This window comes from Carcharhinus amblyrhynchos, chromosome 16 (genome assembly GCF_965287045.1).
Source record: "Carcharhinus amblyrhynchos chromosome 16, sCarAmb.v2.hapA, whole genome shotgun sequence".
Lineage (NCBI taxonomy): Eukaryota > Metazoa > Chordata > Chondrichthyes > Carcharhiniformes > Carcharhinidae > Carcharhinus > Carcharhinus amblyrhynchos.
Genome location: NC_137339.1, coordinates 56,941,505 through 57,085,683, shown reverse-complemented (window position 1 = coordinate 57,085,683; position 144,179 = coordinate 56,941,505). Strand labels below are relative to the sequence as shown.

Below are 144,179 nucleotides of genomic sequence, written 5' to 3'. Positions count from 1 at the left end.
GTGGTAGTAGGTGTGGAGGGGACATGAGGAAGTTCTTTATTATGCAGAGGGTGGTGGGTTCTGGAATTTGCTGCTCATGTTGGTGATGGAGGCAGAGACCCTACGCTCTTTTAAGAAGTATCTAGATCTACATCTTAAATGCTGTAAGCTACAGGGCTATTGGCTGGGTGCAGGAAGGTGGGATCAGAAAGGGCATCTGGGTGTCCCTGGACCTGCATGGACAAGATGGGCCAAATAGTCTCCTTGTGCTGTAATGTTTCCATGGTTCTATTAACTACCTCCATTGACCTGTTCAAACAAATTATCTCCTCATTATCACAATGTTCTGTGCAATCCACTACATAAAGCAAATTAAGCTGGTCATTAACCAGTTGTGTTTGGATCTTGCTGTGCACAACATGCTTCTTGCTTCCAAAGCAAAGCATTGCACGAGAGGGGTATATCTCTTGGATGTGACAGTGATATTTATCATAGAATGTTTTCAACACTGAACGAGGCCATTCAGCCCATTGTGTCTGACCCTGGCCTCTACAAGAGACAGCTCCGCGCAGCTGTCTGAAAATGTGATGCAGACAGATTCACAAACAAGAGAACTCAGCTAGTCACTCACCTTTCAATTGGAGCTCTGCAAATTTTGGCTCGACAGATAATGATCCAATTTCATCTTGAAAGGCATGATTGTTCTTGTCTCCACCAAACTCTCAGACAGCACATTCCAGATCCTAACCACATACTGTGTGAATCTGTCTCCACCACACTCTCAAACAGTGCATTCCAGATCCTAACCACTCGCCGAGGAACCTGTCTCCACCACTCTCTCAGACAGTACATTTCAGATCCTAACCACTTGCTGTGTGAATCTGTCTCCATCACAATCTAAGGCAGTGCATTCCAGATCCTAAGCACTCGCTGTGTGAATCTGCCTCTGCCTTAAATCGGTACCTTCTGGTTTTTGATCATTCTGCCAACAGTTAGTTTGTCCCGATCTACTCTGTCTATATTCCTCAGCATGTTAGCCACAAATCCCCTCTCTACCATCTCCTTTAAAGAGAACAGCTCCATTATCTGCAATCTAACCAAGTAATTCTCCCATCCTAGGAATCATTCTCAATATTTTTTTCCAGATCCTCTCTAAAATCCTCTAAATCCTCTCTAAAACTATTTCCTAAACTGTGATGACAAGAATTGTGCACAAAGAGCCAGAATTCTCCAACCTCCCCGTAGCTGGGATTCTCTGGCCCGCTGTGGTGAATGGAGATTTGGCTGACTGTCAAATTCTCCATTCTCGCTGGCAGCAGCAGGGTGTGAATGGCTAGAGAATTGCAAGCAAAGTTCTAGCTGAAACAATGTTTTATAAAGGTTGGTGAAAAGTTCCTTGCTTTTGTATCTATGCCCGTATTTATAAATGATGCGGAGTTAGGGTTTTGCTACTAAATAATCCTGTTGGATTTTAACCTGGTGTTGTGAGATTTCTTATTGTATTTGTAAATCCAGGATTACTAACTCATTATCGGTATGCTTTATTCACTCAGTTATAGAACATAGAACATTACAGCGCAGAACAGGCCCTTCGGCCCACGATGTTGCGCCGACCAATTAAAAAAGCAATGACCCTCTAACCTAAACCAATCCCTTTCCATCCATAAACCTATCCACGGATCTCTTAAACGCCCCCAAACTAGGCGCATCTACAACTGCAGCAGGCAGGGCATTCCATTCCCCCACCACCCTCTGGGTAAAGAACCTACCTCTGACATCCGTCCTATATCTACCACCCCTTAATTTAAAGCTATGCCCCCTCGTGCTAGCTTTCTCCATCCGAAGAAAAAGGCTATCACTGTCCACCCTATCTCAACCTCTAATCATCTTATATGTTTCAATAAGGTCCCCTCTTAGCCGCCTTCTTTCTAATGAAAACAACCCCAAATCCCTCAGTCTCTCCTCATAGGACCTTCCCTCCATACCAGGCAACATCCTGGTAAACCTCCTCTGCACCCTCTCCAAAGCCTCCACATCCTTCCTATAATGTGGGGACCAGAACTGCACACAATACTCCAAGTGCGGACGCACCAGAGTTTTGTACAGTTGCAACATGACGTTGCGGCTCCTAAATTCAATCCCCCTACCTATAAATGCCAAGACACTGTGTGCCTTCCTAACTACCTTATCTACTTGATTCCCAACTTTCAGGGATCTATGTACACATACACCTAGATCCCTATGTTCATCAACACTATTCAGAGTCCTACCATTAGCCCTATACTCTACACATCTGTTATTCCTGCCAAAGTGAATTACCTCACACTTTTCCGTATATCAGTATATTTATCAGTACACTTTATAACTTGGTATTGATATGTTTTATTAATTCGTTATCAATATTTTGTTTTAACTCCAGATTGGTATATTTATTGGTATATTTTATTAACTCGGTATCTGTGTTCGTATCAGTGTACTTTATTAAATTGATACTGGTATATTTGTCAGTATGCTTTATTCACTTTAAATTTATTTATTAGTATCTCAAGTAGGCTTACATTAATGCTGCAGTGAAGTTGCTGTGATAATCTCCTGGTCACCATACTCCAGCACCTATTCAGGTAATACTGAGGGAGAATTTAGCATGGCCAATGCACCTAAACAGCACGTCTTTTAGACTGTGGGGGGAAACCAGGAGAATGTGCAGACTCCACACTGAGTGTCCCAAGCTGGGAATAGAACCCACTTCTCTGGTGCTATGATGCAGCAGTGCTAACCACTATCCCACTATGTTTATGTATATGGTATACTTTATTAACCTGGTATTGGTATACTTACCAGCCCACTTTATTAATTCGGTATCAGTATATGTATTTGTGTACGGTAATGTTTATCAGTATACCTTATTAACTACTTTTTCTGGCTGCTATGGACATTTTCCATACACACACACAACATATATCAGCTTAGAAATCATAGAATCACAGTGCAGAAGGAGGCCATTCGGCCCATCGAGTCTGCACCGACCACAATCCCACTCAGGTCCTGCCCATATCCTTACATATTTATCCGCTAATCCCTCTAACCTACACACCTCACGACTCTAAGGGACAATTTTTAGCATGGCCAATCACCTAACCCGCACATCTTTGGACTGTGGGAGGAAACTGGAGCGCCTGGAGGAAACCCACGCAGACATAAGAACATAAGAACATAAGAAATAGGAGCAGGAGTAGGCCGTCTAGCCCTTCGAGCCTGCCCCGCCATTCAATAAGATCATGGCTGATCTGTTGTGGCTCAGTTCCACTTTCCCGCCCTCTCCCCATAACCCTTAATCCCCTCTCTTATCAAAAACCCATCAACCCGCTTCTTAAAAATATTTAGCGAGGCAACCTCCACCACTTCAACGGGCAGAGAATTCCAGAGATTCACCACCCTTTGAGTGAAGAAGTTCCTCCTCAACTCCGTTCTAAACCGCCCCCCTTTTATCTTGAGGCTGTGCCCCCTAGTCCTACTGTCTTTTCTGAGCGGGAAGAGTCTTTCCACCTCTATCCTATCCATCCCATTCATCATCTTATACGTCTCAATGAGATCTCCCCTCATTCTTCTAAACTCTAGCGAGTACAAGCCTAGTTTATTCAGCCTCTCCTCATAGCTCAACCCCCTCAACTCCGGTATCAGCCTAGTAAACCTCCTCTGCACTCTCTCCAGGGCCAAAATATCCTTGCGCAGGTGCGGCGCCCAAAACTGCACACAGTACTCCAGCTGCGGCCTCACCAATGCCCTATACAGCTGCAGCAAGACCTCCCTACTTTTATATTCAATCCCCCTCGCTATGAAGGCCAGCATCCCATTCGCCTTCCTGACCACCTGCTGCACCTGCAAGCTGGGTTTTTGTGACTCATGCACAAGGACCCCGAGGTCCCTCTGCACCGTCGCCTGCTGCAGTTTTTCGCCACGTAAGTAATAGTCCTTCCTACCATTCTTCCTACCAAAGTGGACCACCTCACACTTGCCAACATTAATTCCATTTGCCATTTCCTGGCCCATTCGCCCAGCCTATCTAGATCCTTCTGCAGACTCTCCACACCCTCCGCACAATTTGCCTTTCCCCCAATCTTGGTGTCGTCAGCAAATTTCGACACCCTGCACTCGGTTCCCTCCTCCAGATCATATTCCCTCCACGAGGAGAATGTGCAAACCCCACACAGAGTATATATAATATAGAAATATATATGAGAAGAATAATAGTCATGGATTATATAATATATATCTGACATTTTATTTCTTCTCTTTAGAAGGAACTGCCAGGACTAAATGTGTCGATCTTTATCCCAGCCTGCAGTTAGTGTTTCACGGTGAATAGAGTCAGAAGTAAAGTCTTTTTGTTCTTTGGAATTTCAGAGTTAAGCTTTGAGGGGCTGTATAATTGCATAGCAGTTAGAATAATCTCATAGATGTGGTTCACTGAAGACTGAATTTCATTAGTGAGTCTCTTTGATGGTCTCCTTAAACAGTAAATGATGGGAATGGTCCCCGCCCTGAACACCTGTAGGTGAATAATAGAATAATTACCGATAATCCAGCTGTTTTGTCTCTTCATTTTTCCAGGCTCAGGCTTGTTGCAAGTGTTTCTAAGATGTGAGACAAGAACTGAAAGTGACTTTGACTTTTCAAAGTGTGGCACTTTAATTGGACATGATCCGGCAGTGTTTTCTGGCATTCCTCAGCCCTTTGCTTCCCTCTGGGATCTGCCACCATGCCTGGCTGCAGCCTCAAGAGCGCAGAGTTCCCACCGCAATCTTACTGTCACACCTGAAGCTTCATAGTGAGTGTCAGCAGGGTATCTGAGCACATTCCCTCGGTTTTCCCAGCTTGGAGGAGAGGGCACTAGATAATAACTGAGAATAGGGAAGCTGAAAGATGTCCCACCTTACCCAAATTGTACTTCCCAGCAAATGTCACTGAACAGTGATTAGAAGGATTGTAAAAATTCTTTTCACTTTCCTTAATCTGGACATACTGTTGTCCGAAATCAAGCTCCATTGCTTTATGGGATGGTGATGACCTGGTGGTATTATCACTAGCCTATTAATACAGAAGCTCAGCTAATATTCTGGGGACCCGGGTTAAAATCCCACCACAGCAGGTGGTAGAATTTGAATTCCATAAGAAATATCCAAAATTAAGCATCGACTGATGACCATGAAACCATTGTCAAGTGTGAAAAACCCCATCTGGTTGACTAATGTACTTTAAGGAAGGAAATCTGCCGTCCTTATCTGGTCTGGCCTACATGTGACTCCAGAGCCACAGAAACGTGGTTAACCCTGAACCGTCCTCTGAACAAGGACAACTAGGGATGAGCAATAAATGCTGGTCCAGCCAGCGATTCCCATGAATGAATGAAACGAAAACACAGAAGCCTATCAGGAGACCTGCAATGACTTGTTGCGAAGAATGGAGATAATGGCCCAGATCTTGCACTGAGAGCAGTCATCAACAGTCTGCCCCACTGCTGAAATTTTTCCATCCCTTGACACTACTCCGCATTTCTTGGCAGGTTTTCCCAATCCAATTTCTCCAGAACTACAGAGTACAATCCCTGAGAGAACTTCACATGATGCTACAGCACTGTAGCATCATGTGGAAAATAAGTCATATCCCCTTTGTACAGCAATTGCTTCTATATGGTAAGTTCAAATGTCCAGTAGGAATATTAGTGAATGGATAAGTGGATGAATGGCAGGGTGGGTGGTTGCAGTGAGAGGGGCAGGTGATTAGGCTGGCAGGTGGGTAAGATGGTAGGAGTGTTATGATCCCGGAATAAATCTTCCAGATTTTTGATAATATCCTGTTAGGGATCAATGATGTTTTGTTTGAACTTGACAAAGTTTTAGATTGAAAAAGCTTGCTCAGAAAATGGAGCCATAAGATTATTTTTGTTTGTTCCAAACCTGTGTAAGCTTTACTATATAAGATCAAAAAGATAAAATTCAATCTTATGTCCTACCATTCAAGATTTATGTAAGGTATAGGTGAGTTAACAGGCAAGATATGGTCAAACACACCATGTTATTCAATAAATAGCAAACGCAACCAAGACAGATCCCATGAATTTCTCAGCAACCCACCCTGATATCAGTAAACAGAGAGCCAAGCAATCTCACAAATGTCTCCAAATATTTCACTGTCAAAGGTCAACCCTCTGAATCCACCCAAGTAGCTCCAACTCAAACTACCTCAATGACTGCACAACTCCCAGGATATTAACTTCATTTCCAAAGACTTTGTTCCTCTGGATGTTTGAGTTTGCATTCCAGCCTCTATTACTGGCACAATTTCACCAGCTTCACTGGCTGAGCACTGCCCTGGATTTCACCAAGCTTCAATCTCCCTTACTAAACAAGTGATACATAGCTCCCAGGGCTTCTTCTAAGCTCTAACCCTTTTCTGCATGGAACCAATGACCTTCAGCCAACGTTTCAGTTCCCCAGGACTGCTCCTGAGACCCAACTACATAAGCTAGCTAACACCAACAGTGATGCTGCTCAGAGCCTGGTAAGAGCACTGTGTTTTCAGTAAGACTTTTCTCCTACTGCAGAGCACCCAATACCCCAGCAAACACACAGATAAATGAAAACCCTGGAACTACTTCACCCAAATCCACAATATAACTTACCAAGGCTCACTGAGTGTTTTTTAAAACAAATTACAGCTCAAACTCCCAAAATAAAACTACTCTTTGGGCTTCATTTCTTTGCAAACTGTGCAGGCAGCTTGTCTCCAAGTCTCCAGCTGTTTTAGGATCTTACCTTTTATAGCTGGTAACCATTTAGGTTAATATATCCCCAACTCTTTAAATGTAATAGACTCCAAGCTGCTGTAGTTACACTGAACACATTTCTACAGTTAAACTTTAATCTTCCCAGAAGTAAAAGTTACCACCGTGAGGGTAGAGTGCAGGGAGGTGAGGTAACCTGTGGATAGTGTGGCATGTGGGTAAGGAGGTGGAGTGGGGCTGGGGTTTATTGGGTATGATTAGATGGGTTTGGGTCAGGAATACTGGCATTGTTTGGGGGGGTCAGGGGCTGTCAGGATGTATAGTCAGGTGGTCATCGGGGGCTAGACAGGTCAGGTCAGGCTAGGTTGGGGGATAGTCAGGGAGAGTCAGTGTGAGTGATTGGAAGGGTCAGTTCTGTGATTACCCAAGAGCTAGACTTGGATTTTTCTAACAATTCCTGGATGGCCAGGAAGCATGGAGGTGTCCAACGCTTCTGCCTCTAGTTCAGAGTCGGATGCCAAAATCTTACCATGGTTCATGCCAGTGGGATTTTCCCATCCTGCCACAGTGAATGGAGATTTGGCTGGTCACCATATTCTCTGAGCTCGCTGCAGTGGGAGCATAGCGGGAATGGCCGGTAAGATTACACCGGGAGACTTTCACAGAGGGCCCCAGGAATGGAGAACTGTCCATTGGACGTTCAAATTTCCTGAGTAATTCCCACAGGGAAGGATCCCAAAGTTGTGCATCCTGTCTCCGATAACCCGGATACCAGACAATCTGGGCCGATGTTAATAAGTAAGGTCATAAGTTTCCCTGGGCCAGAATTTTATGTTGCTCTAGCTCTAGTGTGCCTGGCCCAGAAGCGATTGAAATCGGGTGAGAAGCTGCCAGGCGTACTTCCCAACATCGGCAGGCACTTGGGCAACATTTCAGTCAGTGGCCACGTGCAAGTGTCAGAAGCATCCCACCAAAAATCAAGCAGGCAATCTAGCCATTGAGGGCCAGTAGAAGACAACCTTACATAGCCCACCTGCCTTTCGGACTAGCGGGCGAGCCGATTGGACAGGTGGACTTAATGATTTAGCTTCAAGGTCAATCCGTGACTGGATGAACTGCCCAAGCTGAAAGAAAAATTTAAATGAGTGGAAATTAATTGGTGTTTGAACATGCTGACTCGACATTCTTTGCTGCATTTTTCCATTGATATTTATTTTGTACAGGTTGGCAGCTCCCTGAGACTGCCCTGCGGGCTGCCCCCTTGAGGGAGTACATTGGAAACTCTAGCTCGCACCCTCCCTTTCTCAGTGTCAGCCCTCTTCCCACCCTCAGCCGTTCCCACTGTGCCATTCACACTGACTGCTTGTTAAATGGCAACCAAATCCTTATCCCAATTATATACTTCCTCTTTCAGTTGAGATCACAATTGGACAAAAGTGTGAGAGCCCTAGTGGTTGAATAGTTTATCCAGGTTATGACAGCACCGATTATTTCTTTCTTTTATGTGTTATGGTGAAGGTTAGAAACTCCAAAGTAGTTTATAGAGCCTGTCTGAATCACCAGTTTCGCATATTGAATTTGGCTACGATAAGCTTGATATGTTCACTTTAGCTATGATTCAAATGACCCACTAGGGAGCTTTTATCAAACAAAGTTTATTTAAGAATATAGTTAACATGTATGGAAAAGAAATTAGCAATAACTTTTATCAATTACAAACCAAAACAAAACAAACAACAATAATGTATAACCCTTGACAATTATATATATATATGTTCCAATTAAACCAAAACCTTCTATAAACAAAACCCTTTAAACAATTTCAACACAGCAAAGTCTAATGTTCACGTGATGCTGAAACTGAATCCTTGGGTTGGAGAATTGAAAGCTCTCAGTCCTATAATGTCTAGTAGTCCTCTTAACACACCCAGAACAGTTTGAAGTCAGAACAGCTTCCCAGAACTCCTGGGAGACTCTGATCAAGCCACCAAGGGCAGGTTTTCTACTCCAGGAAGGCTTTCAGCTAACTTGCTGAATTTCCAAAACCAAAGGGAGAAAGAGAGAGAGATATCTTTTCAACTTGCTGTCTCTTCTAAAATCAGAACTGAAAACCTGCAGCTAAACAAGAAAAAAAATCTTCGGCTCCCTAGCAAGTGAAAAAAAAACCTGTCCGTAACCCATAACCTTTTCTCCTAACAATGCAGGGCATAAAACTAATCCCAGAGTGAATGTAAACAATCCCCATTTAAACCACTTAAAGGAGCAAGAAAACTCATCCAAACAGCTCGGTAAAATGACAGCAACTGAGGCTGTGAGCTGGGAGAACATGATTTTTAAAAACTCTCTTAAAGGTACACTAACATCATATATGGGAGATAAGCGCCACGAACTGAGCCAGCATTTATAGCCCATCTCTAGTTGCCCTTGAGGGGCATTCAAGAGTCAACCACATTGCTGTGTCTCTGAAGTCATATGTCGGCCAGACCAGATTAGGTCGGCAGATTTCCTTTCTTAAAGAGCATTGATTTGATTTGATTTATTATTGAATTACTATCAGTATACTGTGAAAAGTATTGTTTCTTGTGCATACAAAACATAACATTCATAGAGAAGGAAATGAGAGAGTACAGGATGTAGTGTTATAGTCATAGCTAGAATGTATAGAAAGATCAATTTAGTGCAAGGTAGGTCCATTCAAAAGTCCGATGGCAGCAGGGAAGAAACTGTTCTTGAGTCAATTGGTACGTGACCTCAGACTTCTGTACCTTTTTCCGACAGAAGAAGGTGTTAGAGAGAATGTTGGGTGTAGAATGCATTGAGCTCATCAGGAAGGGGTGCGTTAGAGCTGGCAATTTTACATGCTTTCATGTTTTGCAGACCTTGCCATAGTCGATAGGTGTCTGTGTGGCTAGGACTCTAACTTGGTCCAATACTATCTTTTGGCATCTTTGATGGATTTCCTGAGATCATATCTGGCTTTCTTGTATAGGTCAGTTCATCTGACTTGAACACCTCAGACCTGGATTTCAGTAAGCAGTGGATATCCCTGTTCATCCATGGTTTCCAGTTGGGAAACACGTGGATTTGCTTTTTTGGCATACAGTCTTCTACACACTTACTAACAATCAGTTACTGTTGTGGCGTACTCATTCAGGCTGGTTGCAGAGTTTTTAAATACTGACTCCATGAGGAGATCATCCAATTCCTCAGACCAACATTGCACAACTTTCTTTGATGGATTCTCCCCCTTCAGTTTTTGCTTGTACGCCAGGAGCAGGAGCACAGCCTTGTGGGCTGATTTTTCTGAAGTGTGGGCAGGCAATACATTGGTAGACATGTTTCATATTTCTGTAGCAGTGGTCGAGGATGTTTGGGCCTCTGGTGTAACAGGAGACATATTGGTGGTAATCTAGTAGGACGCAATTGAGTTTGGCTTAATTGAAGTCCTTGGCCATGATGAAAAAGGCCTTGGGATGTGTCATCTCAAGGCTATTTGTAGTGGTGTATATTTCATCCAGCACAATCTTAATGTCCGCGTGGGTTAGGATGAAAACTGCATAATGAAGGTGAACTCCCACGGAAGGTAGAAGGGGTGGCATTTTAGCGTCAGGTATTCTAAATCCGGGGAGCAGAAACTTGCCAGTGTTGCTACATCTAGGCACCATAATGTGTTGATTAAAAAGCACCTCCTCTAGCCTTGCCTGAGGCCGCTATGCAGCCCATTCGATGGATTGAGAAGCTCTCTGGTTGTAGGGCACTGTCCAGTGGAGCAGGATGAGCTATGTTTCTGTGAAACAGTACACAGCAGTCCCTCAGTTCTCTTTGGAAAGCGAGTCTGGCTTTAAGCTCATCGAGCTTGTTTTCCAGAGATTGGAAGCAGTGAGCTGGGGAGGGGGCCTTGGGACTGCATTGTTTCACTCTCACCTGCAGACCTGCATGTTTTCCATGCCTCCTGGTGTGTCTGCTTCTTTGAGCCTGGGAGACAATGAGAGTAGTTTGCGGTGATAAGGATATAGTTGTGTTCAATGAGGTTCTTTGCTCTGGTCGGTGGGTGGATGGAGGATTTGTTGCCTTGTTTGCGTAGATGGGTTTGCGCAGATGGGTTTGCGCAGTTGGGTGTTCCGGGTCACTGTCGGGCTGCAGTTTGTCTTTGCCAGTTGTGGATATCCAGAGCACGCTCCAGTACGGACAGGTTGAAAGCTAATAAATGGATGACGTCCCTGGAGTCACGGTCGCAGGTGAGCCGGTGATTGGGGTTTTCCTTTGGCAGTCAGAGGAACATTAATGAGTAGATGGGATTTGACAACAATCGATAAACCAGGGTGGCACGGTGGTTAACACTGCTGCCAGGGACACCAGGTTCAATTCCAGCCTCAGGTCACTGCCTGTGTGGATTTTCTCTAGGTGCTTTGGATTCCTCCCCATGTCCAAAGCTGTGTGGGTTAGGTGCATTGACCATGCTAATTTGACCCTAGTGTTCCAGGATGCATAGGTCAGAGGGATTAGCGGGGTGAATACGTGGGGTTACAGGGATAGGGCCTGGATAGGATTTTTGTTGGTGCAGACTCAAATGGGCCAAATAGCCTCTTTCTGCCCTGCAGGTATTCAATGATTCAATAATGATTTCAATTCCATTTCATTGAAATTCAAATTACACATTGGGATTCAAACCTGGGTCCTCAGTCCTAGTCCAGTGACAATAACATTAGGCCATGGCCTGCCCCTCCAGATTATTATAGTAAATTACAATCCTCCACAGATCCTCAAAGTTATTACAGTAGAATACAGTCCTCCAGAGTTAGGAAATCTGACAACCAACTTGTGTACAGTAAGATCCCACATATTCAATATGGTGAAGGCCTATCATCCGTTTGAAGAGTAGGAGCCTCCACTCTCCAGTGTCATGATCAATATTTATCCCTCACCAAACATGATTAAAACAAATGATCACGTGGAATCTCACTAAGTGCAAACTGAAGGCTGGAAATTCCTGACACCAGTGTTTCCTCAGGAGGGAAGAGGCAGAGGAGAGTGGAATAAAAGATTAAGAAAGCTAGACTAAACTCAGTGGGAAAGAGGCATTACTGGAGAGTCAGAGAGTAGAGCTGAATCCTGGAGTAGACTGTTCACTGACATTAACAGCCCAAGGCTGCAAATTCAGCAAACTGAAGGAATGAGACAGATGCACCTTCCCTTGCGTTGATACCAACATGGAAATTCCATCTCAGCGCTGAGACAGAGCATATCATCAATAAAACAAACGTTTTCTTAACTCAGGTTATTTTTGAAGTGCAAATTGCACAGAATGCTGCATTATCCCAGGCAAGGGTAATTACAGTTTACATTAACCTGCATTTTAAACTTGCACCAACAGGTCTGTGTCTCTTTTCCCACTTTTAAAGGCTTTCCATCCATAAATTTTAAACCAGCCCAGGCACAAAGCATTCTCATGTTCAGACGAATATCTGCGCTGGGGAACAGTCATAAGATGGAAGCACAGCATTGCAATAATCACTTCGCCAACTGCCAACTCTATCATTCCTAAAGATGTGGTTATGTGGCAATCACGTGGCACTTACTCATCAGATGCTCAGTCACGTGACGTTTGCCAACTGTTAGCTATCTGAGCATCATAAATCCACAGAGAAAATATTTATGTTTTTTATAATGAGATGAATAACAAAATATTTTGAAATCAAAGAAAGAATGAGTGAGTGGACGGATTGAGGGTATATTTCAATAAAAGCTGCACCTGTGATATTCTTACAGCATCGACTATGATGAGAAAATTCCAAGGATGGAACTTTTCAGTTCCCCCCCGCTAGTGGATTTTTCCAGTCTCTCCTGCAGTGGCATTTTCCAGTCCCTCCCACCAATGGAATTTTCCAGTCCCTCCCGCCAGCAGAATTTTTTGGTCTGTCTCACCAGAGGTAATAAACTAATACACACAACACTCCCTCAGTATTTCTCAGTGGAGGAGGGGGGAGAGGGGGTGGGGGGGGGGGGGGTGGGGTGCAAGGGGATGGGTGAGGGGGTGGTGGGGGGGGTAGTTTCAGATGTTTCTTAGCAGGGGTATTTCAGGGGGGTGTGGTAGGATGCTGTGGGGTAGTCGCTGTGGGAGTGGGGAGTGGAAGCTGTGTTTGGGGGTGGGGCAGGGACTGAGTAGGGAGGTGGGTAGTGGTGGGCAGGGGTTGTGCTGGATTGGGGGTGGATGTGGAGGGAGTGTAGGGAGGTGGGGGATGTGTGGGAGGGTATGTGAGGGGTTGGGGAATGGGCAGGTGTGTGGGAGATGGTAGGTGGGGAGTTGGGGGAGAGGGAGGGGAGTGGGTGGGTACATTTTCTCCAGAAGGAACTCTTCATTTACAGGCAATAAAATAAAACAAAACTTACTCCAACTTACAAATCAAAGACAAAGGTTTAACAAAGAAATATCAATACTTCGACATTTGAGACCTCACCCTGGACCACTCCAAGCTACACAAACCCCAGCAGCTTCTTATTTATACTGAGTCAGCTGGTCAGCTGATTACTGTATCATTTGGTCATTGGTTCCATAGTTTATGGAGTCAACTGACCCTTACAGCATGTTACCATTTGTCACTACAACAGACCTAATGTTAACACCGGTTCATTGTAACGTGTGTGAAGGGGGCTTTGGGGGTTTTGTGGGTGGGGGTATGGGGGCTGTGTCAGGGTGTGGGGCTGTGGGGTGGGGGAGGAGTGTGTGGGGGTGGCGTTCTCACACAAACTCAGACATACGTACAACTAACATACTCACAGCACATATATACAGACACACACACACACACACACACACAGAAACACACACACACATGCACACACACACATACGTATACACACACACACACACACACACACACACAGAAACACACACACACATGCACACACACACATACGTATACACACACACACACACACACACACACACAGAAACACACACATGCACACACACACACATACGTACACACACACACACACACACACACACACACACACACACACACACACACACACACACACACACACACACACACACACACACACACACCTATCTTTGTGAAAGAATGACCAAACTATTCATTATTTCCCTGCAGGAGTTTCTGAGCTGTTCCAGGTTCTGTTAAAAAGCCGGGTGAAAGTTTTATTTTGGATATTGTAACTCATCCTGACTTTGTTCTATGTTTGAAATGGCTAAAATTCAGCAGAATGATTCACGTCTCTCAACACAATTAATTTGATGAACTTCAGGATGGAGAGAGATGTAAAACATGCTGCCAATTCACTTTCCCTTCTTTTACCCTACTGCACAATGTCACAATCACCCTTTGCCATGTTTCACTTCTGTGTGGATGTTCTTTTCCATCCGTCTCTCAGCAAGCTCCTGAACGAGTGCCTGTGCACAGCTGCCGAGGGTTCTGGAGATTCAGCATATGTTGTGCCTGAGGCAAGGGGAGTGTGGGGAGTTTCTTTCACAGTGGCAATAAGGCACTGCACTTCCAAACAAGCAGGAGCATCAGCACTCAGAGCTTCATGCAATCTGTGTCATTGTCCATACTTGGACACCACAGCCTGAATTTCACGACGGCAAGTGGGATACTGACACTCTGGAAGAGAGTGGGTCCTACATCTGCAATCATTGGCAGCAGGATTGCCTGGACAATTCTATCACAAGCTACATCCTAAGTAGCTGCCCACTGACCAGGCGCCCAAATAGGTACAGCAGACTGGTTCTCAATACTCAATCAGAGGTCCAGCAACTCTGAAACCTCAGTCATGTCATTGAGAGGAGATTGTGTTGCTGCTGAGGTATGTAAGGTTTCATGGGGAAGTGGGGTTGCTGCTGAGATAGGTAGGTGATTGTAGGGAGATCAAGTTGCTACTGACATATGTAGGGGATCATGGGGAGGTGACGTTGCTGCTGAGGTATGTAGGGAATCGCGGGGAGGTGGAGTTGCTGCTGAGGTATGTAGAAGATTGTAGGGAGATGGAGTTGCCACTGAGGTATGTAGGGGATCACAGGGAGGTGGAGTTGCTGCTGAGGTATGTAGGGGATCACAGAGAGGTGGAGTTGCTGCTGAGGTATGTAGGGAATCGCGGGGAGGTGGAGTTGCTGCTGAGGTATGTAGGGAATCGAGGGGAGGTGGAGTTGCTGCTGAGGTATGTAGGGAATCGAGGGGAGGTGGAGTTGCTGCTGAGGTATGTAGGGAATCGAGGGGAGGTGGAGTTGCTGCTGAGGTATGTAGGGGATCACAGGGAGGTGGAGTTGCTGCTGAGGTATGTAGGGGATCACAGGGAGGTGGAGTTGCTGCTGAGGTATGTAGGGAATCACAGGGAGGTGGAGTTGCTGCTGAGGTATGTAGGGAATCGAGGGGAGGTGGAGTTGCTGCTGAGGTATGTAGGGAATCGAGGGGAGGTGGAGTTGCTGCTGAGGTATGTAGGGAATCACAGGGAGGTGGAGTTGCTGCTGAGGTATGTAGGGAATCACAGGGAGGTGGAGTTGCTGCTGAGGTATGTAGGGGATCGCGGGGAGGTGGAGTTGCTGCTGAGGTATGTAGGGGATCGCGGGGAGGTGGAGTTGCTGCTGAGGTATGTAGGGTATCGCGGGGAGGTGGAGTTGCTGCTGAGGTATGTAGGGAATCACAGGGAGGTGGAGTTGCTGCTGAGGTATGTAGGGGATCACAGGGAGGTGGAGTTGCTGCTGAGGTATGTAGGGGATCACAGGGAGGTGGAGTTGCTGCTGAGGTATGTAGGGTATCACAGGGAGGTGGAGTTGCTGCTGAGGTATGTAGGGAATCACAGGGAGGTGGAGTTGCTGCTGAGGTATGTAGGGAATCGAGGGGAGGTGGAGTTGCTGCTGAGGTATGTAGGGAATCGAGGGGAGGTGGAGTTGCTGCTGAGGTATGTAGGGAATCACAGGGAGGTGGAGTTGCTGCTGAGGTATGTAGGGAATCGAGGGGAGGTGGAGTTGCTGCTGAAGTATGTAGGGAATCACAGGGAGGTGGAGTTGCTGCTGAGGTATGTAGGGAATCGAGGGGAGGTGGAGTTGCTGCTGAGGTATGTAGGGGATCACAGGGAGGCGGAGTTGCTGCTGAGGTATGTAGGGGATCGAGGGGAGGTGGAGTTGCTGCTGAGGTATGTAGGGAATCGAGGGGAGGTGGAGTTGCTGCTGAGGTATGTAGGGGATCACAGGGAGGTGGAGTTGCTGCTGAGGTATGTAGGGGATCACAGGGAGGTGGAGTTGCTGCTGAGGTATGTAGGGAATCGCGGGGAGGTGGAGTTGCTGCTGAGGTATGTAGGGAATCACAGGGAGGTGGAGTTGCTGCTGAGGTATGTAGGGAATCGCGGGGAGGTGGAGTTGCTGCTGAGGTATGTAGGGAATCACAGGGAGGTGGAGTTGCTGCTGAGGTATGTAGGGAATCGAGGGGAGGTGGAGTTGCTGCTGAGGTATGTAGGGAATCACAGGGAGGTGGAGTTGCTGCTGAGGTATGTAGGGAATCACAGGGAGGTGGAGTTGCTGCTGAGGTATGTAGGGAATCACAGGGAGGTGGAGTTGCTGCTGAAGTATGTAGGGAATCGAGGGGAGGTGAGGTTGCTGCTGAGGTATGTAGGGAATCGAGGGGAGGTGGAGTTGCTGCTGAGGTATGTAGGGAATCGAGGGGAGGTGGAGTTGCTGCTGAGGTATGTAGGGGATCACAGGGAGGTGGAGTTGCTGCTGAGGTATGTAGGGGATCACAGGGAGGTGGAGTTGCTGCTGAGGTATGTAGGGAATCGCGGGGAGGTGGAGTTGCTGCTGAGGTATGTAGGGAATCACAGGGAGGTGGAGTTGCTGCTGAGGTATGTAGGGAATCGCGGGGAGGTGGAGTTGCTGCTGAGGTATGTAGGGAATCACAGGGAGGTGGAGTTGCTGCTGAGGTATGTAGGGAATCGAGGGGAGGTGGAGTTGCTGCTGAGGTATGTAGGGAATCACAGGGAGGTGGAGTTGCTGCTGAGGTATGTAGGGAATCACAGGGAGGTGGAGTTGCTGCTGAGGTATGTAGGGAATCACAGGGAGGTGGAGTTGCTGCTGAAGTATGTAGGGAATCGAGGGGAGGTGGAGTTGCTGCTGAGGTATGTAGGGAATCGAGGGGAGGTGGAGTTGCTGCTGAGGTATGTAGGGTATCACAGGGAGGTGGAGTTGCTGCTGAGGTATGTAGGGAATCACAGGGAGGTGGAGTTGCTGCTGAGGTATGTAGGGAATCGAGGGGAGGTGGAGTTGCTGCTGAGGTATGTAGGGAATCACAGGGAGGTGGAGTTGCTGCTGAGGTATGTAGGGGATCACAGGGAGGTGGAGTTGCTGCTGAGGTATGTAGGGAATCACAGGGAGGTGGAGTTGCTGCTGAGGTATGTAGGGAATCACAGGGAGGTGGAGTTGCTGCTGAGGTATGTAGGGAATCGCGGGGAGGTGGAGTTGCTGCTGAGGTATGTAAGGAATCGAGGGGAGGTGGAGTTGCTGCTGAGGTATGTAGGGAATCGCGGGGAGGCGGAGTTGCTGCTGAGGTATGTAGGGGATCGCGGGGAGGTGGAGTTGCTGCTGAGGTATGTAGGGGATCGCGGGGAGGTGGAGTTGCTGCTGAGGTATGTAGGGGATCACAGGGAGGTGGAGTTGCTGCTGAGGTATGTAGGGGATCGCGGGGAGGCGGAGTTGCTGCTGAGGTATGTAGGGGATCGCGGGGAGGTGGAGTTGCTGCTGAGGTATGTAGGGGATCGCGGGGAGGCGGAGTTGCTGCTGAGGTATGTAGGGAATCGCGGGGAGGCGGAGTTGCTGCTGAGGTATGTAGGGGATCGCGGGGAGGTGGAGTTGCTGCTGAGGTATGTAGGGGATCGCGGGGAGGTGGAGTTGCTGCTGAGGTATGTAAGATTGCTTGAATTAAAATGCTGCCAGATATCAGAATTCAGAATTTCCGCCTAGGGCCTGGCACCCACCATTTTCACCGAGGAAGGAAACAGAGGTAGGAGGTATCATGGAGAATCTCTACAGTTATGTTTTCCATTTTTTTGTGGTGACCCAAGGTCCTGTTTTGGTACGCACCTTTGTGAGACCTTTTGGTGTAACTTTTTAACAAGGGGCCTCCAAGCTTAGGGGCTCACCAATTCTAAATCCAGCACTGGTCTTCTCAAACCTTTTAATGAAGGCCTCAATCTGGTCTACCTCCGCGCCCCCCCCCCCCCCCCCCCCCCCGCCCCCCAACCACCCCCCTCCCCGGCCCTCAGTCTTTTCTTCAGAGGAAGAAGCCCAGCCTGTACAATTTTTCACTGAGCAATGGGCTTACCACGCAGGAGATCATTCCAAACCATCAGCCCAGACTTCCTGCTGCTCTGATTGTGGGTTTGCTTCCCACTGAGTTTTGCAAATTAATTGCATCCGAAGAACTAAGCAGCTCCCTAGTCATCTGGTCACCTTATGGGGGAAGCTGGGGTTGGGTGGGGAAGGTATGAGGCGTGTTGCGGTGAGGGGGGAGGGATGGCTACTATGGGAAGGGAGAGACAGGAGGAGAGAAGGCTGCATTCACTCTATTGATTTTAAACAGAGATATTAGTTCATAGGGAATCAAAACTCCCATTTTCACAATATGGGATTTTTATCCTTAGAAACTCTTTGTTTTTATCTGTGGTCTGTGAGCAGTAGGGCACCAGAACTGGCATCAGGGTTCCTTGGTTGGTGAACAATATTTGTATTCCTGATCTCTATCCACCCTCTCCTGCTGGAAAACACACAAATATCAAGTTAGGATCAGATTGACCTTCCATTTTGTCCCATTATATCACGGGCGAGATTGCCCTATCTCCCAACCACATTTTTCCTACGAGCAGGAGGTGGCATGTTGTTTGCTAGCGGTGGGATTCTCTGGTCCTGCCATTGCCAATAGGAATTCCCATTGATGTCATCCTGCACCGATGGGAAACCCACAAGTCGGGGTGCACTGGCGGCAGGACTGGAGAATCTTGTTGGTGTAAATGGCTGGAGAATTCTGGCCTTTGTGGCATCCATCAGTGAGTATGACCTCTTGAAGAGAGGATCTCTCTGTATCTCCTTCCACAGTAAATGACTGACCGACACACAAGCTGCAATATTTCAATGTACAGCGTCCATACTTTGGATGAATTTGGTGTCATTTTGATTCCAAAATAGCCTCCAGGTGAACATGAGCCACGGTGACCACCACCTTAAGTAAAATGTTCGTGCGGACAGCGAAACCATGTACCTGATATATGGTACCCAGGTATTTGTGGCATCTTCAGCATCTAATACTGATTTGATGCCAGTGTTGCCATTTTGGAGCACAATGCTTCAGCTAACATAGAACATAGAACATAGAACATAGAACATAGAACACTACAGCACAAACAGGCCCTTCGGCCCACGAGTTGTGCCGATCACATCAACACCTACCAACCTACAGACCTATCTATAACCCTCAATCTCATTAAACCCCATATACTCATCCAGAAGTCTTTTAAAAGACCCCAGCGAGTTCGCCTCCACCACCACTGACGGCAGCCGATTCCATTCACTCACCACCCTCTGAGTGAAAAACTTACCCCTAACATCACTTCTGAACCTCCCTCCCCGCACCTTAAATCTGTGTCCTCTCGTAGCGACCATTTCAAACCGGGGAAATAGCCTCTGAGAGTCCACCCTATCTATTCCTCTCAACATTTTGTAAACTTCTATCAGGTCGCCTCTCAACCTTCGTCTCTCCAGGGAAAAGAGTCCCAGCTCCCTCAACCTAACTTCATAAGGCATGCCTCCCAGTCCAGGCAACATCCTTGTAAATCTCCTCTGCACCCTTTCAATAGCTTCTACATCCTTCCTATAGTGAGGCGACCAGAACTGCGCACAATACTCCAAATGAGGCCTGACAAGGGTCTTATAAAGTTCCAGCATTACCTCCCGACTCCTAAACTCAATCCCTCGATTAATGAAGACCAGTACACCATACGCCTTCTTGACCACCTCCTCCACCTGCGAGGCCGATTTAAGAGTCCTGTGGACCCGGACCCCAAGATCCTTCTGCTCCTCAACACTACTCAGACTTCTGCCCTTGATAGTGTACTCGTTCATCCCGTTGGTTCTGCCAAAATGGACGACTACACATTTATCCGCGTTGAAGTCCATCTGCCACTTCTCCGCCCAGTCCTGCATCCTATCTATGTCCTGCTGCAACTTTTGCCATCCTTCCAGATCATCCACAACACCACCGACCTTCGTGTCATCAGCGAACTTACTTACCCATCCCTCCACTTCCTCATCCAGGTCATTTATGAAAATGACAAACAACAAGGGTCCCAGAACAGATCCTTGAGGCACTTCGCTGGTAACTGACCTCCATTCAGAAAAAGCCCCATCCACAACCACTCTCTGCCTTCTGCAGGCAAGCCAGTTCTGGATCCACAAGGCCAAAGGCCCTTGGATCCCATGCCCTCTCACCTTCTCAAGAAGTCTTGCATGGGGGACCTTATCAAACGCCTTGCTGAAGTCCATGTACACTACGTCCACGGCACTTCCTTCGTCAATGTGTTCAGTCACATTATCGAAGAACTCAACTAGGCTTGTAAGGCACGACCTGCCCTTGACAAATCCATGCTGACTATTCCTGATCATGTCAAACCTCTCCAAATGTTCGTAAATCTTGTCCCTCAGAAGCCTCTCCATCAGCTTACCAACCACTGAGGTCAGACTCACCGGTCGGTAATTTCCCGGGCTATCTCTGTTCCCTTTCTTAAAAATAGGAACTACATCCGCAATCCTCCAATCCTCTGGAACCTCTCCCGTCTCCATTGACGACGCAAAGATCATCGCCAGGGGCTCTGCAATCTCTTCCCTCGCCTCCCACAGTATCCTGGGGTACATCCCATCTGGTCCCGGCGACTTATCTACCTTGATAGAATTCAAAAGTTCCAACACATCCTCCTCCTTAATATTCACGTACTCAATCCTTTCCATCTGCTGCAAATCCATAACAAAATCTCCCAGATCGGCTTCCACCGTGAATACTGAGGCGAAGTACTCGTTAAGCACCTCCGCCATTTCTTCTGGTTCCACACAAACCTTTCCCCCCTCACCTTTTATAGGTCCTATCCCTTCTCTTCTTATCCTTTTACCTTTCACATATTTATAGAAGGCCTTGGGATTCTCCTTAATCTTACCCGTCAAGGTCTTCTCATGACCCCTTCTGGCTCTCCTAATTTCCCTTTTAAGTTCCCTCCTACAGTCCTTATACTCCTCAAGATCTTTAACATCTCCTAATTCCCTGAACCTCTTGTACACCTTCCTTTTCTTCCTGACTAGGTTCAACACATCCTTTGTGCACCACGGTTCCCTCGACCCACCAAAACCCCCTCGTCTCATCGGAACGTTGTCATTCAGAGCTCCAGACACACATTCCTTGAATATCTGCCACCTTCCTTCGGTACTTTTCCCTAAGAACGCCTCCTTCCAGTTTATTTGTCCAAGTAACTTCCTGACTTCTTCGTATCTCCCCTTACCCCAGACAAACACCTTCCTAGCCTGCCTGATCCTATCTCGTTCCAACGCAATTGTGAAGGAGATAGAATTATGGTCACCATATCCAAGATGCTCTCCTACCGAAAGATCCATCACCTGCCCTGGTTCATTTGCCAGTACCAGGTCAAGTACAGCCTCTCCCCTCGTAGGCTTGTCCACATACTGCGTCAGGAAACCTTCCTGAACACACCTAACAAACTCCTCCCCATCTATACCCCTTACCCTAGGGATATTCCAGTCGATGTTTGGGAAATTGAAGTCTCCCATCACGACAACTCTGTTATTAAAACATCTCTCCAGAATCTGTTTCCCTATTTGCACTTCAACTTCCCTGTCACTATTGGGCGGCCTATAGATTACACCCAGCAAAGTTTTTGACCCTTTGCTGTTCCTAACTTCCACCCACAGAGATTCTGTAGACAATCCCTCCACGACATCCTCTTTCTCTGTAGCCATGACACTATCCCTGATCAACAGTGCCACGCCACCACCCCTTCTGCCACCCTCCCTGTCCTTCCTGAAGCACCTGAAGCCTGGCACCTGAAGTACCCAGTCCTGTCCCTGAGACATCCAAGTCTCCGTAATGGCCACCACATCACAATCCCAAACAGCTATCCACGCCCTAAGCTCATCTACCTTATTCACTATACTCCTTGCATTAAAATATATACACTTCAGCCCCTCAGTCTGGGCATTTCCCTTCTCCACCCCCTGTCTAACCTCCCTCCCATACTGCCTGCGGTCCTCCCCTACCTGGGAGCGAACCTCCTCCGTCCCAGTTTCCCCATCACAGTTCCCTCCCCCCATCCTTTCTAGTTTAAAGTCCCCCCGGTAGCCTTAGCCAGTCTTCCCGCCAAGATACTAGTCCCCCTGGTATTTAAGTGCCACCCGTCCCTACTATAGAGGTCCCACCTACCCCTAAAGAGGTCCCAGTGATCTAGGAACCGAAATCCCTGCCCTCTACACCAGTCCCTCAGCCACGCATTCACCCTCCACCTCATTTCATTTCTTCCCTCATTCTCCCTTGGCACAGGCAGCAATCCTGAGATTACTACCTTCGCTTTTCTCTTCCTCAGCTGCCTACCCAGTTCCCTATAGTCCCTTTTCACGAGTGCCTCCCTCTTCTTACCTACATCAGTAGTACCTATATGTACTACTACCTCCGGTTCCTCACCGTCCCCTTTCAGGATGTCTGGGACCCGCCCAGAGACATCCCGGATCCCAGCCCCAGGGAGACAAACCACCATCCGCGACTCCCTTCTACGTCCACAAAAACGCCTGTCCGTGCCCCTCACTGTGGAGTCCCCTATTAATACTACCTTTCTGCTTCCCTTTTTGATTTTTTGGCTCACTGGCTCAGCTCCAGAGAGCTGGCCATCGCTTCCTCCCTCAGATGAGCTGTCCCCCCCAGTAGTACTCAGGCCGGAGTACTTATTTTGAAGGGGGACATCCACCGGAGTGCTCCCCATCACCCGCGTTTTCCCCTTCCTAATGGTAACCCAAGTGCCCTCATCCCGTTGCCCTGGTGTGACTACCTGCTGGTAGCTCCTTTCTATAACCTCCTCACTCTCCCTAACTAGCCGAAGGTCCTCGAGCTGCATTTGCAGCTCCTTAACCTGGTTTCGTAGGGCCTGCAACTCCACACACCGAGCACAGGTGTGGATGTCTGGCAGGCCAGGAGCCTCCAAGACCTCCCACATGTTGCATTGGCAACAACATACAGGTCTCACACTCATATTTACCCCTTATAGCAACCCAAAGGAAAAAGGAAAAAAAAACTTACAACTTACCTTATCTCTTTGGCCCTGTGAGCCAAAGCACTTACAGCACACACAAATACAAAAGCAGTCTTACCAGCTCTCAGACAGAGCCCCTCTCTCTCTCTCTCTTTTTTTTAGGTTAGGGGAGGGGGGAGGGCTGGGATACTCTACCAGTGTAGAGTATCGGGAAACCCCTCCGGTCTAATTTATAGTCGGGTGAAAAAAAAACGTGACCCGAGTGCCCTCGCAACTACTTCCGGGGTCAAACTTAAAAAAAAACAATAAAAAAACCCCACTAAACTCACTAAAAAATAAAGTTAGTTTTTAAAAGAAAAAGTCGCTTTTGCTCACCCACAGCTCTCCACTCTCAAATCGCAGCCTCTCTTCAATGCTCCCACGGAACAATGAGCATCCTCTTTGATCTTATGTCTGTGCCATTTAAAGGGATCAGCAACTATTTGCAGATTAGTCTGTTGATTGATTTATATTCGGTGATTGTCGAAGTGTTAGCGACTTGTGCTGTTCTGTAAGATTGCTGAAGTCTACAGGGAGTGCGATGCCAGGTATTAAAGTTCCTGACTTTAAGGCATCTGTCAATACCCATTGACAGATGCCACAAAAAATTGATATAAGGGAAAAAATGGAACGTAAGTGTGAACTAGCCAGGAATGTAAATATAGATAGTAAGAGTTTGACATGTACATAAAAAGGAAGAGAGTAGCTAAAGTACATTTTTGTCCCTTAGAAGCAAAAACAGGAGAAATTTGACAGAATTTTACTGCTTCACCCATCCGAGACTCATAAGATCCCAGCCAAGGCCAATAGAGAACGCTGTTCTGTAAGCATTGCCCGCCCTGGAATCGGGTCGGCATGCTGGCGATTTTCCAGCCATTATCTTGGTGAATGAGGGATTGATAGAGACATTGAAATAATATTTTGTGTCACAGTAGAAGACACAAGTTACATCCCAGAGATAAGGAGGTGGCCCAGAGGCCAGTAAGAGTGAAAAAGGTAATTAATATCAGCAGCGAAGAAGTATTGGAGAGAACCAAGGTCCAAAATCCAACAAATCCCCAGGGGCTGCTAGCCTACATTCTAAAAATGATAGGTACAGAATTACTGGATGTTCTGACTGTGATTTTCCAAATTCTCTAGATTCTGCAATACATTTAGAAACCCATAGTATGATGAGAACAGATCAACAGTTTTATGAAAGGGAAATCCTGTTTGACAAATGTAATGGGGATGTAATTAGTAGGGTAAATAAAGGGAAACCAGTAGATGAAGTATACCTGGCATTCATTAAGATGCCTCGCAAAATATTAAAACACAAGACAAGGGCCTAAGGGGGGTAACATATTAACATGGCTAGAGGAAGCAGGGGAATTGTCCATCGGAAGGTTAAACTTCCCAAGGAATTCTCACATGGGTCCAGGAATTGGGACTTCTGCAGTCCTCAACCACCCACTGCCTAATAGAAAATGGGTAGTTACTTGTCCACCAGGAATTCGGCATTCCAAATTAACTTATTTTCCTGAACAGGCAGCAAGGAGACTTGGGCCAAAGAGGCTCAAACAGGTAAATTTGCCAACTTTTCCTGTGTTGCCAGGTGAAGCACTGTAAAGCTTAAGCCTCTGTTGCTGCAGAGGTAAGGCCTTCACGATATCTGATATCAGCCTGAGGTCCCTTGGCCAGATGAGTATCTGGGCAGGATGCCCAACAATGAAAGGAGCATGGGATTCAGTTCTGAAGCTGCAGCTGAGTTTCCACCTCACTTCACTACCTTAATTCAACACAGGCCCAACAATCCAAACTAGGCCCCCACGTCCGGTATGACTGAATCCTTCAAACTAATTCCCACCTTCCCTTTATTGGACAAACCAGACAGCATGAACAAACAGCATGTTAAATTCAGAATATCTTTTTTTTATTATTTTTTCTCAATTGACATTATATTACAGGACAGAAAGACACTGAATCCACAGCTTTTTGGGAACTGTACCTAAACATCCATTGGCTTAAAATTCACAGACGGAAGAAATTTTACTTTTTAAATTCTCTTGCTTCATGTACAGAAAGAAAGTACCGTATAACTCGCACCAAGAATAATTATTGCTTTTTCCAGAGAGTTGGGTGAGTGTTGAGGAAGAACACAGCTTTCAACTCACTGCCAGGCACTCTGCACCTCCAACACACTTAAATACCCTGTTTTACATATTTCTCATCATTATAACCTGTGCAGGAATGAATAAGGAATTATATCCTAGCTTACCCATTAACAGGAAAATACTTTTCCAAAAAAATAAGAAAACGGGAAGACTAAACCCTATTTACAAGGAAGTAAACACATTTTTTTTAAAAAGGATTTGAAGGTTGCACCATATTTACATTACCCATCATTAAATTACACATAAATAAATATCTACATTCAGAACATTGGTCCCTTATTACCCTATTTACCCTGTGGATGAAACTTTCCCACCATTTAGAGAAGAACAAGTAAGTTGCTGACTGCCTGGCGACCACAGACACGCACGCACCCAGCTTTTCAAGTAGATTCGGAGTCAACCAAAGATGGTTCTTTGGACCTCAACTGCCCAGGTCAAGGTCAGACGGGAAAAGTGAAGATGTTACACACAGCCTTCCAGTGTAAATGTTGTAGAGGTCAGTCGCTGTCAGGTTCAGTGCTGGTTGGACAACCTGTGACCCTGCCTCCCGCATCCCCCCCTTTCGCCCCTCCCCATGTGATGACCCCCTTGCCCTATTGGTTTAGAATGATCAGCCTGAGTTCCAGTTGGTCAGTCTTAAAAAAAGGGGAGAGGAGAAGTGATGATCACCCTGTCTCCAAAAGTGGGTTGAAGGAGACTCTATGCAAAGGGTTTAAAATGCTCGTCTAATATTCCTCTCTGAACTCTTCTCTCCCACAGATGCCAGTTTTAAAATAAACTGCCCGTACTCTGTGCTAGAATAACTGAGGAATTTCAGACAAAACTGCTGAGGGTTAATCCAGTGCCCCTTTTGATTGCACTCTCTTGGTCCACAATACAGGGGTGTAGGTGAGAGGACAACGGATACCACCTCCCCTCCCCTCTCCCTCCCAACAAGCTGTGCACTCAGGGCATCACCAAGTCACAGCGCCCCCTCTGTCTGGGTGCCCTCAATTCTTTAGATGGGATTAATAGTTAGATTTTTAAGATTTAAGCAGCATGTTACACAGAAGACATGCATTGAAAATCACAAAAATAAAACACTTTACAAAATGACAGAAAAGCCCAGAAACTCCTGTTCTCATTATAGATGGATAGGGGTTTAATCAATGTTTGTATAACATCCCTCAGTTGACTATTTTAACAAGCCTTCGGCCAGTTTGTTTTAACAGGTTACTGCCCAGTTTGAACCCGTCAGACGGAGGGTTCGAACCCCACTATTTGTAGCTGTAATTTCCCGGCTCAGATATCTTGATCTCCCAGCCTGCTCTCACTTGTGGAGTAAGTGTAAAATGAGGAAGATTATGCTGATATGTGGGATTGTCACTCTGACGCCTTTTACGCAGACTTGAGCATTTCTCACAGTTAGCCCAGGCAGAGCTTTCAAATCAATCAGGGCTTCATTTAACTTTTAAAAAGGTATTCAGTTGAGCTTGCTTCAAATGGGGCTATCTCACCAGCTAGCTGAAAATGCAGGATGGAACTGGGGCGAATGAACACTTTGTCTGTATGGAATCCCAGTTCAATAATAACGCAAGTCTGAAATGTACTCAAGAGCTGACAGAACCTCATCAGACTCCCACACTCTGACTCCCATGATAGACTATGTGCGCAGTTAAGTTGTGAAAAAAGAATTGATTGAGTCCCTGAATAAAGCACAGCAGAAAGTTCTCCACAGGGTTTGTCTAAGCTCAGTGGCCTTTGCATTATGTGGTGAGGAGAAAATGTGAGGAAGCATTGAAGATTAAACCCTCCCCCCCCCCAACTCCAACCCCCCCTCCCCCCACCCCTCAACCACCTCCCTGTTGTACCTGCATGGGTCACAGATTCAATTGACACTTCCACCAGGTTGATCCTGGTTCCTGTCAAAAATACAAGTCCGACCTGCTCAATCTGCATCATCTACTTCCACGTTGACAGATGATCCGCTAGGTCTTTCGAGGTTATTCATTGGTAATCGAGAGCATGAAAATTATTGCCTCCTTTCCAGCATATTCTGTGGACCAAGCTTCAGACTAACTGAAATATTTGCTAGGTAACACCTACAGTGCGTTGACATCTGATCCAGTCGAGATGGTCACCGTGTGACAAGTGTCGCTGCACTGGTATCCAAACTCCCCAGAGTCAGTGATCACTGGCGTCCATTGCAAGGCCTAGGGATCATTTGTATTCTTCCAATCCCTTGACAGACTGCTATTTCCATTTTCCTTGAGCTCTCAGTCACGTTAGTCAACTGTGGGAGCTTTGGAGAGCTGCTTCGCTTGTTATCTAGTGAGTGACAGCAAAAATCTGTGATTGCAAATCAGCTATTCCAGCCTTCATAGTCAACTGAGAGGACTCCATTAATGTCAAAGGACCTGAAATTTCACGAAGCTAGTAGTCCTGTGGTTTCTCTTCTCTTCTGTTGAAGGTGCCCCTCTCACTAACTGTTGGCACACATCCTTGGCGCCAACACTCTGTGGGCACTCAGTGTGTTGGAGCCTTTGGGGGGGTGGGTTTGGGTCTTTAGGGAGCTGGTGAAAAGCAATACTCTAGATATCATTGACACTGCAAAGGAGGCCAGACTGCTTTGTCAACTCTCACACTGGCCAGTGTAAGCCCAGGGGCTGACGGGAAACCCACTGACATTCTGAAGGAGTTGCTTGTATTTGATATTTGGTAGGTGAGTGAAACAGTTGGTCACGAAGTAGTGCAGATTAATAATTTCATAATGCATGGGAGGTAAGAGCCAGCATCTCACTGCCAGGTGCCATTTTGTTTTTCTGTTGTTGTTGATATTGAGTGTTGACCATGTTCGGGCTGTTCCAGATGCAAAGTGGGAGAGGGATAAAATCCACCCACTCATTTCCTATGTTTCTCATCTTTGTCCCCTGTTTTGTTGGTGTTGTCCTGTAGGTTCTGGCCACTGCCAGTGGTCACATACATTTTGTCCAGGGCCTTCATTGCCTCGTTCAGGTAGTTCTGCAGTGAGGTCATGGCGGCGCAGATGGCTGGGCTCCCGAAGCCATGCGTGATGAGGCTGAAGTGGGTCAGGCAGCCCTGGATGCCAGGTTCCAGGATCGGGCCAGGCCGGGTGTTTCCCAAGGGAGATCGGTCTTGGGTCAGCATGTCAGTGAACTCCTTGAAGATTTGCCTGGAAAGAGAACAGAAAAATTGGTTTTCAATCTTACAAGGCCAGGCAGAATAGAAGATGGTAGTGTGTTGGCAATGGACTGGGTTAATGGGTTCAAATCCCACCACGGCAGCCAGTGGAATTTAAACTCAATTAATAAATCTGGAATATAAAACTAGTCCCAATGTTGGTGACCATGAAATAACAATTGATTCTCATAAAAACTCACCTGGTTCATAATGCCCATTAAGGAAGGAAATCAGCTGTCCTTACTCAGTACAGCCTATGTGTGATTCCAGAGCCACAGCAGTGTGGTTGACTCTCAACTGCCCCCTGACATGGCCTAGCAAACACTTCAGTTCAAGAGCAATTAAGGATAGGCAACAAATGCTGGCCTTGCCAGCGATGCCCACATCCTGTAAAAGGAGAAATAAAAAAGCACAAGGGGGGGGAGTGTGTGTACAAACAGCACAACCCTGAAGGTACTCCAGAAGACATATTAGAGAATCCCATGCAAGGCTGCACAGGAATGCCTGGATAATTTAAACTTCTGATGGACCCTGCACCAGGAACCATCCAATACATGATTTAAACTGAGATTTTGGATGATTCTGATTCTCTTAGCAGAATAATTACCCACAAAAAATTGGAAAGATTAAAACCAATTCCAACTTCTCTAACTATGGCACTGAAAACCCTCCCAGACCCTCCCAACTATCCTCTCGCTCCCTCCTCGACTTCTCAACTATCTCCGCACACCTCCTACCTCCAACTAACCCCATCACCAACTGCCCAAATCTCACCTTCCCTTTCCCCAACCACCGACCCCCATTGCTGAGTCCCCTCTTCCCATGTACCTATTTCTGTTAAACATTTACCTTCTCCCTGGCTTCCCAAAGAGGCGGGGGCCTTTAAACATACCTACTCTATGATAGCTAGTGCCAAAAAAAGCGGGATGTGGCTTTAGGCCCCTCTTCCCGCCCTCCGCCCGCAGCCCCCCCCAACCCCCACCACTGTCCTAAGCGAGAAGGGCCTCGGAACCTGGAGCGCTGCACATTTCTCACCAGGGCTGGGTCGGAGGATCATAACAACATAAGAAATAGGAGCAGGAGTAGGCCATCTAGCCCTTGAGCCTGCCCCACCATTCAATAAGATCATGGCTGATCTGAAGTGGATCAGTTCCACTTTCCCGCCTGCTCCCCATAACCATTAATTCCCTTATCTATCAGAAATCTATCTACCTGTGACTTAAACATATTCAACGAGGTAGCCTCCACCACTTCAATGGGCAGAGGATTCCAGAGACTCACCACCCTCTGGGAGAAGAAGTTCCTCCTCAACTCTGTTCTAAACTGCACCCCACCCCCCCCCCACCTTATTTTGAGGCTGTGCCCTCTAGTTCTGGTTTCCTTTCTAAGTGGAAAGAATCTTTGTACCTCGACCCTATCTAGCCCCTTCATTATCTTGTAAGTCTCTATAAGATCCCCCCTCAGATGAGGAATGTCTACTTTCCGAGCTGGGTAAGTCAACCGCAGCAAAGGTGGCCACCACTCAACGCAAGGTTCTGGGCCATAGAATGGGCTGCACTGTAACAGGTCAATGGCAGTGTTTGAACTGGTATTTCTCCCACCTTATCAACCCTTTCTCCCTCATGTGTTTATCCATTTCCATTGGAAATAGTTATTCACCTGACTTAGCCCTTCTGATAATTAGAGATGTGGGAGGTTGTATTACCCATCCTGGTTAAGTCATTCGGAGACGGTATAAAGTAACCTCCTACCTCCCAATTGCAACATCAATTTGTTTCTTAAATTATTCCATTGGTTTTCATATTCACTGCTCCAGATGGAGTCCATTAATATTTCATAGAATCCCTATAGTGCATAAGGGGTCACTTGGCCCATTGAGTCTGCAACTCTGAGTATTTTATCCAGCCTACTCCTATAACCTTGAGCATTTACCATGATCAATCCATTTAACCTGCACATCTTTGGAGCACCCGTAGGAAACCCAAGGAGACATGGGGAGAACATGCAAAGTCCACCCAAGGCTAGAATCAAACCAGGGTCCCTGAAGATATGAGACAGCAGTACTAACCACTGTGCCACCGTGTCACCCATCGATCTGAATGTGTGCAGGATATTCAAATGTCAACCCTAAACTTGCTGTTAAACCAATCTCCCTATCTAAATCTGACAAATTAATATCCAAGCCTAACTTTATACCATCTTAATTACTTTGATAAGATCATGAGGGGAGGATGATGGATTCACCTGTTTCCATTAGTTCCAGCAAAGGCAATACATAAACCTTGTGCTGTCTGTCCATTGAATTGATTGCAGCGAGTAGCCAGGCCTATTGAGTGACTATGTGCCTGAGTAGGGGACACAAAATCACAAGACTAATTCAAGTTCAAGCCTGTAGTTCTGAATGAGGGGCTGATCAGATTCATCAGACAAGTGTCCTTGAGTCAGGAAAGAGCAAACAATGGCAGAGGGTGGTTTCCAAGGGTTCTCTGACACAGCACTAGAGGCTTTGGTGTGGCAAAGTGGACAACATTGAAGAGGTCTTCTAACCAATGAGAGCTAGAAGATCCTACAGACAAATTCTGAGAAAGTAATGGGAGCAGACGGTGTACAGTCTAGACCCAAGGACCTGGGTGCAGTGCTGGAAGAAGTTTAGTGACCTCACATGATCGGTCAAGAAATGTATCTCCAAATTCTATATCTCACCAACTGCACCATAGAACGCATACAGTGCAGAAAGAGGCCCTTTGGCCCATCGAGCCTGCACTGAACACAATTCCACCCAGGCCCTACCCCCATATCCCTACATGTTATACCCACTAATGCCTTGAACCTATGTATCCCAGGACACTAAGGGGCAATTTCTTAGCATGGCCAATCAACGTAACCCACACATCTTTGGACTGTGGGAGGAAACTGGAGTACTCAGAGGAAACCCACAAAGACATGAGGAAAATGTGCAAACTCCACGCAGACAGTGACCCAAGCTGGGAATCGAACCCAGGACCCTGGAGCTGTGAAGCAGCAGGGCTAACCACTGTGTTACCGTGCCGCCCATGAAACCACCCATTCACCAATGCAGCACAGTTTCTACCTCTCACCCATCAACAATCACCATCAATCATTAATTATAGTGAGCGTTCACCTCATCCTCACTAACTTAGCACAGCTCAGCAGGCATTTCACTATTGTGTATTATTCAACCACGACAGCCTCATCACTGAAACAAAATGTATGTACTGCAATTATTGGTACACTCTGTCCTTGCAGGACAAGGTGCCACACATACCCCAAAGTAACACCAGCTAATGGCTGAGTACCAGGCCTGAGTAGCTGCCAGTTACCTGGCTCATAACTCAAGTACTTGTGGGTAGTATGCACTTAATGAGAGCCGTGGTACAACACCTGGGTGATTTCTCCATCATGACCCGCAAATTTTCTGGTGGAGTGGGTCAAGAGATGTACAGGTCAGTCATTTTGCAGGATTTGCACATGCTTTCCTGATGCATGCGTATCTCCCAGAGCCTGAGAACAGGCGCAGTCAAGACCATGCTGGAAACTTCTCTAGGAAGAGAGGTAAGTAACTTTAATCTGTTTTAAATGTATTAATCTATTTTAAATGTCATTATCAGGGCCGACAGTATCTCCCAACCCGTCAGGAATACCTCACTCGAGCAGGGTTTTGAGTTCTCAATTCAGGGAACCCGTGGGAGACCCCATTGGAGGGAAGGGGAGCAGTCCCCAGGGAGTCACACAGCAGGGGGTGGGGTGTTGGGGTGTTGGGGGGGGGGGGGGGGGGGCAACTGTCTTGGCATGGGCACCCTGGCCGTGCTAGCCTGTGTCCCTGGAACTGCCCAAGGGGCAAAGTGCCCATGCCCCGGAGCACCTCAGCACTGCCCACCAGGCATCAGACAGTCCCGGGCAGTGGGGCGTATCGGGGTGGGGCCCTGCTGCCGCTCTGCACGAGGATCAGTTTGAGCTGGAGGGAGGCCAGCGATCAGGGCAGTCTGGGGTACAGTGTCTGCAAGTCAGGGGGGTCTGCCTTCAGGGGTGCAGAGAGTTTGGGAGGGGAGAGTCTGCATGCCATGGAGTCACACTTTCCAACCAATGCCCCTGAAAGCCATATCAGAGACTGAAATATTTTTAGCATCCTGCAAACTAGAATTGGGCTTTCTGTGGGCAGCACAGTGGTTAACACTGCTGCCTTACAGTGCCAGGGACCTGGGTTCAATTCTGGCCTTGGGTACTGTCTGTGTGGGGTTTGCATGTTCTCTCCACGCTTGTGTGGGTTTCCTCTGGGTGCTCCTCCCACAGTCCAAAGAGGTGCGGGTTAGGTGAATTGCCCATGCTAACTTGCCCTTTATTGTCCCAAGTGTTGTGTACATGGATGGTTAACTCAACACAGTCCTCTTCTGATGCAGTGAAGTGTGACATTACAGTCATGAGCAAGTACTCCAGTGAAGAAATAACCTCTTCTCCCATCCTTCTCCGCTCCTCTGTTCTTCATGTCTGCGTGAAGATGTACAGAATTTGGTATCAGTAGGTGCTATTCTGTTGGCGGTTGGTGACTAGTGGAGTGCCACAGGGATTGGTGCTGGGGCCTCAACTGTTTACCATTTACATAGATGATCTGGAGGAGGGGGCTGAGTGTAGGGTGACGAAATTTGCTGATGACACAAAGATGAGTGGAAAAGCAAATTACGTGGAGGGTGTGGAAAGTCTACAGAGGGATCTGGATAGGCTGAGTGAGTGGGCGAGGACCTGGCAGATGGAGTATAATGTTAGCAAGTGTGAGGTTATCCACTTTGGCAGAGATAATAGTAGGAAGGATTATTACTTAAAAGGCGAAAAGCTGCAGTATGCTACGGTGCAGAGGGACCTGGGGGTCCTTGTGCATGAGCCACAAAAACCCAGTCTGCAGGTGCAGCAGTTGATCAAGAAGGCGAATGGAATGTTGGCCTTTATAGCGAGGGGGATAGAATATAAAAGTAGAGAGGTCTTGCTGCAACTGTACAGGGTACTGGTGAGGCCACAGCTGGAGTACTGTGTGCAATTTTGGTCGCCGCACTTGCACAAGGATATATTGGCCTTGGAGGGAGTGCAGAGGAGGTTCACTAGGCTGATAACGGAGATGAGGGGGTTGGTCTATGAAGAGAGACCACATAGACTGGGTCTGTACTCGTTGGAGTTTAGAAGGATGAGGGGGGATCTTGTAGAGACGTATAAGATAATGAAGGGGATGGATAGGGTAGAGGAAGAGAGATTCTTCCCACTCAGAAAGGACAGCAGGACTAGAGGGCACAGCCTCAAGATAAAGGGGGGTGCAGGTTAGATCAGAGTTGGGGAGGAACTTCTTCACTCAAAGGGTGGTGAATCTCTGGAATTCTCTGCCTGTTGAAGTGGTGGAGGCTACCTCGCTAAATATGTTTAGGTTTCTGACAGGCAAGGGGGAGAAAGCGGGAAAGTGGAACTGATCCACTTCAGATCAGCCATGATCTTATTGAATGGCAGGGCAGGCTCGAAGGGCTAGATGGCCTACTCCTGCTCCTATTTCTTATGTAGAACCAGGTTTGATACCAGGGAGATCCTGTGTTCAGACAGTGTGCTGTGCTCAGCTCCTGGATTTCAGCAGAGGCAGTGATGAAAAAAAACACAGCCAGCAGTGTAACTTCCAGCCCGGTCTCATTGGTAGTAGTCTATGACTCAGTGCCCAGAGAATAACTCCAGGACACAAAGAACTATAGAAAATCTTTTGAACAGATGTTTGAAATAATGAACAGAGCACTGATTAGCGGTGGAAGTTCCAGAAAATTATAGCCATGACACAGCCTACCATTCCCAAACCACAATGATGTCAGGCAAGATCTTGTTCATGCCGTGGGATATCCTTGTTGAAGCACAGTGGCACAGTGGTTAGCTCACAGCAACAGGGGCCTGGGTTCAATTCTGGACTCAGTGTAGTTTGTGCATTCTCCCTGTGACTGCATGGGTTTCCTCCAGATGCTCCGGTTTCCTCCCACACTCCAAAGATGTGCAGGTTAGATGGGATTAGCACTGGGGTAAATACATGAGGTTATGGGGATACGGTCTGGCTGGAATTATCGTTGGTGCAGGCTCGATGGGCTGATTGGCCTCGTCCTACTCTATCGGGGATTGTATTCTATAAAAGCAGTGAATCTCACAGCACTGAACTCCAGGAGACAAATCACAGGATGTAGGATATAGGAGCAGGAGTCCTCAAATCTGCTCCACCATTCAACCAGACTATGGCTGATGTACCATTTCCCTGCACTGGCTCCATATCCCTTGATGCCTTTAACAGCTAGAAATCTATCAATCTCTGTTTTAAACATACTCTCTGATTGAGCATCCACAACCCTCTGAGATAGAGAATTCCAAAGATTCATCACCCTCCAAGTGAAGAAATTCCTACTCATCTCAGTCCTAAATGGCCTGCCTCTTGGGTTCAAGACTGTACCTCCCACCTCCCCAACCAGTATACTGCATTTACCCTGTTGCGGTCCATGTAAGGATTTGATGCGTCTCATAAAATCATAGGATCCTAAAGTGCAAAAAGAAGCCATTTGGCGCATCGAGTCTGCACCGGCTACAATCCAATCCAAGCTCTATCCCCCCAGTCCCTCTGACACTAAGGGTCAATTTAGCATGGCCAATCCACCTAACCACACATCTTTGGACTATGGGAGGAAACCAGAGCACCCAGAGGAAACCCATGCAAATATGGAGAGAACATGTAAATTCTACACAGACAGTGACCCAAACTGGAAATTGAACCCGGGTCATTGGCACCATGAGGCAGGATGTGCTAACTGCTGTGTCACTGTGCCGCCCAATGACGTCACCTCTCATTCTTCCAAACTCTGTCCAGAGAGCTCAGGCCCAGAGTCTTCAATCTCTCCTCATAGGACAATTCCACGATTCCGGGAATCAGTCTGCTGAACCTTCACTTTATCCTTCCTATAGCGAGTATATTCTTCCTTAGGTCGGGAATCCTGGCCCATACATTCCCGCTGCTGTAGGCAATTACAACATTGCAACAGTCTTAAACTAAACACATCCTAACAATTGTCCACCAGCCAGCTTTACAGGTATAAACATCAAAAACATCACTAGGTGGTAACCTGGCTCAGTCCTTTGTCTCCCTCTACAGAACCAGTTTTCTGCTCTCTCTTCCATTAATTCCTGTAAAGGGTGAATGATGCTTCCCAGCGGATTGCTGGTCCGTTGGTGACGATTACAAACCACCCAGAATGCTTTGAATGCCAGGGTGGCTCTATCAGGTAACACTTCCAGTGACCCTGGGAGGAATTTTTGAACCACGCAAAGGTCCGTTGACCATGGGCAGGATTTTCTGGCTTTGGGGTGAGTGCAGCTGGAAAATCCTGCTCCCTGAGTTCAAAATTCATTCCATGACTTGGGCAGCAGACTGCCCATTCCCAGCTCTGAGGGCGCACTGTGCTATCAGCAGTGTTGCCTCTCCTAATGAGATGTTAAACTGAGGTTCTGACAACCTGTCCCAGTGGAAGTTAAATATTCCACTGTGCTATTTGGAAAAAAAATAGCCAGGAGTATTCCCCAGTGTGCTAGACACAATTCCTACTTCATACTACACCATCAAAACCATATTACTTGGTAATTACTCTCATCACTGCCTCTGAAAGCTTGTTGTATGCAAATGGTACAGTGGCTAGCTTTGCTGCCTCACAGCACCAGGGACTCGGGTTCGATTCCTGGCTTGGGTCACCATCTGTGCAGAGTCTGCACTTTCTCCCTGTCTCTGAATGGGTTTCCTCCCACAGTCCGAAAGATGTGCAGGTTAGATCCATTGGCCATGCTAAATTCTCCCTCAGTGTATCCGAGCAGGTGCTGGAGTGTGGTGACTAGGGGATTTTCACAGTAACTTCATTGCAGAGTTAATGTAAGCTTACTTATGACACTAATAAATAAACTTTAACTACAATTCCCATTTTGCACAGTGACTACAATTCAGAAGTATTTCATTGGCTGCAAAGTGCTTTCGGGTTTCCTGCAGTTGTGAAGTTTTGATAGAAATGCAAGTCCTTCATTTCACTCATCAAACCAAGTCCCCAGACAAACAAACCAGGGAAGTCCACGTTCATTTTACACATGTTTTTAATGCTATAAGACAATCCAAGGTTCTTCAGAGAAATAAGGATAGAAAACAGAAACCAAATCAAAGAAAAAAACTTTCTGGGTGGTATTTTATGTCAGCGGAACTTTCTGGTTCTGCCAAGTCAATGGACTTTTAAATGGCCCATTAATATCCTGAGGATTACCACTTACCAGAACTGAATAAGACCAATTGTATAAATACTTTGGCTACCAAAGCAGGTCAGAGGCTAGGAATCCTAGGGTGAGCAACTCCACCACCTGACCCACCAAAGCCTGTCCACCATCTACAAGATACAAGTGATATGGAATATTCTCCACTTTTCTGGATGAGAGCAGCTCCAACAACATTCAAGAAGCTTGACGCCATCTAGGACAAAGCAGCACATGGCACCTGTGTGTACCATCTACAAGATGCACCACGGTAATTCCCCAAGACTCCTTCAACACCACGTTCCAAATCTGTATCTGTACATTACATCTGTAGTGTAATGCTGGTAAGGCTGATAATATGCACATTCCAGGAAAGAATTTTTAGAAGTCCACCTGAATCAGGAGATCATATTTTCCAGCAAAACCTGTCATGATAAATGATCAAATTTCAGCTGATTTGATGCTGCACGATAACAAATGTACCAGCATACTTGGATGTAATTTCTTTGTTTGAGAAGAATAGAGGCCTGCTCACTATAAACAACTTGGGGTTTTATTAAACATTAAATCAGCATCAGAGCTGCCTTATGTGAACAGATTCATGTAAACACTATTTCCCTGAATTGATTTATGGGATCTGGACATTGTTGGCAAGGCAACTTTTATTACCCATCCCTAATTACCCCGAAGGTACAACTTTGTCTCTGACCATTCCGAGGGGCAGTTAAAGGAAAGCACACTGCATTGGTCTTGAAGCCATAGCTAATGGATAAGGAGAACTGACCTCCTTTCTATTGGAATTAATGACAATCCACTGGTTTCATGGTTACACTACTGATACCAATTTTTTATCCAGAATGTTTAATTAACTGAACTGAAATTGCCCCAGCTGCCGTGGTGGGATTTGAACTGTTGTTTCTGGGTCACTAGACCAATAATTTTACCACTGTTCCAGTATAGACAATATTCTGAATTGATATCAATAAAAGTACAACTCCAGGCTTTAACTTCCATTAACACTTGCGTACAAGGGTGGATGCTGACTGTCACTGTTCTCACTCTCCGGGTTAACACATTCGCCTCAGTGTTGGGTGTTGTTGAACTCACTGTTAAGGCAGTGCAGAGAGGCAGCGGACACACAGGACTAGAGAACAGCATCCATCAGATTGCCAACTCCAGAGTTGCCAGAATGTGCACCTCTCTGGAGCTGTTTGGAATGAGTTTATTAAAATATTGACTGACAAGGGAAACTTGTCGCCTTGAATGGTTGTCTCTGCTCAGTCGAACTCGCCACACCCCACAAGGTCTGAAGGAACGTATGTGCCCTTTGACCCAAAGTATTTTTTTCTAAAGAAGTCACAGAGTGGGGGGGAAGTTCAGAGTAGCGACATCGCTGTGCAGTCAGCAGCAATTTACACCATCCATCCAAAACCAATGAAAACGGCTTTGATGGAAAAAACTGAATTAGCTAAGAATTGCCACGAGAAATGGTACAGACAAAGCAGCAAGCTTAACCAAATCTTCCTGGATTCTCTGCAAGGCCAGGACTGTACTGTGATGGGGCACGGGGTGGGGGGAGGGGGCATTTAATTTGATGAAGCAATCTCACCTAAAACGCTGTTACATTTATGAGGAAGAATCCTTTCCTATTCCTGGGAGTGTGACCCCCTCAGGCACTCTCACTGCGCCTTCTTTCCTGTTTGCTTAATCAGGTCAGCGTTCTCCTTAATAAACATCCCGTCACCGTCTGCTTCTGCGGGAACTACCCCAGCTGCAGACACATTTGACTAAAAGGACCATTTCTCTGCCATCTGTCAGAAACTAGCCAACAGCACTGCCCCTCAGCAAAATCTGACATTGTTTGATATCTCAGTTTGATTTTATACTATTGGTGTGGAATGGGGGGAGGAATTATCACCCATTTCACCTCATTCTGCACCAAAATCAATGGAAACAAAACAGGGACAGATGTAAAGCAGTCTACCATTCACTATCACTTGTTTCACATGACTACACAGTCATGATTACCCCACATAGATCAAGCCATATAGTGTAAAGGGTCTTTGATACAGTTGCTATTAGGTTAGACCCTGTGCTCTGCAATACAAAACATTCAAGTAACTGCACAGACACACACGTGTACAGCTACAGGAAGCACTCATACAAGTAAACACACATGTACACTCAAACAAATACATGCGGACATGTGAGTACACGCAACCACTGGCCACACAGACTGATGAAAGTTCATAACTGCAAGCAGAGGATTTATGTACGATGAGATTACTGGACTAAATTAGGAGCCAGGAATTATTTTAATTTGTAAAAGATGTTGCCAGCAATGCTGCTGTAATCAGGCCTGTGCACGCACATCATCAAACAACAAAACTACAGAGGCAGCTGAGCAAAGATATTTCACTTGGCAGGAAACAAAGTTACAGATCATCATTACAGTCATAGTCATACTTCACAGAAAAGACCCTTCAACCCATCACATCTCAGGTGAAACATGCCCATTTTGCAGAGTTGAACTGCCACTATTTCCCCATACAGTTTGGAATGCACACATCAGTGACTGCTGCTCAAAAATCAGCTTAACGATCTCTTGTCTGCATATTGACTGATTCTCAAACATTTGCCCTAGAGGCACATGGTGGTTCAGTGGTTAGCACTGCTGCCTCACAGCGCCAGGGACCCAGGTTCAATTCCCGGCTTGGGTCATTGACTGTGTGGAGTGTGCACGTCCTCCCCTGGTCTGCATAGGTTTCCTCCAGGTGCTCCAATTTCCTCTCTCTCTGAAAGTCGTGCTGGTTAGGTGCATTGATCATGCTAATTTCTCCCTCAGTGTATCTGAACAGGCGCCAGAGTGTGACGACAAGGGGATTTTCACAGTAACTTCATTGCAGTGTTACTGTAAGCCTATTTGCAACTAATTAATAAACATTCACTTTAGGGGACATTTCAGACAGAGGGCAGATAATTAGGCTGTTGATTATAAACTATCTAACATTATCCTAACTGCAGTCAAATAAAGAATGTGTATTCTCAACCCCAGGCTGTTCCACAGCACTGTGCAGCCAGTGTTTCCAGGTTCTCCACAAACTGCAATAAGATAAATGATCAGATATTGGCTGAGATCTTCCTGGTACTCAATCGTTAGACGGACGATGGAAGATGCACATTAAGGCCCCCAGGAATTCCTGATGCGTTTACCTACGTGTCAGGGATATTTATACATCTGATTCCCAGCTCCCAGGAACCTGTCTCCAACATTGAGCTGGAGTCAGAGACTTCAGGCAATACTTACCTGAATGCTCACAAGCAATGTTAAAACAATTTAAAATCTAAGTAACTGTACCACAGCCTCCCCCCCAAACACCTGACTGTCCATCATCCGACTACCCCGATGACCAGACTACACCTCACCCCATACTCCCCCCCTCCATTACCTACCAACCAGATCGAACTGCTCCTCCCAACCACCCCAATACCCACTTCACCCACCCACACTCAAAAGACTTTAGCTTGCCTGAATATGGCAACAGATGCCAAAGGGGTACCACATCCTCCCCCACCCTCCCCCTCCAGACACGACTGTGATCTGATGAAGTTCCCTGCGAGACTCGGTGCTCCACGCTTTTGCTGCGACTGAGATCAGGACGTCCTGGGAGAAATTAGCAGTCACGTCAGGTCAGGAAAATCTTGAGGAGCAGCAGCAATGGGCACTGCCCAGAGGATTCGGGTGGCTGTTGAGGAATACTGATGGGATATCCCTCAATTTAGGGGGAACACGCTGTTTGTTTGTAATGATGTGCTATGTGACAATGTGAGAGGGCTGACAGGGCCTTGGTTTAACATTTCACTTCTGGTGTAGCAGCTTTCCCTGAATAGTTCAGTGGGTCAATTGAGGCCTTTAACTGCCCAATTCACTAACTAATGGCATAACCTAATTGGGTCTGCAGCAAGTGGTGGGGGGAACCACCAAGAGGTAAAAACCAACTTGACCTCATTCGACCAATCTGCTGACTGGAGTTGTATCTGTCCATGATAGTGTCGGTAAGAGTGACCACCGCACAGTTCTTGTGGAGACAAAGTCCCGTCTTCACATTGAGACACCACCACTATGCTAAAAGGCTTTGAACAGATCTAGCAATACAGCAGCAGCAGCAGAATATACAATCTGTAACCTCACAGCCCAGCATATCTCTCACTCTACCATTACCACCAAGCCAGGGATCAACTCTCGTTCAATGGAGAGTACAGGATGATGTGCCCGGAGCAACTCCAGATATACCTAAAAATGATTTGATTTGATTTATTATTGTCACATGTATTATTATACAGTGAAAGTATTGTTTCTTGCGCTATACAAGCAAAACATACCATTCTTAGGGAAAGAAACAATAGAGTGCAGAATATAGTGTTACAATCATAGCTAGGATGTAGAGGAAGATCAACTTAATGCAAGGCAAGCCCATTCAAAAATCTGACAGCAGCAGGGAAGAAACTGTTCTAGAGTCGGTTGGTACATAAACTCAGACTTTTGTATCTTTTTCCCAAAGGAAGGTAGTGGAAGAGAGAATGTCCAGGGTGCTTTGCCAAAGCAACAAGAAGTGAAGACAGAGTCAATGGATAGGAGGCTGGTTCACGTGATGGATTGGGCTACATTCATGACCTTTTGTAGATCCTTGCCACCTTGGGCAGAGCAAGAGGCATACCAAGCTGTGATATAACCAGAAAGAACACTTTCTATGGTGCATCTGTAAAAGTTGGTGAGAGTCGTTGCTGACATGCCAAATTTCCTTAGTCTTGAGAAAGAGGTGTTGGTGGGCTTTCTTAATTATAGTGTCGGTACGGGGGGACCAGGACAGGTTGTTGATGATCTGGACACTTAAAAACTTGAAACTCTTGACCTTTTTTACTTCATCCCCATTGATGTAGACAGGAGCATGTTCTTCTTTATGCTTCCTGAAGTTGATGACAATCTCCTTCGTTTTGTTGACATTGAGGGGAGAGATTATTGTTGCTGCACCGGTTCACCAGATTCTCTATCTCATTCCTGTACTCTGTCTTGTCATTGTTTGAGATCCAACCCACTACGGTGGTGTCGTCAGCAAACTTGAAAATCAATTTGCAGGGGAATTTAGCCGCACAGTCATGGGTGTATAAGGAGTATAGTAGGGGGCTGTGAACACAGCTTTGTGGGGCACCAGTGTTGAGGTGTGAACTTGGTGAAGCTACCAAAGAGGACTATTTGCATACCAAACAGTATAAGCAGAACTAATCGAGCTAAGCAATTCCAGAACCAATTGCTCAGATCGAAGCTCTGTAGTTCTGCTGTATCCACTCATGAATGACTGGACAATTCAACAACTCACTGGAGGAGGAGACTCCATAAATATCCCAGTACTGAATGATGGAGGCGCCCAGCACATCAGTGCAAAACACAAGGCTGAAACAATTGTAAACATCTTCAGCCAGAAGTGCTGAATGGATGATTCATTTTGGCCTCTTCCATTGGTCCCCAGCATCACAGGTGTCAGTCTTCAGCCAATTCGATTCACTCCACGTGATATCAAGAAACAGCTGAAGGCACTGGATACCTCAAAAACCCAGGAATGAAAAGTTTTATGTATAAGGAGCAGTTGGGGGCTCTGAGTGTGTACTGATAGAGTGGATGTGGGGAAAATGCAGTTGAGAAACTTATCAGCCATGATTGAATGGTGGAGCAAGGTCAATGGGCCAAATTCTGCTCCTATATCTAATGGTTTTATGACTTGTTCCAGAACTTGCTGCTCCTCTGGCCAAAGTCTTGCAGGACAGCAACAACACTGGCATCAACCTGGTAAAGAAGAAAATTGCCCAGGTATGTCCGGTCCTGGACAAATCACACCAGCCAATTACCAACCCATCAGTTTAGTCTTGATCATCAGTGAAGTGATGGAAGGGGTCATCACCTGTGCTATCTAGTGGCACTTACTCAGCAATAACCTACTCACAGTTGTTCAGTTTGGGTTCCCAGGGTCACTTAGTTCCTGACTGTGGTTCAAACATGGACAAAAGAGCTGAACTCCAGAGGTGACATGAGGATGATGGCCCTTGGCCGAGTGTGGCATCAAGGAGCCCCAGCAAAATGGGAGTCAATGGAATTCAGGTGGAAACTCTCTATAGTTGGAGTTATACCTGGCACAAAGTTAGTCACAAGTAGGCTTACATTCACACTGCAATGAAATTACTGTGAAAATCCCCTAGGTGCCACACTCCAGCACCTGTTTGGGCACACTTAGGGAGAATTTAGCATAGCCAATGCACCCAACCTGCACATCTTTGGACTGTGGAAGGACACCGGAGTGCCCAGAGGAAACCCACACAGACACGGGAAGAACGTGCAGGCTCCGCACGGGCAATGGCCCAAGCCAGGAATCGAACCTGGGTCCCTGGCACTATGAGGCAGAAGTGCTAACTACTATGCTACTGTGCTGCCCAGATAGTGACCCAAGCCAGGAAGCGAACCTGGAAGGAAGACAGTGGTGGTGGTTAGGGGTCAATCATTTCAGGCCCTGGATGTCACTGCAGGATTTTGCTGGGTAGTGTCCTTGGCCCAACCATCTTCAGTTGCTTCATCAATAACCTTCTTTCCATCATAACGTCAGAATTGGGAATGTTCGTTGATGATTGCACAACATTCAGCACAATTTACAACTCCTCAGATGCTGAAGTAGTCCACGTCCAAATGCAGCAAGACCTGGACAATATCCAGGCTTAGACTGAAAAGTGGAAAGAAGCATGCATGCTATACAAGAGCCAGGCAGTGACCATCTCCAACAAGGGAGAATCTAACTATTGGCCCTTAACATTCAATGTCATTACCATCACTGAATCCCCCACTAGCAACATTCTGAGGGGTACCATTGAACTGGACTAGCCATATAAATACTGTGGCTACAAGGGCAGGTCAGAAGCTAGGAATCCTGCAGAAAGTAACTTACCTCCTGACTCCCAAAAGCCTCTCCACCATGTACAAGGTAGTGGGATATACTCCACTTGCCTGGATGAATGCAACTCCAACAACACTCAAGAATCTTGACATCATCCAGTACAAAGCAGCCCATTTGATTGGCACCCATCCCCAAACATTCACTCCCTTCACCACCAATGCAAAGTGGCAGCCATGTGCACCACCCACAAGATGCTCTTCAGAAATTCACCAGGTCGTCTGAGATTGCGCCTTCCAAACCATCTAGAAGGACAAGGGCAGCAGACACATGGGAACACCATCACCTTTAAGTTTCTCTAAGTCACTCAGCATCCTGACTTGGTAATATATCATTGTTCTTTCACTATCATGGGATCAAAATCCTAGAACTCCCTCCATTGTGGGTGTACCTACACCACATGGACTGCAGCAGTTGAAGAAGGCAACTCAGCACCATCTTCTCAAGGGTGAGTAGGGATGGGCAATAAATGCTGGCTTAGCCAGCGACACCCACATCCCATGGGATAAAAATAAAACTTAGTCAACAATCTATTAGGCATAGTAATTAGCACTGCTGCCTCACAGCTCCAAGTTCCGGGGTTCGATTCTCAGCTTGGGTCATTGTCTGCATGGAGTTTGGTGGTGACAATCATCACCATCACTGCGATGCTACCAGGGGTTGTCATGGTAGCCACCAGTAACACTGGGGCAAAAATCACGGTCATTTCTGCTGTCAGAATCATTGTGAAGAAAGCCAAACAATGAGATTGTGTCAAGAGTACTCTTGCTGGGTGATCACTAAGGTTAAGCCCTTGAGAGAACAAGGTCACAATCTAGAAATGTCAGCTCGGCTATTGTTATCAGTTTGCACAATCTCCCCAGGTCTGCGTGGGTTTCCTCCATGTGCTCCGATTTCCTCCCACAGTCCAAAGATGTGCTGGTTAGGTTGATTGGCCATGCTAAATTGCCCCTTAGTATCTGGGATGTGTATTTTAGAGGCATTAGAAGAGTAAGTATGTGGGGTTTCGGGGATAGGACCTGGTGGGATTGTTGTCAGCACAGACTCAATGGGCTGAGTGGCCTCCTTCTGTACTGTAGGGTTTCTATGATTTCTATGATTATCACTGTATCATGTGACTATCAGGATGGAAGAATTAAATGCACCGTGGTCACTTCTTATCCAGAAATGTCTATGTTCCTTCATTTGATGTCCAGCACATGTGGTCTAGTTTTCAGAATCCTTGTCATAGAATCATACAGCACAGAAGGCCATTCAGGTCAATACTTCGAAAGAGCTTTCTAATTAGCCTCACTCCCTTATTTTTATTGCATATTTCTGCATTTATTTCCTTTACAAGTATAGATCTAACCTACATTTGAAGTTTACCTTTCAGGCAGATCTTAAAAACTCTGTGTTAAAGAAAAACAAATCCTATTCATCTTTCCTTTGACTGCTTTGCCAACTATTTTAAATCCGTCTCCTATTTTTGCCAACTCTCCTGCCTGTGGTAACAGTTCCTCCTTATTCCCTGCATCAAAATTATTTATAATCAGTGTTTTATAAAGACTGAGCACTCCTGATTTTGTATTCCATGTCTGTTCATAAAAACTACACCTTGACCAAAATGAAAAGGTAGCCAGTAAAGTAGCTAAGGAATGTTCAGGCTGTCGATGAAGATAATCTGTTAGGGGTATAGAACTTGAGTATTGTTGAAATAAAGAGACACCCTGTTGAAGCTTTTCATCTCACACTTATCAGGACAGTTTACCAGGATACCAATATTAAAGGAAACAATCTATACTGCATGAGAAGAGCCCTGTTGGTTGCTAAGTGGATTGTGATTGGTAGGAGGCATGCCATGGGGAATGCAGTATAAATTGATGTTCCCTTTATTATTGGTACTTTTTTTCATTCTCCCCCTCCCCCCCACTTTTTCCCACCTCCTGCCTTGACAAGGTCCCCAATGCCCCCCCTCAGTAGCAATCCCAACAGGAGGTGAAACTTACTTTGCTGCGAGTAGCATATTCTTCCGATTACTGATTTCACTGCGGTCTATATGTTGTCGAGTCAGGTACTCTGCAGCTGCTTTGGCGGGGAATTCTGTCTCACACACATAACCAAAATCACGAGCCAGATGTACAGCTTCACCTAAAGGCAAAGTATGGCATTGATTTAGTAACTTGAAGCTGCCGGCATATGCGCCCAGTTGATGGAGCTTAATGCGGGGGAGTGGAATGACAAACACAAGGGAGCTTCTGCAAACCTATTAAATATGACTCACATTCCACTCTGAAGCTGGAGGGAGCCTTTGACATGATAGTATTCCCCCTTCAACTCTGACTACAGAGAGTCCAGGAACTGCAGCTCGAGCTCAGATTCTGAGTTGGCATCCTGCAGGATTTTTGTGACTGGGAGTTCAGGGTACATGTGAGACAAGAGCCCCTCTATACAGGACTCAACCCCCTACTGAATCTAATAAAGATGGTTACAACTATGAAAGGGGCATTCAGGTTGTAGCCTGTCAGCCTCGTAAATCCCTCCACTTCTGTATTCTGTTCTCAAAGAGAAAAATGTGAACATGCACTGTATGGGAGGGGGTGGCACAATGGTATTATCATTGGACTAGCAATCCAGAGACCCAGGGTAATGCTGTGGGGACCCGGGTTTGAATCCAGCAGATGGTGAAATTTGAATTCAATAAAAAAAAATCAGGAATTAAAAGTCTAATGATGACCATGAAACCATTGTCAATTGTTGTACACACTCATCTGGTTCTTTGATGTTCTTTAGGGATTGAAATCTGCCGTCCTTACTTGGTCTGGTCTACAAGTGACTCCAGACACACAGCAATGTGGTTGACTCTCAAACACCCTCTGAAATGGATATGCAATAAATGCAGATTTTACAGGATGGGGGTGTCAATGACACCCACATCCCATAAAAATTAATTTAAAAAAACAAGAACGGTGGAGGTTATAAATGGATGGTGTAGAGTACATGATAAGAGACATACGTATAAGGTGCAGGCTTCATGAGCTTTCTCATGTTATAATTTCTTAAAATTATGATCATGTCACATTCAGACAGATGAGTGTGAAATTCTTTATTTTTGGAGTTATAACTCATGTAATATTGGTTACAATTTCAAGTACTTCCCAGATTTGTTTAGAGTTCTAGTGGTGATTTCTTGGATGGGGAGTATCGGGGGTAATCGCATTACAGGTTACCCATCCGATGTTTATTTAGAAATAGAGGAGGGAGCAGTTGGTAAATTTTAAATATTTTATGCCCTGATCTGGCTGATGTTGTTTTCAGATGTTTAGGCAACATGGATTTGAGTTGGGGAGGTATGGGGCGTTTTCCTCAATGCATCCAGCCTCTTTTTAATAGATTTCTGGGATTGTCCTTGGCCTACTATTCACTGGAACTTCAGTACAAATCCTAACTAAACTGAGTAAAGATGGTTTCCACCAACATGATGTCTGATATGGAGCAAGCTTAAGGAATCAATCTCCAGTGAGTGGGCTAAACTTTGTGCAAATTGTGCACCTACAATTGGCGGGCACGGAAGCAGCCACAATCTGAACCCAAACACAGTTTCCGGTCAGGCACATGTCTGCTTAAATAACAGAAACTTCTGGCCAATGTGTTGACCGCACAGCACAAAAAGATTACAGCCATAATTCTCCAAACCTTGTCCGCAGCTGGGATTCTCTGGTCCTGCTGCAGTGAATGGAGATTTAGCTGAGCCCTAGATTCTCCATTCTCACTGGCAGCGGGAATGGGACCTGCAAGACTGGGGAATTATGACCTACATTCGATTTTTCAATCCAGTTAGGGGAAAATGGAAAACAGACGTACCTTCGACGAGAGAGGTCAGCAGGGTCACGTTGGCAGCTTTCCGTCTCCCAGCAGGAAGGTTTAATCCTATTTTATCGAGTCTCTCGCGTAACGACCTTCCTCCATTTTTTGACTTTGCCCTGGGGTAAAACAATTGGAGAGTTTAAAATACAAACTGTGCAACTCTTCACGAGATGAAGGCAATCAAGCGACAAGCTTAGGTTCCTCCACCTTGGCATTATTCCAATCAGTGGGCAGCAGGGTGGCATTTGTATATGTCTGACTATACCAGCACCAACCTGGGCCACACTCACTTCACAGAGTTTCACAAAACATGAGCCAGATCTCTGCAGCACTTTAATTCACTTCAGATGAAGAAGCAAATCCTACTAACATAACCCAGCCAATCTATTGACTCTCATTCTATCAATCTTATTCAAATATCTTCTCAATTGGAGGACATTGTGAGTTAGTGGAAGGATTCACACTCTGATTAAGTCTTCCATGGCTATAAATCAGCCAATGGGATGGAGTGGAAAAATGTCATTGGCTTCCACAACCAATGCAATGAGAGTTAACATTCATACCAAACCGGTGAGCTTTGAGCTAATTGTCATTGAGAATTCAGGGCCAGGGCACTCAATGCAAGATAATCACTCCAGTAAAAACATCCAACATTTCAATTACATTGACTGAAAAGTCACAGAGCATAAGTTTAGTCATGGCAACTAGATTGACAGAGATTGACCCAGGACAAAGATTGCAGGATGACCAAGACTGGAAACTGAATGTTCAAGGGCATTTAACATTTAGGAAGGATAGGCAAAAAAAGGGTGGGGTAGTGCTGTTAATAAGATCAGTACATTAGTGAGAGAGGATCTTAAATCCAAAGATGAAGATGTAGAATTAGTTTGAATGGAGGTAAGAAACAGCAAGAGGCAGCAAACATTGGTGGGAGTTATTTATAGGCCACCAAGCTGTAGTGGTAATTATACTGTAGGGTATTATATTAATCGGAAAATTGGAATTGCATATAAGGGTAATACTGTAATCATGGGGGGGATGAGAGGCTGGGGGGAAGGGGACAAAGCGGAGGTGGGGATGGGGGAAGGTGGTGGTGTAAACCTACATTTAAACTGGCCACACTTAATTAATTTGAATGATGTGGAGGGTGTAAATGAGATAGCTTTCTAGGGCAATAGGTTGAGGAACCAGCTACAGAACAGGCTATTTTTGATCTAGTATTCTGCAAGAGAAGATGAATAATCTTCTTGTAAAGGAGAATTCAGGGAAGAGTGACCATATACAATGAATCTTATATTAAACTTGAAAGTGATGCAGTTTATTTTGAGATTAGGGTCTTCAACCTAAACAAAAGGAAACTACAAAGGTACGAGGGGGAAATTGGCTGCTTTAAATTGGTAAATAACATTCAGAAAGTGTAGACAGGCAATGGCTCACATTTAAACCATTAATACATGTCTTACAACAAATGTACATTCCTCCCAGCTACGTGTTTTCCACCAGCGGGAAGTGATGCACTGTTTACTAAAGGTGGGATTCTCTTGTCCCACTACTGTCAATAGGATTTCTTATTAACGTCACCCCACGCCAGCAAGTAACCAGTGTGTGGAGGTGTGCTGCCAGCAGGAGCAGAGCGTCCCGCCGGAGAATTTGGCCCTTATTTCCACAGAATCAGAGAGCAGTGAAACATAGAAGGAGTCCTTCTAACAGGGATGAAGTAAGAGAGGGGGAAGGCGACATCAGGATATTGAATTTGATGATCAGCCATGATCAAAATGAATGGCGGAGCAGGCTCTGTGGGCTGAATAGTTTCAATGTTCCGGCCCATTGATTCTGTGTTGGATTTTTCAAAAAGCAACACAAATTTGTCCCATTCCCTGCACTTTCTCCACATTCCCAAAAAAAAATTGTTTTCCCCTTTAAAAGTTATGACTGAATCTTTACTCAACAAACTATCAGGTACTGCACTGCAACCGTAAACTCCATTAAAAAATTTCCTTGTGTCACCTCTTTTCCTTTTGCCAATCACCTTAAAGCTGTCAGCTCTTGCTATCACCCTTCAACCAATGGAAACAGTTTCTCTTTATTTTCCTCGTCTAAAACATTCACCTCTGTCAAATCTTCATGTTATTTTCTCTGCTCCAAGAATAATAACCAGTCTATTCACACCACTGTAATCCTTCATCACTGAAGTCATTGTAATAAATCCCTTCTACCTCTAAAACCCCTCTTTATCCTGTGTTAAAGTGTGTGCCCTGAATTGGGATCTATACTGTAGCTGAGGCCAAACAACTGTTTTAGTGTAACTTAACTTTTATAGTAAATACCTCAATATATACATCTCTATTTTGCATATCTCTTATACAATGCTCTTTTGCAAAGCCCAGTATCCCCACATATTTAACTAAATGCTTTATTAAGCTGTTCAGCCACCTTCAAAGAGTTGCACATAAACCAAATATGAAACTTTATCAAATGTTTTTTGAAAAGTCGAATTACACATTATCAATCACATTGCCCTAATCCTTCCTTTGTTACCTCATCAAAGATCTCAAGAAAGTCAAACATGATTTTTCCCTGAATAAATCTGTGCTGACTTTCCTGTATTAGTCCATGCTTGTCCAATTGCCTGCTATTTTTCTCTTAATTACTGCTTCTAGAAGTTTCCTCACCGCTGCTATTAAACTTACTGGTCTGTACTTGTCAAATTTATCCTCCTCCACATTCTTAATAAGGGTTTAACATTTGTTATTCTCCAGTCCTCTAGACCACACTACCTCCTGGTGGCATGGTGGCACGGTGGTTAGCATGGATGCCTCAAAGCACCAAGGACCTAAGTTCGATTCCGACCTTGGATGATGGTGTGGAGTTTGCATGTTCTCCCCGTGCCTGCATGGATTTCCTCCAGGTGTTCTGGTTTCCTCTCACACTCCAAAGATGTGCAGGATAGGTGGATTGGCCATGCTAAATTGCTCCTCAGTGTCAGGCGGATTAGTAGGGTAAATACATGGGGTTATGGGGATAGGGCCTGGGTGGGATTGTTGTTGGTGCAGGCTCAATGGGCCAAATTGCCTCCTTCTGCACTGTAGGGATTCTATAATGATTCTACAATATCCAAGGAGGATTGGAAGTTTGTGGCCAACAAGTCCACAATTTCTACCATTGCCTCAGCAGCCGAGAATGCATTTCATCTGGACCAGGTGACTTATCCAGTTTGAAGGACTGCCAGGTGCTGCCTTTCCCATACTCGCTCTTTATCTGTTTTTATCTCCTGCAAAATCTCATAACCCGGTCATTCACTGTAACCATGGCAATGTTCTGTTTGGAAAAGGCCAATGCAAAGTACTCAGGTCCTACTCCCTACCTCCACCAACAGAAGTATATTTGCAAAACAGATGGGAAGCAACCCAACACAGTAGCAAACACCAGCCAGGATCTAACTTAATCCTGTCCTGTATTGAGTTAATCCACAGTGTCAAGTTACCTGCCCTATTGTCTCAGACCCTTTGTCAGCCAAGAACGTTTCCTGTCTCTGAATTCATAGAACTTCAAATAGTAAATTCTCCAAAATGTAAAGAGATTAAACAGTAATTAAATTGATATTTTCTGCTTGCTCTGTCAATTTTGTAAATGCCACACAAACTTCTTGAGCATAATGCTCCCTTTAAACAGAAGTCCCCCACTGGTAATGAATAAGAAAGGAGGAATTCCAATGACAGGACAAGGCTCATCCTTTCACACAAATCAACCCCACCTATTCGCTTTTTCATATACCTCAGCCTTACTTGCCAGCACTTAATTGCTATTCAAAAGCACTTACGCAGTGCAGTTTAACAGTCTTCCCCAGTAACTCATTTCACAATTCTGAAAATATTTTTCCTTCTTCTGACTTTTACATTTCTATCTTGTGCCTCCCTGGGAATTGAACTACAATGAATAATTTGTGCTGATCTGTTTTTGTGGGTGAATGCCACACTATTTCAGCACCTTCTTTTTTACCCATCTCTTGAACATTTTGGAGAATGGACTGAGTAAGTTTTCCCTGTTAATGCTGAACAAGTTGTAGTGAACAGCCTGGCAGAATCCATAACTGGAGGAGTCTGAACTTTGGCCAAAGCCAATCTGTTGAAAAAGCTGGACAGAAGATGTGAAAAGTTAGCAGTATAGATAGGCTGATTAAAAAGCTGAGACAGACCAGGCTTGGTTCATTCAGATACATGAAGCTGAGGGGCAGATACAGTGTGGCTTTTACAGACTGATCACCCATCCTTGAAGTCCAACAAATTCATTTATAATTGATCCTGCCTGTTATTTGTCACACTGGTTTGATTCCCAGCAGAAATTTTCTCTAACTAAACATTGGGAACACTGGAGCCAATGCCTGCTCATGGAGTGTTATTTTAAAAACTGTCTAATGGCAGACTTTTACATTCCCCCACTGGGGGAAATCAGACAGCCTTCTCATCGATCTCTCGCCTGCCTGACCGATCGATTTTATGTTTCGACAAATGAAGCCTAGGTCGGTTGACCCATCCTTGCCACAAATGAGACCCTTAAATGGCCAATTATTGACCATTTAACAGTTTCTACCCAGCGTCAATTTTAAGGCTGGTGGGAGGAATTCATGGGCTTGGCAGGGGGAGAGTGAAAATGACTATGTCCAGACCTCGGGCAGGGCAACTCCATCAGCAGCCCCCTTCTAGCATTAGGCGCTTCCCCTCTGCTCCCAGCAAGAAAGGTACACCTTGTCCAGGTCATCCCTTCCCACCTGGCCTCTCTACCAACAGTCCATTCACTTCTGCCCACAGCCCTGGGCCTCACCTCCCTTCCCCAGGTTGAGAACTCTTCACATATCTGGTCCCAGACACCCTGGAATTAGACTCAGGGCACTTCCTGCAGTCCCAGACTTGTCCACTGCTGCTAGTGAGCCACTGGTCAATCAATTAGATGGCATCTGTCTGAGATGGGACTTCCTCCTGAGCGAAGGGAAGAAGTCCCCTCTCGAGACAATGAATGTTTCTTGGAGCATTAAACAGCTGCGAGGCAGACAGTATGAGCGGGAGTGCATTCTCCACCAACTCCTGGAACGGTGACAGGGAAAACACTGCCATCTTAAAATTCCTGAGGGAAATCCGGTCCTCTGCCTCAAATGAGAGTCTACATAAGGATTTAGTTGGAGTTATGCAGTTACAATCTTAGGGAGTGAATTTGGGTAAAAGCACTGATATGAAATTGTGCATTGCCAGCCTAAAGTGTATTCAAACCATGCATCCCATCCTCTTCCACAATAGAAAGAAAGAAGATATTGGATGTGCTGCTGATTGAACCTGCTCAGATCAATTTCACTGCCAAATATCCAATGTGACTTTGGATGTTGTTGTAAGAAGATTTACATTTCACAATGAAAATTTGTGAAGGTTTTATGGTGCACTGGGTAGTGTTCCTGCTGTCAATCCAGAAACTCTGTACTTCATTCCCATCACAAGACTTGATGGTCAAGGACGGTGCGTTCATAATGCAGCCAGGTAGGTCGAGTATCGAATTTGAAACACTCCCAACACACACCAATGGCAGGCATTAAGAACAGGTCACACATGTGTTGGAAAGAATGTTGGAGCCTCTACCTTCACTTTCCATAGCTCCAGACTACAATGTCTGTGGAGAAGTAAATATTGCCACAGGCACTCAAGATTCAGGAACATTTAACCAGTTTAATCACTACATGGTATTACATTTCAAATTCAACTTGATTAGATTATAGTGAGTCACAATCCAAGGAAGATTCTGTAATCTACCCAGTTGAAACCTGGATAATTTTAAAGAATTATAATAGGCCACCCACTGCCTTCTTTTTTACAGAGAAAAGTGTCCCAGCCATTAAATCATTTCTGATAGTTATAACTTCTCAATTCTGAGATAATCCTAGCAAATATTGGGGGCAATTTTCCTATCCTGCTGCACTAAATTTTTAGCCCAGCGGGCCAGGGGAATCGCGCCTCTGCCGATTCATGGGATTCCCGTGAGTGTTCGTGCCACACTTGTCCAGATTTCCGGCAGCATCTGCGCATTGCTGGAAATCGGCTGGGAGACCAACTGCAAAATAATATTTTACATACTATTTAAATGCTGTTAGCAGGCTGAGGACTGAATTCTCTGGACCCATTAGTATCTCCCACCCCGTCAGATGTTTCTCCCCAGCAGGAATTACTATAGTCCCTACTTACTGGTTCCCCAAAGCCAACTAGCAGGAGAACCCCACTGCAGTGAAGGGGACAATTGGTGCCCCCCAGTGGGTTGGGTGGTGGGGAGGCGTGGTGCCCCTTGGGCATGGGCATCCTGACAGTGCCAGCCTGTGCCACCTGGCACTGCCCAAGAGGCAAAGTGCCAATGCCCAGCAGACAACTTGGCACTGCCCACCGAGCATGGGACAGTGTCAAGGGATGGGTTTACTGTACATGCGCAGAGGCTACTGGTCTCAACCGCTCCAGTGTGAATAGATCCTGCCCCTGAAATCTAATGACATTCACACTGGTGGCCCTTGCAATGCACAGAGCGTGGAAGATTCTAGTCTGAACTCCCAATGAAAAACCAACATGAATTTCTCTAGTTCTCTGTGAATTCGCCACTTAGAATTTTTTTGGGAAGATCATCCCCAGTACTTTGTGCTTTCTCAAGTGCCTTTATGCTGTTTTTGTATTTTAGAGACCAGAATGTGATTTAACCAATGTTCCATGACTTATTTCTCCAAAGGAAGATAGTCTAAAAGAGTAAAACATCCAAAATGACAATGGGCTTTGGTAGATATCCAACGTGTTTTAGTCATTCAGTCACCTTAGATTAGCATTGTGGGTTCTGAAATATTATCCCAATAAAGCAGTGTGAAATAGGGAATTATCCAGATATGTGGAATTGTCCACAGCACCTGAGCTACACAGAGGGCTGTTCCCAAGTCCCCATTTGCTGCAGCCTTCCTAGCCTAAATCTGGCTAAAATTAGCCAGATTTAGTTAACCATGCACTTGAATTGGCAGTCCGTGGCTCAATTCATAGCAATCATGGGTCAATGCTGACCACTGGGCCATAGTAATACTGAGGGGTGCTGCAATATTAAAGATTGGACAGGATATTAAATTGAGGGAAGAGCAGAAAGGTTCCCTGGTCAAGACACTTCCTTGAACAAACATCACCATAATAAAGCTTTCTTTGGTGATAGGGCTTTTGCATCTGGTTACAATCCTTAATTATACTGAGGTGCTGTCATGGCAGTGGTTTGCATTGTGAAAGATTCTTTGATCATTTCAGAGAGTTCAGCTCTCAATCAAGCTTCTCACTTCAGTGAAAAGCGACACATTGGCACAGTAGTTAGCTCTGCTGCCTCACAGCGCCGGGGACCTCGGTTCAATTCCCGGCTTGGGTCACTGTCTATGTGGACTCCGCACGTTCTCCCTGTGTCTGCATGGCTTTCCTCCGGGTGCTCCAGTTTCCTCCCACAGTCCAAAAGACACGCTGGTTAGGTGCACTGGCCGTGCTAAATTCTCCCTCAGTGTAACCGAACAGGTGCCAGAGTGTGACAACTAAGGGACTTTCATAGTAACTTCATTGCAGTGTTAATGTAAGCCTACTTGTGACAATAAATAAATAAACTTTAAACTTTACAGCACCAACAGCGTGGTGCACTGTCAACGATATCTTCTTTCAAACAAATGTAAAATATCCCAGTTCTAACTAATATTTATCCTTCAACCAAAAATCACAAGAAAAGATTTCAAACACCTTCCAAGTTTCTCTCTCACATAGATTTTGGCAATACCAATTTCTATACCACAGCTTCCTAATCTGAGATGCCCATTCAATGTGATTGACAAAATTCTCAACTGCATCTATTGTGCTCCTGCTTACATGCCTTCCATTCCTCTCCCTCCCTGCCTCCCAGAAGCACAATCAAGTTCCCTCTGTCCTCACTTCCCACCCACCAGCCTCCACACTCAGCTGCCACCATCTCCAATCTCCAACATGATGCCGTCACAAAGATATGTCCCCTTCTCCTTTCTTTCCATCATTCCAGAGGGACCATTCCCTCCATGACCCCCTGGTCCACTCTTAGAATCCACAGAATTCCTACAGTGTAAATGGAGGCCATTCGGCCCGACCACAATCCCACCCAGGCTCTATCCCCATAACCCAACTTATTTACCCAGCTAATCCTCTAACACCAAGGGACAATTTAGCATGGCCAATCCACCTAACCCACACATCCTTGGAGTGTGGGAGCACCTGGACAAAACCCACAGACACACGGAGAATGTGCAAACTCCACACAGACAGTGAGCCAAACCATGAATCAAACCGGGCTCCTGGTGCTGTGAAGCAGCTGTGTTAACCACTGTGCCACCATGTTGCCCCATTTTTGGAAACGATTCTGCTTTTCCCCATTTACTCCTCCTCTCAACACATCTTTTGATTCTATATTTGACTCCTTTCCACCTTCTTTTTCTTCGTACAAACATCCCTCTTGTCATTTCATCTCTCCTGCCTTCCAGTTATCACAGTCCTTTCCTTTGTTTTCCCGCCCCCACCTCTGTACTTGTTTCAAATTTACACATCTGTATTCCGGCAGAAGGTCGTCAATGTAGATGGGTGGAATCTGGCTGGTGGTGAGCATGGAGGGAGGAAGGGTATAAACCTTCCTGCCTTCACCAGAATTAGGTATTGGGTAGGAAGCCCATGATCAACATTCTCGCCTGGCCACAAATTGAGCTCTTTAAGTGGTCCATTAATGACCATTGACAAGGGTCTCATCCCACCACCAATACTTAGCAGCCGGTCCCACATTACTTACCTATGGAATGGTTTGCTGAATGATCCTGGAGCTCCAGCAGGTGTTTTCAGGCAGCAGCCCTGACCTCCCATGTGGTGCTGCCAAGCAGCTTCTGATTGGCTGGCAGCTCTGTGGGTGAGGCTTCTGTCCCTGGGGTCCTGATCCCAGAGTAAGGGCTGCTGCTGAATTCACCACTGCCCACGCCATAAGAACATAAGAAATAGGAGCAGGAGTAGGCCATCTAGCCTTTATAGCGAGGGGAATAGAATATAAAAGCAGGGAGGTCTTGCTGCAACTGTACAGGGCACTGGTGAAGCCGCAGCTGGAGTACTGCGTGCAGTTTTGGTCGCTGCACTTGCGCAAGGATATTTTGGCCTTGGAGGGAATGCAGAGGAGGTTCACCAGGCTGATACCGGAGATGAGGGGGTTGGACTATGAAAAGAGACTAAATAGACTGGGTCTGTACTCGTTGGAGTTTAGAAGGATGAGGGGGGATCTTACAGAGACGTATAAGATAATGAAAAGGATGGATAGGGTAGAGGTAGAGAGATTCTTCCCGCTTAGAAAGGATAGCAGGACTAGAGGGCACAGCCTCAAGATAAGAGGGGGGTGCAGTTTAGATCGGAATTGAGGAGGAACTTCTTCACTCAAAGGGTGGTGAATCTCTAGAATTCTCTGCCCGTTGAAGTGGTGGAGGCTACCTTGCTAAATATATTTAAGTCATGGGTAGATAGGTTTTTGACAGACAAGGGAATTAAGGGTTATGGGGAAAAAGCAGGAAAGTGGAACTGATCCACTTCAGATCAGCCATGATCTTATTGAATGGCGGGGCAGGCTCGAAGGGCTAGAACATAAGAACATAAGAAATAGGAGCAGGAGTAGGCCATCTAGCCCTTCGAGCCTGCCCCGCCATTCAATAAGATCATGGCTGATCTGAAGTGGATCAGTTCCACTTTCCCGCTTTTTCCCCATAACCCTTAATTCCCCTGTCTGTCAAAAACCTATCTACCCGTGACTTAAATATATTCAGTGAGGGCCACGGCCTGATTAGTGCCTGGTTCACTAGGCCCTCTCCAAACGAGGCTGTGCAGGTCTCTCACTGGCTCTGCAGGTGATATGATGTGGAGATGCCGGCATTGGACGGGGTAAACACAATAAGAAGTCTCACAACACCAGGTTAAAATCCAACACCAAAGTTCTTCCCACACACCTGACGAAGGGACAGCGTTTCCGAAAGCTTGTGGGTTTACTATCAAATAAACTGGTTGGACTTTAACCTGGTGTTGTGAGACTTCTTACTCTGCAGGCAATAGACAGGACTACCAACAGCTCACAAAGATCCCACTCCATTTTTCCCTCCACTAACCTTGCTCAGTCTACTGAGTACTCTCAGCATTTTCTGTTCTTATATAATAAAACAAGTCATCCTGTCATTTATGACACTACTGTTTGTGAGAGCTTACTGTGCCCAAGTTGTCGGCCATGTTTCTAACATCGTGACAGCAGCTACACTTTAAAAACACGTAATTAGCTGTAAAGTGGTTTGGGAATTATTGAGTCATAAAAGGTGTTTTATAAATGCAAGATCTTGCTTTCCTCTTTGTAAAATAGTTATTAAACACCAATGAAAGGAACTTATTGAATGAGTTCCAAACTAATTTGTTTACGAGATATTGGCAATTCAACCCACATTCACATACTCACTAGCTTCTGTTATTGCAGGATCTCAATCTTAAAGTACATTATTATAAAGCACTCCTCTCTCCTGTCCCCCCCACAGAAAAATTAACAGCCAATTTTGTTCTACACCCACCTTCGCAGGACTCCCCCGAGAAGCGATGCATTCAGGCACTCAGGAGGAGACAAGCGCCTCTGGACCTCCGCCACTGTCACCTTGTACTTGGACGTAGAACTCAGGAGTGAGAGTCGACCAGGGACTGAACAAAACACTTCATTGGGATTGGTGACGCCCCCAGTCAAACTGTCCTTCTGGTAGGACAGTGCAGACAGCGCTGTGCTTTTGGACATTGATATCGGCCCTTGGAAAGGGAAAACAACAAAGGTTAGCTGGCAGATTAACAAAGGGACACAAATAATAACTCTGGCTACACTTAGGTCCTGTAACAGCCAGACAGAGTGAGCAGCCTCATATCCTTGAAACCCATATTGTAAACAGATGGCAGCTGGGTATTTTTATACTCCAGCAGTGGGCTGCACACATATTCAGCATGTTGCCAAATACATTGGCTTGTAGGAAACTGAGAGTGAGCACCATTTAATGGAAATAGGGAAGGAGTCATAATTAAGTATACATGACATACCAATTTAACAGAACGTTCAACATGCAGTGTTAGAGATATCATCAAATTCAAAAGGCATTGGATTATACCAGTGCAAGCTCAACTATGCAAAGATTCCAGCTTAGGCAGGCTGGCTGATGGTATTATGGTTCTTTTATGCAATTGAGTTCCCAGACTGCTAACCTTTCAAAAGCTGGTATGCAACACCAGCATCCAAACAAGCAGAGCCAATTCCATTAAGGGATAGGTTAGCATCTGCCACTAATTCACTACTACAAGAACATCTCTTTGCAATCTTTCCATTCACTACTAAATATGAAAAAACAAATGGAACAGCGATAACTTCCATTTATAAAGGATCTGTAAGACAGCAGAATGTCCCTAGGCACAGCACAGGAGCATTATTGCAGGAAATTTGACACCCAGCCAGATAAGGAGAGACTACAGCAGATGATTATACTTAGCCAGATGTAGATCCAGAGGAGCAAAGAGGAATGAAAGGTGAATGATGGAAAGATTTAGAGAAAGAATTCCAGAGTTTTGACAGCTAAGAGCACTGCCATCAATGATGGAATGATTAAAATTGGCGATGAGGCCAGATTTGGAACATTTTAGAGGGCGGCGGGGCTGGAGGAGGTTACAAAGATTGGAAGGGATGAAATCACAGAGGTTTCAAAAGAAAGAAAAGAATTTTAAAACTAACACATTACTTGTAAGTCAATGAGCACAGGGATGATAGGTAAACACAATTGGGGTAAAAGAGTTTTGGATCTGCTTACCTTTATGAAGGTTAGGAGATAGGAGATTAGCTGGTGATGTATAGAAATAGTATGGAACTAACAAAGGGATGGCTGAAGCTTTTAGCAATAACAGATATCTAAATGTTAATCTGAAACCAATCCACATTGATAAAAAAAAAATCAGCATGTTCTTATCTGGCAAGAGACAGATGATTTCTGGATGCTATGAAATGATTCATTCATAGCTCCAGAGAGCTGGGTTTGATTCCAGCCTCAGGTTGCTGTCTGTGTGGAGTCTGCACATTCTCCCTCTGTCTGCATAGGTTTCCACTGGGTGCTCCGGTTTCCTCCCACAATCCAAAGATGTGTGGGTTAGGTTGATTGGCCAAGTGTGGGTTAGACAGATTAGCCATGGAAAATGTGTGGGGTTATGGGATAGCGCAGGGGAGAGAGCCTACGTAAGATACTCTATCAGTCGGTGCATTCTCAATGGGCTGAATGGCCTTTTTTGTATTGTAAGGATTCTATGAACATTGATATCGAGCCTTGGAAAGGGAGAACAATAAAGGTTAATTGTCAGATTAACAAAAGGACCTAAATAATATCTGACTGCACTGAGGTCCTGTGACAGCCTCATGTCCTTGCAACCCATATTGTAAACAGATGGCATCTGGGCTTTCTTATACTCCAGCAGTGGGCTGTGCAAAAAACTTCAGTCTGTTCTGAAGAAATTTTGTAGCCTTTTAGTACCCCGGCACAGAGGAATTGAATTACATGTGTGTGGTTAAAGCATGCATTTCAATCATCCTCACAATTGAAATGTATCCACCATTCCTCACACACTAGACAGGATTCTCCAGTCCTTCCCAAAGACAGGAATTCCCATTCCCCTGGCAGAGGACCATGTGAGCTACGCATTAGGCTGTAGACTTTGGTGAAATCAGAAGATCCTGCCAGTGGTCAATGGCTCACTGCGTCGCTGGGGTTGTGGGGGGCTGAAAATCCAGCCTACTGTCTTGATGGAGGGAGGAATATTCACCAGGGATACAGGAGCACTCTGTTCTTCTCCAAATAGTTCTAGATCTTTAACATCCACCTGAACAAGCAAACTGGAACATAGCCTAACATTACAGGAAACTGCCTCTAAAAATACAGCACTCCCTCAGTACTGCACTGGACTGCCACTTTGGAGAATAGAAACGATATGTCAAATACTTGTCAACCAGGAGTGCATTGTGACTGCACTTTCTCCATTACATTACTTGCCAAAGGTTTACACTAACTCCTAGCTTAGAAAGGGATGAGTTATCAACCACACCAAACTGACACACAAGACGAGTCAGAAAGGCATGTAATTCACACGAACAGAAGTGAAATCTCCTTGTGTCTCAATGTGATTCATGCTGTCACATTTCTTGGAGATGAATGGGAAATACCTGTCCAGTTCCTTTTGCTGAAAACTGTTCCCCTTCATAAAGTCCCAACAGTATTCAAGGGATATGAGGCCTTTGGTCTTGGCTTGAAGTATTCTTTTCAGTTCTGATCTTGACACTATGAATCAGGTATTGAAGAACTGCAGAAGGTGCAGGAGGGATTTACAAGACTGTAACTCAGAGAATGGCACTATTGGGAAAGATTGAGCAGGTTGATTCTTTTCTCGGGAAAAGAGAAAATGAAGAGGGAAACAATCCATATTTAACATTATGAAGGAGTTCAATTGGGAGGGATGTGCTAAAATTATTCATAACTTGTGGGCAGTGCTGATGTTTTCAAGCTTTCTATCTATGTACACATATATCTAAAATTAATAAATTAACCCATAATATGTTTACACAATCACTTACGAGTGACTGGTCCCTTTTATATCATTACAAAAACACATGGCAGGGGATCCAGAAGAATATAAGAGTCATTTACGGATCAAATCTAGGCAGTGGTGAGAATGTGGAACTCGCTGACACAAGGAGAGGCTTCATATATATACAGAGGGGAAAAGAATAAAGGGATATAGGGACAGAGGAAAAGGACATTAGAGCAGAAATGTAAACACTGACATGATTAGATGGGCCAAATAGCCTCCTTTGCAATTTACCATAGCTTCACATACAGATGCGTACAAGGAACCACATATCCAAGGGTTTGTTGGAGACAAGGCACAGAGGGAAATACTAGCTCTGACCTCTTGTAAAAGAAGCCTTTTAGGTCCTCTGTGCTCCTATGATGACAGGTACAAGACTTCCAATCGGAAGCGTAAAGACTAAATCCCAGTGTAGTTGCCAGTTGAACATGCCCATTACTAGATAATCAATGTCAATTGACAATTGGGTTGGTTCTTGTTTAGTTGAGCCACATGGGAAAAACTCCAGAGGTTCCAGGTTCAGGCTCAAGACTAGGTACTCAGTGGCTCAGAAATACTCAGTGGAGTTTCACATACCAACCTCCCAGGGCCTGCAAAACATTCAGGGAGGAGCTGGTGCGACTGATACTGCTTTGCATGATTTAATGATGGCTGTGTAGTGAATTTTCTAAATTCTTTGAATCTCATCCCTCACTGCCGACTTGAATACCTCAGTCAGGAGGCATCAAATGGCCTTATGTCACTAAAGTTTTATTTACCAATGGTGTGGGGCACGAGGAAGTTAAATGTTTATAACAAGGAGATTTAAAAACAAAGGTAGTAGATGTAGACCACCTATATATGCGTATGCACATCAATATTAATCTCAAGCAGTTATCTAAAATAGTTCCTTTATCACTCCATTCAAATCTTAGCATTAACCTTGTCTGTAATTATTATGCACTCTGCAAAGTGTGGAGCCAACCTGATACCATTAAAATATCAAACCAGAAAGGGGGCATTTGCTAATGTCAAACGACTTCTGTGTGACTGTCCTGGAGTGAGGTTTAGGCTTTGCTTTCCAGCCTGCTTGAGGATTACTCTCAACTATGGAACTGAGCACAAGTTCATGAATCCGGCATTGGTGATGAAATTTGTGGAGCAGACTTCTGAATCGGGTGACTGCATGATAGATGTAAACTGAAGTTTGTTTTTTATGAATCTGCATGCTATTCCTGGATTGAATCATCACCCAGGAAAGGGTAATAGGTTTTGTGACTATTAGGTTAAGTGTTGGATATTTCCACAGACCTTTTGAGATTCTAACACTGCGATGAGAATGGAGGTGGAGATTGTGTCCCATACGGAGTGCTGCGAAGGCGCCCGGATAGTGTGGTGTTGGAGGCACAAGCACCCTATTTGGGAGGGCGCAGGGGGAGGGACAGAGGCATGCTGTGCTTGCGGGCTTGGTCTGTGTGGGCGTTTTTGTGTCTTTGCTAAATCTTTTTTTCTCTGAGGGTGTGGTTTGGTCTCTCTCAAGCCCACCCTCTCTTTCTTGCAGTTGGTTCCCCGCAGCCGGTGGGGAGGGTGGGAAGTGGGGCCTGGCGTGTGGAGTCCACCGATGTCAGCGTTTGGGGGGGAGACTCCCCATGAGGAGGGGTACCAGGCCACTATTAGGAATGTGGGATGCTGGCTAGGAAGCCCTTACGCTCTGACCTCAGAATGATCAAGTTCACTAGCTGGAATGTCAGGGGATGAAATCATCCGGATAAGCGTGGTAAGATATTTCAACATCTTTGACAACTGGGTACACAAACTGCATTCCTCCAAGACACCCCCTTGTTCAATGCTTTCACTCAACTTTTCACACCAAGACCTGGGGGGACGGCAATCCTCATCCACATGTCTTTACCCTTGATGGTAGCCAATGTCATTTCTGATTCAAATGGCCGATACATCATTGTCACGTGTAAATTATGAGATGCCAATGTACATGCCCCAAACTGGGACTGTGAAAACTTTTTCTGGTCGTTTTTCACCTACTTTGAGATTTGAATTCACATTGGTTGATATTGGGTGGAAATTTCAACTATTAGTTGAATCCTGCCCTGGACCGCTCCTCCCCCAGCACTGCTGTACCTTCCAAGTTGGCAGAAATTGTTAAATCATTTCTCATGGAATATGTGATGTCAGACCCATTGAAGTTTTTTTAACCCAACTAATAGGGAATTGTTTTTTCACTGTCCACCAAATGTATCCACGTACAGATTACTTTTTGGTAAATAACAAGTTGCTGCCGGCTGTGCATTGATGCTCCTATGAAACCATTGTAATCTCGGACCACGCTCCCTTAATAATGGACTTGGTCATGAGGAGGAGGGTGGGCCCCCATACGCCTTGGCAATTTAATACTTGTCTGCTCTCTGATGATGACTTTGTTAGAATTCTGTTAACCCAGATTAATGATTTCTTAGAGTTTAATGGTGCTTCAGGAGTCGCAGCAGCTACCTTATGGAGACATTGAAGGCTTATTTAAGGGGCCAGATCATATCTTATTCAGTGCATGAGGTGAAGCAAAGAGGTGGGAGGTTATTGGAATTGCTGGGGCATATCACCCAAGATGATGCCATATATGCTGCAGGCCCGTCTCCAGAAGTCTGTAAGGAATGCTTACTACTACAGACGGAGTTTGAGACCGTTTCCTCACGTCAAGCGGAAGAGATGCTGTTCAAATCTAAGTATACACACTATGATCATGGGGACAAGGCAAGAAAGCTACCAGCTCATAAGCTGCGTCAGTTCTCCACCAAAAGTCTAATACCACAACTGCAGACTCAGAATGGGGTTTCTACTGATCCACATTGAATAACTGAACTGTTTAGGGATTTTTACTCAACCCTCTATAGCTCGGACCGTACCGCCAATGAGGAGGGCTTTCAGAATTCTTCTGGGGCACCAAATCTCCCCATGGTGAACAGGAGACAGGCCATGGTACTGGAGAAACCAATCAATGTTGAATAAATTGTTAGGGCGGCCAGAACTATGCCGGATGGGAAATGTCCGGGACCAGATGGGTACCCCATCAAATTCTACAAAAGATTTATGGATATGTTGGCTCCCCTGCTACTGCACATGATCAATGAATCATATGAGAACCATTGTCTCCCACAGACTTTGAGGCAAGCGACAACTTTGCTTATCCTTAAAAAGAAAAGGGACGCGCAAAACTGCAGCTTCTATAGATCAATCTCATTGTTGAATGTGGATCTCAAACTGATCTGCACGATTCTGGCCATTCGCTTGGAGGACATTCTGCCCTCTTATCATGTCACCTGACTAAACTGGGTTCATTAAAAATAGACATATGTACTTGAATATTCAGCAGCTATTTAACATTATGTATGCGCCTGCCACTTCCAACCTACCAGAGATGTTAATCTCACTGGACGCTGAAAAAGTATTTCATCGGTTGGAATGGGATTATTTATTTTCTGCTCTCGGGAGGTTCAAGTTCAGCCCAAAGCTCATCACCTGGATCAAAATAGTGTACCCCACCCCTCTAGCCTCGGTCCAGACAAACAACGTGCATTCAACTTTTTTCCCTTTGTACTGGGGAACTAGGCAAGGATGCCCCCCTCTCCCCCCCGTTATTTGCCCTTGCTACTGAGCTTCTTGCTGCGGCTTTTCGCAACAGCGAACGAGTGGTGGGGATTGGTAGGGAGGGAATCGAGCGGAGAGTATTGCAGTATGCAATGACCTACTATTGTACGTCGGCGACCCGTCCAGCTCGATTTCCAAAGTCTTATCTATACGAGAGAGGTTTGGCTCTATTTCGGGGATCAAGCTGAGCTTGAATAAGAGTGAACTCCTTCCTTTGAATGCAGCGGCTCGTAGCCTCCTGCTCCACACCCTGCCTTTCAAGATTGTCACTAGGCTGTTTTCTTACCTGGGAGTGGAAGTGACAGCAAATTTAGTGGGCTTTTTAGAGCTAACTTTGCTTCACTCATGGGGCGGACAGAACAGGACCTCAAACATTGGTCCATCCTCCTGTTATCGTTAGTGGGCCGTATCAATGCACTGAAGGTGAACACATTACCTAAGTTTTTATATCTCTTTCAGTGCATTCCGGTGTTCATCCCCAAATCTTTTTTTCACAGACTTGATTGACTCATTTCAAGCTTTGTCTGGAATAGGAAAAACCCAAAAATGCGGTGGACAGTCTTGCAAAGTCCTAAACAGGAGGAGGAGGAGGACATGGGATTGCCTAATTTTCTATTTTATTGATGGGCAGCCAATATGTGTTGGGTGCAAAGAGAAAGAAACAGGATATTCCTTAAAAAAAGCAAATTAATGCGGATGCTGCAAACAGGAGGTTCCTTGCTGGCTGCAGTTAGAACCCTCCTCCTGTGCTTCATCTTCCCTGGCTGCCTTGATATGTTGCCACTTTGGGTTTCAGGCCTGGTTACTGGCTTCCTCAGTATTGGCTAACCATTTTTTCCTCCATCTGCTTTGGATGGTGCCTTCAATATATGGGTCAAGCACAGAATCAGAACATTCCAGAACTTGTAGGTGGATGGCATGTTTGCGTAATTCCAGCAGGTGGTGGGTAAGTTTGCTTTAACTGAAACGCACTTTTTCAGATAGTTGCAAATTCGAGATTTTGTGCGTAGGGCCAACTCCCAATTTCTGTCGGTCCCACCTCATGCCTCCATTGACATCTTCTTAGTGTCTTCCATTACTATGTTTGGTATCATTTCTATTCTTTATTTTCAAATTCTATCCCAACAAAACTCTCTATCAGTGATTAAATCTTTATGGGAACAAGATCTGGGAGAGGAGTTCTCGGAGGAGGATTGAGTTGTGGTGCTGCATCAAGTATACTCCTCCTCAATATGTGCCAAATCCATTTGTGCCTGCAAACTCCCGTCACTCCCTTACATATGTTCTGGGCTTGCCCTTCACTATATAGCTTCTGGACATCGATATTTGAGATGATTGCGGCAATGCCAGATCAGGACATAAGTCCCCTCCCCCAGGCTGCCTTGTTTGGAGTCATGCCTTTAAATCCGCTGCTGCTGAAATTCCAACCGGATTTTGTGGCTTTCACTACACTCCTGATAAGACAACTAATCTTGGTCAGGTGGAAATCAGGTGCACCCCTGAGGCAGTTAGTGAAGGAGCCATTAAACTGGAGGAGATAAGGCACATGCTACATGGGTCCACTGCTAGGTTCTATAAGACCATTTATAGCGCATGTCTGGACACTGCCGTTGGAGCCGGGTGAGTAGATACCTGATAGCCCCCACGACCTCGGGTACTCCCACAGAACACCCCCTCCCCAAATTGGTGGATGCGCCCTGACCCTTTACACCTGCCCACACTGCCAAGGTCTGGGCACCAACACAATAACTTTTCTCTTTTCCTCTCACTCTCTTTCTTCTCTCTCCTTTGCTGTCTCTCTTTCTCTATTTCTTTTCTCCATTGCTAGTTTATAGTCTGGGCTGTTTGGACACTCAGTTGGTTTTCCAGCAGTGTTCCTCTGCCTTTTTGTTTTTATATTATCACAATCAGATTGGACTTGGGCAGGATGGGTGCCAGGGGTCCCAGGAGCTTGTCCTCTGGCCACGGGGAGCCCTGTGCCCAGTTGCATTGGAATGTACATACGAGCACAATGGGGATCTGTATTTGTTTGCTATGTAAAATGTGAGAAAATTTTACATAAACATATCAAAAAAAAATCAAACCAGGAGTATTTGCATTTATATAATACTTTTTACACCCTTAAGAGGCACCAAAACATCTCACTGTCAAATAATTTCTTCTTAAGTGTTGTCGCTAATACAATGCAGCAGCACTTTATGCACAGCAAGATCCCAAAAACAGTAAGTAGATAGCCACACTCCAAAGATTTGCAGGTTAGTTGGATTGGCCATAATATAATTGCCCCTTAATCTCCCAAGATGTGTAAATTAAAGTGATTAACCATGGTCAATGTGTGGGGTTATGGGGATAGGGCTGGGAAGAGGGTCTGGGTAGAAAACTCTGTCAGGTGCAGACCTGATGAGCCAAATGGCCTCCCTTCCATACTGTGGGAAAAATTAGCAGCATTGACTGTCCCTCAGTACTGCACAGGAACGACAACCTAATTTATAGGTTCAGGCCTCTGCAGTGGGATTTAACCTCTGATTCTCTAAATCAGTAGAGGAGGAATGTCCAGCAGTCACAGTTAAACATGAATACTTCACAATGAGACAAATATCCTTGTGGATAAGCAGAACCCATCTCATTGATTGGTGCCCAATGACTAAGCATCTTCCACCATCCCCCCTCTCCTACGTCTGAAAACAATGTTGACAATGACACCAGCAGATATCTGCCAATGATATTTGAGCATGTTGAAGATTAGGCTTCTGGTCTGGCCAATTTGATCACCAGAACCACATTGATAGCCAAGTAAAACTTTGCAATGATTGGGAGGAAAGACCATTTGCATGTCTACATTCTTTCTACATACTTTGTGTATAACACTGTGACAACTCTCAAATGGCTGTAATTATATACTGCGACTGCATACTCTCAATAACTTCAATAATCACAAAGACAAGTGTTCTCAACTGAAAATCACCATGTGCACGAGTACCCAGTTAGACCCTAAGCCCTATAGATTAGGAAACTTGTCTCTTGGTGCTGTGATCTGATCTCAGCCAAGGCAGCAGCTGGGACACTATGACAAATCTCTGGGTCACAGAAGGGAGAAAGGAAGTTCATCCAGGACCCCCAGCCCTGATTACCATCCAGCTGCCTGGTGAGAGTGTACTGAGATTGAGTGAGGACAAAACCAGGCTTGGCTGTGAACAGCTAGATTGCCAACTGGCCTCCCAGCACTAGTTTACACATAATGGATCGGGAAAATCACCTTGGAACTGAGCCCAGCTTCAGTCAGGAGAATGGGGAGAAAACTGGGAAGGGCATGGAGATGCAGTTTCCAACACGCAACCTTTTTGATTTTAACCAGAGAATTCAGTCAGTGAATTCCAAAGGTGAATATTTGTCTGAATACAGGACAAGCCTTGTACCGGAACTCACCATAACTGATCTTCTATTAGTCGATAAATGAAAGACCAAGTTCCAACTTGTTCACGTAACAATTTGGTAGTCACACAATATAAGACCATAAGATATAGGAGCAGAATTAGGCCATTTGGCCCATCGAGTCTGCTCCATCATTCGATCATGGCTAATAAGTTTCTCAATCCCACTCTCCCGCTTTTTTCCTGTAACCTTTGATCCCGTTACCAATTAAGAAACGATCTATCTTAGTCTTAAATACACTCAATGACCCGGCCTCCACTGTGGCGATGAATTCCACAGATTCATCACCCTCTAGCTGAAGAAACTCCTCCTCACGTCAGTTCTAAAGTGCCGTAGCTTTACTCTGAGGCTGTGCCCTTGGATCCTAGTTTCTCCTACTATTGGAAACATCTTCCCCATGTCCACTCTATCCAGGATCATCTCGAGAACATCCTCTGGACCCTTTCCAAGGCCAGCCTTCCTTAGATACAAACCCCAAAATTACATAATGATGATGGTAATGGAGTTGTTGACTAATCAATCTCTATTAATCTGTCTAGACCAAACAGATATGAGGTTAGGGAAGGCGGTGAGCTTCAGGAAGCATAATAACATAGCACTCTTAAATATGCTGCACTTACCCCATGTGTGGTTTCAAATTACTCATGCATTTTATTCTATGCACATAGTGAATGTGTTGCTATCAATTCTAATTTACTGCTGTAGGAGGTGAGCACTATCACTGGTATTTCTAAAATTAAATGAAAAGTATATGCCAAGTTATTTTAAAAGAAGTGGCATTGTAATTGCATTATCGGAGCTTTCAGTTCAAGCTGTTAACATCTATTTTTTGGTCTGCAAAATCTCTTCAAAGGACTATGAATGTCCATAACTAAACACTGGTATTTGGTATAAAATGTATGTCTGTGTTCAGGACCAGCTAACAAGAAGCTGGCCATGCTGAGCTTTGTTAAGTGAAGAGGATTAGGATAATTGCACTTTAATGAAGTGTCAAAACTGCTTGAAAGGCTCGGTCTGCCTGAGATAGCCAGCACCCTGAATACAGCTAAACCTTTGTAATTGATTCAAATGGTGATGGAAAGTGGCCCTCATTAACTGGCCAGTTAATCCACTCCTCATAATCATGGGCGGTATAAATGGTCAGTAATGAATCTACCAAAACGTTACCTTTAGAACAAAACCCCATCAGATTTGAATTTGAATGAATCAATATTATCTAATTCCACTGTATGTTTCATTTCGCCAGTGTTCATTCCAGGGCTGTACTGAAATGGATTTCTACTTCTGCCACACCCACCCCCTGCAGGCAGGGGAGACAATTCTTAAAATCACAGAATCCCTACAGTGCAGGAGGCCATTTGGCCCATCAAGCCTGCACTACAGGAAGGATGTGGGAGCTATTGAGAGGGTGCAGAGGAGATTTACAAGGATGTTGCCTGGATTGGGACGCATGCCTTATGAAGATAGATTGAGGGAGCTAGGTCTCTTTTCCCTGGAGAGACGAAGGTTGAGAGGCAACCTGATAGAGGTTTATAAAATGTTGAGAGGAATAGATAGGGTGGATTCTCGGAGGCTATTTCCCAGGGCTGAAATGTTCACTACAAGAGAACACAGGTTTAAGGTGCTGGGGAGCAGGTACAGAGGAGATGTTAGGGGTAAATTTTTCACTCAGAGGCTGGTGAATGAGTGGAATTGGCTGCCGTCAGTGGTGGTAGAGGCGAACTCGCTGGGGTCTTTTAAAAGACTTCTGGATGAGTACATGGGATTTAATGGGATTTGGAGTTACAGATAGTTCTATGGCCTGGTAGGTATGGATATGATCAGTGCAACTTGTGGGCCAAAGGGCCTGGGTTTGTGCTGTAGTGTTCTATGTTCAACAACAATCCCACCCAGTACCCCATGCATTTCTCTCTGCAATAGTAAGCCCATGCTAATCCTCCTGACACTAAGGGGCAATTTAGCATGGCCAATCCATCCAAACTGCGCATCTCTGGAGTGTGGAAGGAAACCAGAGCACGTAGAGGAAACCCATGTAGACACAGGGAGAACATGCAGACTCTGCACAGACAGTGACCCAAGCTGGGAACTGATCCAGGGACCCAGGCACAGTGGGGCAGCAATGCTAACCACTGTGTCAACATGCTGCCCATTGCTGCCCACGGTATTTTCCTTTTTCATGTCTTTTATTTACATTCTTCTCCTTCTGAATCCTTTCATTATCATATATCATCACTGGCAAATGTAACTCATTCAAGTGTCCCATGTCTTTTGATATCAGCCAAAATCAATATTGTCCACACCCAGATTGGGAATTTTTTGTTCTATTTTTGCTATTCACAATACCATGACTGTCAGTCAAGGTAATAAGCAGAAACTGCAGGGAAGAAAGAGACTGCTGAGGAGTCAAATGCTGCCTTCACAGAGGGAGAGGATTGGAATATGTCAACATTGGGAAATTTTCAGGAATTGTATCTACTAACAGCAAAACCAAAAGTAGGTTACAATCTCATGTAAATATCCTGCACTATCTCTCATTCCCCACCACCAGCATCTTGTCTTCTTATGTCTTTCCTGATCAGGGATTCAGGTGGGGGAGAGGGGGTGGGAGAGAGGGGGTGGGGGCGGGGCGGGGGACAGTGGTGAAGGAGGAGGAGGAGAGGAGGGAAGACAGAGAGAGAAAGAGACAGAGAGAGAGAGAGAGCTGGGTAGAAGAGGGGATGGGGAAAGCAGTGTCACAGGTCAACCTGAGTAAAGTTTAAATTTTTATTTATTAGTGTCACAAATAGGCTTACATTAACGCCGCAATGAATTTACTGTGAAAAATCCCTTAGTCGCCACACTCCAGCACCTGTTCAGGTACGCTGAGGAGAGTTTAGCATGGCTAATGCACCTAACCAGCGTGACTTTCATACTGTGGGAGGAAACTGGAGGAAACCCACAGACACAGGGAGAATGTGCAAACTCCGCATAGACATTCACCCTGGGCCGAAATCAAACCCAGGCCCCTGGCGCTCTGAGGCAGCAGTGCTAACCACTGTGCCAATGTGCAGTCCCAGACTGCAGGCTAAGCAGCCTCCAGCTAAGATTTATACAGCCTGCGGCTAAGATTTCAAATTTCCAGGATTATCCTAGATTTGCTAGGAATAAAACAATTATCTCATACCACTGTGAGAAATTTGGGGGAGGGGAAGAGAAAGAGGCCTTAAAAAAATTGGAGTTTTTTTCCCACTTTCACTGTACACTTGTTTATTAGTTTTAAAACTATTGGAGATCAGGAGCAAAGGACTGATAGGGAATGAGAACTGGTTAATATGCCAGGAACAGCCAGGGTGGTAGGTGGGAGTCGAGGGGAAAATGAGGGAAAATGAGGGCCAGGTAATTAGGACTTGTGTGGCGGGGAATAAGAAAATGGAATGGCTGTAAGGACCAGGACTTTCTGCAGTGATGAAATAGCAGCAGCAGCAGCATGAGCGAGAGTGGAACTAAGGACATTTTTATATAGAAAAATGCTTGTGTTACAGAAAGAGCATGGAATCTTCATAATGTGGGATGGAGGACTCGAAAGCCAAAAGAGTCCATGTAATAGACCACGTCTGGTAATTCGACATTTCTCCCACTGCCCAGTGGCTCATATCCTGTTGTAGATCTGTGCCTCACTGACCAATGGCTCCCAACCCAATATGCACATTTATATGTCAAGAAGGTTCATTCAACTGGGCTGAGGAGGGGTGGGTCGGGTGGGGGTGATCTTAAAGGAAAGATTGGACAGTCTGGCCTGAATCTATCAGAGTTTCAAACATTGGCAAGTGATCTTATTGAAGCATATAAGATCCTGAGGGGACTTGAATGGGTGGATGTTCAGAGGATGTTTCCTCCTTGTGGGAGCAACTGTAACGAGGGGGGACACAGTTTAAAAATAGGGGGTTCCCGAATAGCCTTCCCCGCTTCTAATTTGTATGTTTGTACAAACACTGATTCAGCCTCAAACACAGAGGAGCAGCACCGCCTCCACCAGTGTGACACCCCATTGTTTCCCACACCACAGGCGATCTTGCTGCTGGTTAGAGGGAACTGGGTTCAATCCAATTAATGCTGAATTCGGGACAGGTTTGTATTGTGGCTTTGTGGTTGCTGGGGCTGAACTGACACCACCTTTCCGGTTCTGTCATTCTCAGTACTTCATCAAGCAACATAGTGTTTATGTACTCCACCAGGATGAAGCAATAATGCCCTAGTATAATCTATAACTGCACTGGATTAAACCAGTACTGTACCATCCGCGCTAATTAGAAAAACATGTTCCACTCATCCTGGGTATTCATGAACAAAGTACAAAACCACATAGAGGAAGTGGGAAAAAAGCACAATGTCACAATGCAGCAACCCTTCAAAAATCAGCTCCATCCTCCTCCCTCTCTCCCCCCACCCCCACCAGACAATCACAGAAAGATAACTGAAAGAATGCCACATGTCCTGAGTCTTAAGAGTGCAGAGGAATTAGAATCTAAAGCGTTACTTGCCATCAGTTTGATTGGATTCAGATGAGGAGAGCAGCACAGCAATATCTCCATATGCTGGGTATTGTATCTTTGCTGTGGCAAGTAGGCCTTTCGCAAATTTACCCTTTTAGCAAGAAGGAGCAAACGTAAGAAATAGGGTTGAGAAGAGACCATTCAGTGGTCCTCTGGCACCACCCCTGAGTCTTAAGGAAAACTGGAAAATTACAGCCAATGCCTCCACAATTTCCACTCTCAATTCCCTCAGTATCCTTGGATTCATCTCATCCAGTCCCAGTGCCTTATAGGAACATAGAAACTAGAAGCAGGAGTAGGCCATTCAGCCCTTAAATTCCAAATATTTTCTTGCTGATATTTGATCCACTTAGTCTACCTCATTGGAATAGGCCATTCAGCTCCATCATTCATTATGATCATAGCTGATCATAAAATTTAATATCCCTGATCCTCCCTCTCCACCCATATCCCTTGATCCTTTTAGCCCCAAGAACCGTATCTAATTTTTTCTTGAAACCATACAATGTTTTGGCCTCAACTACTTTCTGTGGTAGCAAATTCCACAGATTCACCACTCTCCAGGTGAAGACATTTCTCCTCACCTCAATCCTAAAAGGTATCCTTAAACTATGACTAGTTCTGGACTCCTCTACAATCGGGAACATTCTTTCTGAATCTACCCTATCTGACCCTGCTAGAATTTTATAAGTTTCTATGAGATCTCCTCCCATTCTTCTAAACTCCAGTGAATATAATCCTAACTAATTTAGTCCCTCCTCATATGACAGATCTGCCATTGCAGGAATCAGCCAGGTAAACCTTCACTCTACTCACTCTATAGCAAGAACATCCTTTCTCAGATAAGGACATCAACTTTAAGTAGGGACAACCCATCCAATATCTCCTCCTTTTCAAAGTTAAACCCATCTTGTGTATGAATTACTTCCTCTTTCATCATGGCCTAGGTAGCATGTTCTTGGTCGAGACAGATGCAAAATATTAATTTAATACCTTCAGCTGTTCCCCCAGATTTCATGTGTGAATCCCCTTCTTCATCTTTAAACAGCCCTATTCTTCTTTCATCATCCTCTTACTACTTATATTCCTGACATTCCCTTTTATGTGAGCTGCCAGTCTTTTTTCATTGTCGCTCTTTGCTTCTCTATTCTGAATTTCCTGCATTCCTCCTGGTTTCAATTGTATTTTCTACCTGAAACCTATCGTAAACACATTTTTTTTAAATCTTAATCTCTGTCGCTTTTGTCATCTAGGTAGCTCTGGATTTGTTTGCCCTATCTTTCTTTTTTGAGGGAATGTACCTTGACTGTGCCCAAAACATAAGAACATAAGAAATAGGAGCAGGAGTAGGCCATCTAGCCCTTCGAGCCTGCCCCGCCATTCAATAAGATCATGGCTGATCTGTCGTGGCTCAGTTCCACATTCCCGCCCTCTCCCCATAACCCTTAATCCCCTCTCTTATCAAAAACCCATCAACCCGCTTCTTAAAAATATTTAGCGAGGTAAATATTTCACTTCAACGGGCAGAGAATTCCAGAGATTCACCACCCTTTGAGTGAAGAAATTCTTCCTCAACTCCGTTCTAAACCGCCCCCCCCTTTATCTTGAGGCTGTGCCCCCTAGTCCTACTGTCCTTTCTGAGCGGGAAGAGTCTCTCCACCTCTATCCTATCCATCCCATTCATCATCTTATACGTCTCAATGAGATCTCCCCTCATTCTTCTAAACTCTAATGAGTACAAGCCTAGTTTATTCAGCCTCTCCTCATAGCTCAACCCCCTCAACTCCGGCATCAGCCTAGTAAACCTCCTCTGCACTCCCTCCAAGGCCAAAATATCCTTGCGCAAGTACGGCGCCCAAAACTGCACACAGTACTCCAGCTGCGGCCTCACCAATGCCCTATACAGCCGCAGCAAGACCTCCCTACTTTTATATTCAATCCCCCTCGCTATGAAGGCCAGCATCCCATTCGCCTTCCTGACCACCTGCAAGCTGGGTTTTTGCGACTCATGCACAAGGACCCCGAGGTCCCTCTGCACTGTCGCCTGCTGCAGTTTTTCGCCACATAAGTAATAATCCTTCCTACCATTATTCCTACCAAAGTGGACCACCTCGCACTTGCCAACATTAAATTCCATTTCCTGGCCCATTCGCCCAGCCTATCTAGATCCTTCTGCAGACTCTCCACACCCTCCGCACAATTTGCCGTTCCACCAATCTTGGTGTCATCAGCAAATTTCGACACCATACACTCGGTTCCCTCCTCCAGATCATCTATATAAATGGTAAATAGCTGAGGCCCCAGCACCGACCCCTGGGGCACTCCACTAGTCACCAACCGCCAATCCGAATAGCACCCATTGACCCCCACTCTCTGCCTCCTATTTGACAACCAATCCTCTATCCACGCTAACACCCTACCCCCAACTCCACGTCCCCTGACCTTCTGCAATAACCTCTTGTGAGGTACTTGGTCAAACGCCTTCTGAACATCAAGAAAGACCACATCCACCGGCTCTCCTCTATCCACCGCCCTAGACACATCCTCATAGAACTCCAGTAAATTTGTCAGACACGACTTCCCTTTAACGAAACCGTGCTGCGTCTGCTCTATCAAGCAATTCCTCTCAAGATGCCTCGCAATTTCCTCCTTGATGACGGATTCTAACATTTTACCTACAACAGACGTTAAACTAACCGGCCTATAATTCCCTGCCTTTTGCCTGGCACCCTTCTTAAAGAACGGTGTAACATTAGCCATTTTCCCACTTCCTTGATCACTTTTTGCCAGCCAGCCTTTGACTTTGATTTAAAGTGAAAGGTTTATTTATGATTTAAAGTGAAAGGTTTATTTATTACTCACAAGTAAAGCTTCCATTAACACTGCAATGAAGTTACTGTGAAATTCTCCTAGTCGCCACACTCCAGCGCCTGTTCGGGTCAATATACCTAACCAGCACATCTTTCAGACTGTTGGATGAAATCAGGACGCCTGGAAGAAATCTACACAGACACGGGGAGAACGTGCAAACTCTACACAAATAGTGACCCAAGCCAGAATCAAACCTGGGTCCCTGGCGCTGAGAGGCAGCAGTGCTAACCACTGTGCCACCATGCCTCCAAGATCTGTTCTCACCCCACTGAAGCTGGCTTTTTCCAGTTAATTATTCTTGGCCTAGATTATTCTTTGTTCTTCTACATCGTCAGTCTAAACCTTATTGTACAATGATCACTACTTCCTTAATGTTTTCATGCTGATATTTGATCCAATTATTCTATCTCATTTTCAAGAACCTGGTCTAGCAGAACCTCTCCTCTCATAAGAAATAAGAAATAGGAGCAGGAGTAGGCCATCTAGCCCTTCGAGCCTGCCCCGCCATTCAATAAGATCATGGCTGATCTGTCGTGGCTCAGTTCCACATTCCCGCCCTCTCCCCATAACCCTTAATCCCCTCTCTTATCAAAAACCCATCAACCCGCTTCTTAAAAATATTTAGCGAGGCAGCCTCCGCCACTTCAACGGGGAGAGAATTCCAGATATTCACCACCCTTTGAGTGAAGAAGTTCCTTCTCAACTCCGTTCTAAACCGCCCCCCCCCCTTTATCTTGAGGCTGTGCCCCCTAGTCCTACTATCCTTTGAGTGGGAAGAGTCTCTCCACCTTTATCCTATCCATCCCATTCATCATCTTATACGTCTCAATGAGAACTCCCCTCATTCTTCTAAACTCTAACGAGTACAAGCCTAGTTTATTCAGCCTCTCCTCATAGCTCAACCCCCTCAACTCCGGCATCAGCCTAGTAAACCTCCTCTGCACTCCTTCCAAGGCCAAAATATCCTTGCGTAAGTACGGCGCCCAAAACTGCACACAGTACTCCAGCTGCGGCCTCACCAATGCCCTATACAGCCGCAGCAAGACCTCCCTACTTTTATATTCAATCCCCCTCGCTATGAAGGCCAGCATCCCATTCGCCTTCCTGACCACCTGCTGCACCTGCAAGCTGGGTTTTTGCGACTCATGCACAAGGACCCCGAGGTCCCTCTGCACCGTCGCCTGCTGCAGTTTTTCGCCATGTATGTAATAATCCTTCCTACCATTATTCCTACCAAAGTGGACCACCTCGCACTTGCCAACATTAAATTCCATTTGCCGTTTCCTGGCTCATTCGCCCAGCCTATCTAGATCCTTCTGCAGACTCTCCACACCCGCCACACAATTTGCCGTTCCACCAATCTTGGTGTCATCAGCAAATTTCGACACCATACACTCGGTTCCCTCCTCCAGATCATCTATATAAATGGTAAATAGCTGAGGCCCCAGCACCGACCCCTGGGGCACTCCACTAGTCACCAACCGCCAATCCGAATAGCACCCATTGACCCCCACTCTCTGCCTCCTATTTGACAACCAATCCTCTAACCACGCTAACACCCTACCCCCAACTCCACGTCCCCTGACCTTCTGCAATAATCTCTTGTGAGGTACCTTGTCAAACGCCTTCTGAAAATCAAGAAAGACCACATCCACTGGCTCTCCTCTATCCACTGCCCCAGACACATCCTCATAGAACTCCAGTAAATTTGTCAGACATGACTTCCCTTTAACGAAACCGTGCTGCGTCTGCTCTAGCAAGCACTTTCTCTCAAGATGCCTCGCTATTTCCTCGATGACGGATTCTAACATTTTACCTACAACTGACGTTAAACCAACCGGCCTATAATTCCCTGCCTTTTGCCTGGCACCCTTCTTAAACAACGGCGTAACATTAGCCGTTTTCCAATCCTCCGGCACTTCCCCGGAATCCAGCAACGTCTGGAAAATAACCACCAAGGCATCCACTATCACCTCCGCCATTCTCATTGGACAAACACTAGTCCTGCCCTTCTTTGAGCCAGCTCTCTGTTATCACAACCACACCATATTACCACAAGGTAATCTACACCCGTGACTCAATCTATTTTACCAAAATGTGCCTTTACAAACATGAACAGCAACCCTGATTTAGACTCCGTTACTTTCTCCTTTACTCTGGCCACACCTATTAACTTACTATTCTGCTGCAATGGCTATCTGCCTCTTTCATTATTCTGTGGGCCTTGTATTCATTCTGGTTATTATCTCCTGATGCCCATAACCCTGCGAGTTAGTTTAAAACCAGGCATGGGAAGGGAGGCACATTTCCATTAATTTTCTCCCTCAAGGGACCAATGAGCAAATTTCAGATTTAAGAGACAGTTGAATATGAAGAAAAGAAACAAGTTGCAGAGTAAGACTAACTCCATGTTAAAGCAATAAATTCTCATTTTTAAAAGAGTAATAAATGAAGATGACCATTAGAGTGTGAAAGGATGGGAGTGTGTGTGTGTGTGTGTGTGTGTGTGTGTGTGTGTGTGTGGCTCACTCCCAATCTCAAAACACTCACTCGCCCAGTATGTGAGTGAATGTGAACATCTGCTGGTCTGTGGTGATGAGAATCCGGAGACTTTGAATGAACCTGACACATATTCACTCACTCTGTCTCACATTCACTGATATTCACACTCACTCAGACACTCACAATCCTTAACACTCACCCATGAGCAGCCTTTCCCTTCCCTGTGATCCCCACATACTCCCTATCTCTCTTCCTAACTGTCCCACAAGACCCCTGCTAAAAACCTGTTTCTCCTCCAGCTCATTCACACTCCTGCTCCTCCAATCACGTCAGGCAATCAATAGGAAATGTGGGATAGGAACAGCTTGTGATTGGAGGAGTATACCCTTGCTTCGTGCACTTCTCTTCCCTGTTTTGTTGACATTTCTGGGGGTCACAATCTGGCCAACGAGCCAACTGTTTAATTAGGCATGTCTAATCCCTGCGCTCAATCAACATTGGGAAATCTGGAGGGACTCTGTGCAACCTGTCGAACCTAACTTATCCCCTCAGAACCAATCTGAGTGCCACAGGAACCTACAACCCTCCAGCCACACATTCATCTATCTCATTCTTCTATTTCTGCACTCATTTGTGTATATCATGGGGAGAAATCTAGAGATTATTTTTGAGGTACTGCTTGCTAATTTTCTCAAAGCTCTCTAATTATGACTGCAGGACCACATGCATCTTTGTGCAGATGGTCTTAGTACTGATATGGACCATGACTGTTGACCCTTACCGTCTCTAGGTGCCCATTCGGTGACATTCCTGATCCTGACACCAGGAAGAACAACACACCCTCCTGGAGTCACAGAAACGTCTGTCAATTCCCCCATCAAAACTTATTGAAAAGCTTTTGAAAATCTAAATACACCACATCCATTGGTTCCACTTTATCTACTCTGATAGTTACATCCAAAAAAACTTGACATTGATAGGATGCAGAGCTGGGCCGAGAAATGGCAGATGGAGTTTAACCCTGATAAGTGCAAGGTGATTCATTTTGGTAGGACAAATTTGAATGCGGGTCAACAGCAGGGTTCTGAGGAGTGTGGAGGAACAGAGAGATCTTAGGGTTCATATCCACAGATCTCTGAAAATGGCACTCAAGTGGATAGAGCCATGAAGAAGGCTTATAGTGTGATCACGTTTATTAACAGGAGGTTTGAGTTCAAGAGCCGTGGGGTTATGCTGCAACTATACTGGATCTTGGCGAGACCACATTTGGAGTATTGTGGGCAGTTCTGGTCACCTCACCATAAGAAGGATGTGGAAGTATTGGAGAGAGTGCAGAGGAGATTTACCAGGATGCTGCCTGGTTTGGAGGGTAGGTCTTATGAGGAAAGATTGAGGGCGCTGGGGCTTTTCTCTTTAGACCAGAGGAGGATGAGAGGCGACTTTAATAGAGGTTTATAAGATGATGAGGGGGATAGATAGAGTGGACGTGCAGAGACTATTTCCTCGGGTGGATGTAGCTGTTACTAGGGGGCATAACTATAAGGTTCATGGTGAGATATATAAGAGGGATGTCCGAGGTAGATTCTTTACTCAGAGAGTGGTTGGGGTGTGGAATGCACTGCCTGCTGTGATAGTGGAGTCGGACACTTTAGGAACTTTCAAGCGGTTACTGGATAGGCACATGGAGCACACCAGAATGATAGGGAATGGGATAGCTCGATCTTGGTTTTGGATAAAGCTCGGCACAACATCGAGGGCTGAAGGGCCTGTACTGTGCTGTACTGTTCTATGTTCTATGTTGTCTGTGTGGAGTCCACACATTCTCCCTGTGTCTGCATGGGTTTCCTAAGGGTGCTTCAGTTTCTTCCCATAGTCCGAAAGACATGCTGGTTAGGTGCATTGGCCATGCTAAATTCTCCCTCAGTGTATCCGAACAGGCGTCAGTGTGGTGACTAGGGGATTTTCATTGCAGGGTTAATGTAAGCCTACTTGTGACACTTAATAAATAAACTTAAACTTAAGAGTATATCCTTCCTCAGTTAAGGAGATCAAAACAGCACACTGTATTCCAGGAACGAGTACACCAAGACCCTATATAACTGTAATAACTGTATTCCTGTCATTCATTTTTATGTAATTAAGAATAACGTACCATTATCTTCCTAATTCTGGACGTGCTTTCCATGTAGAAGACATCTAAGTATCCATAGATACTTGTGAATAGACTGGAGGGATGTCAGAAGTTGTAGCGTGACATAGATAGGATGCAAGACTGGGCGGAGAAATAGCAGATGGACTTCAACCCAGATAAATGTGTAGTGGTCCATTTTGGCAGGTCCAGTGGGTCCAATGGGATGAAGGAATATAATATCTTAGCAGTGTAGAGGATCAGAAGGACCTTGGGGTCAGGGTCCATAGGACTCTTAAATCAGCCTCGCAGGTGGAGGATGTGGTCAAGAAGGCGTATGGTGTACTAGCTTTCATCAATCGAGAGATTGAGTTTAGGAGTCGGGAGATAATGCTGCAGCTTTATGAGACCCTAGTCAGACCTCACTTGGAGTACGGTGTGCAGTTCTGGTCGCCTCATTACAAGAAAGATGTAGAAGCTATTGAAAGGGTGCAGTGGAGATTTACAAGGATGTTGCCTGGATTAGCTGGCATGCCTTATGAGGATAGGTTGAGGGAGCTCGTTCTTTTCTCCCTGGAGAGACAAAGGATGAGAGGTGACCTGATAGAGGTTTAACAGATATTGAGGGGTATGGATTCTCAGAGGCTATTTCCCAGGGCTGAAATGGTTGCTATGAGAGGACACAGGTTTAAAGTGCTGGGGAGTAGGTACAGAGGAGATGTTAGGGGTAAGCTTTTCACTCAGAGGGTGGTGGGTGGTGGGTGAGTGGAATCGGTTGCTGTCGGTGGTGGTGGAGGCGAACTCGTTGGGGTCTTTTAAGAGACTTCTGGATGAGTACATGGGATTTAATGGGATTGAGGGTTATATGTAGGTCTGGTAGGTAGAGATATGATCAGTGCAACTTGTGGGCCGAATGGCCTGTTTGTGCTGTAGTTTTCTATGTTCTATACCAACATTCCCCAGTCTTCATTATTTAAAAATAATTCTGCTTTTTTAGTATTTTTCCTGTCAAGGGATTCAGGCTATTCCTTGGCTGAACCAGAGGCAGACAGAGAAAACCACCGTCACTCTTGTTTTGAGATCTGTTCAGGTAGCAACCACAAAGCCATCTGGGGAATGGAGCAGAAAGAGTACATCCAGTGAAGATTGGAGCCCTGCGAGGTTAGTCAGTTCCCAGCTGCTGCTCAGTTAGCTAATGTCAGGACTGCTCCAACTAACCTCAGCTCAGCTGGATGTGAGTCAGCTATCCCATTCCACTGCTGGGGTGAGGACAAGATTAAGGTCGATTGCAATGCTCCCTGTGATCAAATAACCCATTGGAACTTTGCTGATTAGGTCCATGATGACTAGTTTGGTCATGTACCCAGGTGCTTCCTGCCCCGACAGGATTGCAACCCCAACTAGAGTCAGTACCTTCAAGAGAAAGCTACCAACAAAAACAGGCATTGATAGTCAGGAGTGCTGCTCCTATGTTAGGATTCATAGACAGTATGAGCCTATTAATGGTGCATTCACAGAGAAGGAGATTAAAATTGCATGCCCTAACCTCAGTTCAGACCACACATCCAGAATTTAACAAGATAGAGATGTGTCACCATGGTAATCATTACCTGAAAGCCATAGAAGAAGTGGCTGAATAACCTTATTGGAGACAAGAGCTTTCACATAGTCCGCAGCCATGGACATTGACACCATCTCACAATGGTCAGGTTCCCACCCTGCTGTCCAGCTGCCTTATTAAACTCCTACCCCACTACCAAACCTACCCACTCCACTGAATCTCGCCTGGAAATGGCTTTAGGGAGGGTGGGGGATCCGACTGGGGAGGACAGGGACATTGAGGTGGGGGCATATCAGGTTCACTGCCTGACATGCTCCCACCTTTCCCAGTGGTACTCCCAACAAATCAGTCATAACCAGTCACTCCGGGCTCTTCCACTGACTTGTCCACATCCATCTAGTGTCCACCCACTTTAATTAGACAGTGGACACAGAGGAGGCCTGTTAAGTGGCCACCACCATTCAGATCATGCCATGAGGTATACCTCCAGCACAAACAGGGTCAGAACGCACAAATGATCACAACAGCTGAAAACTTTTAAAATAGAGAAGATTCCACCCACTGAGCTAACCTAAAGAGGAGTAATTGATTAACTGGAGTTTACAGGACAAGTATTGAAATCTAGACTTGATTCTCTGATCTCATTCGCCCTGTCACCACTGTTGAAGAGTAGGGAGAATTTGACCTCAGCCAAAACTCCATTCAGAGCAGTGGGACTGGAGAATCCCAGCCTCAGGCAAGTTGGAAAATCCTGGCTCTACTCTTTTATTGCAGCCAAAAATTGTTTATCATAAATTCCGTGTGCATCCCTAGTGTGGTGATCCTGTTAGTTAGCAATTGCTTTCATCACCCACAACAGGGATTCAATAATTTACGGTGATAATGAGTAAATGCTGAATGTAATGGTTTGTGAGGTTCCATCTTGGAGAAGAGTATAAGGTTGATGTCTAAGAACCTTTCATATCATGACTATCCGCAGTGTGTTCAAGATTGACTTTGACACATACAGAAACTATCAGGAAGCATATTAGGTTTAATAATGAGAAGTGAGTCAGATTTAGCCAACAACTCATATTGCATGAACATTTTATGAATAGTAAGTTCAATACCATATTTGAAAGAAAGAAACACAAAATGATTATTAGATTTCACTGCAATGATACCATAAACTGGGAAAATCCTGTTAATGAGAAAAACAACAAAGAACCAATATTCAAAAAAATCCATAATATGAACTGTGTATACCTCCAAGGGGCATGAATTCTAATTGACAAACATAGTCATAAACCACAAAGGAGATAAAAGACAACATAAAACAAGAAAAGGCATATTCAAGTGCAAAAATGAACACATAGGAAAGATACAATGACAGCAAGCAATTATAAGGTAAATAGCATGTTGACTTTTACTGCAAGATGATTAGAGTATAAGGGTAAAGAAGTCTTGTTACAATTGTGCTGAGCTTTGATGAGACCACATCTGTGTACAGATGCAATTTTGGTCGTCATGATTAAGAAAGGATATTCTTGCATTGGAGGCGGCACAGTGGAGGTTCACTCAACTGATCCCTGGAATGAGATGGTTGTCCTATGATGAGAAGCTGAGAAAATTTTATCTACATTCTCTGGAGTTTAGAGAAATAGCGGGGGGTTGGGGGTAGGGGGTATCTCATTGAAACTTTCAGGATTCTGAAGGGGTTTGACAAGATCGAGACTGACGGATTCTTCTCCATGGCTGGGGAATCTAGAACACTGTCCAAGGATCAGAGGTTTGATCAATTGGGAATGAGCTGAGAGGAAAACTTCACTCAAGGGATTGTGAATCTTTGGAATTCTCTACCCTAGAGCATTATGGTTGCATCATCTTTGAAAATATTTCTGACTGAGAGACAGATTTTTGTTCTCTCATGGAATCATGGGATATGGGGGATGGGCAGGAAAGTGGAATTAAAACTCAAGTGGGCCATGATGGTATTGAATATGGAGCAGACTCAATGGGTTGTGTGGTTTACTCCATAGAAACCCTAAGGTGTAGAAGGATGCCATTCAGCCCGTTGAGTCTAGATTGACCCTCTGAAAGAGCATCCTACCTAAACCCATTTCCTCGCCCTACCCCAGTAACGCTGTGCAGTTGCAGACCAAGACAGGAGGAGTGAACACATCTGTGATATCACAGGTAAGTGATCAGTAGGTGAGTCTCTGTCTCTTCTAACTTTGACTTGAGAAGTGAGGCTAGGTAGGGAAACTTAAACTGCAGAAAGTAAAGGCTAGTGGCATAAGTTAAATTCTAAATTAAATAAATTGTAATTAAATAAAATAGGGAGGCAAGGCCAGGTGATGTGTTGTAACTACAACTGGCGGGAGCTGTAGACCCCATTGTGGTTTACAGCGACGATGTCTGCACAAAATGTTGGTTGCTCAAGGAACTTTGGCTCAGAGTTAGTGAGCTAGAGCCTGAATGCCAGATACTGAGATACATCAGGGAGGGGGAACGCTACCTGGCTGCTGAATTTCAGGAGTCAGTCACAACCCTAGTCCCTGGTGCTCTGAGGCAGCAGTGCTCACCATTATGTCACCATGTCGTAAACTACTCCTGCTCCTATTTCTTATGTTCTTATAACAACAAAAGCTGATAAGACTCATAATAAGAGATGCAAAAAGGAAGTGTGACAAAAAACTTGCCAAGGGATATCAAAATGAACACAAACATTTCTGCAATTCTAAAAGGAAAGTACAGCTAATTGCAATGTGAGCTCTATGGAAACTTATAATGGTAATATTCAAAAATAAGGAAATAGGGACATTTTGACAAGTTACTTTGCACCAGTATTTACAGATAAGGTTGGAGTTCTATATATCTTCACGAAAGTAATATAGAATCAGGAATGGGGATCTCATCAAAATTAAGGAAAATAAAAGAACAGTAATGAAGAATATGATGACACCCAGTTGACCAAACTCCAAGACAAATAGATTCCATCCTAGACTTTAAATCAAGTGCAAAAGAACTTTCAAGTGCTCCAACTATTTCTAAAGTTGCCTCATTTTGAAACTATTCTTTTGAATTGAAAATTGGCACATTGTGCTGTGCTATTTAAGAAATGTGAGAGTGGGGAACCAAAGAATTGAAGACTAGTTTACCTAACATCTGCTGTCAGGAAATTACTTGGGTCCATGATTAAGAATAGAACAACTGAACACATTGACAAGAAACTTGCCAAGGGATATCAAAATGAACACAAACATTTTTACAATTCTAAAAGGAAAGTACAGTTAATTGCAATGTGAGCCCTATGGAAACTTATAATGGTAATATTCGAAAATAAGGAAATGGGGGACAATACTTTTCACTGTGTACATGTGAAAAGTATACATGTGAGAATAACAAATCAAATCAAATTAGAGAGTAGTTCTATCACATGAAGGTAGCTCCAAAGTTATGTAGCAGCATTTGCTGAAAATATTGTGGATGCTGGAAATTAAATAAAGATAGAGAATGCTGTAAAAGCTATTGATGATTATTGGTATTCTTGCAAACTGTTCTGATAAGTGCAAGGTGAAAAGCTTCAACTGCATGTTTCCTTTTTTAAGCATTATGAAACAAAGTTAAAGTTAAAGTTAATTTATTAGTCACTAGTAGGCTTACATTCACATTGCAATGAAGTCACTGTAAAAGTCCCCCAGTCACCACACTTCAGCGCCTGTTCAGGTACACTGAGGGAGAATTTAGCTTAGCCAGTGCACCTTTCCTGCACATACTTGGACTGTGGGAGGAAACTACAGCACCCAGTTTTGGTAAATTTTAGAAGAGACTGTTTAAGCACCAGTTTGAGTATTGAATCCAATTCAGGGTAACACACTTTAGGCAGAATGTCAAGGCCTTGGGTGGTGGAGGGGTGGTGTTGGTGGCATTATGCAGGGGTGCGGAGGAGATTTATTAGAGTGATAGCCGGGATGAGGAGCCTTCAGTTATGTGGAGAACCAGGAGACACTGGGTTTTTGTTTTCCTCCTTAAAACAGAAAAGGTTAAGGGAAGATTTAATTGTTCAAAGTTATGAGAGGTTTTGATTAGAGCAAACATGGTAAAACTGTTACCCTGGCAAAGGGTAGATAAGCAGAGGACACACGTTTAAGATAATTGGTAAAAGAACCAGAAGTGACATATGAATTTATTTCATTGAATGAGTTATTATCTGGAACGCAGATTCAATCGTAACATTCAAAAGGATAAATACTTGAAGAACCAAAACCAGCAAAACTGGAGGCAATAAGTATCACAAAAACAGAGAATGCTGCAGAAATTCAGTGGGTGGAATTTCCCCATCCCACCTGCTGTAGTGGTCGGGACAGGACCATGTAAAGGCCCGTTGACCTCAGGCAGGATTTTCCAGCCTTGGGATGTGTGTGGCTGGAAAATCCCACTCAGCAGGTCTGACAGCATCAGTGGAAAGAGAATAGAGCCAACGTTTCGAATCTGGATGACCCTTCATCAGAGCTGCTGGCGAAGGGTCATCAATATTCGAAACATTGGTTCCATTCTCTCTCCACAGATCTTGTCAGACCTGCTGGGAGTTTTCCAGCATTTTCTATTTTTGTTTCAGAGTGCGGCTTCCACACAATTTTGCCTTTATCTTGCAGAATAAGTGTATTTAGGTTGGGAAAACAAACTCAAAAAATGCTTTTCTCAAACACAAGTATCAGTTTCTAATCCTGCCAACTAATGGCCTCCAATCTTCTTCAAATAAAATGTGGTTATAAAAAGATTTAGGCTTTTATTTTCTGGCCCTCCATGCCGAGGCTCATTTCATGCTGGGGCCTGGGAATCATGGGGGAGGGGAAATAACACAGTTTATCTCTTGGGGGTACCAAGATTAACCCCTTTGGTATTCTCCCAGCTCCCCCCACCATACCCCTCTCCCTCCCATCCCAGTGAGGGCATGAACCAGATTAGCATACTTAAATATGCAGGGACAGTTTGGAGCCAGATTCTCCTGTTCCTGAGATTCCCTCCAACCCGAGAGCAGCGGGAAATGGGCGCTAATCACGAGTGGCCTCCACAAACCAGATGTGATGGCCAAGCCGGGGGATTGCAGACACCATCAGCAAAGTGGTTGGGTAGTGCCCTGATACTGCCCTCTAACAAACTGGCAGAGCCAAAGGGGATGAGGCTGAAGGAGAGGGGAGGGGGAGGTGTTTCCTGCTACCAGTGCATGGGTTGTGTGTGTGTATAGGGTAGCCTGGAGATTGGGTCATCCTTGCTAGAGTCTTTAGATCCCCACTCCAAGATAATTCTAATTGTGGGTGAATTCAGTGAGAAGCTCCCCAGGCTCCAAATCAATTTCTAAATGTGGGTGAGTTGCAAACTGAATTGCACCAAACCACCCAGCAGGAACCTCTCTGGTTTTCTTGCCTGAGAAACACTTAGAAATGTTTTAATATAATTCCACCTGTAATCTTAAATTAGCTAAATTTTGCACCCAGTGATGTCCGTTGGATAATTTGAGTATAATGTACCCACTGTTAAGATCCCAGCATTAAAGCACCCGTTTGTGCAAGGTTAATTCAATTCTAAGCCAGTCAGCACCAGTGGCTGGTACAATTGGACACAACACCAAAGCTGTGACGGAAATCAACTAGTATTCCTGCATTCACCATCATCTGGATGTCTGAGAATCCAACTTGTGTTCATATACGGAAGTGTCATTGACATAACTGTCTCAGGAGAAGTCTGAAGCAAAATGCTGGGATTCTTAGAAATGAGAACGAAATGGGCCACAGAGTTAGTATTTGTTTAAGAATGAGATGCATTGTGAATTGGCACAGCTGCCTCTAAGTGAAGGGGAGATGGGAGCTATAGGTCACATCCACTAGTCATCCCATTAGATCCTTGTGGTGTTTCATGTCACTGTCTTGCAATTTGAATACTAGATTATTACACAGGCAAAATCTGGTGCTATAATCTAGAATCAGGGCACAGGATTAGTATAAATGATTAACAGAAAAGGCGTTGAGTGGAGCTGTCTCAATTACCCAGAATAGTGATCTACAGCCAGTGAAGCAGGCTGATTTGGGATCGGTAAAAGATCTTTAGATCAGTGCAGGAAGCTGAATGGAGGTTCCCCAGATATATGCAGACATGTGTTTCAGTGGGACACCCCAACACTGAACTCAGAATAGTGTACACACTGTGTCTGCATGAACAAAACAGTATTCCTCCGTGAAACAGGGCAGGACAAGTCCAAATAGTGAGCAAATTGAGGAGTTACGATGGGGAAATAGGCAGAGAACTGAGCAATTGTGAATTAACAGAGCATTGTGTTATAAACAATGAACAGCAATGAAAACCTTTTAATATTATTCATTGACCAAGGACATTTTTTGCAAGATATCTTAATTAGGTTCCTACCGCTAGTGCCTTACATAAGCAAACATTATTGCTTGACCTAGTCAAAAGAAATTCTGCAATCAATTCTACCAAAACAAAACAATTACCTAGCCATTTTGAGGACTTTGCTATGTGATGATCGGTTACCACGTTCATCTACCCTGTTCAAGTTTGATTGCAAAGTGCTGTAGGGCACCCATGATAATGCATTATATAACTGCAATCTCTCCTAGATTTTTTTATTTCAAAAATATACTTTATTCATAAAAAATCTCAATTAAACCATTGCAAACCTACATGTCTAAAAATTGCAAACAGTGCAGAAAAAAAACATTTTTACAGTCCTATACAAAATACAGCCATTACATTTCAAAACTTAAAACTATAGATATTTTACTGGGATTGGACTTCACCCAAACCCATCTATCAGTATGTGGAACACAAGTAATACAATACTTCCAACAATTGAACAGCCTTTTATCACTTCTTACTAAGTTGCTGTTCAAACTAGCTGCACACAGATACATATGTTATTAAATTGCAACACACCGTTCAGCCCAATCAGTTTCTGCTGGACAAAGATTGAAAGCAAGAACGAGCAACTAAAGCAATGATTGAACAAAAGACTTGCACTGACACAACATCTATCACAACCTCAAGAAATCCCAAAACACATTACAGCCAATGAAGTATTTCCTCATGTAATGACTATTTGAATGTAAGATAATGCAACTGCTAATTTGCATTTAGCAAGATCCCACACACATTAATGAGCCTTGGTTTTAACGTGTCATATGAAAGTCACAGTCTCTGCAGGTCAGTGAATAACGCAGTCTCAGAATATATTGCTCCACGGACTTCGATTTTATATTACAATCCCAGGGTTTCATCCCATGGTGAAAAGTTTAACGTATATTAATGTCACAAGTGGGCTTACATTAAGACTGCAACGAAGTTACTGTGAAAATCCCCTAGTCGCCACACTCTGACACCTGTTCGGGTACATAAGAACATAAGAAATAGGAGCAGGAGTAGGCCATCTGGCCCTTCAAGCCTGCCCCGCCATTCAATAAGATCATGACTGATCTGTCGTGGCTCAGTTCCACATTCCCACCCTCTCCCCATAACCCTTAATCCCCTCTCTTAGCAAGGCCAATGCACCTAACCAGTATGTCTTTTGGACTGTGGCATAAGAACATAAGAACTAGGAGCAGGAGTAGGCCTTCTGGCCTTGATCCTGCTCCGCCATTCAATAAGATCATGGCTGATCTTTTAGTGGACTCAGCTCCACTTACCCGTCCACTCACCATCACCCTTAATTCCTTTTCTGTTCAAAAATGTATCTATCCTTGCCTTAAAAACATTCAATGAGGTAGCCTCAACTGCTTCACTGGGCAGGGAATTCCACAGATTCAAAATCCTTTGTGTGAGGAAGTTCCTCCTCAACTCGCTCCTAAATCTGCTACCCCTTATTTTGAGGCTATGCCCCCTAGTTCTAGTTCCACCAGCCAGTGGAAACAACTTCCCTGCTTCTATCTTATCTATTCCCCTCAATCGTATATGCTTCTATAAGATCTCCCCTCATTCTTCTGAATTCTATTAAGTATAGCCCCAGTCTACTCAGTCTCTCTAGTGAATCTTCTCTACACCCCCTCCAGTGCCAATATATCCTTTCTCAAGTAAGCAAACCAAAACCGTACACAGTATTCCAGGCGTGGCCTCACTAGCACCTTACACAGCTGCAACATAACCTTGCTGTTTTTAAACTCCATCCCTCTAGCAATGAAGGACAAAATTCAATTTGCCTTCTTAATTGCCTGCTGTACCTGCAAACCAACTCCTTGAGATCCCTGCACAAGGTCCCTCTGCACAGCAGCATGCTGCAACTTTTTACCATTTAAATAATAGTCCATTTTGCTTCCAGAAGAAAACCCACGCAGACATGGGAGAACATGCAGACTCCGCACAGACCCAAGCAGGGAATTGAACCCAGGTCCTTGGCGCTGCGATGCAGTAGTTCTAACCACTGTGCCACGTGCCGTCCAAAAGCTGTGTGTTCTGGGGGGAAAGGGGAGTAATAGGTACTGAGCAAAAGGACAGTCAATGGGCAGGTTTACTCATTGAAAGATGACATGAATGCAGCACAGTGACAGTGAGCATGGGATTCGTGGCTAACAACTATAGAAGGAGTGAAATGAAACAATAGACCAGGCCTAAAACAATAGACATAATCTGGACAGGGACACAGATAGTGGAGAAAAAAGTATCTTTGTAATTGTCTTTCATTTCCAACATCAGACTCATATTGGGTGACAAGAGGGTGTGAAACTCACCCAATAACCTCCTTGAAAGTAAAACATTACAATGATAATGAAGAGATTAGGGCAGATCAAACCCTATTGTGCAAATACAGTGCAGAGGTTGAATTGCAACAGAAGGATTCTTCCCTCTGACAAGTTCTCAATGGCACGCATTGGCTCACAAATTTGGGTGATTAAAGTTTGGGTGCTCGTTTTACTTAAACGGCTTTCCTAGAAAAATAAGCACTATCAACATTTAACTGACTTCACAGAAAATGAAACCTGAGTGTAGCACTCAAACAGTTGCTGCAGTGGCTGAAATACAACAACTTACACATTTTAAAACAGGCAAAAGCACTTCACAGGAACAAATCTGACAAATCACATTGACTAATAGCTGTTTTTGTTTTAATTTTTTAACCTGCTAATGAGTCAGTCAGTCAATTTCATCAGCAAAATATTTTAGGCATATAAGAATAAGAATAGACCCTTTAGTCCTGTGAGTCATTTACTTCAATCAAGCTTGATCCATTTCAATTGAGTCTGCGTCAACAACTTTTGAAAGAGATTCAGATCTTTACTTGACGCAATCATCCAAGGCTGAGACACCAATCCTCATCTTGATCAACACTCCATCCACCACCTTAAGCCTCCACCATCCACCATCTGTGTGTTAAATGAGCTCTAGCTCTGAGATGAAACGCTCTAGTCCTAGACACTCCCACCAGGGGAAATAAACTCAGCATCCACCCTATCAAGCCCCGAGAATCCTGTATGTCTCAATAAGGTCAGCTCTCATTTTTCTAAATTCCAGGCCCAATATACTTAACCTCCCACATCATAAAATCCCTCCACACCCAGGATCAACCTATTTATCTGGACTGCCTCCAATGCCAGTATATCTTTCCTCAGTCAATGTTCCAGTGAAGTACTTTTACCTGTTTTAAAATGTGTAAGGAATCAAAGTCATTCCAGGTGTGGCCACATGGACTGCAGCAGTTCAGGAAGATAGTTCACTACAACCTTAGCACAGAAGGAAACTATTCAGCCCATCATGCCCACGCTGGTCAGCAAAGACCTGACTAAACTAATCCCATTTTCCAGTCCTTGGCCCATAGCCCTGGAAGTTATTGCAGCATAAGTGAATATCTAAATACTTCCTAAATGTTATGAGAGATTCTGACTCAACCCTTTCAGGAAGTTCGTTCCAGACTCAACACTACTTTCAGGTGAAAAAATTTTTTCACAATTCCCCTCTTAGCCTTCTACTTCTTACCTTAATGTATTTCTCCTGGTATTGACCCCTCCACTAATGGGAAAAGTGCCTTCTTATCCATCCTATTTATGCCCCTCATAATCCTATCCACCTCTATCAGGACCCCTCTCAACCTTCACTGCTCCAAGGTAAACAGCCCTAGCCTACCCAGTCTTTCCTCATAGCTCAGAGCCTCCAGCCCAGGCAGCACCCTGTTAAATCTCCTCTGCAAATAGTACTCCAGTTGTGACCTAACCTATGTTTTATAGAGTTGCAACATGTAATCTGTGCCTTGGCTGATAAAGGCAAATATCCCAAATGCGTTCTTAACCACCTTATCTACTCGCCCTGTCACCTTCAGGAATCTGTGGATGTGCGCTCCAAGGTCCCTCTGATTTTCAGTACTTTTCAGAGTCCTACCATTCATACCCTTTGCCTTGTTAGCACTTCCCAAGTGCACTACCTCATACTTGACTAGTTTGAATTCAATTTGCCACTGCTCTGGCCACCTGACTAGTCTATTGCTATCCTCCTGCAGTCTATGGCTATCTTCCTCATTATTTACCCCTCGTTTTAATGTCATCAGCAAACTTCTTGATCAGGCTCCCTACATTTAAGTACAAATCATTAAAGTGCACCACAGTAATAAGTGCCCTAGCACCAAGCTCTGCAGAACCCCACTGGAAACAAACATCCAGTCACAGAAACCATCCCGCTCTGCTTCTTGCCTCTCGGTAAGAAGTGTCACAACACGAGGTTAAAGTCCAACAAGTTTAGTTGCTTGCACAAGCCACTAGCTTTCGGAGCACTGCCCCTTCATCAGGTGAGTGGAATTTCACTCACCTGATGAAATCCCACTTATTTGATGAAGGGGCAGCGCTCCAAAAGCTAGTGGCTTGTGCTACCAAATAAACACATTGGACTTTAATCTGGTGTTGTGAGACTTCTTATTGTGTTTACCCCAGCCCCATGCCGGCATCTCCACATCTTGCCACATAGCCAGGACTGGATCCAATGTACCACTTTGTCTTGGATCCCATGGGCCCTTGCTTTCATGACCAGTCTACCATGAGGGACCTTATTATAAGCCACTGCTAACATCCATATAGACCACATCAAATGTGTTACCCTCATCAACACTCCTGGTTACCTCCTTAAAAGCTATGATTCAATTTTTAATCATAGAATCCCTGGAGTGCAAAAGGAGGCCATTTGGCCCATCAAGCCTGCACTGCTAACAATCACACTCAGGGCTGTGGAAAGAAACTGGAGCACCCAGACAAACGCTGAGCGTAGGAATACTGATGTTCACGATCTTTGGGCAAGGAATTTTCCTGGTGTCCTAGCCAACGTTGCTCCTGTAATTTACAGTACCAGAAACTGATTAACTGTCTTTCACCTTAATGCTGGCTGCAAATTGCGATCACCCCAAGCATGCCCATGCTCAAAGTGTTATTCACTGGATGCAAAGTATTTTTGGGATGTTTCTGTAAAATGTTGTATGATTGCAAGCCTTCCTGTCCTTTTAATGGATTTTGCTGGTACTGTTTTTAATCAGGCACGTGTATCAACAAACTCATAGCTGCAAACACACTGGCACAGTCGCACTCGCGGCACAGTCTCACTCACACAAGCACACATACCCCCCTCACAAGCTCACTCACACATACTTTCACATTTTGAAGTTTACAACCTACAGTCCTCTTTCCCGTTGAAGCTGGGCATTCCCTTAAAGGTAGGCATTTGGCGCATTGATTTTGTACTCACTGGTTTATCTTGCTACAAAATTCATGAGTTTACAGATTTTAAAAGGTAATTTTTAATGCTTATTTCTGGATAAATCCTCAATGGAACAACCTGAGAAATGTAAATGGCATTTTCAGCAGCGATTAATGCGTTATCTCAGATCCTGAGATTGCCTGGTCCTTACATATATGACCCAGAAAAATAGTATGACCCAGATACAGGCCTGTTCCTGGGCGTGTTGCCCTGTAAAACACTCTACACTAGTTGTGTGATGTTAATCGGGAGATCAGAGTGATGACCTGGTGATTGTATTACAATCTGCAGCCAAGTATAAAATGCACTTTGCAGCTTCCTTTGCCTGCAGTTAGGTGAAATGTTTAGACACGGTTAGGCTGGCTGCCTTGGCTGAATTTAACTGAGGTATGCAAACAGTATATGCAAAGGGAGATCTGAGTGAAACCCTCATTACAGCTTCCAGTCGATGACTGCAGTGTTAAGCATTATCAAGCCAATCCCACAATATACACGAGTAAGCAGAGTGTACACAAATCACCACCCACCAACTAGTGGTAGCCCCAGTTAAAGAGGCATCAGTTTAAGTCCCCATGTATTTCACACACTAAGTAGCATGGTGTTTTTGTTAGTACCATGAAGAGTATACATTAATTACTTCCATCATCAAGATGCCTGCAAGACGCTCTAGACAGATTGACATCACTGTGTATGAGACTATAGCGATTCAAAAGGGCATCTCACCACCACTTTCCCAAGGGGGACTGAGCTTTACAACAAATATCAGCCTCGCCAATGCCACCCACATCAATAAATTTAGACAATGTGTGTGGGGGAATTATAGAAGGATTTTTTTTGGAATGTAAATAATTCCATTCTGCACAACTACTTAAAATGGATTAAAACTCAGTGAGACTGGTTTTGTTTTCCATTTTTGGACACTTCTATTTAGCTAATCATGTTCTGTTCTGTGACCAATCTAAATACAGAGAATCATAAAATCCCTACAGTGCAGAAGGAGGCCATCTGGCCCATCGAGTCTGTATGAAGTCTGACAACACCAGGTTTAAGTCCAACAGGTTTATTTGATAGTAAACTCACAAGCTTTCGAGGTTAAACTCTTCATCAGGTGAATGGAGAGTTCTGTCCTCAGACAGAGCATATAAAGCATAGACAGTTTACAGATTATAGCCTGCAAGTCTGCACCAGCCACAATCCCATCCATGCCCTATCCCTGTAACCCCAGGTATTTACCTAGCTGTTCCCCCTGACACTGAGGGTTAATTTACCACGGCCAATCCACATTTTTATGATGGGGAACAACATCCAAATAAAGCCCAGCCACACTCTCCACACATTCAATTTTCTTCATTCATTCCCCCACCCGGCCCCAGAGACCCGCTATTTCAACAGCCAAAAGCCGACTTCCTCACAAGCCATTAACCCCGTGGACTGCTCGACTGGATAAGACATCACATCCAAAATCCACCTTCACGCGTGTATCACTGGCTGACAGGAGGACCCTCCATAATGGGGGTATGCTCAGACCAATACTGCGATTGTGTGGGATCAAATCGCGCCTTTAATTCAAATGTTAAAACTTAAGTGCAAGGCATTGTTCAACTTTATACAAACGGCAGAATGCCATAAGCGTCAGTGAAGGTGTAGAGAGAGGCAACCGCAGATAATACTCCCCCCACCCCCTCTCTCCGTGCTGCTGATTGTATGCTAAACTGGAGCAGAGCTGGGATCTGACTGCTGTTCCCGCCAGGAATAGGCAGAGGATTCTCCTAAGGAGCGCCTGCAATGAGCAAGCACACCGTGTGAATAAACACTTGAGCGATTCTCCCTGCACCCCACCGGCAGACTTTAATATCACAGCAGAAGGCTGAGAAACACCAGCACACTCAGAATGGTTGTATTAATGTGAATCTTGTTCCTACCCTCATTAAATTGCTAAATCAATAATGAATCTGCTTTTGATCACAGGTCGAGTTTAAACATATTCCCAATCTTATTTACCAATGGGCAGAGTTAAAAAGTCGGGGAATTACAGCCAATAGTTTATTCAGCGCACAGACTTTCCGCATTGACTCAGAGGCCAGGCAGAGTCTCACACACAAGCCGGATTCCGAGCCCTCAGTGCGGGTCAGTCACTGGTGAAAAACTCCGGATTCCGGGAAGTTTCATCAGATTAAACCCCCGCCCCACTCTCCCTGCCATTGGTCAGTGTACACACCCAGCTTCTTGATACACAACCAATAGGAAAGTGAATACAACTGATTGACAGGCAACAATCATGAGGCCTTTTAACTTCATTCCCATGTCACTTCTTTAAAAACTCTTTAATGTCTTTCTCATTTCTCTTTTTCGGCTTTTGTTCGCTACAGACTTTGACTCCTACAGATTCCAGGTCAATCCTGGAGGGCTGGCAACCAAATACGAGTGCCAGTTTCACCCCCAGAGTGAATGTGCAGGAGGAGAGGGTCTCACTGATACTTAGTTCGTTACATTTGGAACAAAGAACATTTCACCAAACAAAAGCACAACTTTCATTCAAGTAGAATCTAACAAACTAAACATCACCTCCCCAAACCCAGAGTCCAGAACCATCGCCCCAAACCCAGAGTCCAGAACCATCGCCCCAAACCCAGAGTCCAGAACCATCGCCCCAAACCCAGAGTCCAGAACCATCGCCCCAAACCCAGAGTCCAGAACCATCGCCCCAAACCCACAGTCCAGAACCATCGCCCCAAACCCACAGTCCAGAACCATCGCCCCAAACCCACAGTCCAGAACCATCGCCCCAAACCCACAGTCCAGAACCATCGCCCCAAACCCACAGTCCAGAACCATCGCCCCAAACCCAGAGTCCAGAACCATCGCCCCAAACCTGGAACCATTGCCTCAAACTCAGTCAAAAACTATCACCTTCCCAAACACAGAATCTAGAACGATCACTTCAAGCCCAGAAGAATAGCATGCAGGAAATCATTCTGGGAGTTAAACAAAAATAGAAAAATGCTGGAAAAATCTCAGCAGGTCTGACAGTATCTGTGGAGAGTAGCGCCAACGTTCAAGTCTAGATGAGCCTTCGGCAGAACTCCACCCCACTTGAAACTTTGGCTCTTCTCTCAGATGCTGTCAGACCTGCTGAGATTTTACAGCATTTTCTGTCTTTGTTTCAGATTCCAGCATCCACAGATTTTGGGTTTGTACTCTGAAAGTTGATTTGTAATCGATTCTGGTCCCTCTGCTTTTTATTCACAGAGTGAACTTTGAAAGTTGAGGAGGGGGGGTCTCAGTTGGAGCTAGCAATGGGTGAAAATTGTGACTTGGACAGGTGCTGAGACTGGTGTACTCTGTAAATAATTGGGTGGTGTGTTAAATCTGACTGTACAGGAGTCAGTGTGAAATCCCCAGACAACGGTGTCCTTTCCCAATTGAATCCCACTGCTGTCAGTTTGAGGGGGTAGAGAGAGAGCATTCTGCCTGCCCTCTGCCCAGAACCAAAGTGCCCGGGAGGAATCCAGCACCGCCCCACACCAACCCCCCACCCCCCCACACAAACTTATTGGAAAAGGTTCAGAGAGAATTAGTCTCCCTCCTCTTGTTAACGTCGCCAACCATCAAATGCGGGCATTTCCAGAGGTACGCACTGAGTGTGGAGGGTTAGAGTGGTGTTTGCAGTGAATTGGGCACACAGGGAGATGGGACTTACCTTTCTTTATAACTCCATGGTCCTGGATTAGCAGGCTTGGTTCTTCGGCGTGCTGCAAGCAAAAATAAATCCGGATTTAAGAGCCTGGGACTCCTGGCTGGAAATAAACCAAGTCCCTGCTCTACTCCTGGCTGGCCCCACAAACATGTCCGTTCCCCCTATCAACCCAGGCTTTATTAGAACCAGGCTGAGGTCTGAAGGAAACATTACACACAGCACAGGAGGCCATTCGGCACCTCGAACCTGTGCTGGCTATCTGGATATTAATCAATTGAACAGGAGGAAAAAAGTCTTAGAAACTATCAGAATTAAGAAATATTAATGTTAAAAAGATATGGAATGTTTAAATGACATTCTTTCTAAAATTGAAAGCTTCCCTGAAATAATTTTGTCAGATTTTCGCTTTTTAAATAAGGTTGAGACAGAAATGTCTTTGAATACACAGATATAAATGATAATTTAAAATGAGAATAGATGCAGTGTGAATAAATGGACCTCTCCCTCTCTCCGGCTGGTACCGTTGTTTTCAGGTTTCCCTGTACAGTGAACAGAATTCATTTCACCGTGTCTTTCCAAAGTTCCCGATTTCTGGCAAAGCCCAGCAAGCCTGTTTTGAGATATTTGAGAGAATGTGTTGGGGACTTATGGCCGGAGTCTTCCCAGCTCCCTGATCATCAGAAAAAAACCCTCTTGTCCAAAGCTTCGATGTCACCCAGCGGCGATGTACTCCTTCACCCTAATATATCCCGTCTAGAATTATCCAGCAACTCCACCCAAGTCCAAAAAACTCTTCCTCATCCCGAGAATTTTAAAAACGGAAACAGTATTTACCGGGAGAGATCTGCCCTGGTATAAAAACACAGGAATCTGTAAAGTGTTTTCAACGACTTCGTTCAGACATAGAAACAGTAACTGAGAGAGCGCGCCCCCAAAAACTACTGTTACCTACAATCGATTCATTAACTTTAACAATGAAATATCTTTATAGATTTTATTTACAGAAATTATCTAATTTAAAAGGAATAAGCCAGTCCTTATCGACTTGTCCACGGATTTTTAAATACTTTCAGTGACTGGCTATTATCTAAGGACAGAGACAGGATTTTAATGGGTGCAGAATCGGGAGAATATCAGATCCTATAAGGAGATTAGTTATGTGGATTGTTGGATATTATTAAATCTATCCCTGAATGTCCTAACACATTAAGTTATAATAGTCATCCTGTATGGTTTTGCACACGGATGCACCATTACTTTTCTCCAACACTTCAAACGGGATTCCGCTTATCTGCGCTGCTGCTGCTGGGCAGCCCTTCGGCCCTTCATTGTACCGCTTTCCCCTCTGCCTGTCGCTCTAAATCGGCAGTACAGCCACAGCTCGCTGTGCTCCCCAGCCATCTCTCAGTAAATCACCGCGCTAAGCGTAGATTCCGGCAGCGCAGTAATTAAACGATTAAAAGTTAATGATTTATGTTGGGAGTAATTAGAAATCCATTATTCAGTTGTTCTTTCCGGATACTTAAAACAAAACATCGCGAGTGAAGACTTTAGCAGAAGAACGAGGAATATTTGGGAGTACCTGTACCTCCTCCATTGAGTGCACCACATCGTGCATGTTGAGGTTTTCTGCCAAGGCTGTTTCCATGTGGTGGGTGCCGGGGATCAGGATCTCTGGGCGCCGGATTTCCCTCCTGGGCTCCAGGGCTGATAGCTGAGCCGCCAGCCCGCCTCGCTGCTGCTGGGACAGACCCCCCTCCTGGTTCTGGCGAGCCTGCCACCCCGAGTGCTGCTGTTGCTGCTGCTGTTGATGGTGGTGCAGGACGTTGAGGGAGTAAGGGTCGCCCAGATGAGGGTAATGGTCCGAGGACTGGCTGTAGGCTAGCGGCTGATACGGAGGCGGGAAGTAGGGCGGCTGGAACTCGGAGCTCGGGGTGTGAGACAGAGGAGGGGCGGCCGAATACAAGTGCTGGGTAACTGCCCCCAGCTGGGGCAGCCTCGGAGTCCCGTTACTGGCTCCATCGTGCCGGTCCTGGGGATATAGGGAAACGTTTTCAATCAGGTTATTGACAATCTGAATTGCGAAGATGTAAAACAGGCAACTAACTGTCACCACGCTTGCAACACATCATCTCGACCCCAGCAAATAAATAAACTACACCATCAGAGAATGAGATCGCCTAATACAAATCTCAGTTCAGCCAGGGCAGATTTGTACACACACTCCTGGTGATTTTCTTTTAGTGAGTATTATAACTTTAATTTCTCTTGATGCTGCTGAGAAATAGAGCGGGGGTCCTGGGGATGGTGGGTGGTGTTTAAATATTAGAAGACGGGGGCAGATTACTACTGAACATCCCAATATTTAACAAACAAAACATTCTGCTTCTGCTAGCAAAACGTCCAGCCGCTCAAACACAATCACTCCTTGATAGATAATTTCATAAACTTCCCGGCAGATCACTAATGTGTTTTTTTTTATTTAATAATGAGAGTGTGGCAGGACTACCCTTTCCCACCGACACCCAGACAGTGAAATTACCTGTGCCCTGGGTAAGAAATGTCAGTGCGGTGCGGGCATTGAAATGAATCCCAAATCCAATCTCACTTTCACAAGTCTGGATCCAGGGCGAAAGAGAATGGTTTATTTGATGGGCATCTTTACGTTCATTTCGGGCCAGAGTTACAAACACATTGCCCAGAGATGAACTCACAACTCAAATAATAAACCCACCAACAATACTGAAAAATCCAAGGTATCGCTTTCTCTATCGTCCTGGAACCCGAATCGCGGGCAGCTGCTGAAAGATTTCTTTTCACATTCATAATCTGATGCAGATCAGCGAGAGGCCCACTCTACAACACACACACACACACACACACACACTGAGGGGAAACAGGGGTAGAGTCCAACTAGGCAGCAGCCGGATTCTCACCCAGGCAGAGTTCCGAATGAGTGTGATTCTGGGGGAGACAATGCCGGGCTGAGGACATAGCCTTGTAAAGAGGGGAGTACATGTGGGTCAGATTGTTGAGAGAATGTTGCGAAAGGAGATGGGACACGATGGAACACGTTGGGATTTTATGAAATCACATTTATATATGTTACACAGGCACTTAAAGCTGGCAAGTAAAGCGTGAAGCCGCCTGCTAACCACCCTGTTCGAGCCGAGAGAAGGCACAGCTACTGTGAGCAACATTGTCTGCACCCCACACGAATCTGAGAGAATTCAACAAACACCTCCAGCCTCTCTCCAAACAGCTGGAGTTGGGACAGGGGAAGAGGTGAGTTGGAGAAGGAGGGGAGCCCCTGAGTGAGAGTTTTGGGGGGTGTCAGTCTCTGAAAGGAAGGGAATGCTGTGTCCCCTCTCCACACCTCCGCTTTCCCAGAATCACTGGCTTTCTGTGCTGTCTATTGGATTGAGGAACCAGTCAAACTGGATTCTCAACTCGCAGCTCCTGCAGCCTGTCACCCCCTCGCCTCCACTGAATGTTCCCGAGCAGCCTGCAAAACCTGCCCAGAACTTTGCATTACTTAACAACTCGAAAAAAGGTCTTTCACGAAAAAAAATCTTCCAAGTCTTGAAGTGGAAATGGCGCGGTCTGTTGGAAAATTTGTAGTTACAGAATATTGGGCTCTGGATGTCAGTTTAAGGTGTTCCCCTCACAGGTTAAGATCCGAGAAATAAGTAACCAGGAGATCAATGAGATAGGGAGGGATGATTAGTAAAATGGGATAAAGTTATTTAACTGAGAGGTTTAATCAGACTCAACTTTTCGAAGACATTTCGGCCCAATATTGACTGACAATTCTACTTGTTACACTGAGGAACAATATCACAGATCCAAGTTAACAGGATTGCCCCTTCCCTCCCCCCGGATGCCAGTTTCAAGCACATTCTCACCTCACAATCCTCTTCATACTTGACATTGTCAGCTAATTTCCACAACATGGCTTGTTTCCCCCCGCGCTGCAGCCGCCTGAAAAGCAGCCCAAAATCTCGCAATCCTGAGCAAGCACAAGTGATGTGAAAGCTCCTCCTGTCTGCGGACTCCCTGTAATGGGGCAATCTTCCCGGGCTGCTCACTGCCAATGAGGCTTCAAGCTCCACAGGCGGAAACCCAGAGCAGGCCCCGCCCAGGGGAGGGGCCCTGTCTGTGACGTCACCGCCACGCAACTCAGCCATTGGCAAATCAGGAGACTCCGCTCTGAGGAGGGAGCCTATCAGCTTTCAGGAATGGTTAGGAGAGTTGAGATGGGCAGAGCGGAGGGAGCGCAGTGAGGACGATGAGGATCATTCCCTCATTTCAGAATGAGGACCATGAGGATCACTGCCTCATTTCAGGGTGAGGACTATGAAGATCACTCTCCCATTTCAGAGTGAGGACCATGAGGATCATTCCCTCACTTCAGAGTGAGGATAATGAGTATCACTCCCTCATTTCAGAGTGAGGACCATGAGAATCACTCCCCCATTTCAGAGTAAGGACCATGAGGATCACTCCCTCATTTCAGAGTGAGGAACATGAGAATCTCTCCCTCTTTTTAGAGTGAGGGCCCGAAGGAGCTCTCATTTGCGAGTGAGGAACATGAGGAGCTCTCCCACATTTTGGAGTGAGAGCCATGAGGAACTCACTCACATTTCAGAGTGAGAGTCATGAGGAACTCCCTCTCATTTCAGAGTGAGAGCCATGAGGAACTCTCACATTTCAGAGCGAGAGCCATGAGGAACTCCCTCACATTTCAGAGTGAGAGCCATGAGGAACTCCCTCACATTTCAGAGCGAGAGCCATGAGGAACTCCCTCACATTTCAGAGTGAGAGCCATGAGAAACTCCCTCACATTTCAGAGTGAGAGCCGTGAGGAATTCTCTCACATTTCAGAGTGAGAGCCATGAGAAACTCCCTCACATTTCAGAGTGAGAGCCGTGAGGAACTCCCTCACATTTCAGAGCGAGAGCCATGAGGAACTCCCTGAGGAGCTCTCATTTGCGAGTGAGGAACATGAGGAGCTCTCCCACATTTCGCTCACATTTCAGAGTGAGAGCCATGAGGAACTCACTCACATTTCAGAGTGAGAGCCATGAGGAACTCCCTCTCATTTCAGAGTGAGAGCCATGAGGAACTCTCTCACATTTCAGAGCGAGAGCCATGAGGAACTCCCTCACATTTCAGAGTGAGAGCCATGAGGAACTCTCTCACATCTCAGAGTGAGACACATGAGGGACTCTCTCTCCCTCATTTCAGGGTAACAGCATAGAATCAGGAGCAGAAATAGGCAAATTCAGCCCTTCAAGCCTGCTCTGCCATTCAATCAGATCATGGCTGATCTCTCCCTGGTCTCAAATCCACATCCTCACCTGTTTCTCATTTCGCTTTATCCTTTTTTAAAAATCAGAAATAGGTTTATCTCCTTCTTGAAGCCATTTAATGATTCAGACTCCACTGCACTATGGGGCAGTGAGTTCCACAAATTCGTCACCCTCTCCAAGGCATAATTCCTCCTCATCTCAATTCTAGGTCTATCACCTCTCAACCTATACCTGTGACCTCTTGTTCAAGATTGCCTCAGGAGAGGAAATGTTTGGTCTACATTTACTTTATCAATCCTTTTTAAACTTTTATGTTACTCAATCAGACCCCTTCTCATCCCTCTAAACTCCTGCAAGTATAAACACAAATGGTTTAATGTCTCCTCATGTGTCAACCTTTTTATCCCTGGAATCAACCTAATGAACCTCCTCAGCTGCCTTCAATGTCACCACATACTTCCTCAAATAAGGAGATGAAAACTGGACACAATACTCGAGATATGTTTTCACCAACACCCTATACAATTGCAATAATACTTTAGTATTCCAGTCCCTTTGCAATAAATACCAACATCCTTTCTGCCTTTTTTATTACATGCTGCACTTGCATACCGGCTTCCTGTGATTCATGAATATAGACACCCAGATCCCTCTGCCCAGACAATTTTGAATCTGTTTTCCATTTAGGTAATAATTTGCCTTTCATTTTTTTTCTGCCAAAATGGATAACCTCAATTATCTACATTAAACTCCATCTGCCAAATTTTGGACCATACTCCTAGCCTATCTATATCCATCTGAAGAATGTTTATGTCTTCTTCACTGCCCTCTTCCTTGTGTAATTTATTATACCCGCAAACTTCACTATGTTACTCTATGTCTCTGTTTGCAGATCATTTGTATCGATTGTAAACAGTTAAGGTCTGAGGACTGATCCCCGCAGCACCCCACACTAGTTACATTTCACCAGCCAGAGAACACATTTATCCTCACCTCTGCTTTCTGTCAGTCAGCCAATCCTGAATCCAATCCAGTACTCTATCCTCAATCCTCTGCAATTTCACTGTCTAGATCAATTTTTTTGTGGCACCTTGTCAAATGCCTTCTGGATGTCCAGATATTCCAAATCCACAGATTCTCCACTAACCATCATGCTGGTATGTTGTCAAGTAACTCAAGCAAGTTTGTCATGATTTACCATTTATAAAACCATACTGACAATGGTGGATTGAGCTTTGCCTTTCCAAATGCTCAGCCATCTCCTTAACGGTTGATTCCAGCAATTTCCCCATCACAGAGGATAAGCTAACCAGCCTGTAGTTTCCTACTTTTTGCCTCTATCCATTTTTGAATAAGGGTGTCTCACCAGCGAATTTCCAATCCACTGAGACCTTCCCAGAATCCAAGGAATTTTGAAACATTACAACCAATCCATCCATTATCTCCACTGCCACTTCCTTGAATACCCTAGGGTGCAGGTCGTCAGGTCCCGGAGAATTACTGCTTTAATCCCATTAATTTATTCAATACCTTTTCCATGGTGACAGCTATTGCACCAAGTTCCTCTGCATTGACAACAGATTTTGGAAAATCTTCACGATTCTCTCCAATGAAGTAAGAGCCAAAATATTGGTCTAGTTCTTCCTCCAACTCTGTATTTCCCATGAGCAGCTCTTTCTCATTTCAGAGCGAGAGCCATGAGGAACTCTGGCTCATTTCAGAGTAAGAACCATGAGGAACTCTGGCTCATTTCAGAGTGAGAACCATGAGGAACTCTCTCTCATTTCAGAGTGAGAATCATGAGGAACTCTGGCTCATTTCAGAGTGAGAATTATGAGGAACTCTCTCTCATTTCAGAGTGAGAACCATGAGGAACTCTGGCTCATTTCAGAGTGAGAATCATGAAGAACTCTCTCTCTTTTCAGAGTGAGAACCATGAGGAACTCTGGCTCATTTCAGAGTGAGAACCATGAGGAACTCTCTCTCATTTCAGAGCGAGAATCATGAGGAACTCTCTCTCATTTCAGAGTGAGAATCACGAGGAACTCTGGCTCATTTCAGAGTGAGAGCTTGTGACCTAGGAATCAGGAACTAAAGTAGGCAAATTCAGCCCTTCGAGCCTGCTCCGCCATTCAATCGGATTTCAGCTGATCTCTCCCTAGTCTCAAATCCACTTCCTCATCTGGTCCCCACATGCCCTTATCCCTCTTTTTTTAATCTATCTCCTTCATGAAACCATTCAACAATTCAGACTCTGCCATGTTATGGGGTAGTGAGTTCCATAAATTCACCACCTTCTGTGAGAAATAGTTCTTCCTCATCTCAGTTTTAAGTCTACCACCATGCAACTTATATCTGTGACCTCTTGTTCAAGATTTCCCCAGAAGAGGAAACATTTGGTCTACACTTAATTTATCAATCCCATGAGGAACTCTCTCATTCTGAGCCTGGGTCTACAGCACTCCCACTCCAGCGCAGTGCCGCTGAAATATAGACCATATTTTTGGTGCATAGTTTTCCACTTTTGCAAAAGTGATTTAACACTGTTTCCCTCAGAACATCACACAGCCAGTAAGAATAATCTTATGAAGGGGTGCAGTTTGGAGCTCGACTTTGCTGAATGAGAATTAATACTGTTATAAAGCAGAGGTAGATCGCCCTCTGAGAACTAACACCTAACCACTCAAAGAGGACTACCTCACCCTATAATCTATAAAAGTGTGTCCCACTTCTCACTTAAAATTTATTTAAAGATCGAGGACTGTTGAAATCCTGGACATGAGCCCTCAGTTTGTTATAAAGCTGAGGTGGGTCACCCCTCTGAGAACTAACACCAAAGTACTTAAAGAGGAGTACCTCACCCTGTAATCTGTAAAAAGTGAGTGTGAAGTGGTACAATCTGCTCTTCAGCAACTTTTTGTGGTTAAATCAAAATAATTCCCTGACACTCTTTCTCTAAAATCATCAGTAACAATTTATTTATCTAACTAACAATGAACAGGTTAACTAAACACTTAACAAACCGAATAAAACATGATTCTAATGGAATGCAGTTCAGATAAACACAATTTGACTTATTAACAAAAAAACAGAATTTTAGTCACTCTCTAAATTACAACCCGGTTTTGCATCTTCCGGAATATTCTGGGTCTTTTCTCTGTTGATTCTTCTCTGTAGAACTTCTTTCTTCTTTACACTTTTTCTATTGAGATGAGGCTTTGAGCTAATAGTTGTGCGCTATGGCAAATGGCAGTTGTTCTTTGCTTTTGTCCCTTCTTTTAGACCTGCGATGACATATCAATATCCCCCATGATATAATTGGTTCTAGTTGTCAACACCATCAAATTTAAATTTAATAGATTCTTGATATCTAAGTGCCTTGTTCAAATTAAAGCAAATCCGTGTGTTCCCCAACCAGAAACTATGGATGAACAGGGAGATCCACTGCTTGCTGAAGTCCAGATATGAGGCATTCAAGTCAGGTGACACTGACCTATACAAGAAAACCACATATGATCTAAAGAGATACATCAAAGATGCCAAAAGACAATACCAGACCAAGCTAGAGTCCCAGGCTAGCCACGCTGCCAACTATGGCAAGGTCTGCAAGACATAACAGGTTACAAGATGAAAGCATGTAAAATCATTTGCTCCAACGCACCCCTCCCTGATGAGCTCAATGCATTCTACACCCATTTTGAGCAAGAGGTCAGCGAGGGTATGCCCTCCACCCTGGAAGCTCTGGATTAACCTGTATCCAGGGTCACCATTGCAGATGTCACTGCAGCTTTCTTGAAGGTCAACCCATAGAAAGTGACTGGACCAGATGGGGTACCCGGATGAGCACTCAGATTCTACATGGATCAACTGGCGGAGATATTCACAAACATCTTCAACCTCTCTTTACAACAATCTGAGGTCCCTATCTGCTTCAAGAAAGCAACCATCATCCCTATACCTAGGAAAAACCAAGCAGCATGTCTTAATGACTATCAGCCAGTGGCTCTGACATCCATCATTCTGAAATGCTTCTAAAGGTTATTCATGGCACAAATCAATTCCAGCCTCCCAGACTACCTGGATTCACAACAGTTTGCCTACCATTGCAACAAGTCCACAGCAGATGCCATTTCCCTGGCTCTGCACTCAACCCTGAAACACCTAGACAACAGGCACACCTATGTCAGACTCGTATTTATTGACTACAGCTCAGCCTTCAACACTATTATTCTCACAAAACTCATCTCCAAACTCTGTGGCCTGGGCTTCAGCACCTCCCTCTGTGACTGAATTCTGAACTTCCTAATTTACAGACCACAGTCAGTAAGGATAGGTAACAACATCTCCACGATCCTCCTCAACACCAGTGCCCCACGGGCTGTGTTCTCAGCCCCCTATTATACCCCTTATACACCTATGATTGTGTGGCCAAATTCCCCTCCAATTTGATTTTCAAGTTTTCTGATGACACCACCATGGTGGGTTGGGTCTCAATGATGAGACAGAGTACAGGAAAGAGATAGAGAATCTGGTGAACTGGTGGGCAACAATAATCTCTCCCTCAATGTCAACCAAATAAAGGAGATTGTCATTGACTTCAGGAAGCATAAAGGAGAACATGCCCCTGTCTACATCAATGGAGATGAATTAGAAAGGGTGAAGAGCTTCAAGTTTTTAGGTGTCTAGATTACCAACAACTTGTCCTGATCCCCCCTCCCTTCACCACCACCACCTCCCCCCCCCACCCCGCCAACACTATAGTTTAGAAAGTTCACCAACGCTTCTCAGAAGACTAAGGAAATTTGGCATGTCAGCTATGATTCTCATCAACTTTTACAGATGCACCACAGAAAGCATTCTTCATGGTTGTGTAACAGCTTGGTATGTCTCCTGCTTTGTCCATGACCACAAGAAACTACAAAAGATCATGAATGTAGCCTAATCCAAAACGCAAACCAGCTTCCCATTCATTGACTCTGTCTACATTTCCTGCTGCCTCAGCAAAGCAGCCAACATAATTAAGGACCCCACACACCCTGGTTATTTTCTCTTCCACCTTCTTCCATCGGGAAAAAGATACAAAAGTCTGAGGTCACATACCAACCGTCTCAAGAACAGCTGCTGCTGCTGTCAGACTTTGAATGAACTTACTTTTCATTAAGTTGATCTTCCTCTACACCCTAACTATGACTGTAACACTACATTCTGCACTCTCTTGTTTCCTTCTCTATGAACGGTTTGCTCTATCTATATAGCACACAAGAAATAATACTTTTCACTGTATGTTAATACGCATGACAATAATAAATCAAATCAAACTGATTGGCTGAATTTAAAAAAATCAAAAAGCCTAAAAACCTGTTGCCTTGGTAACCCTACTGCTTGGCCTTCTGATACAAATGTTCCAGTCTTGGACTCTTTATGTACTTGCATTTTTTTAACTTTCTAAGCACAGAAAAAGCACCACCTTTTGAAGGGACCGTGCAATGTTTTCTCTCTCACATTTTACACTTTTACAAACACTAATCTACAATTACTCAACTTCACAACAGTGCTCTCAATCAGTTCTCTCTCCCTAGTTACACACCTCTGAACGCATGTCCTGCAGACACTCCTGAGTCACAGTAATCCACCTCTGGGCATTGTTCAGCCCCTCTCACTGCCAATCTCAGCACTCATACACCACCCAGTGACCCAGGTATAATTCTTCTCTGAGCCACACGAGCAAAGGTCTTCATCAGTCACTTTTTACTCCCCTTTTTTGCACCATAAAAAAATTCCATGTGTTTACTGGGGACTCTGCCAGTCTCGGGCAATTCTCACCTCCTGACAGGTGGTGTCCGGCCTGTTAGATTTGATGAAATGTAACTCCGCGCCATTGGATAAACTGAGAGAATAAAATAAACGGGAAATCCATCAGAAAGGAAGCTTCATGTCTCCTCCTCCCGCCTGAAAACAGGCAGTGAAATATCCGAGTCGGTTTTCCCGAGCCTCGCTCTGTCCCCCAAAGGTCAACCGCACACCGCAAAAGACTCACAAGTGGCGTTTAATATTTCTTCCGGATTTTCTTAAGAGGAGAGGACAGAAGGCGGGAGACTCGCCTCGCAACCGAGGATAGAAATTGGATTCGGGCTCCAGGTAGGAATCAGATTACAGTCCCGCTCCTCCGGGCAATGCAACTGACAGCAGACGACCATAGACTGGAATCGCTCTCTGCCCCTCTCTCAATCTCTCTCTCTCACTCTCCCTCTACATCTTTCTCTCTGTCTCTATCTCTCTGTCTCCGCCTCTCTCACTTCTGTCTCTCAATCTCTCTGTCTCTCTCACAATCTCTCTTTCTTTCAATCTCTGTCTCTCTCAATCTGTCACTCAATCTCTCTGTCACTCTATCAATCTCTCTCTCTCCCTCTGTCTCCGCCTCTCTCCATCTCACTCAATCTCACTATTTCTCAATCTCTGTCTCACTCCCTCCACAATCTCTCTCAATCTCTCTCTCTCTCAATCCCTGTCTCTTTTTCTCTCAATCTCTCTCTCTACTTGTCTCTCAATTTCTCTCTCCCTGTTCCAATGTGTCTCTCTTTCTGTCGATCTCTCTCTGCCTCTCACTCACTTTGTCTTTCTCTCTATTTCTCCGGATCTCTCTCTCTCTCTGCCTTTCTCTCAATCTCACTCTGTATCAATCTCGCTGCCTCTCTCAATCTCTCTCTTTCAGTCTGTCTTTCTCTCTCTCTCTGTCTCACCGCACCCCCCCCCCCCCCACCACCCCACCTTCTCACTGTTTCTCCTTCAATTTCTCTCTTTCTCTGGTGTGCTGTTAGCTTTATTTATTTAAAAGGGATTATTAGAATTTGAGATGTATTTCTCGGTCATTAAGAGGTGTATTCAGTCTCTCTCTCTCAGGACTCTGCCGCGCTCCGACAAGAATTCCCCAGCCTCTCTCTCTGTCTCTTAGTTTCCCCCACTTTCCCTTATTTCCTGTAATACACAGTGACTGAGTGACAGGATCAGCTCGCAGTCTGAGTCTTGCTGACAACCCCTAAGCCTGAAATTCGCGTGAAGCAAACAGATTGAAACGTGTCGAGCAGTCCGGCTTGCTGAGTGCACTATGGGCCAGGTGCTGAATGGAGACGGGCTTGCTGCTCCCAGTGTGTGTCTGTAAGGATTCTGTTACTGTCTCAAACAGATTCACAGCACTGATTTTTAATGACAGATTTACAGGTGATTTTTTTTCGGAATTGTTGACACATTCTCAATGAACATTTTATTGTTTATTGTCGATAACATATTTTAACAATGCGAGATCAGTCTCGCTTAGCTGATCTACAGTGCCTGATCTATCATTACCACCGATGAACAGCAGTGAACAGTAGCGGACATTCGGCCCCACTAATTATTGCCTATGCTAATTCTCCAGCTGGGATTACCGCCTTTTTCCCAGCCTTTTTCCCATCTTTTTATACTTCATTTCCAAACAGTCCTCCAAGAAATTTTAAATTTGATTCAGGTCACTTGTCTAGAAATAGCCGCGTACAGAAACAGCCGGTTGTGTCTAAACGCGTTTTCTATACTCTCCCTTCCTTTCCTCAATCACTGCCCTTGGCCCCCACTCGGCAGCAGAACCTTGGTTATGTAGCTGATCATTTTTTCAAACCTCCATTACATCCCTCTTTAACTCCTCTTCCAGTCAGAAGCACCCAGTGCGCTAGACCCTTCGCTTCATTGAACCCGAATTCCTATGCAAATTGGTATAATCCCTGAAATCATTCCCACACAAACTAGTATAATTCCTGGTATAGTTCCCGTAGAAATTAGTATAATTCCTGATATAATTCCCATGCAAGTTAGTGCAATTTCTTTAAACTATAATTTCTGGAGGAGGTCCTGTACAAGCTGGTATCATTCCTGGTATAATTGCCATATAAAGGGATATAATACCTCTTGGCAATTTTCCTTTTACACTTCAAATATCTGCCGCTTGGTATATTGTAATTCTTAACATACTAAATTGATGTGTACACACATACGTACACATGTAGCATTCTTATATTGCGTGGCAAAATACGCTACGACTAACAAAACCAGAAAGTGCTGGAAAAGCCCAGCGGGTCTGGCGGCATCTGAGAGAGAAACAGTGATGACTATCTTGGGAACGCCAGATGCTGCCAGTCTGCCTGTGCATCTCCTGACTTTATTTCACACTTCCAGCATTCGCGTTTATCTTATTGTGATATAAGAGTATATTGTGAATTCTGAAAGTGTAAGTTTATATTGCCGAGGCCTCTTCTATTATATTCTATTGGACTGGTTCTATTGCACTGTAATTGAATGTTATATTACTGTATATTATCGGTGCTGTGGTATATTGTTAGAGTTAATAATGTACATGTTAAGACTCTACACTGTATCAGATTGTTATATTTATATCGCATCGTGGCCTAGACATGAGTGACAACACTGAGATCTCACGGTTTCTTCTGAGTTATTAATTCTCTCTTCTACACATTGAAAGGTGCTTGGTGGGACAAAATAACAGCTGTGCTTTCACAACATGGGTATTGTATCTGGATATGACAACACATCGTTAGGGCTTCGTCGCTATTAGCGGCAATGTGTTCAGAAACTTGGGAAAACATTACTGCAACTCAACATTTAAAGCGAGCGCAGCCAAGCGGCTAATAAACGCCCTGTGAAAACTCGAGGACTGGCTGAATTCAACTCTCTGGATTTACCAATAGCCAGAGACTCGCCCTCCTCCACAATAGCCCTCATTACCATTTCTGCTGGGGAGGGCCCACTGTTAAGTGAGGTGTTAACTGGCGGCATTACCCCCGCTGGGGAACCCCATTTGAAATGCAGAGCAAGATTTAGAGGTTCTTGCGTGGGTTTTTCAGGGATTGAAATCCACCCTTTTGATAAGACTCGAATCCTCTGTGCAAATTAACATTTACAATGGATAAAATCCCTGTCTCCACTATGTAACAAGGAATACCACCACGACATCCCGACTAATAACAGTCCATGAACTCCAGCATCAGTATGAAAAATGGAGGATTTCGCCTAAAAAACGCTCTCGTTTCCTTCTCTATGAACGGTATGTTTTGTCTGTACAGCGCGCAAGAAACAATACTTTTCACTGTATGCTAATACATGTGACAATAATAAATCAAATCAAATCAAATAAAAGCTCCAGTTCTTCTCATGTCTGCCTGGGTTTCGTCTGGGTGCTCTGGTTTCCTCCTGCAGTCCGAAAAATGTGCTGGTTAGGTCCATTGGCCGTGCTAAGTTCTCCCTCAGTGAACCCGAACAGGAGCCGGAGTGCGGCGACTAGGGGATTTTCACAGCAACTTCGTTGCAGTGTTAATGTAAGGCTACTTGTGACACTAATAAATAAATTTTACGTAATGGATGTCAGCAGGACAGAGGGACTCACAAACCTGCCCTTGCACTGACCCGCTGGAAAACACACCAGTGTCCAGTTAAAGACAGCCACTGACACAGGGCTTCCCAAGTGTATCCAACAAAATAGACCAATAAAGGGATGTACCTGTACCAATTCCCAGATATGAACGGGGGGATGGGGAAAGGGATTAGTTGCAATTCCTGGCTACCTTTTCCCCATTCATGCCCCAATCATGGGAATATTTTAAATTATGTTCTTTTAAACAAATCATTTTAAAACACTAACACAACAGCATGCACCGTGTCCGGGCGATTCGGTGGTGCTGTCAGGATCCCGCTCAGCGTGAATGCTGGCAATCCTTCAATCTATTTCTAGAAGGGAAACTGGGGCAGGCGAGTGGGGGTCACTTATTCGTTCCAGGGCTTTAGTTTCTGTTCTGGTCACCTGGACTTCTTTCTTAAACACACAATAGTCTGCCGCTGACCTTGTTGTACTGGCCTGCCTCTGCGTGTGTCGTGTGTATATCTGCGTCCACCTCAATGGGGCTAGCAGGGGACAGATGGGTACAGCGGTCATTAACAGGGCGAATTTCTCGAAAGGCTTGGAACATTCAAAAAAGCAAGTTGCAGCCGGAATAAGCTCACCTGGAGACTGTACCTCAGGGAGGAGATATTTGTCTTAACAGGGATAGATGACACCAGGGGCAAAAAGGTTAAATTGTGAGGACAAGTGATACAGGCAAGGTTTACTGTATAATTAATTGTGAATTATGAAAAACAATTTGTAAGTTTATATTAGAGTGGTCTATTCTATTATATAACATTGGACTGGTTCTATCGCGCTGTATTGAATGTCATATTACAGTATAGCATACGGTACTGTGGTATATTGTGAGATTTCATAACATTGTACATGTTAAGACTCTACGCTGTAGCTGATTGTTATACTTATATCGCAGCGTGGCCCAGACATGAATGACTACACTGAGATCTCACAGCGTTCCCTCTGCACTTATTAATACTCTCTCTCCTGAACAAAATATTTGATGAGGTTTTTAAAGAGATCAAAGATGTTGACGGGGAGAGAAATTATTTCTTCTGATGGGGAGAGCATGGGGTTAAAATTAGATTGGGATAATTTAGGTTGACGGCAGTCAGGAAGGTTTTTCACATGGTAGGAACCAAAATACTGATGAGGCTGGGGCAAAAACTAAGGTTTAGAGTTATAGAAGTAGGGCGGGTAGAGGAATACAATATCGATAATTTAATGTGAGCTTCGAACGTGATGGTATATCTACCTATCTCATAAAACCAAGCAGCACGGGAGACCATTCGGCCCATCGTGCCTGTGACAGCACATTGGGATAAAAATTGTTGAATTTGTTCCATGTTTCCTGCTTATTCCCCATAACATTACCCTTTTCTTATTTTCCCGGTAAATGTCCAATCCATTCCCAAAGTTTTCATTAAATCAATTTCCGCTTGTTCAAATAATGGATTCCTGTCACAACAGTAACTAGGAATTTAAAGACTCCGAATGGACTTCTTTAACATATAACTTGTAGCAGGGATATCTAATTATATACCGAATGTAACTGGACGAAATATGATTTGTTTGGAAGTGGGTTTAAACCTGTCAGCCTGTGTAAACAAACACATTTTCCCAAACTTCCGCACTGGCTCTAATGCTAACAATCTTTCTCCTAAATTCTTACATTATTTGAGATGATTATATCCTCCACTTCACTCAAACCTCCCACTCAGTGCAGGGAACGGCCCGAAACATGGAGAAGTTTCATGTTGTGGCCTCCTTCTGCCATCGCCCGCCACCAAACCCTCTCTTAGTCTGTGATGATAATGAACCCTGAGTCGAGTTAAACCCCTGCCTCTTTTTTATAATATTTCAGGACACTCCCGAATAGATGGAAATGTGACTGGAGAGCTATCACAGACCCCCTAGCTCACCCCACCACCCCCAGCCCCCTTCCCCACTTCCCCTACCCAAAAAAAACTTCCTCCACAGTTAAAACCCCGTCTGTAACTGAAGGCCAGTTGAGATGGTTCAAGTGTTTGTTGAGTTACAGTACATTCATGACTGGCCGGCCTCTGTAATGATTCAATGCTGGCCAGTCACACCGTGTCCGATGTGTTGCGCTGAAGTTTTTACCTGCGGGAAACATTGCGCCGAAGGAATTGAAATGGAAAGCAGCGGTCACTCCCGCTTTCAGTCAAAGGCAACGGACACTGCAAATGTTGTTGGCTGACAAAAATCTTCCCATTGCCATGTGACTCAGCAAACCCTCATTATTTTGGGATGTTTAACCCCTAAATTATTCTCACTGTGATCTCCCTGTGTCCAGCTGCTGTGTGCTTGAAGGCGGGAGAGCACAGAGTATAGAAAGATTATGTAACACAGTGTCTAAAACTGTCCTTTCTCCGATGTTCCTAAATTTGGATATAAGATTGATTTCAAAGCAGCCTCTAACATGAAACAGTGAAATGATGAATAGTGAAAACTCAGTGACTCTGTCACACATTTCTAACTCTTGTGAATTTTTCAGAGCTGACCCGAGATCACCGGGGTTTGTGTTAAACGCAGCGAAGTATATTAAATACAAAACTCTGCAGCCCGCTTTATGATCACTTGTGTTAAACGAATACCTCCGGCCTTGCCTGCAATGATCCTCAAACCAGCTAAATGGGAACCCGAGTAGATGGAAATGTGGCCAGACAGCTAAACACTGGGAGAGCCAGTCCACTTTGCAATTAATTTATATTAAAAAAAACCCGTCTATGCAATGTTACATATCAGCGTTTCGTCTGATGTAGCTTACACAACATATTAGTTAGTTGCTCGCACTGACAGTGACTTCCCCTGCAGTTTTGTCAGAAGTCTACAGTTTACATTAGAACCTCCAGCGCCCCCGACTTACCGAGGTTAATTCTAATTAGAAAATTGCTAAATGACACGATGTTCGCTGTAAATATGATGGAAGATGCATACCCCCCGACACCTCCTGGTCTTGTCAACACTGAGTTGTTTAAAAGTTGAGGAAACGGGCTTTGTGCGTTGCTAGCTGGGGGTCCCACGCTGGCTCTGCATGACCAGATCCTGTTCATAGGGTTCTCCCAGTTCCCAGTTAGTCCGCCAATTGTAGCTTGCTGCGGTGAGACGGGGCCTGGGAGCATTGATAATTACAAACAGGGACTACATTTCAATCCACTGACTGTGCGGCGCTCCGGGGCATCGCTGCTAGTGAGGGGCGCTAGGCAAATGCAGGATTTCCTTCAACACCTTCATTGAGCGCGCACCCGGCGCCGGGGATGTTGGGTCTCAGTCCCCAGCTGCTGTGGGGAGAGAGCCTGGATGAGGCCGAAGCGCCCGGTGTTCACAGCAGCCCCCTCTCCAGGGGGGACTGGGACACGCTCTGGGATCCGGGCCACCCATCCGAACTCTCCCCTGGGTTACATCCCGTGCCATTGCTGACTGTACAACCAGCACAACGCGATAGAAATCTCCTCTTGGAAAACTGAACCCTCCCTCTGGATGCTAAACAAGACAGCGAGTGAATTAAAAGTTTAAATGAATCCCTCCCCCTCCCCCTGCAAAATCCCACCTCCCACGGAATTCAGAGCCAAGTCCCTGATGGCAGTAAGTCTGTAATGGGCCTGGACTCCACGTACCTGCCAATCGCTGATTTTCCCCAGTAAGGACATGCTGGCTCGCTGCTGCAACGTGGAGGAGCCAGTGAATACAACCCAGCTTTCACTGGGATTGCAACCTGCACTATGTGGACCTGGGACAGGCATGCGCCTGCGCACCTCAGCCAGACCCACCTCAATCATTTACCTGAGAAAGAGTCTCCAGTTATACAGACACGGCTCCTCTCCCCTGCTGCTCACCCTTTTGTTTCCATTCCTCTGCCTTTCAATCCCGTTAAAGGGCCGGCGCTTGGCCCTTTGTTAGTCAGACACATTCCTCCTGCAAATTCACACTCATTCTCCTCAATGGGAACTGAGGGTAAACAGAGGCTCGCCAGAGGAAACCAAACATTCCCATTGGAATATTACAGAGAAACACCAACATCATTAAAGCAGTCATTCTTGTTAACAGGTGCCGCCAAACTTGCAGAGCTTTCCAGCATTTTCTGTTATATTTAGCTGTTTCTTTCTCTACACTCTCGACTGTAACACTATACTCTGCACCCTCTCCTTTCCTTCTCCCCTGTGTACTGTATGAATGGTATGTTTTGCGCCCAAGAAACGATACTTTCCACTGTATCCTAATATATGTGGCAATAAATCAAATCAATCTTTTATTTTGAGCACAGCTTGTGTCAGAAGATCTCAATCTCGACCTCTCTTTCATTCCTTATATCCCTCCCTCAATCTTTTTTTCTGTCATTCGCTCGATGCCTCCATTTCTCTCTGGCTCTGTCTTGCCTTCACCATTCTCACTGGCTGCTGCCTCTCTATCTCGTTGTCATTCTCTGTCCGGGTAAGTTACTTCTCTCCAGTCAGCAACCCTCTCTGAATTTTCTGGTTCAGAGCTGTCCTCTTGATGAGAAGGTAATGAGAAGTATTGCAAGATATCTCCCCCAGCTAAGCAGTTGAAAAAACAGAGACTGGCCGTGTGCCCTCACCCCCAGGCCGCTGGCTGATCTTGGCCAACCTCAGGGAGGAAGCAGGAGGCATGGACTCTAATTGGTCTGAGGCCAGTCTCCAGCTTCCGAGGAAAGGGCCCAGAGCCCATAGCTCGCTGCCTGAATCCCTTAAAGGAGTGTAAATTGCCCAGAGAATCTTACTCCAACATATCCATGACCCCGTTGTGGATAAATCCCAGTCAATACTCAGAATCACATCCTGGGTGAATTCAGACTGGATTCACTGACCCTTCAGACGCTCACTTACCATTGACAATGTTCAGAGTTACATAGCGGCAACAACGGAATGATTGGTCTGAAAAGAACATTCTAACAACAACTGAGCCACCTCAGGAGATATCTCCTGACGATCACAAGCTTGATCAAAGAGTTAGATTTTAAGGAGTCTGTTAAACAGGAGGGAGGGAAGGGAATGGTGGGATGTAGAGAACTAATTACTTTCCAAATCCATCATCACTATATCTAGAAGGACAACTGCAGCAGATGTCTGGGAACACTATGTTCTGCACTCTCTCCTTTCCTTCTCTCCTGTGTCCTTTATGAACAATGTGTTTTGTCTGTATAACGCGCAAGAAACAATGCGCTTGACTGGATTCCAATACTTGTGATAATAATAGACAATTTAAAAAGAAACACCACCACCTGCAAATTCCTCTCAAGTCATTCACCTTTTTGACTTGGAAATATATTACTGTTCCTTCACTGTCGCTGGGTTAAAATCCTAGAGCTCCCTCCCTAACAGCACATAGACGTCCCTCTGTGCACATACACTACATGGACTGCAGCAGTTCAAAAAAGCAGCTCACCATCACTTTCTCAAGAGTCAATTAGGTGCTGCCCTGGCAAGCGAGACCCACGCCCCATTAGTAAATAACTAATGGTGGAGTGATTATAATTGGGGATAGATTTAGAGGAGTTCAGATACTGCGGAGGGATCTCTGGCTGGAGGCGATTACCGGAAGGACAAGCAATTTTGGAAAAAACAGTAATGAGTTTCCGAAAAACAATGGCCTTAAATCAGGTCAGAAACACCCAATGTTTTGAGCGGGGTTCTTGTGTTCTGCGATGAGAGTGTGTTGACCAAACCCAATCTCCGCCCGCAACCCCCGCACTAAATTCATCCACCCGGCACTGGGCCTGGAGATCACTGAGCTCAGATTGCTCCAGCTAATCTCCTGAGTCCTGGGAAGGATTTTCTCTGATTGTTGGCCTGGTGGACCCTGCCACACACAGCAAGGGGACCGCGGAGCTCTGCCCAGCTCACCTGGGTGGGTCTGTCGAGTTTCTGAACTTTGATGATCCCAGGTCCACAATCCCGGACTGGTGGTTCTCTAAAGCTAGAGATTGAAGAGCCGAGAGTGATTTTTCCTCAGCTCCAGTTAAAGAGGGAGGTGGTGATGTTTTCAGTGGTTACCCGGTTGGTTTGACCCTTTGACCTGTGTCGCTGGAAAGTTTGCTGCTGGTAATCTTTTGTGTCCAAACAGAAAAATATTGCAATTTACATTGTGCATAGAGAATTAATCTCACACACAGACACCCGGGCACAAACACAAGATCGGTAGTGTGCAAACTTAAAAATTGTATAGCAGGTACCCTTTAATCTAGAAACTCTTCTACTGGTTGAGGGTTCTCAGTCGCCGGGCCTCCGATTTAATGTGAGGATTTATTGTGATTAACATGGGACTGTTAGAGAGATTTGGGATCCAACCTAAACTGTTCTCACAGTCCGGAGCCAGTGTTGTAGAGTACACAGAGTATAGAACGAGCGAGTGTTAAAGTAAATTGTGTGAATCAATATTTGATCCATTTTAAAAGCAGGAATAAGCGGTGAAAGGCACATCTCAATGTGATTTATCCAATTATTTGTTACTGAAACGAGTCAATCATTAAAATTAAACGAATTTCATTCTGAGTTCCACAAAATCTGTGAAAGTAATTATGTTTATAACTAATATATAGATGCAAGTAAATTAATAACCATGGCAACGAATAAACTGATCAATACGATTGGCGTGTTGTTAATGAAAACATATGATTGGATGATATTTAATGAGTTCATAGATGGGCTAATTGTATAACGATATCTGGAACCAAACTTTAGACAGGACTTATAAAAGGGACAGAACCCAGAGGAGTCAAGTTAAGGTTTTGCATTGGCACCGTTCGCCACAAATACCAGAGAGCGGTGGGATAATATAGAAGGGCCCCTTCAGGCCAGGGACTGCCAGTTGTCTCAGGTTGACTCAGTTTCAGGTTAGCAGACTGAGGCCATTCGGTTGGAAAACTAGCTATAGGCCCAAACTGGTGCAGAGCGATGGTTCAATTTTGGACAGTCACAGGACCTGAATTAAAGCGAATACTGGAACTTTAAATGAACGAATCCAGGCAAATAAACAATACGTTTATAAAGGATTCAGCACAAATCCAGATTAAAGACTATAGAAACATATTGCACTTTATTCCCAGTAACCTCAACCAGGTGAAAATTTCCGATGGTAATAATTATATGAATGCTTTAAAATTAAAAATATTAAAATTAATAACGATAAACATGTTGTTGTAATATAAAACATTACATCCCGATGGATTATTTTAGTATAGTAGAATAAATTATATTGCAATCCACAACAGCCGCGGCAGCCTCACATGTGAGGAGAGAGAATGTGGGTTCAAGTCGTACCCCAGATATCAGCACAAAGCCTGAGTGACTGACACCTCCCCCCCCCCCCCACCCCCAGGGAGTGCGGCACTGTGGGAGCTGCTAGCTTTCGGATCAGGTATTACACTGAGAGCTGTTCTGCTCTCTCGGCTGAATGTAAAGTATCCTCTGGAGTAGCAGGATTCTGCTGAATAGCCCATTCAACATATATCCCACAATCGATATCACAGTTTACCTGGTCAGTTATACATTGCTGTTGTGGGAGTTCGCTGTGCGTTTCCCTACATTACAACAGCACCTACGTTTCACAAAGTACTTGATTTTGAAGCGATTTTTGGGCTCCAAAGACTCTAAATAAATGCGAGTCTTTAATTTTCTGCAATAAATAAATAGTTTGCACGGTATGTTTACAGTGTCGGCTGCATTATGTTATATGCACTACCAAACGAATATTGCATTCTCAATCAGATATCGGATATTTCAGTTACATTTTATTTTTGCAATAATTAAACATGTTCTGTTCAGTGTGGTAGCGTTACATAATGTATTACTCGTCTAAAGATAAAATCAATAAAACAAATTACATTTCTAGCATAAATATCATAGGTTACAATAAAACAATGAATAAATATAGTACAATATATTCAAATATATATTCGAATGAATCTATTAAAGATATATTCATATTTTGACAGCCTATATTGATATAAAACATTGAACAAATAAATTTATATAATGCTTATAATCATTTCACAAATATTGTGCCCTAATTTTCCCTTAATTAAATGGTTTTCATATTGTAATGCTACATTTATAATGATTAATGTATAGCTATGTTAATCTAAATATTAAGCTTTTCTGCTTATATTTCCTGATGCTCTTTTTATTAGTTACTATAGCTCTGGTTGATTTATGACGAATTTAAAGAATGCAAAATGAATGATTAATTACTATCTAATTATAAGATGTACAAAAATCGCCTGAAACTGTCCTCGGGGTGAAATGCATTGCCATAAATTCGTTCCGTGCTTTCTGGTGATTCCGGTTCTGTCAGTTGGCTCAGAGAGTACTAAACAGCTCCCGGCTTTCAATGAATCGCCATCCCTGGGCTCCCAGAGAAGGCTTTGATCCAGCAGGTAGCAGTCCGTTTAATCCGGGTGTCTCCTTCACCGACCTGCCTGCCAGTCACATCCCACCCAGTACACCAGAACAAGCCTCCAGAAATATTCGGGATATTTCGGCGATGCAATGATCGCCTGTTCAATGTTGAGCAGAAATGTACTTGTATATTCAAATACATAAAATAAAAATGTTTATGTATTGCCATTTTAAATCTCAGACTCCTTTCTAGGTAACACTGAATACTCAGGGGGAAATATATCCTGAATGTATACCTGATATCTGTATCTGTACAGTACATATTCCATGCGCATATCGTTGTTAGTTTTACATATATTGTAAAGCCGTTTAGTTAAATAATTTTGATGTACAATTACTCTGATTAATTAATTAATAACTTGTAATTATTTGCGTGTTATTCGAATATTGATTTTTTTTAATAATTAATTTCAGATCTGCAGTACTGTTCATTAAACTTGTTCCCGGCTCCCTCAGTAGATTAAAATTCCAGGTAAATTCACCTGTTTGCTGTGAGATGGTTCAATGATTGATTCCAAGTGGATTTCTCGCGATTTATTCTTCTGGCCCCAAACCCGGAATCCCATACTGTTCCGGCAGGGGAGCTTGCATTTTGCAATGTGAACGGGTGAGTGTGGGACTAGCTGTGGAGTAATTGGGGTACATTGCACACGCTCCTTTCTGAAGGACAGTTGTGTCTTCGGTGGGAGATCTTGACTCAGTCCCAGAAGCTCTACAGATTTCGGCATCATCCAACCCAAACCCCATGCTTCCTTAATCTTCCAATACCTCAGATCTGGAGAAAGTGGTCTTTCTGTATGCCAGCCTACACTGTGAAGCACTCATTTCCAGTGGGCTCCACATCTGATTTCAATTGATTCTGGGAGAAAAGATCTTCCAGTTCATCATAGGATATTGGCATGGAGCCTTCTGTATCTTTCATAGAAAGGAATCATCGAATCCCTACAGTGCAGAAGGAGCCATTCAGCCCATCGAGTCTGCACCGACCAAAATCCCACTATCGCCGAAGCTCCAAAAATTTACCCTGCTAATCCCCTTGATACTAGGGTCAATTTAGCATGGCCAGTCAACTTAACCAACACATTTTTGGTCTATGGGAGGAAACTGGAGCACTTGGAGCAAACCCACACAGGCAAGCGGGGGGAACGTGCAAACTCCCCACAGACAGTGACCCAAAGCTGGGATTGAACCTGGGTCTCTGGCACTGTGAGGCAGCAGTGCAAACCACTGTGTCACCCAGACCCAGATGCAGATAGAATCCGTACAGTGCAGAGAACCAGAGACAGGGCAATTGTAGGGTAAATCATAGAATCATATAATCCTACAGTGCAGAAGAGGCCTTTTGGTCCATTAAGTCTGCGCTGACTCTTTCTGACAGAGTATCTTAACCAGGCCCGCTCCCTTGCTCTATCCCTGTAATCCAACACATTTCTCATAGCTAATCCATCTAATCTAACATTTTGCAACACTAAGAGATAATTTAGCATGTCCACCTAGTTTACACATTTTTAGCAGCAACTGTTGTATAAAAGGTCAAGACTATTTGGGCATTAGTGTGTTCCTTCCACACGTGACACCAGAATCCTCCTTGACACCAATCTATGGATCACTTGGTACCAGTTCCAAAGAAGTGTCATTTTGGACCGGAAACACTGGGCAGGATTTTATGGCCTCACTCACCCCAAAACTGTAAAATCCCCCCTGAAGTCACTGGACCTTCCCAATATCCTCCCCTCACCTGCTCTGATTCCCATGGAGGGCAGGGTGGTAAGATTCCAGCCATTAACTCTGTTTTTCTCTCTCTCTCTCTGTGATGCTGCCAGACCTGCTGAGTTTTTCCAACATTTCCTCTCTTTTTGACAAATTTCCAGCAACTGCAGTATTTTGCTTTTATTTAGCTCTTGGAACTTGTTAAGACTTCCCTCCGTAAACTCCCACATGAGAATTTTCATGGGAAGTGGATCACGGTAACTGAACCCATTCCCTCCCAATCCAAGTGTTCTCTAGCCTGAGGAGATGTCCTGAACCCAGGTGCAGCACAGTCAGTGATTTTCCATGTGGTAAGGTTCTGGCCTGCACACTATTCCTGTGCCATGGAGGTCACCCGAGCAACTTTCCCCTTTAGCTTGAGTTCCAAAGTGGAATACAGGGACACAATGTACAATGCTCTAGACAAAGGGAGAGAAAACATGTCCAAAATCACCCTCATGCTGATGGCCACCTTTGTACACAAGTTGCATGAAGCTGTGTGTAGACCCTAGCCACAGAAACACCCAAGCGTTACTGTGTACTGAGGTTTTATGTGCTCCAGTGCTGTGAAGGGTGGAACTGTGCTACATCACCTCTCTCTCATGGACACATTTGTACACAAGTGCATCATCAGGCAGTGATCTGGATGTAACTTCCTCTAGGCCCTGCAGGAAAGAAAAATAGTGGATCCTAGCGGATGGTTCCCTGAGAAGATAGTCACAGCGCAGAATGTGTCATCACCAAAGCTTTCAAACAAGAACCAAGGCCTAGCTGGGCTGATGGTGACAAGGGCACTCCCCATCAGATTCTTCCTACACACCCAGAGTCTCACCCACTCCCCACATTGCTCTGGAGGTGGCTGTGGTTGGAAAGACTGCTTCCTTCTGGAATGTACCAAGATGTTGAGGTTCATCCCCAGCTGTGAGGCAGGTTTATGTGCTTAATGTATTGCTGCCAGATATGAAGACCAAGATAAACATCAACTACATAAAAGCTGTTGATCTTGCAGTGCAAAGAGTTATTGATGGCTGAGTGTTACAGAGTGACCCATTCTGAAGTCCAGCATCAGGTGCTGAGGGACATAACAAAGCTTGGGTAGCTGCTGCAAAGTTCTAATGTGGAAAGACCACAGTCAAAGATCCTCTCTAAGACTCCCTCTCCTGCAGGTGCTGTGTCATGGGGTACAATTTCATGAGCCTCACTCCCTCTCCTATAGGTGTTGAGTCCTGGGGTACATTCCATGGGCCCCATTCCCTCTCCTATAGGTGCTGGGTCCTGGGGTACAGTTTTGTGAGCCCCACTCCCTTTCCTGTGGGTGCTGAGTCCTGGGGTACAGTTCCATGTGCCCTACTCTCTCTACTGTCGGTACTGGGTCAGTTCCATGGGTCCCATTCTCTCTCCTGTAGGTGCTATGTTCTCTGGTACTACAGACCCTATCTGCATTCCTTTGTCATGCTTTAGCCTTGCTGAATGCGAGAAACTATCTGAATGTGGATGATTTCAAAGACAAGCCAATTCCTTCAGCAGTGTTTACAGACCTCTAACATTCTCTATAAGGATCAGCTGTGAGGAACCTGGCAGATCTTCTTCCCTTTGAGTCTTAATGCCAATCACAGCACTTTACTATTGAATCTAGCTAATTCGGAGTAGGCCAGGAGACAAACCCAACACCTGGACATTTGGCAAGTTATGGGTTAGGACATGTCTGCACCTTCAATTTATTATATTCTTACGCATTTAAAACACAGTCACTAATCGTTACTTTGCTTCACTATGCACAATGATATGAATGGGATTGAGCTAGATTATGATGCTCTATGCAGTTAAATAGCTGACCCACATCCTAGGCACATATATGAGGAGTAGTTATTTGTAGAGTGCTGGAAGGACTGTGGAAATTCACTTTGCAGTACTTGTACCTTCAACAGAGATTGGGCAAGGGAAAGTAATCAGTGTTTAATGAATGGAGCTGTGGTTTTAACTGTGCAGAATCGCCAGTACAGTAAGAAATGTGCAGATTGCCTGTTTTATCTTTGGGAATTGTTATAAAATTATTTTCTTGTCTGAATACCTTTCCTGTCTAGTCACTTCTATATTCAGTCTGAGTATACTGTTCGACATACTGAAGGCGCTTTTACAGTGTCAAATGCATAGCTAATAAGAAAGCAATTAAGTTAAATGTAGGTGATGGAACCATCCCATGATAATTAGATATTAGAGGTACTTGGATTGTTTGTGTAATTATTTTGCAGATAACTTGTCAGTAGTCATATAATTAAATCAGGATCACCATTTGTAGAAACGTGAACCTAAAAAAATGTTACTAAGCATGATTTTGTTTTAAATGATCAATTTATTTCAGATTAATGAGCTGAGGTGCCAGATGTTAGCAGCAAGACTAAAAATGTTTCCAAACCGTATAATCTCCCAAAAATTCAGACTCAGGGAAAGTAATGTAGGGTTGTGCGATAGGAAGTTTTACATCCATGTTCCAAAGAGTGACAAACAGATCAAATTTATTGTCAATGGTGAGAAGATTACAAGGTCAGCTAACACTTGGGACACATCTTGAGTAAAAAGTCAAGGGTTAAGAATCATTTCAGAGGTGTGAGCTCCAATATTAGGCTGACTCAGACCAGATTTCCCTCCCTAAAGGACATTAGTGAACCATATGGGTTTTTAACAACAATTGTTTTGAATTCAAATTCCATCACGTGCTGTGCTGTGATTTGAATCCAGGTCTCGAGATTACAGCTCCAGTGACAATACCACCACCTATCAAGGGCTGAGTGTCTTACTTTTGATCCTATAAAGATACATATATTAGGGGCCAATGATTAGATGATTTCAAGCTGGGGTTTTAAAAATCTGTACAGAAAAAGATTAAATATCTTTTGGAATATAAGTGAATAATAATCCCTCGACACAGTCCAAGCCTATCCTGTCTCTTCTTAATGCTCAAATGCTCCATCCTTGCCAACATCCTGGTAAATCTCCTCTGTACCCCCTCTATTGCAATCATATCTTTCCTCTAGTGAGGTGAACAGAATTTCACATGGTAGCACGGTGGGTTAGCATTGCTGTCTCATATCCAGGGACCCAAGGTTCAATTCCAGCCTTGGGTTACTGTCTGTGTGGAGCTTGCACATTCTCCCCATGTCGATGTGGATTTCCTCTGGGTTTCCTCCCACAGTCCAGTTAGGTTGGATTGGCCATGATAAATGAACCCTTAGTGTCAGGGGATTAGTGGGGTAAACACATGGGGTTACGTGGATAGAGCCTGGGTGGATAGTTGTCGGTGCAGGCTCGATGGGCTGAATGGCCTTCTGCAATGTAGGGATACTATGATATTTAAAAGACAAAGCTAAGTGGATATAATTCAGCAAGGTATCATCAGGAATAATGTCCCAGGACTGTATAAATGTGCAGAAAGTTGAAATAGCCCCATGCAGTGAGTGCACAGTGAGGAATAATTTGCATAATCCTCTTACACACTTAATTCCTGAATACCGTAGCTGTCACCAGCGAACTACTAATGTCAGGTCATGTAGGACATGCCTTGTTGCCTGGGCTTCCTCACATAACAAATTCCTGAGCTCCTTAAGGTCAAGAGGTTGATAGTGCAATTGGCCAGAGGGAAGGGTTCACCTGGCCAGCTGCTGTACAGAACTGATCACAGAGACCATTGGCCTCCTCACTCGCAGGAAGAGGGGGTGATTTTTTAATAAGATGCAAGCTTTGAAGTGGCCAATCTGCTGTTTTCTAGATTTTACACAAGTAATTGACTGCACTGCTGCAGATGAAATGTTTGTGATGGCGATCATTCAAATACTGACGTAGAATTTAAAAATAAAGTGAAGATTCAGAAGGAAAGTCAGTGAAACTTTTCACTGGAAGGAGAGAAAACATTAGGGGTTACAATAAAAAAAATTCAAATAGGAGACTTTCCAATTTTTTAGTGTGAACTGAAAACGGGACACACATTGCACTCCAAAGTGAAGTTATGTTTAAAGTTCCACAAACCAAAGATACGCAAAGATAATCATTCATTGTTTTTCCTTTGCATTAAAAATATTCATTTTGACCCCTCGTGATTGACCCCTCAACCAAGTTTAAAGTTTATTTATTAGTGTCATAAGTGGGCTTACATGAACACTGCAAAGTTACTGTGAAAATTCCCTAGTCATTACACTCCGGCACCTGTTCAGGTACACTAAGGGAGAATTTAGCATGGCCAGTGCATCTAACCAGCATGAAACCCATGCAGACACAGGGAGGAAGTGCAGACTCTGCATAGACAGTGACCCAAGTTGGGAATCAAACACAGGTCCCTGGTGCTGTGAGGCAGCAGTGCTAACTACTGTGCCACTGTGCTGCTCACAGGCAGTAATAGCTGCTTCCAATTCACCCTTCACACCTCAATCACGTCCCACCTCAGCATTCTCTACGCTGAAGAAAACAATCCAAGCTTATTGAGTCTCTCCTTACAACTCAAATTCTCCATCCCTGGCAACATCCTGGTGAATCTCCTCTCTATCCCCACTAATGCAATCACATCCTTCCTATAATGAAAACACCATAACTGTACACAGTACTCCAGCTTTGGCCTAACCAAAATTTTATACAGCTCCAACATAACTTCCCTGCTTTTATACTCTATGATACAACTGATAAAAGCAAGTATCCCTTGCCTTCCTAACTATGCTATTCATTTGCTCTGGCAATGTCATGGCTATTGGCCAATCCTCAATCTCTCAACTTTGTTCTCTTCAACATTCTGTTCTTTTCACATTGCATAAAGCACACAGTTGTCCACTTTCCCCTGTTCTCAGAGCCCTGCTTCAATGTTAGAATCTGTCTAAAGGCTGACAGGGAACTGTTCCATTCAGAAAGAGCCTTGTTTGTTTTCTCTTTGCATGATTCGCAGGTTCTGAACTGCTAAATAATAAAAGTCAGGCTGAAATCCAACTCCACTGCATTAGCTTTCCATTTACCCTTTGCTACTTTACTGATCATTCCCATGGCAAACCCAGGTCACATGAGCGTTTCTTGGAACCTAATTATGTCATAATCAGGAAACCAATTATTCCTATTTCCAAATTTACCTAATGGTCTCACATTCTTAGCTCCTGTACATCACAGCTATTCTTAGTGAACTGCAAAATTGAAATCACAAGATTAACATTTACTTAAGTGTCTAATCCTCCTCTACCCGTAGTAATTTGATTGTAAATCATTGAAAATTAACAGAAAAAACTTTACAGGACCATATTCTAGTATCATTAGGGGTACATTATTACATTTCTTAATAAATTAAATATTTAAAATATGTAAACATTTTTAAAACTAGCCTGCTAATGCCTTTGCATCTAGATAAACATATAACATTGTGTTTTGTTGAAAATAGGTCTAGATGGTCTAGCTCACTAACTTCAATAGTAAACAGAGGAAGCCCTGAGAACATTTTCAATACTTCCGTGGGAGTAGACTTGCAATTTATAGAATCTTACTTCCTATTGTCAAGTACTGTCACACCTTTGTGACAATATTCTGCACAGTTCTAAAACATGGCACGGTGCCACAGTGGTTAGTACTGCTGCCTCACAACATCATGGACCTGGGTTCAACTCCAGCCTCAAGTGACTGTATATGTGGAGTTTGCATGTTCTCCCCGTGTCTGCCTGGGCTTCCTCTGGGTGCTCTGGTTTCCACTCCAAAGATGCGTGGGTTAGGTTAATTGGCTCTGTTAAATTGCCCCTTAGTGTCAGGGGATTAGCAGCGTAAATACATTTGATTAAGGGGAAAGGGCCTGGTTGGGATTGTTATTAGTGCAGTCTTGATGGGCCAAATGGCTTCCTTCTGCACTACGGGATTCAATGAGTCCACTGGAAATATCCTATTGTAGTCTGTATCTCATCTCCCTGAAAACTAGATCAACAAAATCTTCTTAGGCAATTGAGTGGGGAGTCAGTAGACTAGACCCCTCATTATTTGTGCCTTATTTGAGGCATGCCCAATCCTTAACTGATAATATTAGAGACAAGAGTTCAGCATGTTAGTATAAATAATCAAAATGAAATAAGAACTGAAAATGCTGGATAAACCCAAAGGGAAATTCTGCCCCCTGGGCATTGATGGCTGGGGCTGATATTTGAACCATTGGGTTTGGTAGTGTTGCACATCACAGACCTTAGCCCTTCACTTAAATTTCTGATTTGCAAAATAATGTGTGTGACCATAATTAAATAGATTTATGGGCTGGTGGGGGGGTGGGGGGAGCATGGAAATTGGAAATTGAATCTATTACAGCACTTACAGTGCTTCTCACTTTGATATGTAGCCTTCATTCGCTGGAGGTTACACCAACATGGCTACAATAGCATCTGAGTTGTGTCAATATTTCTGTTCAACATAAAGCTTTTTAGCAGTGAAATCTACTGCCATTGTAATTGGTAAATTTAAAGTTAGTTATTGCTTACTTCACCTAACTTAACTACAGATCTTGTTGAAGCCCAAGTAGCCCTTCATTTGGGACACAGTTCTGAAAATGACCAATAAAGGGAGCATTTTCATGAACAGAGCTTGGAGATACCAATAATTGAAATACCTAAATAATTACACATGTGACAAGAAATGTTCAGTGTTCTCCTACTCATTACATACTAGAATCTGCCCCAGCCTGAAGCATTTATTAAATGCCTCATTTTCATAAATACAAACCAGAATATCTTGTCAATAATTGTCAGCACTAACCTGCATTTCATAATTATAAGAATTAGCCAGCAAAGCATTAGAGTAAAGGTTAAGGAGGATGTGATTCAGGAGAGGATGCAGTGACTCATGGTGAAATAGAAGGAAATCTGAGGCTTTCACAAAATGCAGTATAATCACCCATTGCATTTTGAGCTACATAGTCTGGCTTTTCAAAATACCAGTAATTAGCTTTGCAAACAAAACTATGTCGTGAAATAGCTTTTCAATTCGCTAGCAATCACGGTAATTTTTAAAAAATCAATGTGGGACATGGGTGTCACTGGTTGGGTCAGCATTTATTGCCCATCCCTAGTTGCCTTTGAGAAGGTGGTGGTGAGCTGCCTTCTTGAAACACTGCAATCCACGTTCTATGGATTGACCCACAATGCTGTTATCGTCAGGACCAAGGAGACTATCTGTCTGTCACTACCAGGGAGACATGAATCTTTTCCTATTATCTGTCAGTGACTGATAGAAAGTTGTGGGTTTTGTTGTATATCTGTCACCCTCAACATTCCGTTAGCAGCAAGAAAAGGAACTGCAGTGTCACATTCTATCAAAGATCGGACTTCGCAAAATGGAGCAATCATTCTAGCTATACCAACCTCAATCACAATCTATCGCATTTTAGGCTTTTATTTTTGACAATCTACATATTTCATAAAATCATAAAATGTGAAAGATAGTTACTCAGCCCATTATAATCATGCTGGTTCCTAGTTATACATTTTGTGCCAATACCTTGCTCTTTCCCCATTGTCCTCATCAAGCATTTGTCCAGTTCTCTTTTTAAAGTCACTGTTGAATCTGCTTCCACCGCCCCTATGGGCAGTACGTTCAAATCATAACAAATTGCTGCATAAAAAACACATTCTCTCAGACTCTTTTGCCACTTATTTATGCAAACACATAAAAATATCACATGTCAAATATTACCAAAATAAAACACAGAAAATCAAGCATTTTGTGCTGAACTTGAAACCTGCAATTTGCCCCTCCCCCATAGAGACTTCACCCTTTCATTTCCAGTGCTCAGGACAGCGGAAAGGGGCTAAGCAAATGTAATAGTAAAGTTCTGGTGGCCAAGCCAATATTTCTTGCCTAACAAAATGGCTGCCATTTCTGTTTACATAACAGCAAACACTGCTCTTCAAAATTTGGAAAATACTTCATGACATTTCTGAGAATGGGATAAGGCAGCAAGTCAATGGCAAGTTTTCATCTGACTGAATTTAGATGTACACAGTCTTGTATTTAGATCTGTATGATTCTACACTGCCCAGAGGGCAGGACCCTCAGACTGACAGTATGATAGGAAATGTCATCCTGTACCAATAGACTTACTTTCAGACACACCAGAGAGGCTTTGTCAGAGCCTGGAAGCATTTTTGAAGAGGGTATTGTACAGACTTTCAGGTTTTGACAGCTTTGACAAAAAGCCAGGCAAAAAGACCACAAATAATGCAATGCCTTGAAATAAATCCCCCTTTGCTCTTTATGGTGTGTGAGGCAGAATTCAATTGCCTTTTTTTACTCTGGGGTATCCGAGGAGCTGCTGCTGGGAGGAGATAGATTCTCCGGTGTCAGTCCCTATTCTAAGGAAAGGGAGGAGGCACCACCAATCTAAAGAGGGGTCACTCAGCTAACGCTCAGAGTCGTACTCACCACAGACAGCAGTACGTGGCTTCACCTCAATGCCTGTTCATGGTGATTATAATCTAATTTGTCAAGTGGGAAACCAGAGTAATTGGGAGGAACACCCCACACAATATTACATTCCACTGAACTCACTGGTGAGTGAGATCAAGCAGGATGCTAACAGTTAGCATTTCATCTGATCTGAAGACTTCCCCATGTCCCCAGGGGCAGATTAGATTAAAATTGGCCCAATTTTATTATTTTCTTCTCCCGTTCCTCAGATCCTCTCTCCATTCCCACTCCGCCTGCCCTGCAGCCCCCACACTACCTCCTGAAACTGTCTTGTATTGGTTCCATGACTACTGAGATTTAATCAGTTAGTCAGGCATATCTCTGTGTTCAAGGCAGACCTGGATTAGGTATTTGGTGCAAGTGGGAACAATATAGAGAGGCAAGAAGATGTTGGTGTTACTTCCAAACTTTGTAGTGGTTTGTTAAGCTGAAGGCAACAAGTATTTAAAATGTTAATTCCATCTTTTAACACTGAACGGAGGTTTGTAGAAAAAAAAATTACAGTAAGCTAAATAAATTAAATGTGAATAAGGTAAAGAATCTAGTCAAAGAAATGGCAGCAGACTGAGTACTTGATCTGTGGGAATTTGTGAACATCAAGATTGTCCTGAGGGAACATAGTTGCAGCAGATGTGTCTGTACTCAATCTCTTTCTCTCTATTGGGTTGGATTTGAGTTGGAAATGCTCTGACACATAAGGGAGGGAAGCAGTACTTGAACAATATTTCCAGATTTTGGTCACATTTGCAGAGAGGTACAGGTTCAGCATGATTTGATCAAGGTGAGGTTATGTCTGACACATATGTTCAAATTCTTAGAGGAGGTAATGAGCAGGTCAGACAAAGAAGAACCAGTGGATGTTATCTACTTGGATTTCCAGAAGGCCTTTGACAATTTGCTGCACAGGAGGCTGCTGAGTATAATAAGAGTCCATGGTGTTAGAGGCAAGGCACTAGCATAGATAGAGCATTGGCCAACTGGCAGAAGGCAGAGAGTGGGGATAAAGAGTCCTTTTCAGGATGGCAGCCGGTGACTAGTGGAGTTCGGCAGGGATCCATGTTAGGATTACAACTATTCACTTTATACATCAATGATCCAGATGAATGAACTGAGGGCATTGTGGCTAAGTTTGTAGCTGATACAAAGGTAGATAGAGGGACAGGTAGTATTGAGGAAGCAGGGAGGGCTGCAAAAGGACGTGGACATGTTAGGAGAGTGGGCAAAGAAATGGCATACAATGTGGAAGGTGTGAGGTTTTGCACTTTGGAAGGAGGAATGAAGGCATAGACTGTTTTGTAAATGGGGAGAGAATTCAAAAATTGGAAATACAAAGGGACTTGGGAGTCCTAGTTCAGGATTCTCTTAAAGCTAACATGCAGGTTGAGTTGGTAGTTAGGGAGGCAAACGCAATGTTAGCATTCATTTTGAGAAGACTAGAATAAAAAGCGGAGATGTACTGTCAAGGTTTTATAAGGCTGTGGTGAGACCACATTTGGAATATTGTAAGAGCAACGTTGGGCCCTGTATATAATCTCTTTTTAAGATTTTCTTTTGCATAGGTGCACAGGGCCTTGGTTTTTGTCTCATTGGTCAGCATCTCCAAGCCCCAGCAAACAATGGGCTTCCTGTGTGTGCGCAGGCCTGGAACATGAGTGGTTTGGATTTTTTATATTGTTCAGACCTGTGCATGTGCATTTGGGATTGGCCAATATAAAACATCTGAACCACACTTGTAGCCCTTTCCTGGCTGGCACATGTGTCTGAAATACATCAGACTTGGAAATGATAGAGCTGAAGATGAAAGTTAGTTTTACTTTATCTCCACGAATTTTAAATCATTTAAATCTCATTTTGCAACACACCAGGGGGCATGGTCCTTCACAGTATACCAGGGTACCAAGCAACATCGGGTTGGAGCCATTGTAGTTTACTGCGTAATTTAGTAATCCTGCCACCAGTTTTGTTCAATCACCTCTGCATAAGTACTCACTTGATCATGAGGTTGTATCTCCCTTTAGCATTATCAATTCACTTGGAAATGAATAATTGCAGGACCTTAGGTTTAGCACTCTCTCAGAGAAATTGGATAGACAGTTTACCTCTTTGTAGCTTACCTGTGGGTTGAACTATGATGTAGATTTTCTGAATTTGGTCTTTGTTGTACCTCTGTCTCAGGCATACAGATTGTCATTTTGTGTACAGAACTTGCATAGTGCTGAAAAAAGAGATATGTTGTCAAAATATTTCATAACCTCCTACCCCATTTCCCCCTTGCATATTTCTATGCATAGATGATATGTTTGCTATATTTGAATCCACAGCCACACGTAAGAATTTACATACACATTACATGGGCTCCATCCTGCTCTCAAAGTTACCACTGAAACAGAGCAGCCAAATGAAGTCCCTTTCCTTGTTGTACTAGTTGAGAAATCTGCAAGTGAGTTCTCTATCATGGTCTATCTCAAACCTACCTTCACTGGTCAGTACACATGTTGGAAACTTTACAATTCCACATGCTATAAGATCAGCCTCAGCAGCAACCTTGTAAATAGGGCCTGAATTATTCACCCATCATTCAAGCATGATGCTGAAATAGGGTCATATTAAAAACATCCTGTGGGATATAGGCTACCCCGATTTGATAATTTTACACATAGCTTCATGTAAACACATGAATGGAGCTAAGGATGGAAAGAATGGAGCTCTCAGTCCTGAAAACTGACCTGTTTATCTCAGATTGCCCTATTTGAGCAACAGGTGAGGCTAGCTGTTTCATGCTGCGACTATGCAATAGCAACACAGGTGGTATTCACTACTAACAAGATGTTGCTGTTAAGCCTATCCCACAAATGAGTAATGTGTTAAATGAATTTCAGTGCCAGTGTGATGTCAGGTATATAGACTGTCTGTCTCAATGACTACAAATCATATCAAGCATGCTATCCTTTGTGCTGTTTGCACCAGACAACATACTGACTATACTCAACCAGCCTGTGCTTGCAAAACTTAAAATATGGAGTCAAATTTTCCCATCCTGCCCACCATGGGAATCCAGCAGGACAGAAAATCTGGTGGACCGTGCAAAAGTCCTTGACCTCGGGTGGGAATTTCCAAATTTGGAGTGTGCACAGCCAGAAAATCCTTCCAACAGTGTCTAAAATTAAGTGTGATTCAATAATTGGAAGTGTTTGTTAAACAATCCTGATTGTACTAAGAATTACACTGATAACCTATTTAAGATTATTAGTTGGTCTCACTGTGCTCACTTACGCAAATATGTATTCACACATGCAGAATCTATTCTTTGTAAATAGAAATAACATCCACACGTTGTGCCTTTTTCAACAGAATGAAAGCTTGGGGAACAACCACTTCTTAGTTCATTCCTCATGGTAATGCTTTGACTAGAGTCAACATGTTTGGTTTGAATTTAAATACAAGCTTGACAGTTAGTTGTTCCCTGTTGCATTTTCCAGAGCATTTCCTCTACCTGCTGTTGGGGAGCACTTCAGCAGTCATGGGCATTCAGCCTCTGATCTTTGGGTAAGCGTTCTCCAAGGCGGCCTTCATGACACATGACGGCGCAGAGTCGCTGAGCAGAGATTGATAGCTAAGTTCCACATACATGAGGATGGCCTCAACCGGGATCTTGGGTTCATGTCACACTATCTGTAACCCCCACAACTTGCCTGGACTTGCAAAATCTCACTAACTGTCCTGTCTGGAGACAGTACACATCTCTTTAACCTGTGCTTAATGTTCTCTCCACTCACATTATCTGTAGCTTTAAGACTTGATTAGCTGTAAAGGCTGGCATTCCAATCATTATTCTGTAAATTGAATTTGTGTCCAATCATTATTCTGTAAATTGAATTTGTGTCTTCATATGCCCTGTTTGTGAACAGAACTCCTACATACCTGATGAAGGAACAGCGTTCCGAAAGCTAGTGGCTTTTGCTACCAAATAAACCTGTTGGACTTTAACCTGGTGTTGCAAGACTTCTTACTGTGTTTACCCCTGTCCAACGCCGGCCTCTCCACATCATTTCCTCTACCAGTCAGAGTCAATTTGCCAACCAATCAATAACCTCTCTTCATGCAGTGTAACTTGTTGAGATTTAGATTTTGTATTTTTATATGTCCTGATAAGTGCAGGATGAAAAGCTTAAACAGCATATCTCACTTTTCATCGATACTCAACTATCAAGTAATAGTTAGGCTAGTTGTAGTTAAAGTGGTAAAACACCAGGGCTGGATGAGATACATCCAAAGATACTGAGTAAAGTGAGAATAGAACTTGCAGAGGCACTAGCCATAATTTTCCAGTTTTTCTTAGCCGGCCAAAGCACTGGAGAATTGCAAACATTGCATCCTTGTCCAAAAGAATGTCTCTAAAAGTAAGCCCAGCAACTACAGGCCAGTCGGTTTAACTTCAGTGGCAGAGAAACTTCTAGAAACAATAATTTGGTACAAAATTAACAGTCATGTGGACAGACATAGGTTAACAAAGTAAAGCCAGCATGGATTTGTTCAGGGAAAATTGTGTCTAACTAACTTCCTTGAGTTTGTTGATGAGGTAGCGGAGAGGGTAATGAGGGGAATGTTGTTGATATGGTATACTTGGATTTCCAAAAGATATAATACCACACAACAAACCTGTGACCAAAAATAGTAGCCCGAGGAATAAAAGTGACAGGGGCAACATGGATACAAAATTGGCTGTGTGACAGGAAACAGAATGTAGTGGGTGGTGGATGTTTTTCAGGGTGAAGGAAGGTTTGTAATGGAGTTCCCCAGGGTTCAGTGTTGGGACCCTTGCTCTTCCTGGTATATATTAACGATCTAGACCTTGGCATACAGGGCATGATTGCAATAAATTTCAGATGATGCAAGACTTAGCAGCATTGTAAACTATGAGAACATTATAGAACTTCAATTGGATATAGACAAGTTAATGGAATGGGCAGATAGGTGACGTGAATTTTAGTAGAAAAAATATGAAGTAATTCATTTTGCTAGGAAGAAGATGGAGCGACAATATAGAATAAAGGGTACAATTATAAAATGGATGCAGGAGTACAAGGACCTGGGTGCATATGTGCATAGTCTTTGAAGATGACAGGACAGGATGAGAGAGCAGTTAATAAAGCATATAGTAATCTGGTCTTTATTCATAGGGGTAGATAATATAAGAGCAAGGAGGTTATGTTGAATTTGTATAAGACACTAGTTTGGGCTCAGCTAGTGGATTTATCCAGTTCTGGGCACCACACTATAGAAAGAATGTTGAAGAGCTTGCAGAAAAGATTAACGTGAATGAGAAACTTCAGTTATGAAGACAGTTTGGAGAGGTTGGGGCAGTTTTTATGGAGAAGAGAAGGCTGAGAGGAGACAGAAGTATTGATAATCATGAGTGGTGTGCACAGATAGGGATAAACTGTTCCCACAAAGAATTGAGAATGAGATGGCACAGGCTTAAAGCTATTGGCAAAAGATGCAAAAGTGACAGGAGGAAAATCTTTTTTCATGCAGTATGTGGTTAAGATCTAGACTGCACTGAGCTGGGAACCATCTGACAAAATGATTTAAATTGTTAGCTTCAGAGAGTGTGGAGGATGATGGTTCAACTGAGTCTTTCAAAAGGGAGATAGACTTATCTGAAAAGGAAGAATGTGCAGGATTTCAGGGAGAAGATGGGAGAATGGAAATAGCTGAATTGTTCATTCAGGGAGCTGGTGCAGATGATAGGCTGACTGGCTTCCTTCTGTGCTCTACCAATAGAATGACTCCCATGCAGAGAGTTGTCCATAATCGAGTTTCGCAGACTGGCTCATTCACACTTCAGGGCTGAGGAATATACGAAAGCTTGGGGCAGCCACCTCAATGCAGAAAGGACACTGTCTAAGGTCCTCCTGCACTTTAGACTGAGGGGCTGGAAACTGTAAAACTGTAGATTTGACATGAAATATAAATTGTAAAGGTGACCTGCAATTGCAAGTTTAGTGAGACACCTCAGGTGCCGCACAATGAATTGATAGAAATTGAATTTTATGTAATGTCAAATTTGAATGTTATGTAATATACTTTTATAAATCTTATAAAAATGATTAATTTTGGGAAAACAGTTGCACAGTATTAACCAGGACAGAATATTTCTCTGTTCGCCGCTGGTTCCTAATTTGGCTCAAATCAGCTGAAACCACTGTGAGCTTAGACGAAGTTGTAGAACTGATCTCCAATGTGGAATGTACACTGATGAGAGGAAGGAAAACCTTTATTAAGTACACCCAGACTCCTGCCGGTAGTAAGCAGTGTGAGGTGATGTGCAATTGATAAAACCAATCTGTTTGACACTCTCACTACAGGAATCACAGGAAACTGTAAAACATTCACCCCTGATGGACAGTGAAATGGGAGAAGTTGCTCAGTGTGCCGGAGTGTGGTGTGTATTAAACAGCCCCTTTCCAGATGCAGTAAGTGACAACCTCCATTAATGAAACAGATTTGAAATTACAAATGCGATTCCAACTGGCATCTTTCAAACAGACCTGTTAATGTTACAGGAACACACATATAGCAGTGGTCCCTAACATGATAGGTACCAGACAAAGTCAGGTACAAATCTCCAGAGGGTGATGCCGTTAAGTTGTCACTGACTAGATCATATTGTGGTTACTACACAAACCATGAGCATTAACTCCCTTAATGGTTCGGAGGTAATACTGTAGCAGGTAGTGTGTAACTGTGCCATACTACCCAGGTATGCTCAGATTAGTACACTGGCCTGTTTTTGAATGCATTTATCACAGCTGAGGTAACAGGTTCATTACTATAAATTTGAAATACAGTCAGAGCTCCTCATCACTGTCCAGTGAGTGTTGTTGGAAAGCTGGTCTTTGTTTTGATGGTCTAGACAATTGATTAACTAGCTAATGCATTCACATGGGAAGAAAGGCCACTTGTGCAAGGTACCAGAGGGATACAAGTGTTCATGGAAATGCAGCCAGCATGGCTTAGCACCTCCAGTGGAGGAGAGAAATAAATCAAAAATTTAGGCTCATTTGAAATCCAATATTTATTTTCCTCCCTGGTATTAAAATTGGGTGAATTCATGAGGCAATCATTGGTAATGAATACAGGTCTTGCCTCCCCTCCTTCATCCACCCTCTGTAGTTTTGTCTGCTAATGGAAAGAATTACACTCAGGTGGAAGAAGATTGTAGATTACAAATAGCAGGAGAAGTTGGCAAAATGATGGCTGTATTTTTAGCTGAAGGAGCCGCTGTGCCAGGCAAAATGGGTTGAATAGTCCTGACCTCCCTTCCCACAAGGCTCAAATGGCCAAGGACAAAAAAAAATTGTGTTCCTACATGGTGGCACAGTGGTTAGCACTGCTGTCTCTCAGCTCCGGGGACCTGGGTTCAATTCCAGCCTCACTGTCAGTGTGGAGTTTGCGTGTTACCCCCATGTCTGTGTGGGTTTCCTCCGGGTGCTCTGGTTTCCTCCCACAGTCCAGAGATGTGCAGGTTAGGTTGATTGGCCATGCTAAATTGCCTCTTAGTTCCAAGGATGTAGGTTAAAGGGATTGACGGGGTAAATGTGTGAGTTGTGGGGATAGAACCTAGGGTGGGATTGTTGTTAGTGCAGACTGGATGGGCCAAATGGTCTCTTTCTGCACTGTAGGGTTTCTATGATTCTTCTATGATTCTACCCCAGGAGGCTGAGCTATAGTTGTGTTTGGTGTTTTAAGTAATCATTCTGTCCTTGAGAGACAGAGCCCTGTCCCCAAAGAAAGATTCACAGCAGTTAAGAAAATCAGAAGTCCCTAAGGCCCAGTCTGGTCAGATTGGCCATTTGTGAGAGGCAGGGGGTGGGGGGTATGGCAAAGTCAGCTTGGTCAAGCGGGCGTCAGATTGTTTTTAGGGGAACATGTTATGGGGCAGGGGATACTTCAGTGGGAGAGTTAGTGGGGTTAAGGGGTCCCTGGGCTTTTGGGAGTGTGGAGGGTGGACTGTGCAGGGCTCGGCCTGGGTGTTTACAATAGTTACACTGAAGATAGAAATGCTTTCATTTCTTCCAATTTGCTCAGAATAACTATGGATGGAATTTTTTTCCCTCTCCGCAGAGTGTTTCACAGCGGCAGGAGACAGTGCGTCGCTCACTGACGGAGGGATGTTATGGTCTCGCCGTTGTCAACAGGGTTTCCCGTTGAATGTACCCCTCATCATTGGGAACCCCATGATGAGGGTGTGCTGTTGACAGGTTCATAAGGTACTGCTGGCATAAACGGCAGCAAGGTTTTGGTGTAAAACTGGCAGAACTATCTGAAATTAATGATTTAAATTGCTTAGTTGAATAGTTCACAGCTCAATGCATTTTGTTATGAACTGCTATCACATGTTTCTTCATACTGTAGTTCCTTTGGTAACACCAGTATGTTTTTTTAACATCAATGTCTCTACAGCAGCCATCATGTTTTATGATGTGTCCTCCTTTCTTGAACACTAGGCTTGGGACTTGGTTAGTAGACAGATTGGGGACAGTCTCTAGTATCTGTTTAACATTTATTTATTGTACTACACCTAATCAGGTTATACAGTAGGCATGTTGCTCCCACACATGATGTTCCAACCTCCCTCTCAAGTCTAAACATCACTGACTAATGTCAATGATACAGCATCACCTACGTCATACCTTAGCATGTCACATGTTTTAAACATTTAGACTACAGCCAGAGCTGTTTCAGATCATCACATTAAAGTATTAACCCCACTTTCCTCTCTACACAGATGTTGCCTGTCTTTCTATGTGCTTCCAGCATCTCTTTTTCTCATTTTAGATTCCCAGCAACAGCAATATTTTGTTTTTTGTTTTAAGGGTCGATTGGATTGCAAATTTCAGAGTTTTGACCATTTATTACACAAAACGGGAATCAATTCATTCTATTGTGCGCATCAATTTGCATTTGTTGAATGGTAAGTGCTCTCATTGATCAATCAGATACTGGTGAGGAGACATTTACCCAATAGGTGACCTGTAATATTATTAAAAGATAAAAGTTGTCATCACTGCATAATACCTTACTGATCCGCACCAAATTCTCATCATTTTAACATTAACTGGCTAATGCCTCAGTTAAATCAACAAGTATTTACTAAGAAATGAATGAGCTTGAGGGAGATAGTGGTGTAGTGGCAATGTCAGAGGCCCAGGCCAATGTTCTGGATGTTGAGTGACCCCGCCATGGATTTTCTGTTTTGGTTCCAGGGATTTACATGAAGTTTGTTAACTCACTTTGTGATAAGTGAAAAATAAAAATGATGTCAACATCACACCAGTGAAACATCATGGAGTGAATTGCTTCAGTGTCAGGTTCATTGATGAATATATTATGAAGGTCATGGGGGGAATCACCAATAGATCCCCTTGTAGGCCTTGGAGTTCCTCTATTAGACGAACTGAGGCTTGCCCAATAGGAAAGGGGCATGGGGGTAGTTTTAAACCAGCTGGCTCCTCTCAGACCGGCTGTCAATAGATTCGGGACTGACCTGCACTCTGTAACTGTTAAATGATACTTAATTAATAAATAAACAGGTGATTGGTGAAGGACAACTAGGCTCAGTAAGATTGGCGAAGAGGAGTAAAGCAGGTTTACTTTCCCTCCAGACCACCTTTACTGTTGAGAAAGTCATCCTCCTGTAAGGAACATGCCTCTTTTTGGGAACCTTGAAGCCTTTGATGCAAGCATAGAAACATAGAATTCATAGAATCCCTACAGTACAGAAGGAGCCATTCAGCCCATTGAGCCTATACCGTCTGCAGTTCCTCCCAGGCCCTATTCCCATAATCCCACATAGTTACCCTGCTAATACCCTTGAAACTAGGATCTCTTCCCCCCCAACCCCTCCACCCACCGCCCCCCGCCTCCCCTCCCCACCAGCCCCCCCCCCCCCCCCCCCCACCCCACCCCGCCACCCCCACTCCCACCCAACATGGACCTCGTGGAAAGTGAATTCCCCTATTAGGTGAGTGGAGCCTCATCCAAAAGAGAAGGAACAGCGGTTGGAGGTGGGGAGAGGGGGGAGCTGGGGTTTAAAACCAGTTGGCTTCACTCAGGCCAGAAGTTGATAGACTTGGGGCCGATCAGCAGTCTGCCTTTAACTACCACTATAAATAAATGGGTGATTGGTGAAGGAGAACTAGCCTCTGCAAGATTATTACAAATAACTACACATTACTTCGTACAATCAGTGAGATTCAGCCTTCTACATAAGTCACCAAACATCCTGGAGATTTCCAGACACATACAGAGAAGTGAAAAGCATCAAGCAATTAACATCGAAAGCCGCATGAAGTCTTCGAAAAAAATGGAATAAAGTTACATTTCGGAAACAGTTCTGGAAATCTACTTTTGACTCACCTCAATTTCCAAGTGACTATAATGACCTTTCATCTAAAATAGTCCATAATTCCTTTATTCTATGATACTGATTTAGCAGCTTCATTTCTCTTTCTCTTTCTCTCTTAGTGCTACTATCAGTGATAATTATCATTACCCACACAATCACTAACTATCTTAATCTTCTATAATAAACATATACAAGGAATGGGATAATCTGTATGCAGAAGGGATAAAGGTTTTAAACAACTCTCAAATATGTCTCAAAATGTGGGATTTGAGTGCAATCTCAATTTGGGACATATTTTGGGATGGAAATGTTTGACCAAAGAAACCAGAATCCAGTTTGGAAGAAATTGCTTGATGGATCTTGAAGATTAGTTGATAGAGAGGAATGATGGTTCGACACTGCTTTTAATTATGTATTGAGGTGCGAGAGGTCATCATTGCAAGAGGTTAGCATGGGTACTGAGGATCAGCAATGAGCTCACAGCCAGAGTACGTTCTACATTCCACAGTGTGTGTTGTTGTGGGCCAGTGATGATGTGGGGCAGGGGGTGATGGGGTGAGGTGGGAGGTTGGTTGTGGGGGGGGGAGGTGGTGGGGTGGGGGGGGGGGTGATCCACTCTGATGTTATGAAATGACATCAGAAATGTGAGAAATGATCCTCAGTGTAATTAGTTTCGCTGCACTGCAGATAGGGGGTCAGAATTAACTAGAACCTCTCAAGCAGCAATGTGATATCTCATTGGATGTATTCACCTGGCAATAAGATACAGGATATATACACTATGTGATGCACACTAGGTACATGCAATATGTGGTGCATATGGATATATACACTGTGTGATGTGCACTGGATACATGCAATGTGTAAAGTGCACTGGATTTATACACTGTGCGATGTGTAATGGATATATATATATACTGTGTGATGTGTATTGGATAGAAACACTGTTTGATGTGTACTGGATATATGGATATATTGGGACTGGCAGCAATTGGGGCTTACTTCTGATTATCCCAGATTGAAGAAAATAGCCACAGTTCCCACAGAAGATTGCAATTAATTAGTTCCAGGCTAAACGTGCATATCTGGAAAGTGGTTGCATTCCCTACCTCAGAATCTCCCTAAACTCCTCCAGGAAATGAAGTACTTCTGAAATGCGCTAGTTGTAATGTTGTAATGTAGGAAATGCTGCAGCCAATCTTTGCACTTGAAATACCTATAAACAGCAGTGATATATACAACCAGTTTTAAAAATATTGGTTCAAGTTTAAACATTGTTCAGGACACCAGGGAATCTCCCTGGTTTTACTTTGACAAAGATCATTATTTCTCACCCACAAAGGCAGATGGACCCTCACATTAATATCTCATCCAATAAAGTTATACACAAGTTGAACATAACTTTCTGCTTTTCAACCCTGCCTTTCTGAGAAAAAAACCTTAGTGCTTTGTTTTTTCCTATGATTCTTTCATGGGTTGCAGATATCATTGACAAGGCTCAATATTTATTGCCCATCCCTAATTGCCCCTTGAGAAGGTATGGTGAGCTGCCATCTTGCAGTCCATGTGGTGTAGGTACAGCCACAGTGCTGTTAGGAAGTGAGTTTCAGGAATTCGACCCTGTGACAGTGAAGGAACACTGACACATTTCCAAGCCACCACAGATTGGAGAGGAGCTTACAATCTGTGGTGTTCCCATGTGTCTGCTGCCCTTCTCCTTCTAGCCCTTGTAAAGTAAAACTTCATTAGTCCGGCTACCTAGTTTCAATGGTTTGTGTATTGTGCCACTTGAGCCTTTTTCTCCTCAAGTGCTAAGTGCTTCTCAGCCCCATTCTTTTTTGAAAAGTTAGACTGATGGCAGCAACACAACAGAGTGTTGGTATTCAAGCAATACAGTCAATGCTGCTAACACTGACGAAAGCTCAGATTGCTGTTTAGAGCAATTCCTCAGTTTAACAGTGTGTGCACCCAATCCTTGCATCATGCTGCCACCTATTGGTAACATAGGAACACCGACAAACAGTGTAGACCGATGGTGAGCAACCTGCACAGTAACGCCATTTCCAAAAGCTTGTGGGTTTACTATCAAATAAACTGGTTTGACTTCAACCTGGTGTTGTGAGACTTCTTACTGTGTTTACCCCAGTCCAACGCCGGCGTCTCCACATCATGACTACCATCGAGCAACCTGCAGCACAGGGGACATATCAGGTTTAAAGTTTGAAGTTTATTTGTTAATGTCACATGTAGACTTCCATTAAGTTAAATAACTGCAGTGAAGTTACTGTGAAAATCCCCTAGCCGCCACACTCTGACGCCTGTTTGGGTACACTGAGGGAGAATTTAGCATGGCCAACGCACATGACCAGCACGTCTTTCAGACTCTGGGAGGAAACCGGAGCACCTGGAGGAAACCCACACAGTTCAAGTAAACGTCACACAGACAGTGACCCAAGCCAGAATCAAAACAGGGTCCCCGGTACTGTGATCAGCCGTGCTAACCACTGTGCCACAATGTCGCCCGGGGTTCTGAGTTCGGCCTACGAGACATTTTGCTCACATGCAGAGTTACCACATCCCATTGATTTCTATCTGTGTAGTGTATTCCTCATCGATGACAGAAGTGATACGTACATAAAGCAAGTGAAGTGAGGTGCATTGACTGTGAGAGCCTGTGTCCAATCAAAGCATAAATATTTATTTGTGTTTCTTTACTATTTAAAGTTGTTAGTTTTATTAATATATGAATGATTAAGCATTTTCTATAACTTGTTCAAAATATTTAGCATGTATTAAACATATTTAATCTTATTCATGGGATCATGGTTAGTGAACTAGCCCAATTTCAATCTTGCAGCCCATTGTGATGAAGGAGGACATCTCATGTGGCCCACTCACTAACGTAGATTGCCTATCACTGGTGTAGCCCACCAGCCAGTTCACCATTCAGCCAGACTGTGACTCAACTCCAGCTTGGCGTGAGATTTTAG

At 44.4% G+C, this 144,179-nt stretch overlaps 1 protein-coding gene across 3 annotated transcripts; it reads right to left on the bottom strand.

Annotated features, from left to right (window-relative positions):
• Positions 1–27,089: 27,089 nt before the first annotated feature.
• tfap2c (transcription factor AP-2 gamma (activating enhancer binding protein 2 gamma)) lies at positions 27,090–115,842 on the bottom strand. 3 transcript variants are annotated; one of them, XM_080204512.1, is made up of 7 exons: positions 115,770–115,842; positions 98,957–99,406; positions 97,378–97,429; positions 58,210–58,435; positions 47,577–47,695; positions 45,722–45,863; positions 27,090–28,429 (listed from the first exon to the last, which is right to left on the bottom strand). In XM_080204512.1, the coding sequence occupies exons 1-7, from the start codon at positions 115,800–115,802 to the stop codon at positions 28,138–28,140; spliced, it is 1,314 nt and encodes a 437-aa protein (XP_080060638.1). In that variant the 5' UTR covers positions 115,803–115,842; the 3' UTR covers positions 27,090–28,137. The 3 variants fall into 3 exon arrangements, with proteins under 3 accessions (XP_080060638.1, XP_080060636.1, XP_080060637.1); XM_080204510.1 differs by lacking the exon at positions 115,770–115,842 and adding an exon at positions 101,280–101,446; XM_080204511.1 differs by lacking the exon at positions 115,770–115,842 and adding an exon at positions 101,280–101,446 and having other exon boundaries at positions 98,963–99,406.
• Positions 115,843–144,179: the final 28,337 nt, after the last annotated feature.

Coding starts and splice junctions, on each gene's coding strand:
- tfap2c (XM_080204510.1), bottom strand. CDS start 101,327: ATGTTGTGGAAATTAGCTGACAATGTCAAGTATGAAGAGGATTGTGAG. Junction 97,430..98,956: donor ACTCAATGGAGGAGGTACAG/GTACTCCCAAAT, acceptor TTTTGCTTGCAG/CACGCCGAAGAACCAAGCCT. Junction 58,436..97,377: donor CCATGGAGTTATAAAGAAAG/GTAAGTCCCATC, acceptor TCCCTTTCCAAG/GGCCGATATCAATGTCCAAA.